We start from the raw sequence: 121,896 nt of genomic DNA, 5'->3' as shown, positions 1-121,896 counted from the left end.
GCCCTTTTTTAGGCCAAGCTATCAATAGTTTGGTAGGTACAAATCCCTCTAAGTTCTAAGTGTAAGCTTAGTGGACTTGTGGGCAATGCTCTTCCTTGAATCGGGCTATCATGAGTAATTTCTTCGTTGGTACACTTAAACCTAAAGTAATAAGCTTATTTACACAAAATGTTCAATTAAACAATTCACGTCCCATAGCCATGATAATTAACTTGGTGATTTCATCTTTTTTCACAAACAAGTAATACATAATATAACCGCAGACAAAACCAACAAAATAATCCAGGCTACAAAAGCACCTGTATCAATAATTCAATCTGAAAATTGAAGGCATCAAAACTCTAAAAATTATCAAAAGCAACTTGAGTTCTTGATACCGAAAAAAATGGTTTCGATGGAAACACAATCTGGTGAATAAAACAAAACTTATGGCAAAAACTCGCCACGAATTAAGGAAGACAGGTTCAGGGGAGTTATGCACAATGAATTCTGCAAATTTGCAGAACACCCAGTTGCATCAATCACAGTAATATGCTCTGGCTGTTAGCTCCTCCAGAATTACATGGCAACAAGTATTAATTTACGCCCAATTGCTATTCTTGAATAAATTTCATATATACGACCAGAAAGCTCAACCTGCTATAGAACCTTTTATTCCTCATTATTTTGATCAGCCTGGTACCAAGGTAATAAGATATCCAAAGGACCAAGTTGTTAATTACGGCAACGTAACTCTCACTTCTTTCCTATCAACACCAAATGCCTGCAATTCAGAAGACCATACCAACCATAAGAGTTGAGTAGCATGCCATAATATCATTATGCACATCACTTTTTTTTCATTTAATTTGTAATGTGTCTAAACAATGAATCAAACTGTTCTCTATCCACTCAACTAAAAATTTCAAATGTAAAAAAGGACAATATTTTTGCCAACGTCATCTAATAGGAGAAAGCTTTGTTTGTTGTTGTGGTTGATCAAAAACTAAAAGTTCCTCAATTTTAAAACAAAAGATTACCAAATGTACTATCCCCATTTAATTTGCCCATACTTTAAATTCATACAATGTGTAATGAACAGGGATGAAATCAATACCTCAACCCCATAACCTTTAACATATATATTCTTATATAGATCAGACGGGTCTGGCATTGAACTCTCCTGGAAACCAGAAAAAAAAAACACAAAGAACTCTTAGATTATAAACCAAATACAGTCAATACAGGATGCGAATATAAGGTATACAATAACGAAGGAGCTAAGAGAAGAAACAGAAAATATATGCTTTTCACCTTAGCTTTAGCAATAGCTTCATCAACTTCTTTCCTCACTTCCTTCTCCATGTCCTAAAAGAAAAAAATGAAAACAACATCTTTAGCATTGATCAAATTCAAATGTTTCAACATGTGTGTCTGAGATGTTAAGTTAGGAACTGTTCAAACTTCAATCATAAAATATCCCAAAACTCCCATAGGAAGAAAATTTGTAGAATATAACTAAAACTTGAAATGATCACAAGACATTATTTGTGATCCACAAAATAGGCCACATTTCATCTTGCATATGGCAGAAGTTATACATGTGAAGTGGCTGAAGCAGATACATATACCTATTAAGCCATAGAAAGGTTAGAAGATTAAGGAACAAAAATGACTTGTCTTGTCTTGATTTTAAACCTCTCAAGATTAACTATTTCTCTTTCTTCTAGTATGAGTTCACATGTCTTGTTTTACACTTTTATTCAACATGTAAAAGTTTTAAAAAGTTGAGTTAAGCAACAGGGAGGCATAGAGCACTTTCACTCTTTCAGAAAAGATGTTATAACATATTTTACTATTTTAGGACGCACTTTTATGTCTGACAGAACAAGGGTTCTTACACAGGGGGCTAGGACTCTACTAGTATAGGGTATAAGTAAATTTTACAACCTTATGGGGGACGGAGACCTTTTAGGCATGCCTGGTAAAAGAACACCAAGATAAATTATAGGGCAACCATTGAGAAGGATTTGGATTTAAATGGTCTGTCAATAGACACTATTCCTGATAAAATATTATGATGTCATTTGATCCATGTAACGACTTCACGTAGTGAAAAAAGACTTCAACAATGGTGGTTATTGTCACAGAGATCTATCAACCCATATTTACCCCTTATGAGTCTCTAACTCTGACATTCATTAAACTATTAGGTCACAGTATCAAGATAAAAGTAACTAATTCTGAAAATCACATTTTCACAAATCTTATCAAGCATGAAATCCAATTTCATCACCTTAAGCTCCTTTTCAGTAGCAACCTCATGAGACACTAACAGCTTTCTTACTCTCTCAAGTGGATCACGCTCCTACAGTCATATTAGACAAAAGGAAAAGAGACAGTTAAAATAAACTTCTCAAAATTTTAAGCAGATAGTATTTTATATGCTGGGGAGTGCAACAGACCTGTCTCACTCCAGAAATTTCGTCACGTGTGCGGTAAGTGCTGCCAGGATCAGACATGGAGTGACCATGGTATCTGTAAGTGTCCATTTCAAGAATCTGGACATAATAATCATAAGATAGAAAATCAAAATCTAACAGATTAAACTTTCAACTTCGACAGTTTAACCAAAACTAAAATGAACAATGGCACTACTATACTAAAATGAAGCTACTTATATAATACAAAAGTCCTTGGTAGCAATATAATTCATGCTGCTGTATCATAAGATTAGAAAAAAGATAGCCCACTGCTTGTGGACCAAGTCATACAGCCTTTACATAGGATGATAGACTCCTCCTACTTACTGTATTCGACAGAAGGACAGCCAGTATATGCAAAAACAAGCATACGAAGAATAAAACTATCAAATAATAAGCAATATCCTCCACATATTTCAACCAAAACAAATATCTAACAAATTGTCAATTCCATAAATGTGAAAAATAAATTATCTAGATACCAGCCATAAAACCAAACCAACAGCTTTAACGTTAGGTCCTTTGAATCAATCGGGTGATATTTATTTACCTACAACCTGTTGGAGAAAATAGAGAATAACGTGAAAGAGTAGAGAGAGAGATTGAGGGAAAATTTATTATTGACTTAATTAAAACTGAAAGCAATACATGTCTTATATAAAAGACCTAACTTACTAGAAGATAACTAAAAGATAACTTCTTATCATAATAACTAAATCAGTTATTATCTTTTATTCTAGCCTCTATCTAATAGCACTATATCACTATCTATTAGCTAGATTTAATATTTGAATTAATATCCACAATACTCCCCCTTAATTCAAATACCCAAGAGATACTACACCTATCTCTTTCCTTAAGATCACAAATCTTTCAGTCTTCAAAGGCTTGGTGAAGATATCTGCCTTCTGCTCATCAGTGGGGCAGTACACCAGCTCCAGCTTCCCTCCATTCACCTGTTCACGCAGAAAGTGAAATCTGACTTCAATGTGATTACTTCTTCCATGAGAAATTGGATTTTTAGCAAGACTAATCGCTGAGATGTTGTCAACCATCAGCTCCATTGGCTTCTTAGTCACAAAACCCATTTCTTTTAACAGTTCTTCAAGCCAAACAGCCTGGCAGGCAGCAAAGGACCCTGCTATGTATTCAGCTTCACATGAGGAAAGAGCTATGACAGGTTGCTTCTTTGAGGTCCAAGAGATTGGAGCTCCATGCAGCTGAAACAAGTACCCAGAAGTACTTTTCCTGTCATCCAAGTCGCCACTATAGTCAGAATCTGTGTAGCCAACCAGTTCCAGCTCCTTTCCAAGCTTCTTCTGCCTTGGAAACAATATTCCATAATCTGTAGTACCCTGCAGATACCGCAAAATTCTTTTGGCAGCAGCCAAATGTGATTTCTTAGGTGCACACATGAACTTGCTGATGAGTCCTACACCATAGGAAATATCAAGCCTTGAGTTGCACAAAAATCTGAGTGAACCAACAAGTTGCTTGTACAGAGATGCATCAACATCCCCTTCATCATCCCTCCTCAACTTGATATTCACTTCAGATGGAGTTGTTACTGGATGACAATTCCCCATGTTGAACCTCTTTAGTATGTCTTTGATGTACTTCTGCTGGTACATGAAAATTCCTGCTGCAGTATACTCGAATTGCATGCCTAGGAAGTAACCCAGCTTTCCTAAATCTGACATCTCAAATTCAGACTTCAGAATCTGCTTCAGCTCATCAAGTTCTTTAGGATCTGACCCAGTTATCAACAAATCATCTACATATAGGCAGATGAGTAGCAAACCAGTGTCTCCATGACTCTTTCTAACATATACACCATACTCCACAGAGCACCTATGAAACTTGAGCTGAAGGAGGAAACCATCAATTCTCTTATTCCATGCTCGTGGGGCCTGCTTCAAGCCATATAAGGCTTTGCTGAGCTTGAAAACACTGTTCTCTTTTCCTTGTATCTCAAATCCAGGAGGCTGACTCACATAAACCTCTTCTTCCAAAGGTCCATTCAAAAATGCAGATTTCACATCTAGTTGAAAAATAGGCCAGTTTCTCGCACTAGCAATGGAAACCACTAGTCTTATGGTTTCTATCCTTGCCACCGGTGCGAAAACCTCAGAATAATCCAGCCCAGGTTTCTGTAGAAAACCTCTAGCCACAAGCCTTGCCTTGTGCCTAGCAATAGAACCATCAGGATTCAACTTCTGTTTGAACACCCATTTAACCCCAATTTTGTGCTTATTTGGAGGTAAATGGACTAGAGACCAAGTCTGATTTTTCTCAATTGCTTTCAACTCATCAATCATAGCAGCCTTCCAAACTGGTTTCGCAAGAGCTTCCTCCACATGCAATGGCTCAGCGTCAGCCATCAAAGCAAAGTGAATCGGATCGCCTTCATCATTAACTGCATGGTCAGGGACTGTCTGATACTCACTATATCTTTCAGGCTTATTCCTTTGCCTTTGAGGTCTTGGAACATGGTCTGCAGAACCATCTGAATCAGCATGATCATCATGTGGTAAAGCCTCAGAATCAGTTTGGTGGACATGTGATAAAGGTGCAGAATCATTGTCCTCATCACTTTCATCACTCCCTGTTGAATTCATTGTTGTGACCATTAGCATTATAGGATCTTCATCAGAATCTTCCCTTGTTGCATAAGCTTCCTTGTCTGCATTCTTCTTATCTTCATGCTGTCCACATCTTTAGATTCCTCAATTGCCACTACGATGTAGTCAAATTTGGGAGCCAAGGACCTCATGATTTTCTCTATCACCATCACATCAGTGATCTTTTCTCCACATCCCTTCATTAAATTGACAGTGGTTAGGATCTTGGTGAAGTATTCACCTACCTTTTCATTCTCCTCCATCTGAAGACCTTCATACTGTCTTCGAAGAGTTTGCAACTTTACCTTCTTTACCTTGTCACTGCCACTATGAACTTTCTGCAGAATGTCCCACATCTCCTTTGCTGAAGATGCATTTGCTATTTTTTCAAAATGCGTATCATCCACGCATTGATGAATGAGAAACATCGCCTTACAATCCTTCTTCTTCATATCGTTATGAAGAGTCCTCTGTTCTTCAGTCATGTCTTGGGTCAGTGGTTGAAACCCATTCTCTATAACATCAAGAACGTCTTGAAACCCAAATAGAACTTTCATCTGAGAATTCCATCGATCCCAATTCTTATCAGTTAGAACTGGGAGATTTACTCCCGGCAGATTGTTACTTGCCATCGTGAGGGTTTCGGTTTCTTGATCAAAATCGAGATTCACAGCGTGTAGGGGAGGAACCTCTGAAACTCGCAGCTTCCACCAATTTCAGAATCGCAGAATTACAATTCTGATGAAGGACGAGACTCGCAGAATCGCACTTCAACAAAACCGAGCCAAACAGATTTGAAACACACAGTTTCACAGCAACCCTAAACCACCAAACCTATCACAGGCCTCGAAACTCGCAGCTTCGATCAGAGGTTGGGTTTGGCTCCGTTTAAACAAGATTGAAACACGCAGCTTCAATCTTCACGACCCGCAGGTCCAGAATCGGAACGTGCTCTAGATACCAAGTTGTTGGAGAAAATAGAGAATAACGTGAAAGAGTAGAGAGAGAGATTGAGGGAAAATTTATTATTGACTTAATTAAAACTGAAAGCAATACATGTCTTATATAAAAGACCTAACTTACTAGAAGATAACTAAAAGATAACTTCTTATCATAATAACTAAATCAGTTATTATCTTTTATTCTAGCCTCTATCTAATAGCACTATATCACTATCTATTAGCTAGATTTAATATTTGAATTAATATCCACAATACAACCAATTACACCTATAACAATCAAGTACAAGGCGAGATTGGACGAGCTGCACTCACCTGATCTCCCACTCCAAGTCAACGAAAAGTAGCATTTCATAAGAAAGGCAAAACAATCCAAACTTATATGCACCAATTGCAGCAAGAAAGCCCAAAACTTCTCATCTTATATGCAATGAATGTGCCTTAGTTCAAAGATCTAGTTGTAATTGAATCAGATGGCTAATAAAAATTTCATGGTTAATTGCAGCATTCGGGGTCCGTTTGTTTTAAAGTTAGGTAGAACAATGAATTATGGTAGAATTGATTGATAAAGAATTAATGTTGTAACAATTGATTTTTGTTTGTTGTGTTTGAGAATGATATTGTGAAAGTTTAAAAGAATGGCTTTTGATTGGATTGTAAATTAAAATTAGTTTAGACGTGTAAATATAGATATATTTAGTGGGTATCATACCTAAAATGAATTCTTCTCAACAGAAAAGTAGAGATTCACACTCCTCTCAAAATTAATTCTATCCAATCCATCACAAAATTACTTTTGAAAAGCAAAAAGTTTCCCAGTAAACAAACAGGCTCTAGGACTTCTGTCGATTACTTGCACAATAATGAATTAAGTATAGCACCCAATCCCTAAAGCTAAAACTAATCCAAAAACCAATAAAATTGCAACAGTCAAGCCTTAGTAAATCAATTGTTGACTAATTATTAATTTTAAGAGAGAGTTTCTAGTATATATAGCAGAAAAGAAAAAGTTACTAACAATGGGTCCATTCTTCAATGCATGTTCCTTTGCAAATTTGCAAGCCTGTTTCACAGCAAGAACATCCATGCCATCTACCTGTACAACATATAAATAAATACTCATTAAAATAAATTGAAAACAAGTGCATATCCACACTAAAGCAGCAACTAGAATGTTCAATAAAAATAAATCCCACATATATAGGCAACATAGTCCTACATAGTTAAATATCAAAATATGAAAATAGGAAGAGTGCAAGGAGGATGATAAAAAAGGAGTGTCCACAGAAACATCAACATTTTATGCAATAACAAGAAGAATGTCCATCCCTGTAAACTAAAACCTCGCTCAGACTCGTAGAGAGGTGTGGCAAGACTTATGCTAATGTGAAAAAAAAAACAGCATGAAGGAGGCCTTAAATCTGATTGAGACAGAGAGAGAACGCGACTTAATAATATGATGTGAGAGAGAGAGACTAAATAATATAATTTTATAGTAAGCGTTTACCTAATATTTTCCAAAGAACTCATACCTAACACAAGCTAGATTAAGCAATAAACACAGTGCGTGATCTTGGTAAAAACATCACGATTCATCATGTTAAATACTTAAATTTGGCAACACCATATCTGGAAATGGCTTTCTCCAAAAGAGTCTGTACTCTGTAAAAAGCCTTTATAATACTACGCCTTATAAAACCAACACACAACAAAATTCATAACTTTGATCAACATAATACCCGTTGGTGTTGGTGCTAATGGATGTTACCACTCACTTCGAGGCAAAAAAGTTAATGAAACTCTTCTCATGGATTGGGATGAATGTGCTTACATATTAACTCAACTAGGATCCAAACATACTCTGACTCATTAGGCTTTGAGAAGCATATTCAATAGAGTCAGTAAACCCTTTCATTCACAAGTTTGAAAGGTATTTCCATTTCCATATTGGTATGAATGACCACTTAAATCAACCACATCACAGACATACTCAACAAAAGTAGAAGGGAATCATCATCAAATCAAAAGGGCATTGAATTGCATTACTTTACATTCCTCAACCAAAACCAAAAAAAATAACAACAATAATGATATTTAATAATAGCCACTTTCACTTTGGCACATTAAAACAGAAAACAGGAGTTTCTGAAACTCACCTTCAAGCCAGGAACATAATCTCCACGCTTGTAATAAGCAGGGCTCTTAGCAGCTCTCCATTCAGCAGTTCCCATACCATCTAATCACAAACCCAAAACCCAAATCAGCCAACCGAGTACCAACCCACCCACACAGATGAAGAGAAGCATAAAACTTCAAGCAACAGAGGCACTTACAATGGTTATTCTCGCAGACCAAGATGGCGGGCAGGTCCCAAAGCGCAGCAATGTTAAGTGCCTCAAACAACTGTCCCTGATTGGCAGCACCATCACCATACAAAGCAAAAGTCACAGCCTCATCCTTGGAGTATTTCTGAGCAAAAGCCACACCACAACCAAGAGGAACCTGAGCCCCAACAATCCCATGACCACCATAGAAGTTAGTCTCCTTCCTGTAGAAATGCATAGAACCACCCTTCCCTTTGGAGCACCCATCAACACGCCCCATGAGCTCGGAGAAAATCTCGAGAAGCGTCCCTCCACGGCCGAGGAAGGTACAGTGGTCACGGTAAGCAGTAATGATGGCATCCTTCTTGGTGATCCCAGCCTCCATACCGATGGCGACGGCCTCCTGCCCGTCGTAGAGGTGGCAGAATCCGCGGATGAGTTTGGCCTTGTAGAGGGAATCAGCCGCGATCTCCATGCGGCGCATCGTGGCCATCTGGCGGAAGAAGGAATGAAGCTCTGCGGTGGAGGTTTCGACGGAGCGTGAGGGAGGGTCGCAGTTGTGCGCGGTGAAGGGGACGGAGGTTTCGATTGTGATTGGGTTGGAGTCGGAGGAGATCGAGCGGCGGAGGGAGAAGGCGGCGGTTAAGGGTTTGAGGAATTTGGATCCGACGGTTGAGGAAGATGAAGAGGATGATGATGCTAAACGTGATAGCGCCATGTCGATCTGAATTGAGAGAAAACGAAAATGAAATTGAAATTGATGAATTGAGAGAAAGCGAGAATGGAAGAGGAAAGTTGAATTTGAAGGGTTAGGTGAAGAACGCACTCACGAGAGAGTGATGAATATATTTTTATTTTGTTTTTGTTTTTTGCGAAAAATTTAATAAAAGGGAGGGTGAAAAATCTGAGTGTGTGTTTGTGTGTTGGGTTCACTCCGATGAGTTGGGTAATTGATTTGAGAGAGAATACAGAAAAGTGATTCTCTTTCTGTTGCTGTAGCCAATCACGGTCTTGTTGGTGTTATTGAGGGATTGGCTGCTTTATTTAAAATGGAAGGCAATTATAATTTTTAATCCATTTGTTTAATTAGATTGGATCAGGGAAAAATTATTTTGTCTAATTTCCTTGACCTTTGGTGGCTTCTAGGGAAAGTTTTCAAATGATTTTTATATTCTGTTCAATCCACATCAACTTAAATTTATCAATCATTTCAAATTTTCAGTTTATTTTTCTTCAATAGCGTAGTATATATAAATACAAAAGTATATACTACTCTCGTGCATATTTAACTGTTTAAGAAAGAAGAAACACATATTAAGGAGTACAATTAATGTTATTAATTTTCATAAAAATATTACTATTATTTGTTCTTTTATCATTAGAATGTATTTTATTTTTCCTCATTTATTACTCCGACAAAAGTATTATTTGGAAAAACATCATTTAATACTCACTTAAAATACTAAGTGGACCAATATAAAGGAAACAAATTTTTTTCTTTAACGTGGCTGTTAATACATAAGTTAGTAATAACTAAATAATAAATTATCCAATAATTAATTCATAACTATCATTTTTACATTTTTTCCAACGTATTCACACAACTGACAACCATGAAATTAATCTTTCGAGTTTCTAAGATCACATTAAGTCAATAGGCATCTCACAAACAGATATTTTTCCATACGTACTGCCCAAAAATCAAACCTTGAACAAGATGTTTCATCTAAATTCTTAGTGTAAAGCGAAAATGAAAGCTCCAACATGGTCCCTTACCACTCCCCCACAAGATGCTACATTCCTAGAGGAAGAAAAGGCTCCATCTAAATTTAATTTCAACCAATCCTCCTCAGGAGACTTCAAAATGGTTCGACTTTCTGTTTTTACTATAGAATGGATCTTGGAACAATTTTCCTTCCACTAAACTTTTCATAATAAAAAAGAATAATAATATATCATAAGATGCAATTTTGGAAATTAATCATACAATAATTATTTACAAATGGATCATACAACAGAGGCAGAGAAACTACCCAGCAAGCTCACTTATTGGAGGCCTGTCCATGACATCAGAAGCAGCCCTTGCATTGCGCTGCAACAATGGATCAATATCTGCCAATTTTGGAATCTGAGCTAATAGATCAATGGTCCGTCGCAGGAGACGAGCTAGATCACCATCATCCATTGCACAATCCATCATTATTTCTCTCCATGTTAACCCAGAAGCCCATGCCTCAACCATACCACAGAACTGGGTATCCAAACAGCAAGATATAGTTACCCCGTGTTTCTCCTGAATTGCCAATAAGGCGCTTCTTTGCTCACCCAGTAACCCTATGCAATTGACTACAGTTGCAGAAGGCTCATAGATAAAACTGTTGTTTTTCCAGGGTCTGACTTTGATACCCTCGGACACCAAACCTGCACACACTGCAGCAAGCTGTGGAGGTTTTAATCCTACTAAAATTTTACTACGAAGAACCATTGCAAGCCAAAGCTCATTTTCTCCTCGAATTGCAGCTGCAGTTTCACCAAGCGGAAATATAACATGTGTATTGATGTCTAAGGCTCTGGTTTCATGTATGACATTGCTAACCTGCATAAACTCCTTCCATCCTGAGGGTTCAATTTGTTCTATCCTGTTAGTCAATCGCTTAGATCTAGTCTTCAGGCGCTTGATTTTCTCCTCAATAAACTTGACCCCGTCTATGATTTTGTTATATTCTTTATAGCCTTCCGTACGAGATATCCTTTTCTTCAAGCGTGAAACTTTATTTCTTTGATCCTTGTATTGTTCAATAGCATCTCTGTAGGCTTGAGACTTCAGTAGCAGTTCATCATTTTCAGAGAAGCTACTCAAAACAGGAACATTCAAGCTCCAAGACCACGTCTCTAGAGATCCTTCCATGAACCATAAACCACCATGTTCAGAGTGAGCAAGCTTATCCCACTTCATGTCTTCCTTATCAAGCAGAGTACTCATAATTTCCCGAGGTCGAGCATCCCCTTGAGCCAATGGAGTGTCAGGAAAGCCTGTCCCATATACTGTTTTAATCCACTTTTCTGTAAATAGATACCAAGAGTTATCTGAACCAAGAGCTACATGATATGATGGTTCAAGATCTTCATTCAATACAGAATCAGGAAGACTTCGCTCTGCATCTGCTACATTTAATGCAAAAGAATCGACAGAAGAAATCATGTCTTTGAGTTTTGAAGCATTAAGGGAGTCAACCTTCCCCAAAAACACGGCAGGAATGGAATGTAGAACACCTTCAGAATCTCTATACTGCAAGCACAAAAATGGTAAATGTCCACTTTCAGGGTCGTCCAATAAAGGTTTCAGGGCAGATATTCTCTTTGCTTCCATCTGTCTCCGCAATGCAGTACGTACACGTTTTTCTGCCCTTAAATCTTCCTGTAATTCTGCAATCTCCTTGTATTGTTTCTGGGACAAAGCCTTCCTGCTTTTTCTATCTATGGCTTCGTCTGTGATTTCTGACATCAGCAACTCAATTTCTTTCTCATTTTTTTTCAGCTCCTCTTTAGCAGCCAGCATAACATTGCTACTAACATAATTTCCAAAACTTTGCTCAACTAACTTCCTAGCATCTTCCAAAGTTCTCCCCCCTGTGGATTGTCTCATGTCATCTGATTCGTTTGACCTGTGAATGGCTTTCACTCCAGAAAGAAGATTTAAAACCATTCCATATGAAGCAGTAAACTGTGACACTAGAGGCTCTAGTCCAGCAAACAGTACCTTGCAGCACTCTTCAGCGCCTTCATTAGGAGTCTGGATGAGGACTACATGGCCACTTTCATCAATGCCTCTGCGTCCTGCACGCCCGGCCATCTGAAGCAGTTCATTTGAGCTTAATGGTCTACGTCCACTATCAATTCTTTTGCTGAGGGATGAAATAACAGCGGTTCTAGCAGGCATATTGATTCCAGCAGCCAGGGTCTCTGTAGCAAAAACAACTTTGACTAGTCCTTTTTGAAACAATTCTTCTATGAATGCTTTCCACAAAGGTAGACATCCTGCATGATGTGCGGCAACCCCCTGTAAAAGTCCTTTCACAGCTGTTTCTCTGACAGCATCAGGATACTGAATGCGGAACCTCTTCAAGGCAAGTTCGACCTCACTTTTTTCACACTCGTCTAAAAGTTTGCAATCTTCAATATATTGCACTGCGGCGTCACAACCCTTCCTGCTAAAGATAAACCAAATAGCTGGGAGCATGTCCCTAGGCTCAATGTGCCATAATGTATCAATTATTTGAGGAACCTGGAAAAAATAATGAAGATTATATTCCACATGAAAAAAGGTATGCTCATAATCATAAATATGAAGTCCAAAAGTGCTCCTATTTTTCCAACAAAAACGGTGTGCTTTTAAGTAACCCAAGTGTATACATTACATGTCCAATATCTATGAGTGTTATTAGATATTTAGATGTATAAATGTAAACAAGATCTCATTTCAGTGGCAAAATCTTAAGCTGTCAAAAGATATGGAACAGATAACTACAATGATCATCGTAAAGTACAAACAATGAGAGAATTGATTCGGAGACCCTACTTGTGAACGGCGAATTGCATTTATGTTATTTTTTGAGAGAGAACGTTGTTCAAACATGCTTTCATCACTATCATAGCTCATGCGATATCCTCGTTTCCGGGCATTCCTTTTTCTAGACCAATCATCCTTGTAAGGTTTATATCCTGCAGCTTGAAGTTGTAAATAATTGAGTGACAGCTTCCTGCTTAAATAAAGAAAAGAAACTGAGTTTTGCAATTTGATTTGGCCCAGTATAAAATAATGACTATATTTAGTATTTAGTGGTTTACATTTGTTAGATTAAAGTCCACATTAGTACACTAAGAAAAATTTAGTTGGAATAAGTAATAACAATGCCATCACATTTTCTTTTGGGAATCAAACACTTGACACTTAAATATTCACAACGACTGACCAATTCAAAATTCCAATGAAAATCTAAGTTACCATTAGATAAAGTATTTTCATCATATTAATTAATGAAAATATGTAGATAACAATCATGATTCAATTCTCTAAATTTCAGTTTTGAATAGTTAGTTTTATGACCAGATATTTTCTGCCCTTCCACATATTAGGGGAGCAGTAAGTGGCTAAAATTCAATATAGACAATTACAAAAATAAAATAAAATCCTATAAATAAGGATGGTAACAAATTTCATGCTATTCAATAACACAAAGTGATTCTGTTTGCTGCTAACATCCTTTTCCTAGTAACATCATATATACCACATTCACACCTAAAAGACAGAAAACATGGAAAAGAAAAAACATATATAACTGCCAGATATTGCCTTCAAACAAGTGTGACATTGAATATTTGAATTTGACATGGGTATGAAGTGAAAAGAAATAGGATAGCTCTTTACTAATAAGCAAGGCTTTTTTAGTGATATAGAATACATGTAACAGTCAACTAAACTGAATAAATGCAATAAGGATCGTAGATAGCACCTGTTCATGCGTGTCCCTTTCTCGTCAAGAAGTGGTAATAAGGAATTCTTCATAGAAAAATGCCATGTCAGAGGAACTGGTCGTTTAGATGATGTTACCAACTCCGTTTTACCATGAATCTGCAAGACAAAAACAACATATCAGAGGTTACAAAGAAAATTTATCCTAGACGGAGGACGACGTGAAATGAAAGAAGAGTTAAGACAGTATATAAGTTGTTTTTCGAGTTCTGTAACCAGGCACAATTTCATCAGTCAATTGAGTGAAGATGCTATGATACTGAACTCAGTACTTTTTGTCAACTTATGTCACATAAAGTGTAACCAGAACCAGAGAAGTTTATTATCAATGTAACTTTACATAAAATGATGTAAAACTTAGTGCAGTTCTTTCTCAGAAAACATGATATGCAAAATTCTCGAGAAAAAAAAGCTCAATATTGAATTCCAAGCATGGTGAATTGGAGAACCAAAAATCATATATTTGAACAATGGATATAATATTAACAATTTCAAACATCCAGATTCTAAACTGTCCATAAGTCAATCAAGATGATCAATTTTATAAAATTCCTAATGAGCACCATAATGTTTGGGAAAATTTTACATGAATTATCTATGACTTCATTATTTTAGATGTTTCCAGTTAGAGTGACGAAAAATCTTTCAGGAGAAGGCCACTCATGGTAACATAATCTTTATACGACAACTGACATTAAGTGCTTGATACTTGAGAAATTATGGTACTGAAGAGATCCTCAGCACAAGCTAAATACCTGGCCAATCCAACCAGCCAACTCATCCGGATTTGCAACGGTTGCGGACAGACAAATAAGCTGGACTTCTTTAGGGCAATAAATAACCTGCAGTAATTGACAACATACTAAGAAAGAATAAATAAGAGAAGCATAGCAAGCTAAGCTATAGGAAAAGATAAGAAATCATGCTTACAATCTCTTCCCAAACTGTACCACGAGATATGTCGCTAAGGTAATGAACTTCATCCAAAACAATCACATCAACATTGACAAGTCCACTTCGAGAAGAAGATACATTACCAACACTGCATGAAAAGATACCGTTAATTCAATGTAATAACAAGGCACCCTCAAACAAAATAGAGTAGATAGGATTTAACAACGCACCTCTGATACAACATGTTCCGCAATATCTCCGTGGTCATAATCAAAACCTGCGCATCTTTGTTTACCGCGGAATCACCGGTAAGAAGACCAACATAGCTGTCGCCAAACGTCTCCCTGAAAATCAACCACCAAACCAACCATGTAACTTCCAAAATGACAGTGCCAGTAGCTAATAAATCAAATTGCAGATTCATTCATCATAGGAATTGCATAAATTTCACTGAATGGTTGGTTTGGTTGCTTACCGGAATTCGCGAAACTTCTGATTGGACAATGCCTTGAGCGGAGTGGTGTAGAAAATTCGCCGTCCCCTCGCCACTGTAGCCACCGCTGCAGCTTCCGCAATCAAAGTCTTCCCGCTGCTAGTCGGAGCAGAAACCACCACCGAAGAGCCTCTCAGAAAAGCTTGAACCGCCAACCGCTGCCGAAAAAAAGCGAAAAACCAAATCAGAAAATTGATGAATATTGAGATTGTTCAAACAAATAGGAGTGAAATGAGGGAACCTGAAACTTGTCGATTCGGAAATCGTAAACGGAGGCGAGTTCATCGACATCAATGATTTCAGCTCCAAACTCTCTGACTTCGTTGCAGAGCTTCTCGACTCTCTGCCACTTGAATTCTTCGCGGCGAGCGGATGCATCGAACGCTTCACCTTCGTCGGGAACTTCGTCGTCGTATTCATCAGCCGCAACGTCGTCGTCATCGTCGTCTTCGTATTCCTCTTCTTCATACTCTTCTTCTTCTTCATCATCATCATCTTCGTCTTCGACGTCGTCTTCTCCGGCGTCGGAGAAGGTGGGGAGAGATGATGAGGTTGGGGGATTGAAGGAGAAGGAGAGACGAAATTTGAGAGTGGAAGAGAGGGAGCGGAGAGAGAGAGGGAGAGTGGTGGTGGGAATGGGGAGGAGGGAGAAAGAAGGGTATCGCCGCGGTGGTCGGAGTGAGTGAGAGAGGATAAGTGGTGGAGTGTTGGTGGTGGCGACGAAGGCCATGGCGGGAGAGAACAGCTTTAGCTTTTGCTCTTTTTGGTATCTAAATCCAAATCTTACATGGATAAGGCCCAATTCAATTTTTTTTTCAGTCTCACTGGGCTTGAGATATATTATTATCCTTTCACAAAAACTAAACACCGTGTCCAGGTTCAAACTCCGAGCTATTCGTAGGGAGAATGATTTGGTGGGATGAGCTTATTCACTTAATGCTATCTCCGAGACTCGAGATGGTTAGTCTCTGGCATATTTCCCACCGGGAGAAGCTACTAGGAATGTGTTTGGATTCATATTGAATTGCATATTTTGTTACATGGTAGGTACATAATCCAAGGTGTGTTAGCCTTGTATAGTTATAGCTTGTAGGATTAAGTGATTGTGACACATTCTAGTATAATTCCAAATAGATTACGTTACGTATTCACTTTCAACAAGGTCTTTGGACTTGATTCTCTTATTTTCAAAGGAGAAGGAAAAATCTTAATATGATCAAAATGAATATTCTTAGGACTTGATTCCTTTACTAGTTTATGAATTTAAAAACTATTTTCATAAGCAATTAATAGTTTCTGATTTTCAGAAAAGAAAATAACAGTTTGAACAAAATGTTTTGCAGAGTTGAAAAAGTGACTTGAAAACTTAAAAACAAAAACTGAAAACATTTGAGGTATTGTATAATTTCAGTTTCAAAAGCTGAACATTAGAACTGTTTTCAAGAATAACTTTTGAAGTCAATTTATATAAAACAAGTTTTTTCTTTTTCTGTGTATTAAAAAGACTAAAACCTGTTTAACATAATCAAACAGACTGAAAACGCCTTCAGAACTTCTCACACAGTTCTAACTTCTGATAGTTGCTATTGGCTTCTCAAGCATTATCTTGTGTTTAGATCGCGAGTCCAGTATGCCCAACAGCACTTAAATTCTAACCACGAAAAACAGAAAGGAAAAAGGGGATGGAAAGTGTAGCAGAATTCTCAGTTTGCACTTCATATTTTAAACTGGAGGCTAATTGCAGCCCCCAAATGTTTCACAAAAAATAACCTTAAACAATCTAGCAGCTAAAGGAAATGAAAAATAATAATCTAGAACAAAAATGTAAAGAAAAAAAAAGCCCTTCAGTTACATGACTAATTACGTCTAAGACTATTACATAACATTATGAGCCATCATCAGCCATTAAATTACAGTATAATACAAACTACTCTCCACTCCACGTCGCGCCTCGTCTTTGGTCAACATTGATCAACCTCTGCCAATGACACTAGAGAAAAGCTGCTGAAAGGTGCAACCAAACAACAATTATTAATTAACTGTTTGTTAAATAAATCTTTATATTAACTTGAAAAAACCTAAGGACAAATAATTTTAGTTGCAAATTGACACAGTATTAAGAGAAACAATTAAAAAAATTGATCTCCAGCTAAATTATGTATTCTGCATCTGTTTGAATTGAAGTATGGAAATGAATTTCGCATACCATACCTGGCTCAAAATGGACACAGTCATGTACTCGAGAACAATTTGCAGAACCGCAGTGCTCTGCTTGAACGAATGTTTGAAGACTTCGCCGGCTCATTGCATGAACTCGTCGGGTGCAAGATTCTTCTTTTGCTTTTCTTCCGATACAAGACGTCTTCTGTATCTAAAACATATGACACCTAACAACATGCAACAGGAAAATGTAAGGACTATAAAGCTGTGCACAATAATCAAATGCATTCTCAGCAAGATGTGCAAAATAAGATGTGGAAAAGAAGATGTGGAAAAGAATTAAAGGTTGAGAGAGATTGAGAAAAAGTAATGGGATGTATTACTAGATGGCATGCAGTCTTTCTGATATATATGTGTGTGTGAAGTATTATACCACGTTAAGAGTGAAGTATACGAAATACAAGTACATATGGGTCAGGCCCATACAAAATAATCTACATCTAACTCATAACTCTAGCTCTTAACATCTCGTGAATAAAATAGGTAGAAGTAACTATGACATTCAATACCTTAGAAGAACTGCAAGCTATCTTACACTCCAGACCATTAAAAACTTGTAGTCCTTCCATAGCCTGGCTTGAAAATTCACTACTACCGGCATATCTATGTTTATTCCTGAAAATAAAATAAATTAATTTACTATAATATCACCTCCAAAGATTAGAGTGCAATAGCAAATAACGATTCCTCTGACTAATCAAATACCTCTTCAAGAAAAGCCGTGATTTTTCCTTTTTGTCAGGGACCACAGAGAGAAAGTCATTGTGCAGATAGGTAGAAAATTTAGGGTCGACTGACACAGCTGTCACTTCAGGCTTATCATGTCCACAGTCCATCAGTTGAATAGAAAGTTTCTTTGGTCCAGGTGACTGCAATGAAATAAACTAGGTTATAGAACATATAATATTGTTAAAAACTTCATTTAGGAGTAGACAAGAAAGGAAAAAAAAAATAGAAACTTACATATTCAATACGATATATGTTCTCTTCATGAAGAATAACACATGCATTTTCATGATAAACTATATCGATAAACTTTCCTAGTTTTCTTGACTTCTCATACGCATATAATTGGAGAAGTTTATTATCCATCTCCTCACTGGCTATAGCTTGAAGCTGGAAAAAAAAAAGCACATATTTTAAGGGTCAGAAAGATAGCATGGTATATAAAAGATAGCAAGAGAAAATCGTGCATTTGACCTGCTTTACTAATTTGTATATCAGCTTGTCTAGTGTGAACAAGAGATATGACTGGGTTCCAATAATAGCTCGACAATCATCTTCAAATTTTGTATTATCAGAAGAACCATCCAGCAAACTATAAAGGGCGTTCATGAACCTGTTGCATGAAGGACACCCTCAGTTTTGTATAGATATTCACATATATTTTCAAATTTGTAACAGAATGCCACATTTCCAAAGCATGTCACCTGTCATATTGATCAGTAGAGCCTGTATCATGTGAAGCCTTCCATTTCTTTTCGGCAGATGATGAGTTAAACTTTGCTGATTGTATCCTCTCATACAATGTCTGTCAGATTAGCAAAAAATGGAAATGTTATACAATGAATATATAACAAGCTCAGAAGTATTTATTGTCACCGACCACACATTTACTCATACACACCAAAAACATTGACACCTTTCCAGCTTTTCAAATGTCTATTACTCTATTAAATTTCAAATCGTACAGACACCCTCTCCTCATAGAAACCTTGGCAGACAAGCAAAAATTATTATTTATGACCATAACACTCCATCTCCAGTGGTGGCAGATCTTCATCTTGGTACTTTCTGCCTCCACCTGTGGAGCAGCTGCAGTTTGGAGTCTCCATCATCCCCTTCTGAGAACCCTCACACGTCTATAGTCACTAGCCATATCCCTTTCACCTCCACACTTTATCTAGAAACAAGTCTAGATAACTGCAAGTAGTGGAATATTTCTCACCGCCCACCACCATCACCAGAATTTCACCCATTGACCATTCAGTCACCACGCACATTAATTCTCCCCTAAGAACCCCATTTGACCTCAATCCCCAATGCTCTCAGCCACACTACCATTTCATTCACTCCCCAGAGTCACCTAACTTCCCTTAAGTATCATATTTCAATCAAGACAACCAATTTTTCCAAATTAGTATCAGTTTTATCAACAATTGGTTCAAAGTTCAAACACCCAGGGTTTTGTGTTAAGTCAGTAAGATATACCAAATACAGTGGTTCTACCGAAGAATACACAAGGAATCATCTGGTCAACACAAACACTTTGGGATGACTTCAATTAGCAGAAGAAGGATTTGGGAAAAAAAACACAAATAAAAAACAAGAGAGGAGGGCAATTTAGACATCATCTTTTTTACAAATCATTATTTTTTATTTTTTTGAAAAACAGAAAAACAAAGAGATCATCAGTGTAGATTTTGAATACTTGAGAGGGTAGGGGTGAATGGTTGAGTAAAGAGATATTTTTGTACCTGATGAAGTCTGAACAGAACATAAAAGGAATCACTTCCATAAAAAACTTGAGAATTCCTGTCTTTCTCATGTAACGCGGCAGGAACATACTTTGCCAAAGGCTTCACAGTTTGTAGAAAGCGTTCAGAAATTGTTAATGACATTCCATCTCCTTCAACATCATGGGCATCAACCATTCCTTCAGCTTCACCTTCACTCTCAGCCTTATTATCATGTTCCCTGTCCTCATGCTCTTCTCGAGAGCACTCCTCCCCATCAGCAGACTCACTTCCAGAAACATCAACATTTTCAGAAGCATTTTCACTGTCATCTGATGACCTGTGAGGACTTTCTTCACCTTCATCATCAGCATCCACATCATTTTCACCTTTGGCTTCACAACAAACTTGCTCCCCGTGTCTACTTTGGTATTTTTGACTCATATCACCACCCTTTCCTTTATGCCCTGCATCCAATCCGGAATTTTCATAAACTGCAAAGTTATCCTCTTCCATGTCTCCATTTGGAGATAACTCGCCCTCTTCTCTTTCACTTTTGAAGTGTCGAATTGATTGCTCTTGGTATCTGTGAACTTCGGTGCCTCCAGTGGTGGCCCCATTTGTGAATGTACCTGGTCTTGTGGAATCACCACCCTATGCCATGAAATAAAGAAACAAAAATTCAGTACATTACTCATAATGATGCCACATAATTACCAGTCTAAAAGGAGTGACTAGTATATTACTACCTCCGGTCCTATTTATAAGCATGAAAGAGAAGAAAATTTTTGGTCCTTTTTATAAGAACCAAATGAAAGTTTGAGCTATATTAATTATTTTTTTCCCATGATGCCCTTATTAATTCTAACTTGTTAAATGTGTCTCATTAATTATTCTCTCTCTTTCCCACTTTCCAACACTAATAACAAAGGGTAATTTTGGAAGTTTATTTTGATTCAAGACATATTTAATGCATTTTATCTAGTTTAACTACATTTCTTAAACTATGTGAATTTTTTTTTTGTTGCTTATAAATAGGACCGGATAATATTTAGTAAAGAATTTCGACTAGATTACTGAAGAATGATGAAAATATTTGCACAATAACAATCACCAAGAACATCACAACTCACAAGCATGGTGATTAGGGATCACATATAGTCCCATAACACAATTACAAAGGAAATGATGCTCTTCGTGCTCTGTTTTGCGTAACTTACAACTTATGGCTTACCCCTTAAGTCTTAGTATTTAAAATATAAGAGTCAATTTCATTGTAGAAAGAAGAACATAATCACATTAGACATGCAACAAGCTGCATCAATCATTTATGCCACCATATTTTCTGACAATCAATTTGACTAATGATGGGAAGCGGTGAGATCGTCCATAAACCAGCTAAGCTGCCCATTCTGAAGGTATACGCTTGGAGGCAAAGGCAACAAAGAGTGCAACTCTTGCATGGCAGTTTTTTGTTTGAAAATAACTGATGGCAGTCAACAGTTCTGATTTAGGAATATATTTGATAGTAGGAAGCAACTCAAAGGCAGTTATTCATAGTATATAACTGATGGTAGTTCTGTTTTGGAAATACATCTGATTTTAGGGTGGCTAATTAGAAGTGGATATTTGTAAATTGTGGACAGAGGAAATGCTCTCTGTAGGAGACTTTGTCTATGGGACAGCAAGTCGGTTGCTTCATTGCATGTCATTAGGGTTCAGCAATACATATTACATTAATTTATTTTTGTGCTTATCAGTTTTTTGTTCCAACCTGCCGGATCTGAAAGCGAGAACTGATGTCAACAACAAGAATCATTAACCATCCATAGCTAGGGTGTTTGACAAAGAGGATTCGTTGGAGGATACATTCATGGAGATGAAGACCAAAATTGATGAGGATGTCCAACATCAAGGAGAAAATGGAGTAATTTGAAGGAAATTTTCTTGTCTGGAATAAGATAGGCTTTGGGCAAGTGAAGATGATTAGGAGAGTCATAACAGAGAGGAGAAGAGTCCAACTGATGAGGGAGAAGATTCTGATTAAGGGGGATATGAATGTTGTATGGCAGTTAAGAAGATGGAACTGCCATCTTTTTTAGGGGATCTTTTTACTGTATTACAAGGGCCGGGAGTCCGGGACATACTTTTAAATACAAAATATTTCAGAGGAAGTAAAATCAAGTTGTCCAAATTAAGTATGGACGGATCTACCATCAATTGATTCAACTTGTTGAAGGAGAATAAGGATACTGTTGGAGAAAACTCAACAAGACAATGACAGCCAAATTCGGTGGAAGAAGAGAGGGAAAACCCTGTGAAGAATTTACTGAACTAAAGCAAATCAGAGGTGTAGAAGAAGACATTGAGGCTTTTGAACTTTTGACCTCTCAAGTGATAGATTACCATAAGAACAGAATTTGGGATATTTTCTTCAATGCATACAACCAAACATCAAACTAAGAAAAACCAGAACCTCATCCACAAAATACCATGATGCCATTTTAAATCCATATTATATGTTTCATTATTCTACTACATGCTGTCATTTCATCTAGAACTAAAGACAGGCATAATCCATATAATGATATGATATCAAAAAACAAAAAAGTGCCGCATCATTGGAGTGGTTAAGGTATTTTACTCGCAGTAGTATTTAACCACCTTTTCTGAAGGTGGCATCAACTGGTTCAGAGTGTGCATAAATCTTCATATTGAAAGCAAATCAAAATTTATCCTTAAAATGAATATAAAACAAGTGCACTTTAATTTGAGATTGATATAAGCTGCACCAAGAATGCCATACCTCTGATGAAGGTAATTCAAGTCCTCCCTCGACAGAAGTATTACCATTTCCAGATGGAGTAGCAGTGTGTCCTTAAAGAAAAAAAATAGTGTTTTAGTTGCATTCATTATCAGAAATTAACAGTTGAAGATGAAATGAGAAATCAATTACTAGGTATTTCAGATAAAGGGCAGGACAAGCATCAAGAAATGTTATTATTCTTGAAGCAAGTTGCTAACCTGATGTATTATCTATTTTTGTCCTTCCATTACTTTGCTCCATTCCAGATGCTGGTGAGACATTAGCATTCACTAACCGCTCACTGGACTGGTTTTGCTTATTGACCCCTGATAGTTCATCGGGTGTGAATCCAATAATATTCGTTTTACCATGTTGTGTATTATTGCCCGCAGTTTCAGTTTTATACACAGTATGGTCCGAATCTAGACATCTATCTTCTCTAACCCCACTATCACCATTTAATTGCCAAGCTTTAGAATCTGACTGATCTAATGGCATACACTCACTCCCATTTCTAGAAGTACTCATATGCTTTGGGTTCATTGTGATAGCACCAACACCAGGATTACCACCACTTTCAGCAACACTCACAATGCCACTTTTGACAGAATTATTCTCAGTATTGACAACATCTTCTGTATTCTTAGCCTTGACAACATCTTCTGTATCCTCGGCACCCTGGGCCCGAGAAGGAACACAGAGCATGGGTTCTAAAAAAGTTGTCCAAACCTTCATAACTTTATCCAACTGTTCAGCTGTGCAAAGTTCCCCACATGAATATTTTACGAGCTGATACAAATCTTCATGAATGTCTAGATCAGGATAATGAAACTCCAAGTTTGGAATAATAGGCTGTCTACTTCCAGCAGCAATTGCAAGAAGAACGTCATCTTCTTTGTGTTTCTTCTCACTAATTTCTTTGACTTCTGCCAGTAAAGCTGTAAATAGTTTCACAGATGAAAGGAGTCATGACAACGAAAATTGCATTACATTCAAAGAATGGCACAGCACTCATTGTGTTTTGAAGGATGTCTAGACTTTATAGAGACCATGGTGCATTGCAACCAAACAAATAAATAACATCAAGGCAACCCATGTTAAAGTACACGTTACGACTTATGAGCACAGATTTATTTCTATCAACCACACAAATTTTATAGATGAGTTAACGAAGAAATACTATATATCAATAAAACGATGGTGAAATTTCACATGATTAAAAAAATTCGCCTTAAAAAATACTCCCGTTGATTCAAACACTAAAAGCCTTCAGAATTCTAGGTTATTAAAGTGAACAGTTGGCTCTTACCTTTGGTGCTCAATCTTTTTGTATCCTGTTGCTTGAAGTAGAAGCTACGATGATCAAGAGATTTGTGATAGTTCTTAGCATATATTTCAGCCCAAACTTTACTAAAATCAGCACGACACCTTGCCCACTCATCCTGTTTCTGCTTCAAGCGTGTTAATATAACTGGCAAAGCTAAAGGTGCATTCTTCCTAAGCACTTCCATCACATCAAGCCCATGGTCGCCATATAACCGTTCAATACACCTAAGATTTAGGGCTAAAAAGAACAGAGATAAAACCACATCAGATATGGAAAACTTCAAGAAATCACCTCATACTGCATATCTACTCTCAGAATTCATTGATCAATTGAATAGACTATGACCTGTTAAGTGCTCATCAATACGAACTGGCCTGTCTCCTTTAATTACATTATTATTGATCTTTTCAAACAGCTCCTCTACTCGTTTGGTTGTCAAATTTACTGACTCTAACAACATATCAAGTTCAAACCTACCAGCATAGATTAACACAACATCAGCAAGTGCCAGTCATAGATAACATATGGCAATCATATCTCTTAATTGACCCAGCGATGTCATAAACCAATAAGAGCAAAATTGCAACTATCACTGTAACCAATAAAAGATTAATCAAGAAAGCAGGCACTTTAAAGGGTAAAATAACATTATTGACAAGCTCTGACCTGTCATCTTCACATCTAAACAAACTCTCTTCATACTGATTTTTGCGCATATGTTTAAATGAATAATCCTCACTTCCTGAAGTGACCGACACCCAATGATCATTCAGAACTTTAGCTCCAATTTTACTTTTGTAGCTAGCTATAGGTATTGGATACTGCATAAGCATAGATAATACATATGAAGAGCACAATCAGCAAAATGAACTCAAAGATTCCAATAGAGTAAGATAATACAAACAGACAAGTAAAACAAGTATACATTTTTTGGTAGGAGACGGTAACTGGGAGTGCATCGGTCGCAGTTGGAAAGGTCCAACTCATTTATAGGTTTTAAGAAATGCTTGTCCTTGCTGGGATATACAGACATCTTAAGACCTGAGACCTCCTTGTTGGAAACCACAGTAGATCTGTCCCTTTCTCGGCATTCACGATCCCTTTCTTTCATCCCATCATCCCTGTAGCGGTCTCTATCTCGATCCCTATCCCTGTCTTCAGCCTTCATTGGTTTAAGTCCGGGCCCTTCAATCCATAAGGACTCTGAGATCACCAACAAAAAACATTAGAAGGTCTGGACCACAAGATACAACTGAAAATGTTCCATGAGCCCAAATCACATTGTCTAAAAATATAAGGGGAGAATCTATAAGAAGATAACAGTATAGAGTAAAACATTTTACGTACTTTTATTCATGACACCAGCAAGGAATCCACCATCTGCATTACAGGACCTGATTAGAAATAATTTATAAACTTTAACTTCAAAAAAAGCAATAAATTGGTTTGAATGTTACCATTCTTTTCAGCTTGTACCAAAAACTCGTTAAACTCTTCCATAAGATCTGGATATTTTCCCAGTAAATCACCCACCTGTAAGAATAAGCAACCAAGGGTTAGCTATCATACTTCATAGCATGTCTAGTTAAAATTCAAGGGAAATATAAGTTGCACTATGAAATACAAAGAAAGGAGGTAGAGTTTATCCTAGATTTATCAGGGAAAAATCCAATTATCTTTTTTTTGCTACATCGGAAAGTAAAATCCAGCTATCTTTAAGCACAGATAAGTTAGTGCACATATTATTTATTGATTTCTGCATCGCATTCAACTTGTACAATTTTTCGGCACAGAGGAATGGTCGTCCAGAAAGATATCAATTAGCTGCCCAATTACTTTTAGTTTATCACTGAAGAATTGAGTTAAATCAAAGTTTAAAAAATTTATGAAGTTGAAGAAATCTGCAACATAGACACAAGAATAATTCCCCAAAATTGCTGGGTTATATCTATAGACAACAGAGACAAGTGAGAGGAGAGATTTAAAAGGAACAGTCCACCAAATTTTGTCATGAATAAATGGTCAAAGATTGAAACAATACACTTGAAGCCAATGATAACTTAAGAAGTAACATACATAATCATTTATCTTTTATAGCATTTTCTCTGATGTAATGGTTCAATTAGCAGTTCCAACTCTCACAATTAGGGCACGCTACATAATAATATTGTCTGATTTGTCTTCCTTCCATATTTTACCATCACATTTTAAAAATTTAAAGAATCAAGGTTAATGTTCTGTACCAGCCAAACCAACATAGCAAGACTACCAGAAGTCACCCATATTAACAGAATCTGACAGTGAAATCATATAAAAACCATACCAATGACTGCAATTCTTGTTGGGTGATTATTTCCTTGCTGTAAATATGTAAACACTTCAAAAATTCCTGGTAGCCGTCAGGATTTCGTAATTTCTCTTTGACTTTGTCGCAGAAAGCAAACTCTTCAGGGTACTTTGCTGAGATGACAAATTTTAAAATAAAACAAAAAACCATGAAAGGAAAGGAAGGAGTTAAGTATTAAACAACAAAGAATATAACGCTGAAAAAATAAATTTGGAATTTACTACTTTTCTACTTGTATGAAGAAAAATATTTATGTAGCCTTAGATCATAACAAATTCATAGCATTTCTTGATTATGGATAATCCTATCAACAAAGGAAATCATATTCTTTTTAAAAATATATTTAGCAATATAGGTAGTGGAGAAGTGATGACAATTTTTCAAAAATTGTAAATGAATTTTCAATTTGATACATTTCTTGTATTATTTCATTTATTATTTTCCAAGTGAACATGAATGCATACGCTTCATGTGTCATAGCATTACTTAGGAAAGGTAAAAGAATTCAAAAAGTTTGTAGATTTAAGATCAGAAGTATTGATGATGTACTCACTTTTCAGAGATTTTTTATCATCACAAGTAGATGACATAGGGCGCGTACCAAAAAATTCATCTGCATCAAGCAATGGTTCAGCTCCAAAGTCTTCAGCCTTACGATCAGATTTCCGTTTGTGGGATAACCGCTCCCTGTACTGACCCCCGTCATGCTCATGATCTCTGCCATCCCTTTCCCAATCTCTCTTGCCATCTTCTCTATGGTCCTTTTCCTTCTCTACACGTCTCCTCTGCTCCTTTTCTGCCCTCAACAAACCTCTGTCATGATCTGGGTCAGGACGGTCTACACTGGGGTCACGATCACAGTGTGAAACCGTAGTCCTTTCTCTCTAACATACAGATAAGCAAAATGTCAGTTTGAAAGCTTGATGACCAACTGTGAAACTCAGAAGGACAAAGCCACCAAGGCAGACAGAGTCGAAAGGTGAACCACTAAGGCTTAGGGGGTTTTAACATGTTGGGGACGCTTTTGTACTGAAAGGGACATGAGAATTAGAGATAAACCTTAACAACATGCGCTTGCCGCACTGTTGGCATTGCAGATCTCCTATCACGAAGCACAGAATTTCGAGCAGACATATAATAACTAGAGGCAGCAGCAGAAGCGTCCGGAAGAAAATGGGTAAACTCATCAAGAAGATCAGCATGGCCTTGGAAAAGTACTGCAACCTGAAGAAGTCCAATTATGATTAAAAAGAAAAATTACGACTACCAGAAGAAATAGAGAAATGAAAAAAAGAAAATTTTCAACATGAAAAGTTTGGCTGACTATAACATGATACACAACACAGACCTCATGGTAGACCTCATTGATACACTTATTTTCCTTTCTGTACATGTTCAATATGTCTAGAAAAGACTTGTAAACATGATCATCACCTTCAAATCGAGCCTGCATGAAAAGCATCCATTAGACTAAAGCAAAAATTATCATTCTATGTTTAAAACAAATCTGCATGAGAAGAGACCATCAGACTCAACAATACTCTTACTTTTATCTTGTTCACAAAATTTATAGCTTCTTCAAATTCAACAGGCTTCTTTGCGGGAGGTTGTTCATCCTCCAGTGGAAGCGTGATTTCATATCCCTTAGGCAAGAAGGTGTTAAATCCCAATATCAGATCTCTATGCCCTTCAAACAGTTCCTTCACTCTTGCTATGACACCTGCAGTATCAATTCTACAAAGGAACACACAAATTAATTTCCACTAACAAAACTAAGACCACCTCTCACAAAAATAAAAAATAAATTCTAGTCACAGGGTGGGGGTTGTGATGGAGGAAGAATTGGGTGCAACATGATCAAACCGTACCTTTGGGCCTTGAAATCCTTCATGACCTCCAAAAACTCATCATACTTGTCCTTGTCATCCTCAAACATATCCTTCACTGCCTTGAGATATGATAAGGCATCATTGGTAGTCAGTTTCTGACCACTTGCATTCAACATCTGGGGTTGCCCCGACCTTCATCAGAGAATAAACAAAAGTCATAAAATATTTAGACAGGCCATTGGCAGCAAAATTGAAGATTAAGTATTCAGCACATTAACACAAGGACGCAACTCAAATTTTCACCACCAAACATTTTACAAAAACCTATACCTAGAAAACAGATTAGAAAACCAAACAGCCATCTAAACCCCCACGTTTTAACACAAGGACGCGAAAACTCAAATTTTCACCACCATCAGCCAATTGAAGATGCAAATGTTTGATCAAGCAAAAAAATTAAGAAAACACAAACACAATCTAATAAACAGGAACTGAATTAAACAGAAAACAAATCTTAGCCCTCTTCTGCAAACTCACCCTTCTGCGATTCCTCGAGAAGACAGCATGGGCCGTTTGAATGTGGAAGAACTCATGTAAACATCAAATCTAGCCCTCTTCATCTCTGACAACAAACCATGAAAACACAAAACAGATAAACAACACTCTCCAACAAAAAAATCAAAGTCGAATAGAATTCAAAATCCACCAACCTCAAGCTGCTCATTCAAAGCCCAGAAACCAGCAGGCTTCAGATCTAACCGAACGGAATCAGCACGAAGCAGAATCTCAGCCCCAACGAGATCACCTCGAAGAAGCCAAATCCTGGAAAAACGAGAAAGAGGAATCAGAAATGAAATTCGAATTACTTCAATGCAAAGCGACGTGAAGATGAATTCAAACGAAGAAATCGAAAATTACCGAGTGATCAAGAAGACTCTGAACTGCAAACTCCGAAAAAACCAAAAAACAAAAGGATGAAGAGAATGCTCTGTGAAACAGCGTGTTCCTCAGACTCTTCGGAAAGCAAAAACGTTGGTGGAGAGAACACAGGTTAATTTAATCTGAATTTGAATTTCGAAGAGTTCGATTTTCTGGGGAGACAAACAGAACAACAGAGAAAGAAGAGAGGCAACAACGAAAGAGGGAGAGATAGTTCACATTCACAACAATGTTAAGAACGAGAACAAATGGGGTTGAGGTGGTGTCGTGGCGGTAGTGAAATTAAATAGAACCAGTTTTTTCCAGTCACCCACGTAGTGTTTACCGCTTATAGGCGGTTGAAATTCTTTTGCCTCAAACTAGGGCTAAAGCTAATAGAGAGGGTGTTTGGTACAAGGTTGGGAAATACATTCCCGGAAATGTGAAGGTATGAAATCATATTCTCGTGTTTGTTATAAGGTTAGAAATTAGATGCTCGGGCATAAAATATTCTCGGAAATGACATAACTTTCATAACTTTTGTCGTTTGATTCCCATGAAATGGGTTGGGAATCTTGCATTCTCATGGGAAAGTGAATGTAACTTTCCACTACTCACAAATTTCATCATATTTTTTTTATCATTTTAAATTTTTAAATTAAATAAAGTTTAAAAATATTTCCGGGAATCGTAAATCCTAACCAAACACACATTAAGTTTTATCAGGGAATGGCATTCTCAACTATCAAACTCCAAAAATATTATTCTCGGGAATGTATTTCTCATTTCTTCTATCAAATGCCTCCTAAGGTGTATAGGTAATTTAACAAGGTTGTTGAACTTTTTTTAACGAAAGGCTAAGTTGAACTTGAAGTGGTGTTTTGGGCATTTTGGCAATGATGCTTTGTTTATAAATGGTTTAAGGTTCTTTAGGTGATTACGGTTTATATCTCTTACCGTTCGTTTAGTGGTTATGATAGGATAAGAAAATAGCAGGATATGATAGAGAGTTGGATAAATATCAGAATAAGATAAGATCATGATAGACTCTTATCTTATATTTTATTTGAGGTGGATAGGATAATTATATGATATGATAAAAACAGTGAAAAATATAATAAATTTTATTTAAAAAAAAAGTGATTATTTTATAAAATTTGATGTTTTTATATTTTTATAAATGAACTTTAATTAAAATTTATTAATTAGCCTATTTTAATTTTTTTTTCCTAAAGGGGGCCTATTTTAATTAAAAGTTAAAGTTATATATGTGCTCAAGCGGCTTCTGTCTTCCAAACAGAGTCAAACGTTGATCAGTTCTGGTCTAGGGACCTAATTATGAAGGTGAGGGGAATGCTGAGATGGGATTGGGAAGTGTCGGTTGTGCAGCTGCCCCGTGAGCACAACATCGCAGCAGATATGCTTGCCCGCCAAGCGTCGAGTGAGGGTGCCCCGTGCCGTGTCTGGAGTCAACCGCCTTTGAGCCTGATTTCAGCTTTGTTGCGTGATGCAGTAGCTTAGTTTTGTTGTTTTCTTTCATTCCACATGTAACAAAAAAAATAGTTTTAACTTAGTAGTGACAAATGATAAAAAATATTTAAAAATACTATTAAATTTTTTAAAAGTACTTTATATTTAAATTTTAAATAATAGCAATTGATGATATTAACTAAGTCTATATTTACTACTAATAAATTAATTATTAGTTGTTTTTTTTGTGGTTTTCAGTTTTGAAAACTTATTGTCAATTTTATTAATTCACAATAATCATCACAATATCTTCTATAAACATTACCCGGTGGCGGTGGTGCTGAAGGAAGAGGTGAGGGAGGATGCTACCTATGGCGGCGACAAGGAAGGTGGGTGATGGTGGCACTGGTGGTGGGATAACTCATGAGGATTCCTCTTACTCTTGTTGTGCTTCTTGTCTAATGCACTACTACTCTTTTCTGATATGCTCGAGTTTGATCAGGTATAAATGACTTAGCAGCATCACCAACAAAGGGGTATGAGTCTCACTCCATTACAACCAAATAATAAAATATTATGATAAACTATAAAAAGCAAATATATTTCTAACTGGTAATGAGTAACACATCATAACCATGTTGTTAAATCCTTCGACTTTAAGCATGTTATTCTTAACCAGTATTGCCCCTTAGTAGCCCAATAAGTCATAAATTTCATATTATAATTTTAAAATTTAAGATTATTGTATATAGTAGTTTATTACTACCAACAAAATTTCAAAATAAAATGAAACAAAATATTAAACAAGAAAAAAATAAATGAAACTGAGGTAGCGTCTAGTTTTAGGCTATGCTCGAGGTGGTTTTTAAATTCATGTTTTGAATTTTTTTAAAAACAAAACTCGATTTCAATTTTATAAATCCAGTATTACTAGTGTTTTTTGTGGTTTTCAGTTTTAAAAACTTATTATCAATTTTGTAAATTTGCAATAGTCATCACCGTTGTAAAACATCTTCTATAGACATTACTTAGTAGCGGCGGTGCTGAAGGAAGAGGTCAAGGAGGATGCTACATGTGGCGGTGACAAGGAAGGTTGGTGGTGGTGGAAGGTGGTTGATGGCATTACTAGGATTATACCCGTTTGTCTGTGCGATGCACGGATAATTTTTCACGAACTCCACTGTTAACTACAATTATTCCGAATTTGATGATGTATTTTCTAAGACATACAATTTCAATTGGTCAAACACTTATATATCGTTATTATCTTATCTTTATGTTGAAATGTTTTATCTTTCTTATATATATGAATTATATGAGTTTCAAATGTTAATTGTGTTTGACCCCCTGTCGACGTGTTCTTTGGCGCAATCTTTACTGTAAAAGATGTGATAATAATTAATACAAAGAGGTACAAATAAGTATGTAATAGATGTTGCTCAAATGTTGTTCAATTGAAATAGTACCCCACAAAAGAGCACGAAATTAGATAAATCATATACACAATTATTGTAAATCCTTTGAAAAACTTCCTTGAATGCAATGTTATTGGTAACATCTTGTTCGCTAGTGTCTTCATTGCATACTATGTTCGCCGGTGTTCGCCAAAAAAAAAATGTAATAGCCTCCAAATTCAATCCACCACATAACTGATTCCAGATGAAAAAATGAAAAAGCTACCAAACATTACTAATAATAGTATTTTTTAAAACTTAGATTATATTTATAAAATCCAAAAATGATCATAATATATTTAATTTATTAGTTCTTAGAAGTATTGATAAGTGAAAATTGTTAAACTGGAGAAACTTTTTGGAAAGATCATTATTGAAAGGAAGTATATCAAGATAATATTTCATCACTTAGATGTAAATTTTTATAAAAAAAAATAATAAGAGTAAATTTTAAAATAAATAAAGTAGATAAGAAAAAAAAATACAGTATAAAAGAAGGATTAGATTATTATCATATATATTTTAAAATAAAGATTATTATCATCTATACTTTCAAAAAAAATTATTATCATCTATTATTTTGAATTTAAAAAATAAAAAATTATCCTAAAAACTGATTAGGTGAGATATTTTAGGAGATTGAAAAAATTTAAAACAAAAACATTCTTTATATTTATTAAATAACTGTATTTTACAACTAATTTTTCATAAGAAATTCTATCAAATAAAATTTTCTGTTTTTATATTGTTAAAATCTAAACTAATTTTTTTTTTGAGTAAAAAAATCTAAACTAATTTATCAAACAGTAAATGGATCTTTTTCAGTCACATTTTTTTTACTTAGTTGTTGTTTTCTCTACTATCTTTGGATGTGAACTGCAGTTGTACTTACTTATTCGTCTCGTCTTAGAATGCTAAAATGATTTTACACTACATTTTGTGTGTTGATTTAACAGTGAATTGATATGACATGGAGGGCTCATCATTAATTTTAATACCGCAGAAACACTGATTCTATCATTTATGAAGTATATTGGAATTATTAAACTGATAAATTAGAGTACTCCCGCCCTCATATTATGTGACTTTCATTCAAAAACTGAATTCACATACTTGTCATTTCAAAGGCTCAAATTTAACAGTTTGAGTTGAGTACCTTACTTCGAACTTATAAAAGCATCAATGTTAAAAACTAAAACATAAGAACATGAATCATACAATGCTAACATCTAGCAGTATTAAGCTTACCTTATAAATAAGAGAAGGTTGAATAGTGAGACAATTTTATTGATGCGAACTGGAATCCTTGAAGTTCATCAAGGCAAAAAGCCTGTCAAACGGTGATTTAATTGATGTTATCTCAAATGAATGATATGAACTTTGTATTTTTTATAAGGAAACCACGGAAGAGATTGTTAGTTAGTTCAGTGTGGTGTGCATTATGTATGCATCAGGTAGCTTTTTGGAGAAACTCTAATAAGCCTTGTAAGGAAATTTGAAACATGAGCAGAAAAAATTATGTAAAGTTTAGTATATTTTGAATACAATAGATGAACATTATCAAGTAACATACAACAACTAAAGTCTTCTCCTACATGGATTAAATAGCTTTCTAATCTTCAATCTGTAACCTTACACAATTTTATTTTCTCTCTTTATTCCACAAACACCTAATAAGTCAAGATGGTAGAGCCGGATATTAGGTAGAAGTTGTTAGTAGAAGTTACAAAGTAATCTGTCGCCAAAGTGCAACAAAGCAAAACAAACATTCATTAGAGAAAAAAAAATAGAACAATTGTAGCCAGGAAATCAAAGTATGGAAACTCAATTTCAATTTAAGCATATAATTAACCACGTTGAGTGCATCATCCAAAGAATTATTTGATAAGATTAAAAGAAAGAGCAAGAAAAGAAGAAGGTTGCAAATAGTACAATTCAAAGTAAATCAAACTTCAGAATTAGACCGACATATACAACATAAAAGCATATGATAAACAACGTAAACATCGATAATGCCTAAAATCATATCAGCCTTCACTACTAACTGTTTTAATTGCAAGATCTCAAAAAAATGTCCTAACAGTATCTTGTGAATTCATGGGATAAAATGGTACTCAATGAAAACCCTACATCTAAGCCTCTATCTTGGGACTAATGCACTTCACCATACCAAATGGAACATAATTATTCGCTACGATGATGTGAAGGAGAACAAACACATAATATGAGTTTCAACCCCTTTTGAAAATCAGGAAAAACCGGTAAAGAAAAGATAGACAGCCAAACAATATGAACTCCAAGAAATATAAAGGAGGCGGGCCTACCAGCCGCAACTTTCCCCCAATGAACAGAATGGAGTTGGTCTTGGGTAAGGTCGCTTATTCTCCATATCAGATACCTCCTCCAGGTGCTTATTCTTCAATAACTCTTCTTCCTGACCAAAACCCCAAAAACTGAAAATTATCAAGAAAACCATAACAGTTTCCATGCAAGATGAACGCATAAATCACAGTGCAATGGTAGAAAGAGAACATTCAAATGTCAAAACATACAAAAAATAAGGTAGGAAAGGTTAAACTCAGAAAGGGAGATGAAAACTTAGTAGAGGGAGGAAAAAAAAACATAAGGCCCAAGAAACCCATCTCAAATAAAGGGCATAAAATGAAGTGAAAAAAGACCGCGGGAATTCACATACATGACAATACCGTATTAAGAGAATCAACTCCAAGTGTAGAAAATTTGGATTATCCAGCTAAGAGGATAAGGAGGAAGGGTGATGTTTCCACGTGGTTGGAGAAGGAATGCCAATGATAGAAACTTTAGTTGTAGTTGGAATATAAGCTATACATAATAAACCATTTGAGACCCAGCATAAGATAGTAACAGATTGCATAGAAGAATCCTTTTCTAAACAGTAAAAATATGGAAAGAGGCCCAAAAGGAAGGATTCAATTTATAATTAGTCTAGACCACATCTTGCTAAATTAAACTGAAACTCTCAAGTGTTGATGATGGGAAGGTGACAATATAAAATCAGAAGATAACATTGTACCAACTTTGAAGAAAAGGAACACCCACCAAAGACATAATGAGTTGTTTCCTAAATCTAGAACTTTGTTATTCATGGACTTAAAACATCATATTTATTCCTTACTCTTTTTTTCTTCAATCCAATTTCTACCACCATTGGTATAGGCTTATAGCATTAAGATATTAAAAGTGGTCATCTAATACATAAGTAGGAGATAAAATGTTTTCGTACTTGCTAAAATATAAGGTGTAAATAGTATCGAGGTGTGAAAAAACCATGTCACATAAATGTTGAACATCTCAATAAAGACTACTTATATCTTGATTCCTAAAATGTATGTGTGTTGTTGGAGCCAAATTAGCCCCTAAGTTCAACCTTAAATATATGAAATTAATTTCTAAGGGTTAAGAAGAAACCTAAGATTAGCCATGTTGCAAGCCATCCCCCATTTTGGGGCCTGTCATCAAGTTGTCCTCAAAAATTCAGTGCACCAATGTCTTCTGCACATTTTTTCTCACTATGACTTGCAACCATAACCTGTAAGTGTGGGTTTACAGAAAAACAAACCATTGTGGCATTAACAACTTTCATCAAAGGAATCAAAAGTGTAAATTGGTAAACTTTTGTCACAAGTCCAACCAATTGTGGATGTGAGAACAGCATAGATGAGTCTTCACTTCAGATAATATGAAAGTAAATAATATGCATTCTCTTATGATTCAAGTCAACAATATTTTAGACTTCTTCAGAGTTGATTGAACCAAATTTTATAGAACAAAATTCATTAAACACAAAGAATTTGCAAATGCAAGCGCTGATGAACAGTAAAGAAATGCAGAGAGAAAGAGAGTGACTAATAATTTTTTTGTTATTGTAGGCCTTAATGCTTTTTTTATCATGCTTCTCTTTCTCATTTTCTACTTTAGCAACAAAATGAGTATGACAGATTAATTAAGAATCATAAAAATTGCTATATTTAAGGATATCAAATTAGTTAAATCACATTACATTGATAGAAACGACAAAAATCAAAGTTCAAAATTGCTAAATTCAAAGGTGCTAACATAAAGTGGGACAATGCAATAACCTGTTAAATTTTGTAAATTGGAGCAAGATGGCTATCAAAAAACTGATTCGCTTCTGCTCCTTGACTCCCAGCAGCACACTTAGTGTCTTCACAATCTGAAACACACAAAAATTAGTCTGTTTTAATTCAGTTTATTTATTGCAGTATCAAATACTAATATGGCTTCACGCATATAAATTTCTCTCCTACTCTTTCACTGGTATTTAAGAATTAATCGATAACAAAATCATATTGCTACTTGGGTAAAAAAAAAGAAGCCAAAAGTTAGATTCCACTGCATTGTATCAGAGAAGTTTAGCCTACAATAAACTTCTCTTCCTTTAAATAAGGTTTTTCTTAGTTCCTACGTGTGCTAAGCAGAGACACATTCAAACTACTCATGTAAAGAATAGGAAAAAGAAACATAGGTATATTAAATTATCCTAAAGGAATAAGAATTTTTTAACTAAAAAGCAATACACCAAACACATACAATGTTGAGTACAGTTAAAACATCTATTAAGTCTATTATTCCTTCACTATCTAACTCTTCCCATTGGTTCTGTCTTTATATTGTAAGATTTCTAAACCAAACATCTAGAACCTTTCTCACATCTTCTATAAAGAAAATTGATGCTTCTAAACCTGTAGATAAAAGAAAGATTTTCAATTATATAGAAATTCTATATTCTTGAGGACAGTACCTATTTGCATGTAAGGAACCATTCTTTGACAACACAACATAGATAAAGTAGAGATATTTGGCTCAACTCTCTAACTCAACTCCTCACATATCAGTTGGAAAAGTACATAAAAAGTTCTGTGACTATTTATCTAAGCACCGACAGTTCTCATTTACAACTTAATATAATTACATTGAAAAATGGGAAAAATGAATAGGAAACAGCCATCCATGCTTATGAAATTAATTTGGATCTTTATTTCTTGCCTTCAATATCTTTTCTTCTATGAGCTAATTGAAAGAAGTGATCCTTCAATATACGATAAAGATGCTTGCCATTGAAAGACCATATGTTGAAACTATTTTCCATTTCATGAACTGAAGTCACAACAGTTGCAACATACATGTAGTATAAAAAGGGTAATCAATATAAATTTGTCATAAATAATAAGTCAAGATTCAGTACTCATAGGTAACAAAAATCCAACACTTCTAAGGAAAATGCCATTTTAGAATGATTTTACACAATATTAAGCCACAAATTTTTGCCTTTATTTGATGTACCAGTACTAATATATCTTCTAGTTGGATCCCATTCAATATCTGTTGCCATAAAATGTTCAACAGCAGCCATGGTTTCAAGCTCATTGACATTGTACAATTCCAACATTCCATTTAAGCCTTTCAACCAGTTAAAAACAAATAAATATAGAAAGAGGAGCCAATGTTCATGAATTTTAAAGCAAGCACATAATGGTCATCTCACAAATGACTTGTTCATTACTCTTCGCATGTCCTCATCTGCATTTTGATAAATATCATGGAACAATTTATTCAAAGCAACATCACCATCCAACTTTTCTTCTTTCTCTTGAAAGATACACCACCATTAGGTAAAAGTAACATGCTTCTCTACCAGAACATAAACTTCTAATGGAATTCATCAGTGCAGATACAGGAAAAATAAAATCAAAGTAGGGGGGTTCAAGCAGCAGGATTCAGATATGGGAATGGTGAGACTGGGAGTACACAAATGAGATATTTATAGCCACAATATGGAACTATACTCAAACAAACACACCTCAATGAAATCTCAATAAAAATAATAAACAACAGTGATAAAAAGTTTGGTAGTACGAAGTTTATTCAAGAAAATGACCAAAATTAATGAGGATTCAGATTGATACTGACCATTCCATAAGTGAATCAACCTTGCTGATGCATTCAACCATGATAGTTGGGGAACTCATGAGGCAGAATGACGGATGAACAGTGGAGCATTTGAGATGTCTATAGCTGATTGGTTCTACCATAAACGACGGTAGCATTATCTTCAACGGCGACGAAAGTAAGTATCAGCCGATCAATCAGGATGACAAACTCGATGGATAGATTGGTGAGAAGTTGGTAGAAAGAGGAAAGATAACACGGAATTACAGCTAGATTTTGAGTCTGATGAGGAGAAAAGGACGACTTTGAAAGAGAAATCACGAAATCAGAAGGAAATGGGATGGTATGGCAGAGCAGGTAGAAAGGGAAAGGAATACGGCGATGGAAATCTAGGGTTGATGAGAGATGAGGGGAAACAAACCAATCTGTGCAAACGACGTCGTATGTTGAACTGGCAAGGGAAAAAAAAATAGAGATTCAGCAAAGTGGGACACGTGTCGCAACGTGATTGGTGGTCTTGTAGGAATAGTAAAATTCAAACTCATGAATAAGAAGTAGTAGATTGAAGGGTAGTGGTGGTGATGGCAAAGGTGGAGGTTGACGATAGTGGTTGCGACAAACGTGGAAAAAGGTGGTGGTAGCGGTGAGTTACACATATATTTGTTTATATTCTAACAAGTTGTAAGTTGTACAGATTTGATCTTATCTTTCAATCTTTTAACAGTTTATTTCCGTCCATCACTTTAATGTCTATGTAGTTGATGGTTTTGTCAAAGACTCTTCTAAATATACCAACTCTATTTGGATAAAAGAAGTATACCAGCAACTTGAATGTTTGGTTCAAACTGATATATAGTCTCTTTGGATATTCTTGAAGCAGCCTATGTGGCACACTTTTTTTTTCTGGTTAGATTTCTCTTTGAATAAAAACCAGTTAAAAAAAATAAGAAAAAAAATGAAACAAGACAGTGTCTAGTTTAGAAAAGAGCATTAGTTTTAACACTTCCCTCTATTAATTTCACACCCTCCTTATAGCACTAAAATGACTCAAATACCCTTAAAATTTAATTTCATTCTAAACATACTCCTTTTCCTATCTTATCACCCCATCCTCTTTCTTTGCCATACCATCCTTGGCCTAGTTTTTTTTCTTTGAAATGATCCTTGGCCTAGTTGTCTCGCTTGTTCTGTTTTAAATAATCAATAGTCTCGCTGTTTTCACTCGGTTGAAGTGTTTGAAAATTTCATTTTTCATTTATTTAAACAATTCCAGTTAACAAGTCACCTAAATAGTAAATAATAGAAGAGAAAACTAACTTACATTATCGCCCAATTCCAGTTAAACTTTGTTGATGATTTGAATTTCACTAATATTATCAACTGCTTCAATTATTACGACCTTAATTACCGGAAAACATACATTTGAATTTTTTAATACTTGAAAAATGAAAATTTGAGGTGTACATACAAATTTTAAGAACATCTAACCACCACTAATCTATATATTTCTTGGATGTCTACTACAGATATCATCACTCTTCATTTTTTAAGTACCATGGGTACTAAACTACTAATAGTTGGTAACTCTGTGCTATTGACCAATGAAAAGTGTAACTCGATCTCATTTTCGTAATGTTTTATTAATTTTTTATGCAATTATTTTTTTGACAGATTTTTTTATGCAAATTCACTTAAATGTCACTTTTTTTAATCCACATGTTATGCTTTATTGGATAACAATAAAGATCACACCTATCGAATTGCGCCTAAGGCTATGTAATTATGTTGAATTGATCTTAGGAAGTGATATATGATGAAATAGATGAAATGTTTTCATGTTTCATCATCGTTGCCCATGATAAATGATGGTGAAATCCGTTGTATATCGTTTCATCACCTACCATTAGTTTTCATATCCTTCAAATTGGATGATATTGGATAGAATAGAAACACATAACTATCGAAGCTATAAAATTATTTTTCTATTTGTATCAATATTATATATTCAATATTAGTGTTTTAAAGGCCATTGTAGTATATGAACTAAATAATTATAATTTATTTTTCTCCGTTGATTACCCAAATAATTGAGTGGTAAATTAGTTTCGTTCTATCTTAAAATATCTAAACAATGAAACCATATTTTTGTTACGTTCCATTCCATTTTATTCTGTTATATTATATTGCGTCGGTTTCGTTCGTGTTTCATTAATCCAAACATAAACTAAGTTTTCTCCAAGTTTACACATACTTTGAACTTTCGACCTCGTGTTGAAATAACAACTTCCAATAATTTTTTCCCCATGGTTGTTTAAATAACCCAAATCAAAGTTCGAGTTAAATCACCATATATAGTCATAAATGGATCAATGATATTTAACATAAGTGATTGTTGGGGTCGATTGCAATGTAAGTCTCACGTTGCTAATGAAGGAGAAAAAGATCAAGTTATGCATCTTGAAGAAGTCCCACATTGCTTAGATTAGTGAGGGGTGAGAGGGTCCAGGACTATATATAGGGATCTCAAGCTCATTGTTTCAACACACAAAAAACACCAAGCAGGAGCACCTGAAAACACCTTAAGTTTATATTTGTGTTTTATTTTTTCTCTTGTGCTCTTATTCTAGAGTATTGTGAGATGTAGTTCAAATATTTGCTTTGGAGAGTGTGAGTAAACTGGGGTCATGGGGGTGGTTGAGAGTGAAGTCTATGTGTTGTCACGATTTGTGTTATTTTACTTCTTCAGTTGTCACTTATCTTAAATATCATTGGTCTCACCTTAAATATCACAAAGTCTTCAAAAGTAGCACATTTGAGTTATGTATGACAAATTTTAAACCACATTCACTCAGAGTTTTGATATAGACACACACCTCTACATTTTTTCCACCTTTATTTTCTATCTATTTATCTCTTATTTATCAATTAAATCACTTATTACATTTTTTTTTCTCTCTCCTTTCTTCATATATCCCTCTTCTTCCACCTCTCCACACCTAAAAAATGAGGTGTGAAGATATAATTATTCAATTCACTCAACTTACTTTTAACATCAAATCAACTTTCATCACAACTTATCAAATTATCACCTATACATTAAAAATACCCAAACATAAATCACATTACATCAAACCATTTTGATCCCAATTTTATTTTACAAACTCACATTCACCTAAACTCATACAAACTGAAATCCAAAGATTGAGGACTCCTTCTTTTCCTTATTGGAATGCAATTCATTGCAGTGTCATTTCATTTGGGTTTGAGTTTCATTTAGCTTTCATTTTATGTGAATTCCGGCTGGCAGGCTGGACCTTCGAGGCAATTTCCATCTTTCTTTTCTATCATTCACAAATTAAAATATTAAATTAATTAAAAACCAATAAAAAATCATTTTTCAAAAATTAAATTTCCTTTTTGTATCTCTCTAGTTACACTTATTAATTTTCAATTTTTCTGTTTTGGCTACCAGAAAGAAAGAAACTGCGAGATTCAAAGAAGAGAAAAAAGAAAAACACACACACGTACACACCCAAATGAAATGATTATTATTGTCGACAGAGCGAAGAAGAACAACAACAACAAACCTTCAAAACGGTTCGTTTCGCTCCACGCGTTTCGCATCGGAACTACCACCCCTTCCCCGACGCATCTCCGGTCGCCACCGTCGGCGACGTCTCCCCACTCGGATTGACCCGACCCGATTGTTATCGCACGATCTGCGATCTCGGAGCGGTTTCTGGATCTGAGAACGATGCCGTCTCACGCGGATCTGGACCGGCAGATCGAGCACCTCATGGAGTGCAAGCCTCTGCCGGAGGCGGAGGTCAAGGCTCTGTGCGACCAGGCGAGGACGATTCTGGTCGAGGAGTGGAACGTTCAGCCGGTGAAGTGTCCTGTCACGGTGTGTGGTGATATTCATGGCCAGTTCTACGATCTCATCGAGCTTTTTCGGATAGGAGGAAGTGCACCTGATACCAATTATCTCTTCATGGGCGATTATGTAGGTGAGTTTTCTCTTCTACAATTCTCTCTCTCGAATTTATGAGCTGAATTTTGTGTAGATAGGGTTTGATTTTGTTTCTGTAAATTGATTGCTGCTGTGTTGTTATTATTGAATTTTGTTTAATTGGGTTTTGATGTTGGAATTTTGGTACTGTTTTTGATTTTATGTTATGATTATTGTTTCATGCGTTGATGCTCTTTTGAGAACCGTTTCGCCTGTTATTTTTTGTGTTTGTTTTGTAGAAAATGGAAATTTTGCTATATTGGGACTTTTTAGCTGGTTATGTTGGTTTTGACAAATTAATTAGTAGGGGACTTACTGTTTGAAATCGTTGTGTAACTATGGAAGTGGTACTAGTACATTCAGCTGGTTTCTTCCGCGATATAGTGATATGCTGTCAGCTAGTTTGGATCATATTCAAGGCTTTTCCGTGATCATGGGGTACTAGTTATGCTTGTCTTAATAACCTTGTTATTTGTACATCTTGGGTTCATATTGTGTCTGTAAGGTGACGCCACTGTTGAAATTTGAAATCACTAAGAACCTCGTGTTTTGAGGTCCTGGTTTTAGTTATAAGCTAACCGACATTTGTTGAAAGGAGAATTGCTAGATGATACACCCCCGCCCCCCGATCCCGGAGTGCTAGGTGTCAATGATTGAATTTTGATAAAGAAGGTGGGTTTGGATAAAAAATGTAGTCATTAGATCTTATTATGGGATGTGGTTAGCTGGTTACAATCACGCCCTAAGGAGTAGGCCCATACGGTGGTAAAATACAATGACAAAATGTGGGATGTAAGTTGAGCATGAAATATTGAATAAATCAGAAATAATCCTGTTTGTTGTGATATTAATTTTATGTTTCTATATTAGAAGAATGATGACAGAAAGGAAAGATTGTTCATGAATTCTTGATGGCAAATGAAACTGGAAGTTGTATGGGAGGATTTTTATAGGATAAATGTCAGTGGGAAGTTAAGCTCAACGGAGTCAATTGTCAAAGTGTCAGTTGATTTTGACAAATTTTTCCATGAGGTATCAAAACTAGGTTTTACTATAATGTGACGTTAAGTGAAGGATATGATACTATGACGCTTAACAACTTAAATATGCGATGATGATACAACTTGCAAGTTTCAGATATGGTAATTACTAAGGTGTCAACTTGGGGCCACAATCATCCTCTTTTTTTGTTGTTGGTGTCATACTTCTTTTTCATGTTCAAATTATTAGACTCTCTGAATTTAATGGAACTTCTACCATTTACTCATGATTGGCTAAATTTATGCAGATCGTGGGTATTATTCAGTGGAGACTGTTACACTTTTGGTGGCCTTGAAAGTACGCTACAGAGATAGAATTACAATTCTCAGGGGCAATCATGAGAGCCGTCAAATCACTCAAGTGTAAAAACATTTCCTTTTCATTCTATGTTGTTCACACAGCTCATTGTAATTTCTGGATGTATATATGTATGATGTTTAAGCAGAAATTTTGGTATATATCTTGCTTGAAGTTAGAGAATAGGTCAAGTGTGTGCAGCCATAATTCATTGGATTTACCAAATACAACTAGTCTTATCTCATAGAAACTTTGAAGGTTAAGAAGCAGCAGCATGATTTTGTTATATGACCGTGGCATTCTTCTTTTACTATCTTTCTTACCATATTATGATGTGTTGTCCCGTTATTAGGTCATCATAAATGAGCGTAGTTTGCAAATAGATGTAATTGAATGAGTGTAGGATGCAAATAGATGTACTTTATTGTTAGTGAACTGTCCCTTCTCTTTATTGCTGAGGCTAGTGTTTTAGTCACTTTTCACTGCTTTATAGAAAGAGTTGTCAAGAGCATGGTGAATTGATTGTGAAATTATACTTAAATTGAAATGAACCTGGTATGGGGATGCTAGAGGGGTGCTTAACTGAAACATTATATAGCCAGCTTGTAAGGTGCATCAGAACATGAATTCATGCATTGTGCTTGTGAACTCCAATTTGTTAGTGACTTAGTGATTTGGAGGTATATAATAAGGAAAAAAATGTTCTATTTGAACACGTAAAACACAAGGATTTTATTTTGTTTGCTTACCATTTCATCAATATCAGTCACCTGCTTTCAGGTATGGCTTCTATGATGAATGCTTGAGAAAATATGGAAATGCCAATGTCTGGAAATTCTTTACCGACTTGTTTGATTATTTACCTTTGACTGCCCTCATCGAGAGTCAGGTTTGAGTTAAATATGTTTCAGAATATTTCTCTGACTACTTAATGCCTGAGCCTGACATCCATGTATAATTACAGATTTTCTGCTTGCATGGAGGTCTCTCTCCGTCTTTGGATACATTAGATAATATCCGTGCCTTGGATCGCATACAGGAGGTTTGTGTGTTATTAAATGGCTATTGCAAGCTCTGTGATTACAAATCATTTGATACGAAGAACATTTTATACGAAGCATGCTCTTTTGAGTTAAAGATATATTTTTAAAATATGGTATGAAAAGTAATTTGATATTTTACTTGATGTTGCAACTATTATAGTATGCGATACTCTTGTTTTTTTATGGAAATGTTTCATGTTGTCTAGGGTTTACAATGATTTCTGCACTTTCCTTTTATTTAGTTGATTCAACTATTTAATAATTTTTTCAGCCTTATCGGGTGCTCTTAGGAAATCTCAGTCTTTCAGTCCACTATTGAATTTAATTGGTTTACATACGTCTTATCTAAAACTATACTGACAAGGTTAAGTGGATATCATGCCTGACAAGTGACAACTGTACTTGTGCGATATAGGTTCCGCATGAAGGACCAATGTGTGATCTCTTGTGGTCTGATCCTGATGATCGTTGTGGTTGGGGAATATCTCCACGTGGTGCTGGATATACATTTGGACAGGATATAGCTGGTCAGTTCAACCATACCAATGGTCTCTCCCTGATATCTAGAGCTCACCAGCTTGTCATGGAAGGGTACAATTGGTGCCAGGTGACTGACCTAATATTTTGTCTCCATATATTTATCGTATTTCTTAAAAAAAAATCAAGTATGCCAAGTATATTGACTATTGTTTTGATAACTCTTTAAGGAGAAGAATGTGGTAACTGTTTTTAGCGCTCCAAATTACTGTTACCGATGTGGGAATATGGCTGCCATACTGGAAATTGGAGAGAATATGGAACAGAATTTTCTGCAGTTTGATCCAGCTCCCAGGCAAATTGAGCCTGACACTACACGAAAGACTCCGGATTATTTTTTGTAACTTCCTACATCTCTCTGTTTGTAGTTACTGCTTTCTGCTGTTACTATAGTTTGTGTCTTCAAGGAAAGGGGAGATTCACTTTAAGTGGAGGATTATCATCAACTTAATTCTTTCTTGTGGAGTTTGTCTGCTGCTGCTGCCGCCCCGTCTTATTTGGACAAAAAACCAATAGAATTGACACCATTGGTACTGTATATTTTTTATAGGAGGAAGCGGCAGTAACATGGTATATCTTGTGCTGTAATTTTTCTTCTTTTATTAAATCTCAAGCTAGAGAGCAGATTTTTGTGTTCTGACCATCATGTTCATTTAAAGACTCTGGATGGTGACAAATTGCAGGTATTGATTTTACATAATTGAGTGATAATATGATATCATAGGTAGAAATAGGATTGAGTGGAAACTGTTGCATCGAGACTGCAGCAAAAGGGATGTTTGCATAGTTTTTTAGTTAACATGTTTTTATGAATAAGTATAAAATAGTGTTATTTTATGTTATTTCTATTTTTAGGGTTTTGTAAAGAATATAATGAAAGTAATCTTGCAAAACTCAAAAAAGAAATAAAATAATAATGGAGTAATATTTTTTATTTAGCAGTGGAAGTAGATGACCATAAATAAAAATAGAAAAGAAACCAAAACACTATTTTGGGACTTCTGAGAACTCATTTCTGTGATTTTTGAATGGACCTAAAATCTTCTGTGATTTTTTGCTTCTTTTGAGAACTCATTTCTGAACCTTAATTCTTTTTAATTTTTTACCATAATGTGATTTAATTGCGGTCAATTTCATCCTAATTTTCAGGTTTCTGAAGACCATCCTAATTTTCATACACTTATATTATTAGTGTGTGTTTGGAAAACTTATTCAGGATTCACGTTTGACCTTGATCCACGTTTTCAGAAGCAAGAAATAGTTGCTTTTGGATTTCTGGATCCACGTTTGGCCTCTTCAGATTTGAGACCTAACACACACTTAGTCTCATTTTATTTTTTGTACGTTTCCACTTCGATCCTGATATGAAGGGACGTCTCTATCTCTATGCTACCAATTGCTTGCTTATGAGAAACATTTTGGAAGGTTGAAAATGTTTTTTTTTTAATTTGATTTTGATAATTTATTATTCCACCGTGAGGAGACTAATGTGGCTTTTATGCCCCATAGTCATAAGACGCAGAATTTCAAATATTTTCTCAAGATCCATATAAATTCTTGAGGTTTTACACTGATTAGAGGAATGCTTAAAATAGGCATTATAAAGGGCATGGTAGTTTTTTATCCTTAAACTAGGTTTTGGGATAGAGTCAGGTCAAATATTTTTTCTTTAGCCAAATTTATGTCTATTTCAAGTTCTTAGATGATAGTAGAGTCTGTTGAGCCGTGCACAATTTTATGTTTCATATGCAGTTTTTTTTATCTAACATCCGAGCTACTTTTTGGGTTAGAGTTAAACCTAGTTACATTAAGGTGAGCTCTACAGCAGGAGTTGTGCATAGGGTAACCATACATGCCAATTAAGGATAATTAGGGGTTAATTTTACACTCAAAAGGTTTGGAATGTGGAGTCGAAGCTTAGGTAGCGTTTAGTAGACAGGTGGGAAGGGAACGGAACGAGACACATGAGTTCCATTCTGTGTTTGTCATGTTTTTAAGATGGAACGGAACGGGACAAAATGCTCCAGGAACGGGACACTTTGGTTCCTGGAAAAAGGTGGAACGGAAGGGAACGGAATTGAACACTCTCTTAAAACTTTTGCAAGTTCAAAAATACCCCTAAATTATATTTGAAATTTTATGTATCTAAATAATTTAAAATCACTTCTAAAATTGAAAGCACTTATTATATTTGTAGAAAAATTTAATGAAAATCTATTTTTTCAAAAAAATCACTTAAAATAAAATCAATTATTTTTTCAAAAGTAAAATCACTTTTTTGTAAGCAATGATAAATGAGTCAATTAGAGTGCGTTTGATTCAACTTATTTTGGAAAAAATCACTTTTTAACCAAAAAATCAAAAAATCACTTTTTGTGTTTGTTTCAGCTGAAGCTGTAAACAAATTATTTGAAACAGTTACTTTAGATTATCATGAAAATCTATGATGATAGATAAGAGGAGATGAAAAAAAGTGATTTTAATTAGAGTAGTCAAACACGAATCAACTTAATTAAAATAAAATCAATTATTTTTTCAAAAGTAAAGTCAGTTTTTGTAAGCAATGATAAACGAGCCAATTAGAGTGCGTTTGATTCAACTTATTTTGGAAAAATAATTTTTTAATAAAAAAAATCACTTTTAAAATAAAATAAAAACACTTACTATTATTTGAAACAGTTACTTTAACTTATAATGAAAATCTATGATGATAGATGAGAGGAGATGAAAAAAAAAGTGATTTTATAATTAGAGTAGTCAAACACGAATCAACTTATGCTTTTTTCAAAATCTCTAATAAAAAAAATTATAGTTAAAAATCAATATTTTTTAATCTAAACAAACACACTTAAAATAACTTAAATAAATAATTAGGTTTCCGCTTTTTTCAATAGCATACTGAAACAACTTAAACAATATATAAGTGATTATTTTAAAGAAATAAGTGATTATTTCATGAAGTAAGCAATAACAAACGATTTCTTTGCAAAATGTTTAATTAAATTCAATTTGTTTTCATCAATCAAATATTAAACATGCAGGGTTATATATGTAATTAAAATCGTGGTTCTGTTTTATTGACTTGATGTTACCAAACACAACCCATAGAACATTATTGTCTTGTTCCATACTGTTCTGTCCCGTTTCGTTTTGTTCTGTCCGGTTCTATTCCGTCACCAAACGCTACCTTAAGATAGATAAAGCAGAAAGAAGCTGGATATTCTTTTTTGACGTTGATATTGCTGGACTATTTCTTTACTATTATTGTTTTCTCTGATCACCTCTCCTACCGTCCCTTTCTATGATACTTTCACATCCAGTCTGTTGGTAGATCCTGACCTACTTAATTTTGTTGGATTAGATATCTTCTTACAGGTTAAAAATTTGTGAAGTCAACTGCCCGTATTTTGTCATCAAGAAAGTTGGATTCAAGCCTAGAAAGCAGTCTAACATTACTAAAACAAAACATCAAACAAAAGGATAAAACAAACTACAAATCGATCTTAGATTTGTGTTGTGTTTTTTTAGGTATAAAAATGGCAAACTAATAACAAACACCTAGGCTCACTGGTCCAAGTCAGAAAATAATGATCCATTTTGGGTGAATTTTTTTCTTGATGGGAAAACAGGAACCATTGTATTGGTTCACTTGGCTGGCTTTAAGTTACAAAAATTGGGGCATCTTTGATTATTCTTTTCTAAAATTACTTTTAGGTTTTAAAACTAAAAAAGAGAAATATTAATTTAATATGAATATTTTTCAATTCTTATTTTTTCTTTATAATACTAAATTCTCAAAACATCTAAAAAAATGTTAGTTCTCAAGTCAAATTTTTAACCCTCTACAAAATGTCACATTTAAACAATTTTTCATTTTCTTTTTTTGAATAGAAAGAATAATGCCCCAAGATCATCGTATTTTCACTTGTATTTTACAAGAATATTTGTTATTGATTTTTGAGAAATTATTATCATTTTGAGCTCCCAAAGTCCCTCACTAAATCTTTTTTTATAAACTATCCTCAAGATAAAATATGATAAAAACACAAATTAAAATCCCATTTTCCAATAAATCATCCAAAATAGGTCCAACACCATGACCTCAAAATGCTTCTTTCAAATTAATTAGCAACAATTGAATATTTAAGAATATTGGTTTCTATCACCTCTGGTCCATCACTTGACAACTGCAACGATGCCAAAGGCCTTTCAAACTAAACTACATTTATATCACTATAAGAAATGAACATTTGGAGGGTGCTAAATTTGATCATTTCCTATTAAAATCAAATATCATACATTGTGACTAGAATTTAGAAAATGAAGAAAAAGAAAAGGATTCAGAATGAGACAAATTTTATCACACAGCAGGCTTCTATTTCAAAACCTTGACTTTGTCTGAGTCCTTACTGCTACATAACCAGAGGCTGAAGCAGCCATCTTTTTTCTCAGGTATATGATTGATCCACTAATGATCAACAAAATAACCATGATCCCCTGTACAAAGAGATGCACATAATATCCATGAATATTTTAACATAAAACCTGGTTTATTATATGTTGTTTAACATGTAAAATGCAGAGCAACTGAATACTCCACAATATCTACATAAATGTCCAGAAAGCTGAAAACAAAAAATAATCATACAATTCCAAATTAAAAGAGTAGCAATAGAAGCGTACCTAAGAAACTAGGTGCAAATAAGGGGGGAAAATATAAGAGTTTAGAAGGTTATTTTATTACTACTACAGCTTAAGAGGTTATCTAAGAACTAGCAAAATAAGACAGAGTAGAAAAATCTATAAGGTATCTACTACTTCAACAGAAGACTACATTACTCTATATATGATTTGATATTTTTTATCCCGAATTGACCAAGCTGAGAAGCTATTGATCAACTATAGTAATAAAAGTGAGTTAGAAAAAGAAAAATACCTCAAACCTAAGCAGCGTCAACTTCTCTTCAGTAACTGCAGGTATACAGCTTCTATAAGTGACATATGCCTGTGACTTATTATCTGAAGGCGATGAATTATCAAGTAAACTTCTATGTGATTGCGAAATAGTGAACCCTCCAGCAACATGTGACACTTTATGAGGTTTTGTACTATTAGAGACTTCCAAAGAGGACCGAGTTTTCTGAGGATTTTTCTTCTCTGCATCCTTCTTTGAATCTTTAATTTCTTCACATTTGAATGGAATTCGGTAGCCAGTCTCGCTGCAGCGATATTTCTCATCACCCTAGCACCCGACAAAAAGAAAAAAAGTTTCAGTTAAAAATAAAGTAAGCACTCTCGGAAATAGTAAGTCATTTCAGTTTCAGTTTGTTGGTTGTGGTAGTTAATTGTTAGTTTGATCTGTGAGACAGTTAAGCACCACTTTCTCTCAAATACTCATTGTACATGAAGAATTAGTCAATGAGAATAAGGATGAGATACGTCTCTGAGCTCTCGCTTCCACCAACTTATACTAGTTTCTTTCTCAACTTTTAGAATGGTATCAGAGCTCCATGGAGCTCTTCTGCACAGCTTTTTTCTTCTTTCAATCAGTGACTCTGTTCATCTTGTTCAGCTACCACTCTGGTTTTCTTTACTGAGTTTTCTTGGAGTTTTAAGCAAAATTCCAGGTAATTTCTTGATGGAGAATTCAACTGTGGATCGGGGAGTCCCTTCAACATGCACCCAAAGGAAAGTCCAGGTGCAATCTTGGTTTCTGCTAAAGGAATGGTTACTCACATGATTCCAATATTTGGCATCTTAGGCTTGGTCATAGTAGGCACACACAGTCATGCTCTCAAATGATCTCTAGATTCCAGATTTTAACTCCAATTTGATTTCAGTCTCAAAACTTACAAAGTCTTATTATCTTCCTGCCTTTTACCAGTCCTTTTTATTATTCCGAAAAAAAAAACTCTTACCCACATGATTCCAATATTTGGTATCTCAGGCTTGACCATATATCATGAAAAGCTAGTAGTTTGGAAACAATGCTTTCCTTTCATTGATTATAACAAGACTCATTCTCCTGGTGATGTTTATTATCATGCAAAACAGAAGAGGTTGTCTTTTTCTGACAGTAATACAAAATCAACTTAACTTTGTTATGTTGTTCATATGGATATGATGAGTATAGGCCTCCAATCAAGAAGGTGTATGAGAGAAAGAACAAGGGGAAAGCCACAGCTTAATGTGTTTGTTATAGTTAGTTAGTATCCAGCTGGCAAGTTAGTTGTTTCTGTTAGTGGCCAGCTGGCAATTTCTGTTAGAGATGCATTCTGTTAGCATCTGGGAGATAGTATAAATAAAGGGAAGGGGGTAGTTAACGAGTAGTTATTCAGTTAGTAGGTAATTGTGGAGAGACTGGTCTCTCGAACAACCAGAGGAAGAACTAGGGTTCATTCCACCATTTCTGTACCTTGAGCTCTGGTTCTCATTGAGAATCTGAGTCTCTATTTTCATTCAAATTCAATCTAGTTTCAGTTCAGAGTTCTACAGTGTTCATCAATTGGTATCAGAGCTCCATCCAGGAGCTGTGGTATCGATCTATGGTAGCTAGCAGAATGGAATCTCGAGTTGATGCGATCGAGAGGTTTATCGAGGCTATGAATCGCGACAGGGAAGAAGAGCGCAGGAACCGCGACGAAGAACGACGAAATCGAGAGGAAGATCGCAGAGAGCGTGCGGCGGAGAGAGAGCGTGTAGAGGAGCGACTTCGCACCTTGGAAGCGATTGTAGAATCGCTGTCCAGGAAGTTCGACGGCGAACGCGATGACGGAGGCAGCGGCGGGCGAGATCGCCGGCAAACAGGGGAAGAGCGAACGGTGAATGGTGGCAGCGTGGGAGGCCAGAGAGTAGAACACGAAGAGGAGAGAACACCGCGCACCGAGAATCCGCAAGCGGAGCGGTGGCGGAAGCTTGATATTCCGGTGTTCCAAGGAGAAGAAGATGCGTACAGTTGGATTCAGAAGTTGGAGAGATACTTCCGATTGAAGGGAGCGAAAGAGGAAGAGAAGACGCAAGCTATCATGGTGGCTCTTGATGGAAGGGCGTTGAGTTGGTACCAATGGTGGGAGACTTGTAATCAGGTAACTACGTGGGACAAGTTCAAGGAAGCGTTGCTGGAACGTTTCCAACTCTCATCTGCTTCAAGTCCTTTTGCTGCGTTGCTAGCTCTTAAGCAAGAAGGAAGTGTAGAGGAATTTGTGGCTCAATTTGAGAGATTTGCAGGCATGTTGCGAGGGGTTGAAGAAGAACACTACATGGACATTTTTGTCAATGGACTCAAGGAAGAGATTGCAGCAGAAATCAAGCTCTATGAGCCTAGAACTCTAGCAATCATGGTCAAGAAAGCATTGATGGTGGAACAGAAGAACCTGGCTGTGAGTAAAGCAGGGGTTGGCAGCATTAGCAGGTACAATTCTTCTTACAAACCACCTTTTAAAGCTTCAACTTATCAGAAAACTGTGACAATTGATAGTGGACAGAAGAGTGGAGTAGGTAGTGTTGTTCAAAACACAGTACAATCCTCTAGTGGAAGTGTTAGTGATAGAGTAGGGAGCAAGCCAGCAAGGGGAGGGGTTTTCAAAAGGCTTACTGGGGAAGAAATGAAGGAGAAACTAAGGAAAGGGGAATGTTTTAGGTGTGATGAGAAATTTGGCCCAAACCATGTGTGTAAGAATAAGCAACTCAGAGTCATGTTGCTGGAGGAGGAAGGTGAGGAAGAAGAAGAGGAGACTATAGAGGCTCAGCCAGAAGATTCAGGAGAAATTATGGAGTATAAGCAACTATCACTCAACAGCATACAAGGACTCTCTACCAGGAAATCACTTAAGGTGTGGGGAAAATTGCAGGAAACTACTATTGTTGTGCTCATAGATTGTGGAGCAACACACAACTTTATTTCAGCTACTTTGGCAAGAGCTTTGGAACTAAAGATTACTGAAACTTCCTCTTATACAGTGGAAGTTGGAGATGGACATAAGGTGCAAGGTAGAGGGGTTTGCAAGAATGTTAGTGTGCAGATCCAAGGGTTCATGGTAACACAAGACTTCTACTTGTTTGGGTTGAGAGGTGTAGATGTCGTGCTGGGTTTGGAATGGCTTGCAAGCCTAGGGGATATAAAGGCCAATTTTGAAGAGCTCACCTTGAAGTTCAAGCTGGGGAACAGCAAAGTGGTACTCAAGGGTGAACCTGAGCTGTTGAGGAAAGGTGCCTCACTGAATGCAATGGTCAAAGCCATTCAGCAACAGGGTGAGGGGTATGTTCTGCAATGCCAGATGTTAGAAAAGGAAGTGGCCCAACCAGAAGACACTCCAGAGTTATTAAAAGCAGTCTTGGCAGATTTTCCAGCATTATTTGCTTCACCAACTGAACTGCCACCTCAAAGAAGACATGACCATGCAATACATTTGAAGGAAGGGGCATCTATACCTAACATTAGACCCTACAGGTATCCCCATTTTCAGAAAAATGAGATAGAAAAATTAGTTGCTGAAATGCTTAATGCAGGCATCATTAGACCAAGTATTAGCCCTTATTCAAGTCCAGTCATATTGGTGAGGAAAAAGGATGGTAGCTGGAGGTTTTGTGTAGACTATAGGGCCTTGAACAAGGTCACGATCCCCAATAAATTTCCTATCCCAGTTATTGATGAACTATTAGATGAGATTGGTCCAGCAAAGGTGTTCTCCAAGATAGATCTTAAATCCGGTTACCATCAAATTTTGATGAAGGCTGAAGATGTAGAAAAGACAGCATTTAGGACACACGAGGGGCACTATGAGTTTTTGGTGATGCCATTTGGCCTCACCAATGCTCCCTCCACATTTCAGTCCTTAATGAATGAGGTGTTGAGGCCAGTTTTGAGGAAGCATGCACTAGTCTTTTTTGATGATATTTTGATCTTTAGCTTGACCATGGAAGACCATGTAGTACACTTGACACAAGTACTGCAGCTAATGGAACAACATGACTTAAAAATCAATGGCAAGAAGAGTGTGTTTGGAAGAGGGCAAATAGAGTATTTAGGCCATGTTTTGACTGCTGGAGCAGTGGCGGCAGATCCAAAGAAGCTGGAAGCTATGTGGATGTGGCCAATTCCAAAGGATTTGAAAAGCTTGAGAGGGTTCCTTGGGCTGACTGGATACTATAGAAGGTTTGTTAGAGACTATGGAAAAATAGCTAGGCCATTAACACAGCTCTTGAAGAAAGATAGTTTTCAGTGGGGACCAGGCCCTCAGCAAGCTTTTGAAGCCCTCAAGCAAGCTCTCACTGAATTACCCACCCTAGCTGTTCCTGATTTTTCAAAGGTTTTTGTATTAGAAACAGATGCTTCTGGTACAGGGTTGGGAGCAGTGTTGTCTCAGGAAGGAAAGCCCTTGGCATTTTGGAGTGCTACACTCTCAGATAGGAGCCAAGCTAAGTCAGTATATGAGAGAGAATTAATGGCAGTGGTTAGAGCCGTCCAAAGATGGAGACATTACCTTATGGGGAGGCACTTCATCATTAGGACAGATCAGAAAAGTTTGAAATTTTTGACTGAGCAGAAGGTCTTGGGAGCAGAACAGTTCAAGTGGATTTCTAAGCTCTCAGGTTATGATTTTGAAATACAATACAAACCTGGAAAGGACAACTCTGCAGCTGATGCCATGTCTAGGAGAAGTTCTTACTGTGCACTCTCAGTCCTCAAGGTTAATGACTATGAGGAATGGCAAACTGAAGTGTTACAGGATCCTAAATTGCAAGCAATAGTGCAGGATCTGATTCTGGATCCAGAAGCTCACAAAGGCTACTCTCTAAGAGACCACAAGCTGTTCTACAAAGGGAAGCTGGTGCTGTCCAAGCAATCCTCTAGGATTCCCATTTTGTGTAAGGAATTCCATGCTACCTTGTTGGGGGGGCATTCTGGTTTTTTCAGAACTTATAGGCGGTTGGCTGCAGTGGTCTATTGGGAGGGCATGAAGAAAGACATTAAGGACTATGTAGCTGGCTGTGACACTTGCCAGAGGAATAAATTTGACAATTTATCCCCAGCAGGTCTCCTTCAGCCATTGCCAATTCCTACACAAGTATGGACCGATGTGTCTATGGATTTTATTGGTGGTCTACCTAAATCCAAGGGCAAGGATACAATCCTAGTGGTGGTGGACAGGTTGACTAAATATGCCCATTTTATTCCATTAAGCCATCCCTTCACAGCTCCTGAGGTAGCAGCTTTGTTTTTGCAAGAAATTGTGAGACTACATGGGTTCCCTGCAACAATAGTCTCAGATAGGGATTCTCTGTTTCTCAGCAGCTTTTGGAAAGAATTATTTCGAGTTTCTGGTACCCAGTTGAGGTTCAGTACTGCCTACCATCCTCAAACTGATGGTCAGACTGAAGTGGTAAATAGATGCTTAGAGGTCTACTTGAGGTGTCTTACTGGTTCCAGACCAAAGAAATGGGTCACTTGTCTACCTTGGGCTGAGTTCTGGTTCAACAGCAATTATAATAGGTCTACTAAGATGTCTCCTTTTCAAGCCCTTTATGGTAGGGAACCACCACTGCTACTACAGGGCACTACAATTCCCTCCAACATTGCTGCCGTGAATGAATTGCAGGAGGGTAGGGATGAGTTGATAGCTGATCTCAGGGCTAACCTTCTGAAGTCCCAAGATATGATGAGAACCTATGCTAATAAGCATCGAAGGGATGTGGAATACCAGATTGGGGACTTGGTTTACCTTAAGTTGCAGCCTTATAGAAGAAGGTCTTTGGCTAGGAAACTGAATGAAAAGCTGAGTCCTAGATATTATGGTCCTTATCCTATTGCAGCTAAAATTGGAGCAGTAGCTTACAAATTGGACTTACCAGCCCATAGTAGGGTGCACCCTGTCTTTCATGTCTCTCTCTTAAAGAAGGCCATAGGGACTGATTTTCAAGCTCAACCTTTACCTGAGGTTTTGAATGAGGACCATGAGCTGGTCGCTGAACCTGAAGCTGTAGTGGCTGTTCGGGAGGATACTATGGGGCACATTGAGGTGTTGATTCAGTGGACTTCTCTACCTGCTTGTGAGAATAGTTGGGAATCTGCTGCTCAGCTCCATGAAGCTTTCCCCACTTTTCCCCTTGAGGACAAGGTGAAGCTTTTAGGGGGGGGTATTGATGAGTATAGGCCTCCAATCAAGAAGGTGTATGAGAGAAAGAACAAGGGGAAAGCCACAGCTTAATGTGTTTGTTATAGTTAGTTAGTATCCAGCTGGCAAGTTAGTTGTTTCTGTTAGTGGCCAGCTGGCAATTTCTGTTAGAGATGCATTCTGTTAGCATCTGGGAGATAGTATAAATAAAGGGAAGGGGGTAGTTAACGAGTAGTTATTCAGTTAGTAGGTAATTGTGGAGAGACTGGTCTCTCGAACAACCAGAGGAAGAACTAGGGTTCATTCCACCATTTCTGTACCTTGAGCTCTGGTTCTCATTGAGAATCTGAGTCTCTATTTTCATTCAAATTCAATCTAGTTTCAGTTCAGAGTTCTACAGTGTTCATCAGGATATCTGGGGACCAATTTCTGTCCCTCCATACTTGGACATAAATATTTCTTAACAGTGATTGATGACAAGTCAAGGTATACTTGGGGCTTTCTCATGAGACAAAAGTCAGAGACAGCAGTACTGATTTAAATTATTTGTTACTCTGGCTGGGACACTATTCAATGCAAAAATAAAGGCTATCAGGTCAGACAATGAACTAGAGTTTCGGTTGCCTAAGTTCTATGTTTCGAATGGAATGTTGAGAGGAAATACCAATATATATTGGGAGTTGCTAGACCCATCACGTTCCAATCAAATTTTACAAAAACCATTTTTGGAAATACGAAATTAGTCATTTAATCCGCATTATTAACAGGCTGCCCAAGAAGTTTCTACGCAATCAATCAACATATTATGTTCTCTATGGTGAACTTCCTGATCCCTCAATGTTGAAAGTGTTTGGCTGCTCGTTCTATGAAGCCACACTTCCTGCTCATAGAAAGAAGTTGGATTCTAGAGATCAGATGTGTGTATTTTCGGAGTATAAGGCTTGTCTCAAGGGATATGTTCTGTATCTACACGCTAGAGAAGTTTTTATTTCCAGAGATGTGGCTTTTTTATGAGGAAAATTTTCCTTTCACTGCTTCCATCCCTGCTCACAACCACCCTGCACCTATATTACCGACACAAGTCCATTTCCAAGCCTTGATGACAAATACACCACCTACTCAAGATACCAACCTTACTCCATCCAAAGCTATTGTATCCTCAACAAATATATTTGACCCATCCATAGCAACGGAACCAAATCCACCTCTAAGGCAGTCACTAAGAACCAAAAAACCACCTTCTTATTTAAAAGATCACCACTCTAACCACATCCAATGCCCCACTTGTGTCAGCCTGCAAATATCCCTTATCAAGTTCCAGTTCCTATCAGAAGCTCTCAAACTCTCGTCAATATCACTCCTTGGCCTTGTCTACCATCTCAGAACCTACTACCTACAAAGAAGAAACTAAAGAACAATGCTGAAGGGATTCTATTGCAGCTGAATTGACTGCACTGGATAAGAACCATAGTTGGGCACTTGTTCCCCTCCCAAAAGACAAGAAAGCCATGAAGTGCAAGTTGGTCTTTAAGGTGAAACACAAGGCAAACGGTTCCATAGACAGATATAAGGTCAGATTAGTGGCCAAAGTACTACACACAAATTGCTCAATTGAATTACATAAAGAACTTTAGTCCAATAGCCAAAATGACAACTATCTGGATTTTATCATCTCTTGCAGAAGCAAATTAATGGCACCTTCAGCAGTTAGATGTTAATTAATACTGCATATCTTTACAGAGATCTCCATGTAGAGGTGAATATGGAACCCCCTCTAGGTCTGGTAGTAGATACATAATCTCCTAAGTTCCATTATATAACAAAAACTTAAGTAGATCTGTATTTATAGGCTATTCATATATCTAATCAGCCATCAATCTCAGCCAATACAGCTTGATGATCTAGCTAGTTGCAAAATGAAATGATTGCACATACACCACTCAATTCATTTTCTACAATAATTGTGCAAGTACCTTATACTTCAAAATTACAATCTAAAAATCAAAACCTCTATTTATGAATAACACCAACTACCCTATAGAATTAAACAAACACAAAATCTAGTACAACATAAAAAATCTCAATTTGAGGGGAAAACATGAAAAGGGTACCTTTTCAGAGTAGAGGCAAGGGACACAGGGACCAGAAGGTGCGCATTCAAATGTAAGGTTACTTCCTTTGTGCTTTTCCTTGAAACTCATAAGAACTCTGCGCCCAAATCCATTGCCATGTTGAGTTTCTTTGCTGTTCCATTCTCTACCCAATTCAAATAATCAGCAAAAGATTCTAACTTCAAGGTAAAGTAGATCAAAGCAATTGTATAAATCATCGATCAAGCATATCAGAATTTGCCCAGAAATGGAAATAGAAGCTTACGTTTGGTGCCCTGAAACGCGAAACGAAGCTTGGTGAAGAAGAGAGATGGCGGAGAAGAAGAACAAGAGTGGAAGAAAGAATGGTGAATTTGGTGATTTCATTCTCATTGCTTTCACTCTCTGCGTTTCCTCGCCGATGCTCTTCTCTTCTCCTATATTTGGAAGGTGTTCTGTATTTCATATATTTTTAGCCCCTAAACTTTTTAATTATTGCAAATTAAGCCTCATTATTAGTAATATTCTACTTAAAACTCTCAAAATGGAACCAATTTACTAATTTTCATCCGACTTCATTAAGAGACATTTCATTAATCAAAATATTAAATATCAAGAAAATTAGAAAACAATAGAAAAAATCTCAATTTCCCAATTTTTAACCCTAATCTCATGTCCTATATACAAAATCCTTTGAAATTTATCAAAATTTCACTCATTGTTTATTTTTTTAAATTGTATCATATATCAATAATATCAAAACCCTGAAATATTTGAAAATTAAGTGGAGATTTAATTATTTTATGCATATGAAGATTGAGAGAATGACTAAATTTGATTAATTTTAAAAGTGAGGGAGCTTGACTAGCTTGAAAAATACTTGCAGAGACAAAATCATAGATAAAGATTAAATTGAATTTTTTTATCTTTTAAGTTATGAAAATAAATATTTTCATCTTTTATTTTATATAGTAAAATAGCGAGTTTTATATTTTTCAAGAACCAATATTTTTTTTTACATATGTTTGCCAACTTCCCGAATGAAAAAAACAACTCATTGGTCAGCCCCTATCGCTTATTGCGCTGACCGTGTAACAATTGATTAGTCTTACGACTACTGATTGTGGAATACCTTGTTCAAAACAAAAACATAAACAAAAATAATTTTGGTGTATTTGAATCAATAATTTGATGGAGTGTTTATGCAATAAGCGATTATTGCAAAAGTATTTTATGCATATGCTAATTACTTATTGAACTGCGATAAAAATAGATTATGAATAAACATAAACAAGAATTCATAATTAATCTGAACATGTTATAAAAGTAATAAGCTCAAAATAATTTATAAATATGTTATAATAAGCTATTTACATATGACAAAGACATATATAAAAACTTGTATTATAAGTATAACTTATAAGATGAAGGGCTGAGGTATATTTGATTGTGCACGTGTTACTCGTGTAATAGGCCTTGACATGAATATCTAGGTTTTAGATTTTTTTTCCCCAGTAAGTACAATTCTGCCAACGCCTGGATTAATCCTATGCTACTTTTGGGTTCGCATGATCGCATCCTCTAGCCCTGAATTGATTTTATGCTATTTTGAGGCCGAAAACTGTGTTTCTTAACACCATAACAAAGGGCCCCCAAAAAAATTTGACATCAGAAGAACATTAGGATTATGACAGAATGAAAAAAACTGGGATCAACAATATGAAGGTATTCAATTCCACTTCAAGAAGCATTCAGATTAATATCCACTCCAACGCTAGCAGTTTCCACTAGAGCTTACCAAAGAGTTTTTTTTTTTGATAGGCAGAGCTTACCAAAGAGTAATAATACACTTAAAAGTGTAGAAGCCTCATGGTTGTGAAAAATGATAAATATTCTTGTATCACTTTTTTTTAGACACCTAAACAATATTAGAAGAGAAAAGAGAAAAATAATCTGAAGATTGTTAATTACTGTTATAATGTACATGAATTGAGATATGATGGAAAATGATACACATAATTGACAAAAGGAAATGTGCACATAAAGGATCACATACACTCATGCCTATGTATACCCCAAAAATTAAAATACCCATTCCCTCTTGGGGACAGCTGTTAAACCACACACATATACAAGACAAGAACAGCATAGACTCTGTCATGGACATTAGTTCAAAAGAGATGGCTTTATCTAAAGTGGTAGGAAAGGGGGAAATTAAAAATGATGAAAAACTGAGCAGAATTAAAGATGGAAAATGAGAGATCGTTTAAGACATTAGAATCTTTTGCTAGTAACTTTTTGTGGTTGCTCTACTTGCCATGCTCTCTGTTCAAGCACTTGATCTATATAGGAAAAACAAAGATGGCTTTAGAAGTTAAGGCACCAAGAATCAATGCTTCTAGCACTTCTTCACTCTCTCTCAAACACTGAAGACAAATTAGTACTAGTTAGAAGATTATATTCAACTCATAGCATGTTTCGATAAAGTCACTTATCTCCTTATATATAAAAGTTAATAGGAGTACCTTCTTCTAGAATCAAACACTCCCTAAAAGTCTAAATCCTACCAGGTTTTCAAGCATAATGAAGGTTAGAGGCGATAACAAAAGTAAAACAACTTAACTATATAAATATATTGGTTAGATATTTAGCATGTTTGCTTAAGACCATGCATGCAATGTTGTGAAAAGCTAGATTCTATATAGAATCGGAGAGGGCGTTCAAAATCGTATAATCGTAAATTGAATCGTAAGATTCTACCATAAATAGAAAAACAAAAAAAAGCATTGATATCTTGTAAGTCACATCATTTAACAAAAATTGGAATAAAAATTCATCAGATTAACATCCATATAAGTCATAATCTCAATCCAAAATCATAAGAGTACTAGAACATGAAATTAAAAGATGAAACAGAGACGATGAAGAATGAAGGAAAACAAAGATGTTGAAAAATGAAGAGAAAACATAAGAGGAAGAGACCTAGATAGAGACTACAGAAAATAGAGCATGAATGTGTGATTCAATTCACTCTATTATGAGTGAATTAAATAGGCAATTAGAGGCATGAAGGTTGGGTCACATGGGTTAATTTTTCAAAATATACGACCGGTTATTAATTTTTATCAATTAACCATTCAAATTTGGCAACTACAATCAATTAGAGCTTCAATTTCGAAATTCCCTAAATGCTGGATGGTGTGTTGTTTTTTCCACAAAGTCAAAAAAACTCTCTAGTTTCCCCAATTTTAGGAATCAGCTTCAAAAATTAAAAAAAAAATACTAGAATCGTAAGATTTAATAGGATTTTACGATTTTACGATTAAAATCTAAGATTCTACAAGATTCCACCAAAAAAAGATTTTGCATGCGTTTTAAATCGGAACAGTGTTGCAAAATTGCAAAATCTTATAGATTTTGCTAACATTGCATGCATGATCTTGGCAACATCCAACACAAAACCAATATCTTTATGTCTTATTTTCTCTTTATGCTGAGTTACTTGCTTTTAATCTGGATAAAAATTTGTCTCATGTGTAGGACAATGATCAAACCTGTTTGTTCTTAGAACCACCCATATAGTAGTTGTTGTCTACTTTGCATGACGTAATCAAGCAACATAATAATTCATCAATCAGGAGCTACAACAATCCAATAACACTTTCCTTTTTCCTTTAAATCCCCTTTCAAAAACCCTTTCAAAAGCTTGCATTTGTGATTTTATTCCATTACCCATTTGATTTCTCATTTTAGCATTTTAAGTATCCCCTTTCAAAAGCTTACATTATCTTGCAGCTTCCGCACCCTATGCTATGGCTAACATGTGACAACTGACACAAGATATCATGATGAGCAGGTTTGGTGGCCTGTATTTTTGCAACAAACCTTCTATCACAAGATGAAGCCGATGTGCCTCAGAGACATCAACACGTCTTTTCCTACCTGATGAAACCAGAAATAGAAGACCACAGCAGGATCATTAACGACACGACATCAATGTCAGTGCTTAGAGTCCGAGCTACATCAGCCAAAAGTTAATTCCTATAGAGTATCTGGTTAAAATATTTTATTATATTAATATTGAATGAATGAGAGATTTTGAACTTTTTTTTCGGTTTTTTTGGTGTGAAGAAAATAAAAATAACGCTATACATGATGTCACCCTAGTGACATGCCTAAATGAGATGCAATAAGGATGAGACGCGAAAGAAAGGGTTTCGTTCGACACCGAAGCCATATGAGACGTCGTAGTTAGGAGCTTTCAACAACTGAATAACATCCAGCGAATCGCTTTGCAAATAGTTGACGGTAACTCAAGTCTCACACAATATTGATGAGGTCGTACTTAATAGCCATAAACTTGGCAAGAAGAGAACTGAACCAGCAGAAGCATTAGAAAAACCAATAATCCAATCCGCAAAATTGTTGTGGAGGCTTGAACCCACCATGTGTGTCCAGCTTTACTTGACGAGGAGGGAATACCCACAAAGGACTCGTTAACTTTTTCGTAGCAGATAGCGCACAACTTTCAAGAAATTTCGCACCATTATCATCCATGATCGGTGCAATACACAGGATGTTGTCATCACACTCCCAAATTTTGGTGTTGGAGTGGTCCACACGGAGGAGAAAGAAGAGAAGAGGAGGAAAAGAAGGGAATGCAACAAAAACATATCAAGTGGAACGCGACCATGAAACAAAGGCAACAAGTGGTTCGTGACGACATGCGATAGAGATAGCAAGATGACATGTTGTTCACGGCGGTGCTTCCCCATGAAACAATGGTGATAAGTTCAAGAAAATAGGCCTTTGTAGCTGGCTTGCCCATGGAGTCTTGGAGTCTCTTATGAAACCGAAGAAGGGGATACAAGAAGAAAAAAGGAAAATGGTGAGAAGAACGATCCATGAGAATGAGAATGAATATGATTTGAAATTCAAATTTGTAACTATTCTACACTAAAACAACACAAATTAGTTAGTAAGCGTTTTAAAATCTCATTTCTCTTTGTTGCCCATGAATCAGTACTAGTATTAAATTGTTTTGTATGATATTATTCATATTTCAAAATTGTGATTTATGATATTACTATGTAATATGACAAGTTTGCATTGTTATGAAGTTGATTTTATTTTTATAACCCATGAAATTTTATTGAAAAAAAATATAAGAGCTACTTCAACCCAATACAACAAGAAAAAGATAACATGCTATGTTTTACAGCTTTTTCTTTTTCTGAACTCTTGTGAGTTTATAGGTCGAATTTACATCTCACCAACAACTTTGTTCCTTACATGTAAGGAGAAGTCAACTTTACATTCTTAGTTAAACATGCACAAAATTCTCTCACAAAATGCAATCTCCAATTACGCCCTCTGTCTTAAAAGAATGCAATCATGAAAATTTTTCCACTAATTTTAAATGATGAATTTACATTCTTAGTCTCCCATCGTTAACTTATAATAAGAAACTTGAATTAATTAGTTGGAAAAAAGATTTACTCAATGTAAACATCCAAACAGAAGAAAATACAAACGAGTGACATATGAGAGCAAGCAAGAACAAGACAATGGGCATAAATATATTCTTCTCTGTCTAAGCTAATATTTTAAAGACCCCAAGTGGCAATAAACAGACCAATAGCAGACCAAGGGTACCCGCTGCCCTATCACTTCACGGTCACTCTCCCCTAGACAAATATTAACAAGAATCCTCCAACAGCCACACAAATACACAATGTGACAACCCATCTTCTCTTTCTTTCCCCTTTTATCAAAACCTGTACATCATTCAAAACCACCAATTAAATCGCCTGATCACCTACTTAACATAATCCATTTTGTTATCCTTTCCAAATCATAATCTCTCTAGCTACTCATAATTATAAGGGTGATGATCATACATGTACATACAAATCCTAATCGTCTTCAAAGAAACATATAGGTTGATGACAGTTTTAAGCCGCCACTAATCTGTATGTGTCTTGCATGTCCTTAAAATCCATATGTAAACATAACATACATTTTCATACATCCCTCCATCCTAAATATATATAATTAAATTTATATTTTATTGGGTACATTTCCTACTTTAAAACCTTAATTGTACTTAACTAATAACTTAATCACATTAATTTTTTTCTTTTCACTTCAAGCAACACTAATAATGCTATCTCCACCACCGCTGAACTTCCCTGCAGACATAGCCTGAAAAGATGATGAAGAAGACGGCGATGATGGCGACGAGTGGCTACTGGTTGCCGGAGAATGATCCTTGGACGGCGGCGGAGATGGCTGCAGCTTCAGCGACAGCGGTAGAGGCTCAAATGGAGAAGAAGGGGAAGGAGAAGCTGCTTTCTCTTTCAAGTTCAAACTAGCCATCTTAGAAGACGGAGGCACAGGGAAAATCGGCGTTGGCCTAATCGGCCTTGCCGGTCTTTCCCCTCCGGCCACCGGCAATACCACCGGAGACAGAGCCATTGGAAACGCTGGGCCGTGGAAGCCACCGTAATGTAACGGCGGATACACGGCGGAGGTAGCTGGCGGCACCATTTCTTGCTGATCTTGTTCTTCCTCCATTATTGTTGAAGATTCCATCACCTAATTGATTCAAAAAATAATTAAATTAAACACAGATCTATTCTTAAAAATCAGATTAATTTTGAAATCAGATGCAGTTATTAATCAATTAATTAGTACCGTATCGGTGGTGATGTCGAAAAGGCTAGATCTCCGGCGCCGGCGGTTATGGTTGTGACGGCGGAGGAAATACTTCTGAGCATGACTAGCAACCTGAGTGGGTGTGCGAGTTTTGACGAAGTTTCTAGAAATTCCTCTCCAATCTCCCTTCCCCACTTTATGCAATCCCAACAGAAACAGTTTGTGTTCTTCTTCCGTCCAAGGCACACCTTCATATTTTTAAACCAATTCATCCAAATTCAAACCCAAAACAAATTTATATACGGTAGTTAGTTGTATGATTTATTGTTAGTTACCTCGCTTGCGGTCGCGGGCGCGTGCGGAGGGATGAACGACGTCGTCGGAGGCGTAGCCAGCTGCGTCAGCGGGGTTGGATTCGGGTTCGTTATACTGGGAGAGGTTGTTCATGCTAGCGCTCTTCCTGATGAAGGCGGAGGAGGAGGTGGAGCCTTCGGTGAGGCGCACGCCGAAGAGCATGATGCCGTTGTCTCCAGCGGCGGCGGTGTCGGTGCATGTGCGGGAGTTGTGGCCGTTGTTGCCGCACTGTGAGCACGTGCGAGACATCATCATAGCTTAAAATAATTAATGCTTGCTCGCTTGATGATCAACCCATGCAAAACAAAGAACAAGAGATCATTTATATTTGTGTATGTATAGCTATAGATCAAGAGATTATATGAAATGATATGATGTATGATTAGAAATTGAAAGAGGGAATGGGGTGTTTCGTGTTTCTTTCTCTAATCTGATCTAGCTAGCTTTGATGTAGAGGGAAAGAGAAAGTTATTACTTGGGGGAGATTTGGGTGATATATAGAGGCGTTTGCCAGTTTAATTAACTATATATGTTTGAGTGGAGATCCATTTTCATTTACCTCTCTTTTGTATTTCATTTTCTCTGATATTATTTTCTTATATTTTTATTCAATCATTTAACATATTTCTCATTTTTTTCATATTATATATCTCAAAGGTGGAAGTGTTTCATATGTGAACAAAATATTATTCTAATATGTTAATGGTAGTGTATTTGATTTACTATTACTAATTCTTTCAAAAGATAACTGTTAAAAAAATACAACATGTTATGTACACCGTGTGGGAAGAAATGTTAGTGTGTCGCACTATGTTATTTTTGGATGGACAGATGGGCACGAATGGATTGATGTCTCTCTTAGTATTTGGAAATGGTACGTTTTAGGGTGGAACACCTATCAATATCAATCGGAACCGTCCATTATGGCCCGTTTGGTGACCAGGACATGATAGGATAGGACAGGATAATAATCATATCCTGTTGTTATCTGTTGTTTGTTGCGCCAGCAGGATATGATAACATTATCCTGTCTCCTATCCTATCCTGTCAATCATGTGTAAAAGTTATCCTGAGGGGGAGCTAGAATAGAGCAGGATAGGATACCAGTTATATATTTCCTTTCAGTATCCTAACTCCAAATTAATTTATTTTAATATTATATAATTTATAATTTATAATTTATTATAATATTAATTAATAAATATAAAAATATTAATTTAACTAAAATATAAAATAAATAAAATTATTATTCATAAATAGTAAAAATAGACTACTCACTTACAAATATTGATTTATTAATAATAATAGACTAATTTAATATTTTTATCTCCTATTATTTAAAAATTATTTATCTACTTATATAATAATTTAAATATAAAGTATTTTTGAAATAATAATATTTTTAATTTAGTTAATTTTTATTGTTTATCACGTGTCACAACTAAGTGAAAAACATTGATTATAAATATTAATTTTTTAATAGTTATATATTAATTTTTTATTTTCATCTCCTATTATTTAAAACTACTTATCTACTTATATAATAATTTATAATTAAAATATAAATTACTTTTAAAATAATAATATTCTTAATTTAGTTAACTTTTATTGTTAATTATCACGTGTCACAACTAAGTGAAAACCAATCGGTTAACTGCATAATTTTATTTAAAATATAGGGTATCTTTAAAACAATAAAATAGGCTAATGAATAAAATTTAAATTAATTTTATTTATTTTAAAATATAGACTCATTCATGAAAATGTAAAGAAATTAAATTTAATAGAATGATCAATTTTAAATGTATTTTTTATTTAAATATAAATCTGATACATTTTTCCTTATCATATTTTGTCCTTATCATGTGCACCTCAAACACAGGATATGATAAGAGTCTATCCTGCTTTTATCCTATCCTGTTGATATCATGTTCATATATTATATCCTACCATATCCTATCCTGATCACCAAACGGGCCCTTAATGTGCAATGTTTCCACCGTCAGTACAAGACTTCAGTCATTCAGTGTGTGTCCTCCATTCGTTTCGCTATTAATAATGTGCGATAATAATTATGGTAGGACTTCAAATTAAGGGAAATATAATATCCGTCCATTGGAAACCTATAATTATCTCGTATTACTAGCTGTGTGATTCAAATGATTATTTGTAACCGGAAAAAATCCAATCAATCACTCTATGTTGAGCCATGTTGTGTGTACCTCTTTGGATACGGCGGTGATGTGGTGGTGCTAGCTTTGCCTTCGTTGCTGTTATGAGACAACTCATGATGTTTATATTGATCTAATATGTGTCTTTTCATGTAGCATTAGATAGACCTTATACACTAGTCGTTTTACGTTACAGTAATTCAACCTAGCTATATAACACATGTTTGTGTAAAATAGAAAAACGGTAAATGTGTCAAGCAAATAATCAAAACTCATGTCTCAAATATTAAAAAAATCGAAGTTTATGTAACAGTGACTGAAAAACGTCATCTGCCCAAACAAGTATTGTGATATCGACAAGTATGAGTTAGAAGTCTAATATTAGATGATAAAATAAGTACTTAACAGTTTATAAGTGAGATAACTCATACATACAGTGACTTAAAATCTTGGTCTAAAGATGTGGTATACAATCGATTTGTGATTTGCTTTTAATTAGTCAAATTTTCATGCAACCACTCCGAAATATATATACCACATAATACTTGTATAAAATAATTAAATTAAAAAATTCACGTTTGTCATGAAATAAATGCTTAATCCTCAAATTGGTCCCTATCTTTGTCTCGCTGTCTGAGGTAGGTCCCTCACCGGAAAATTTTGTGGAAAAGATCCTCTTCTTTGTAAAACGTTTGAAGCAAGTCCTCGCCGGAGCTCCGACGAGGGATGATTTGGTCTGCTGACTAGGCTAATAACGATTACGTGGATTTTAAAAAAAAAATTAATACATCAGATAATTTAACCTAATTAATAAAAATAATCCTAAATTAATTAACAACATCAATTCCCCCAAATTAAATCCAATTCTCCCAAATTAACTCAATTCCCAATCAAATTAGTCTCATCTTCTGCATCTCTACACATCAGAAAACGAAAGGTATGCTTAAAGCTTCGAAGGTGGGATAAAAAAGTGTTCAACCTGCACATAGAAGAATAAAAAAAGATTTTTTTTCACGAAATGAGAGAACCAAATCCCAAACATAGAGAACACAGAAGAGCAAGGTATAGAATCAACAAGGAAGAACCTGAAACACAAGCTCTTCTCTTTGCCAACAACATCAGTTCTGAACCACCGCCTCTTCTTTTCAGCAAATATAAACCTCCTTCCTTCCCTTGCGACCCGGAATGAAAACCTCCTCCCCGCTCACATACCCTTCTCAAGCATGCTTGACCACCGTGAATCTGGGCTAAGGGAGGCACGATCAGGGTTGATGGAGGCACGATCTGAGCTAGCAAGAGGCGCGATCTAGGGTTCTATGATTGTCAGGATGATGTGTTGGGATGCGGAGGCTACGATGTTGTCGATCTGGGTTTCCAATTCCTGCATCCTCTAAGTTCTTCATGCGATCTCTATGGAACTTGTGTTGTTTCTTTCTTTCTTCTCCCTTTTCTGGTATAATTGGGGTTGGGGTTGAGGAGTGGGAGGGTTGGGTTTCGGTTTCGGTTGGGGTGGGGGTGGAGAGCCGTTGGTTTGGGTTTCGGTTGGGTTGGCGGTTTTGTCGAGGGTGGGGGGGGGGGGTTTGTTTGCTCTGGTGGGTTGCATGTCTAAGAGATCAGAGAAGGAGAAGAAGCACAAATCAATGAACAAGAATTATGGTCTTGTAATTTTCTGGGTTAGAATGATGAAGATGGACCATTGGATGATGAAGATAATGAAGGGTTTTGGGTTTGTTAGTTCTTTTTTATTTTTGAACAAGGGTTTGTTAATTAGATTAGGGTTAATTTTGTTAATTTGTTTTATTTTTGTTAATTTAATTTAATTTCATGATGTGTTAATTTTTTTTTTAAATCCACATAAGCGTTATTAGCCCAGTTAGCATGCCAAATCATTACTCGCCGGAGCTCCGGGCTCCGGCGAGGACTTGCTCCAAACGTTTTACAAAGATGAAGATATTTTCCACAAATTTTTCCGGTGAGGGACCTACTTCAGACGGCGAGACAAACACAAACACAGAGACCAATTTGAGGATTAAGCCTGAAATAAATGACATCTAATAATATTTTTTTTGCAAGTTTTTAATTTGTTTGGAATATTATCGATTATCACTCATGAATTTTTTTTTTTATTAGAAAACGTAGAAATAGTGAAATACTCTTGCAAGCAAGCAACGAGCGCTCCTCCATAGAGTGGTAGGTGTGGACCGTGGGATCAACTATTACGCAAATGCAAGTGATTACAAGATATGATTGACCTCGTCAAATCTATGGGTGAGATACAAAACCCAACAATCAGGAAAGCTAAACTTATATGATTAAGAAACTCATATAATATCTTTGATGCAATGAACCTTCATGTTGAAAGTTGGTAGTGATAATTTATTTTAGTATATCCTCCACGAAAGATAATCATATTTAAATCAAGAACATTTACACATTTTGATGAGTTTGTCTCTTTCTGTAGAGACAATCATGTTCGAATTAAGAATCTTAATATTAAGTTTCGAAGATGATCTGACTCTACTTTAAAAAAATCAAATATGTACAGTTTAAATCAACTATATACACTAATATGTTAGCAATACACATATGATTGGTGGAAATTTCATCGTGTTAATGGAAAATATAGCTTTTCCAAAAGTAATAATTTAAATATCTAATCAACAACGCAAGGAAATAATGCTTTAAAAAAGAGGGGGATGGTGGAGAATCAGGGTGCTTCTGCACCGTGAATTGAGCATATTCTCTGCTCCTTTGAAAAAGATTTGGTTGTCCTTTTAAATATTAGCATTTTGCCTTTGGTTTAACGATCCAAAGTTGTGGGTGTGGTAGTATGCTTGCATAGGATAAGCAAAGTTGGACCCCACTCATCACCTACACATGTTTCTATTCACCTCAGCCTTTCTTTGTGGCTGTGGTCGTGACTCGTTGTTGGTAATGGTGGCTATGTGGACGGCACCTTTTTGTTTTTTGAGAGCTTTCAAGTATTCAACTTTGATAAGGAGGGTTATCAATGGCGTTGAAAGTTGAGAGATGTTTGATGGTGTGTTTCAGCGGTAAAGGTCAAATAAAGTTCTCTAAAACGTGCGTTAACTATAAACTAAAGAGTTATGATATATACACACTTCTTCATTTTTTTTCCACCTCCATTCTATTTATTTTTCTCTTCTTTATCAATCAAATCACATATCACATCTTTACTTTCTCTCTTCTTTCTTTCTGTCTCTCTCTTCTTCCACATCTTCACACCTCAAAAGCGAGGTGTGAAGATATAATTATCCATAAACTAAACTAAGGTGTACTTAGTTTAAGTGCTAGCTAGTGTGCTACATGATCAATTTTATTTTTAATAAGATTTTTTGAGTTTTGTGTTTGGAAAAAACAATTATTCTTGAGGAGAGCTAATCTACGGGAATTTGAATATTTAGAGATCGTATAGATCGAATTGACTATCGTTGAAGATATCAGGGATTAAACAGGACTCACTCTCGTGAATAAAAAATGAAATGTAGTATAATTAGTGTTCTACTTAAGTACCTTGATTTATCTTTTCTTCCAAAATAGCTTAAAATATTGTTGTAGAGAATTTTAGAACAACTAATATTGGATTTGACTCATTTACATGCACTTGTATGACTATGAAATAACAAGACTCATTCTTAAATTATAATGACCATAGAGGGTGTGCCTTTTTTGCCGTGTTGACCGGGTTTGATTTGGTTTGTTCCTATTTCATGAGAGTGTTATTCTCATGTGATTTTCTTATTCGATAATATTTTTAGCTAGTCAGAAAAAGTTAAAAAATGAAATTGCATATTGAGTCGCAAATTTAAATTATTTCTACAACTTGCAAAAATGTATATTTGCAAACTTGTAAAAAAAAAGTTAGACTGAGAGGCTAAGTAAACAGTACTTAGAGACTAGTTAGGAGAGGTGAATTAACATACTTTTTTAGACCAAAGAATCTAAGTCAAGAATACTTGGATTTGAGCCTTGAAAGTTTAATGTAAAGAATACATGGGCTCAGTCTCGATAGGTTGAGGAAATTTGTTGTTCGTTTGAGATTCAGGGTTCTCACTTGTGCACAATCATGCTATATCCTTTATTATGAGGAATCTTATAAAAAGTCCTCACCAACATATAAGAGAAGTATAATTCCTCACCGATGTATCAAAAAAAAATTGCCGCACTACGATAATAAGCGTTTAACCTCACCAACATATAAAATATCCTACAATTTCAACCCATTCTTAGAGCAATATAAATCATTAAAGGTTTTGATTTATTTTCAGCATTGAAAGAACTAAGAGAAGTGTTAACAAAAAAAAATTAACACTTTAATAAAAGTATTGAATTATATTAAAATTTTATATTTTTTCCATATATATTTGTGTGTGTGCGCGTGCGTGCTTTTTGTGCGTATGTGTATCGTCTATATAATTTTATTGTCAATCAATGTCTTTTTTAACTTTCACTTGAAATGAATCCCAAATGAGTTTTATAACCTAAATGGAACTTGTCGAGGTTAGACTTATCCATGTTCTTTGAATGTATGAGGCCATATTGCCTATGTCTTAGAGGACAATAGGGAGAGTGTAGCTTCTGTGATGTTAGCTTCATGCACATTTTTAACAACATGAGCAATTGCTAACAAATAGCCTCAATGAAGGTTGGTGGTCTGCGTGGGCTGCGATTGTATGGTCCATTTGGCTACATCGAAATGAAGTGATTTTTAGTGGTGGGCAGAGGGATGCAACAAAGGTATTGGACTTAATCAAATTTAGAGCATGGAAGTGGATGAAATGTAAGAAGAAAAATTTCCCTTATTCTTCCCTTTTCATTTTATTTTATCTTTTCTTTACAGCAGGTATCGAAACCTATTATAATATAGGTTAAAAAGCACTTTTGGCCCCTGATGTTTCAAGTTTGTGCAAATTATGCCCTACTCTATTTTTGTCGATGTTTCTACCCGTTATGTTTTCAAACAGTGCACCATCTACCCCTCCGTCAGTCAGACGTTAAAAAACTAACGGAATGAGCTGATTTGGTTTTTTTTTTTTTGGACCTGCACGTGGAAATTACAAGTGAAATTGTGAAAAAGTGGCATGGGAGATTCAAACTCAAGACCTGTAAGTAGCAAAACATGCATTTAACCAGTTCAGTTACATACATGATTGATATATACATCAAGCAAATTTAATTTATATCATTTCCATGATCATCATCAACTTCATATACTCATCTTTATCTCTCCAATCCACTCAGAAACCTCTCCTGAGAAAGCCTGACTGACGGAAGGGGTAGACGATGCACTGTTTGAAAACATGAGGGGTATAAACGTCGACAAAAATAAAGTAGGGGCAGAATTTGCACAAACTTGAAACATCAGGGGCCAAAAATGTTTTTTAGCCTATATATAATAGGTGATTTTTCCTCTTGTATGGTGCAAGACTTTTGATTTTTTGAAATTTGGTGCAAGACTTACTACTCATGAATGGTAATTGACTTTTCTTATTTTTTTCTCCTAACTGATTGAATCAGTCGCATACTCGCATGATTTAGTGAAGTTAATTTTTTTTTTTTACTTTTCGACCAAATAAAATCAAACAAATTCATTGCAATAAAATGAATTCAAATTTATGTTTTCTTAATAAAAATAACAATTTTTTAAATAATCCACGTATAAAAAAAAAATAAATATTCTCATGCACAATACTAATAATTAAATACTAAGAAAGGACTCAACTCACTCAAGAGTTTCATTTTTGTACAATACATTTCTTATAATTGATTAAATACAAAGTTAACAAAAACTAGCTTATTCTACAATATGCACACCCTCCATGGCCACGTGAAATGGCTCTAAGCATACACACTCTATGATAGGGATGTCTACAAGAAAAACAAGAAATTTCTTGACCATACTCAAAATTGTCCAAACATATTGGACAACGGGTCTGATCAAATGGAAGTGGGTTATCTGAGTTGTAAGACAACTCAGGCAACTTCATTCCATAAGATGATGAAGCACCCGCTTCTGATACAGGTGAATTACGTGGACTTGATTCACCGGAACATAATTCAACACGTGTTGAAGAAGGTGAATCAAGTACATTTTCAGTAGATGAATATGAATCTACTGAAATATAAGCAGATGGACCCTGATCTGCTGGAGTCTCAGCAGATGGACCTAAATCTGTCTCAACAGCAGATTGACCTAAATCTACTGGAGTCTCAGTAGATAGACCTAAATCTACTGGAGTCTCAGACGATGAACCTAGATCTATTAGAGTCTCAGTAGATGGAACTGAATCCACTCGAGTCTCAGTAGATGGACCCGATAAATCTATTGGAGTCTGAGTAGATGGACCTGATGAATTTCCTGAAGAAGAAGAAGCATGTGTGTTCTTTCTTATTCTTCTAATGATACAAAAAACACACATACAAATACTAAGAGATATTGCTAAAGAAGCTACTAAAATGAGGATGAATGTGGCAAGGGGGCTAGTAAGCGTTCTTTTTTGATCACCATAGACATCACTAGGACTTGTCATATTAATTCCTGTAAAAAAAGTCACATAAAATTATGAGATTATACGATTCAAAAATTATACAAATTCTTTTATCAAAAAAAAAATATACATATATGTGTGTGGAAGAATTATGTTTACAATTCTATTAAAAAATTATATGCAGTACTCTTTTTTTTCAAGTAATGGAAACACAGGTGAAGAGGTATCCCAATTTAAAAGTTGTAGAATTGTTACATCAACGGAATCAACCTTGGCGGCAAAAAGGTTACTTGCCCAATATTCAATAAGGGTGACTAATTTGCAGGTGAATTTAGTGTTAAACATGCTTCGTGAGAAGTTTATAACTTATTGTCCACTTATGAGAAAGGGGAAGAATAATATGTTGTTCGATTTATTTTTAGCATTGAATGAACTAAGAGAAGTGTTAACAAAAAAAAAATTAACACTTTAATAAAAGTATTGAATTATATTAAAACTTTATATTTTTTTCATATATATTTGTGTGTGTGCGCGTGCGTGCGTTTTGTGCGTATGTGTATCGTCTATATAATTTTATTGTCAATCAATGTCTTTTTTCACTTTCACTTGAAATGAATCCCAAATGAGTTTTATAACCTAAATGGAACTTGTCGAGGTTAGACTTATCCATGTTCTTTGAATGTATGAGGCCATATTGCCTATGTCTTAGAGGGCAATAGGGAGAGTGTAGCTTCTGTGATGTTAGCTTCATGCACATTTTTAACAACATGAGCAATTGCTAACAAATAGCCTCAATGAAGGTTGGTGGTCTGAGTGGGCTGCGATTGTATGGTCCATTTGGCTACATCGAAATAAAGTGATTTTTAGTGGTGGGCAGAGGGATGCAACAAAGGTATTGGACTTAATCAAATTTAGAGCATGGAAGTGGATGAAATGTAAGAAGAAAAATTTCCCTTATTCTTCCTGTGATTGGATTCTAAATCCGCTGAACTGCTTGGGTGTGGGGGTGGGGGCAAATTGGAATTAATCTATGGGTTGTGGCTGCATACTTTCCTATGACTCCTACTGTTGTTGCAAGTGCCTTGCTTGTGGGTATTTATATAATTCCCTATAGTTAGTGAAACTAGTTTTATTAGCTACAATACTTAGCTTGCTGAGTGGTCTGTAAGTTTCAAGTTTTGGCTGCTCTGTTGCCTGCGTACACTAGGTGGGGTGGGTCTTTCTTTTGCTTTGTTCGTGTGTTTCTTGTACTGTGGGTTGTAACACCCCCAAAGTGTACTTATTCTTTTATTCATCATTTTGGCTTTCCAAAAAAAAAAGCTGAATTTTATGGTATGAACACTTTTCTAGCTCTCTTAGAACCAATCTGGCTTAGCCAAATCTATCTTGGTTTGTTTCTTTCTTTCTAGATTCTCTTCTCTCTTCCTTTAAATTTTAGGGGGTCATTTGGTATTCCAGTTCTACCGAGCAGGAGAATATAACTTTAGGCTAAATTAGACATGAATGTTAGCGGAGCCTTTGGATTCCGAGTGTTGTTCCTCAACTTGTGATATCTAGGTAATTGACTTTTCTTCATTTTCTCTCTTAACTAGTTGAACTAATGACATGATTTAGTGAAGTTAAAAAATTTAGGCTTCTATGAAATAAAATCAAACACATTCATTGTAAAAAAATAAAAATAAAATATATGTTTTCTTATTAAAAATAACATTTTTTTTTAAATTCACGCTATAAACAAAAATGAATATCTCTATGCAATGCACAATACTAATAATTAAATACTAAGAAATGACTCAAGATTTTCGTTTTAGCACAATACATTTTTTATAATTGATTAAATACAAAGATAAAAGAAATTAGGCTATTCTACAATACGCACATACTCCATGGCCACGTGAAATGGCTCTAAGCATACACACTCTATGATAGGGGATGTCTACAAGGAAAACAAGAAATTTCTTGATCATATTCAAAATTGTCCAAACATATAGGACAACTTGTTTGATCAAATGGGAGTGAGCTATCTGAGTTGTAAGACAACTCATGCAACTCAATCCCATAAGATGATGAAACACATGCTTCTGATACAAGTGAATCAGATGGACTTGTTTCACGAGAACTTAATTCAACACGTAATGAAGAAGGTGAATGAAGTACACTTTCAGTAAATGGACCTGAATATGCTCGACCCTCAGCATATGGGTCTGAATCTGATCGAATCTCAGCAGATTGACCTAAATCTACTGAAGAAGAAGAATGTGTGTTCGTTGTTATTCTTCTTATGATACAATAGATACACATACTAATACTGATAGCTATCACTAAAGATGCTACTAAAATAAGAATGATAGTGGTGAGGGTATTAAGAGGTGTTCTTTTGTCAACACCATAATATTCACCAGAGCTTGCCATATTCCTGTAAAAAAAAAACAAAAAGTCAGAAAGCAATATCATAACTTCACACACAAGAATTATACGGATTCAAAAATTATATGTTGTGGAGGAAGAATTGTAAACATATAATTCCTTAATTCTTTTATCAAAACACATATTGTTATAAGTGATGATATGTTGAAACTAATATTTAATGTTATTGAAGATGATAAAAAAAAAAACACTCGTGCAATGCACGTGCATCGTGCGGGATACTTTCATTGAATTAATAATCACTCAATGTTTACTCTAATGACTTGAGGCATGAACTGACTAACTATGCACTTAATGTTTTTTGTATAAATCAATTAGAAAAAATTGTACAATAAATTAATATATAAATATTTAAATTTATACATGCATGTAGTTTATTAAAATTTGTCTAAATATTTAAAATCATAAAAACGGTCAAGCATCGCACGAATTTGTGCTACATGATCAATTTTTCTTAATAAGATTTTATGTTTGAGTTTTGTGTTTGGGAAAAAAATCATTCTTGAGGAGAGCTAATCTACGAGAATTTGAATATTTAGAGATCGTATAGAATTAACTATCGTTGAAGATATTAGGGATTAAATAGGACTCACTCTCGAGAATAAAAAAAATGAAATGTAGTATATTTAGTGTTCTACTTAAGTACCTTGATTTTTCTTTTCTTCCAAAATAGCTTAAAATATTGTTGGAGAGAATTTTAGAATAACTAATATTGGATTTGACTCATTTACATGCACTTGTATGACAATGAAATAACAAGACTCATTCTTAAAGTATGGTCACTATATATAGAGGGTGTGCCTTTTTGGTTGTGTACGTTGACAGGGTTTGATTTGGTTTGTTCCTATTTCATACGAGTGTTGTTTTCATGTAATTTTCTTATTCGATAATATTTTCAGCTTGTCAGAAAAAGTTAAAAAATGAAATTGCATATTGAGTAGCAAATTTAAATTATTTCTAGAACTCGCAAAAATGTATATTTGCAATAAAAAAATTGTATATTAGTAAACAATACTTAGGGATTAGTTTTTTTTACTGGAATACTTAGGGAGTTAGGGATTACTTAGGAGAGATGAATTATACCTTTTTTAGACCAAAGAATCTAAGTCAAGAATACTTGGATTTCAGCCTTGAAACTTTAATGTAAAGAATATATGGGTTCAGTCTCGATAGGTTGGGGAAATTTGTTGTTCGTTTGAGATTCAGGGTCCTCACTCTTGTGCACAATCATGTTATATCATTTACTATGAGGAATCTTATATTAAATTTATGTCCATTGATTGGCAATTTTGAAATTGTTGCCAATTGCCAACTGATCAATCTGTCGGGCAGCACATCTAGCAAATAAAATAAGAAAATAAAACTACATAAAATAAATAAAAAATTACATTCAATAAAAGAAATGTCAATTTTATTATCATAATTGACATAGTAGTTTTAGCGACACTTGCAGTTAATATGACATGGTAATTGGCATCTGTTGTGACAAGGCCTCGTTGATACCACTACTAAAAATTCGCTTATTTCCTGTGCATTTTCCTGCGAATTTAGCTCAAGCAATTCGTAGGAATGTTTCCTGCGAAATATTTTGCAAATTTTCAATACCCAGCTAATACCATTGTTAATAATGTTTGCTGCGATTTTCACTTCAAAATGCGCGGTAAAAGTCGCAGGAAATGACATAACAAATATTTCGCATAAAACATTGCTTGTAATTGCGCAACAAAACTTTTCGCCGGTAATATCATAGGTAACTTCGAAAATAACTGCAGATAAATTCGCATGTAATTATTTAAGCTCGAAAAAGGGATTTTCAACAACCCTCAGCTTCCGTTGCAGTACCCTTCTTGTATCTGTCTCTATTTTTGCATTACCAAAAAAAGGGACAGAATAAAACTTTCAGCCATGAAAAAAATAAGACAAAACCCAAGAAAATTCCATGAACAAACAACTAGAAACAAATTGATTAAAATATTACAAAACAAAAGTAATTATCACAAAGTATACAGAATTGTGAAACAAAAGTAGTTCTCTTTTTTCGAAGTGCATTTTTTAAGTAATTCTTATTTTTTATTTATTTAAAAAGCAGTCGGGGGTTGGAGGCTGATGATGATTAGGGTTTGGGGATTTTGTTTCACTTTTTATTTTGGGTTATAATGTATTTTTTGAAAAATAAAAATGATGTGTAAATAATTATCTACTCAGATTTCTTTTTTGGGTACCAACTAATTTAATGAAGTACAGTATGTACAGATCACTAATTTCTATCAAATTTGGACGGAAGATACACCGATGGACCAAAGGTGTTAACGGCAAAAACATGTAAGATGTAAATTTCGCGATAGAACAAGGAAAAAAATTGCAATTAAGCCATCACATGTGTGCAATTTCCACTCCAAGCCAAGTCTCAATAGCTTTTACCAAAGCTTGGGTGGAATTATGGACCATGTTTTGTCCTTGATTTTAGTTGCTTTGTTTCTGTCACATTTTTTAAGGTAGCGTTTGGAAACCGAACAGAACAGGACATAACAGAATAGAACGGAACAAAACAAGAAGAAACAGGACAATAATGTTCTGTACACCGTGTTTGGTAAATACATCAAGGACAGATCAGAACCATAGAGTTAATTACACATATACCCCTATTGATGTTTTAGATGTAAATTTTTTTAAGAAATTGTTTTGGCTAAAATATTTATTTCATATCTTATATATTGTTATTATACCAATATACATAAAATCTGTATTGAATTTGAGAAGGAAAAAAGATAACGCAATTAAAAAAAACAAAAAACACAAAAGAAGAAGATAAAGACGTTTCTTCATCAAACAAAACGCTGCAACAGCAGCTTTGCAGCTTCAATGGCTGCCCCTATTCATGGTTGTTTTCTCTCACAACCAAGTAACATCGCTCTGCCACAGCCACCGCAAGTCGAGCCCCCATCGTGCGCAACCCGTCCCCCACCGGACCTCCGCCGTGTCGCGACCAGAGAACATCACGCCCAATGGCCAGATCCACCGTCGTGAATGTTAGGTCGCTGCGAACGGAGCCAAACCATGTGTCACCGCTGGCGCTCGATCTCTTCCTCCACCGCACATCCCTCCATTGTCTCTTCCTTCGTCTCTATCCCTCATCCCTCATTTGTCTCATGCGACGTTGTGTGACTGTGAGGAGGGTTTCAAGAACTTTGATTGTGTCCATGATGGGGCAGAATCACAAGATTTGATTATTAAGAAAAAAGGGAAGGGGAATTGCTAGAGAGAATTTGAGAAACGAATGTCTCGATGAGACAGAAAAATGGAAACGGTAGATTGGAGGAAATATGATAATAGATTCGGGGTAATTGTGTCTTTGTATAACGTGTTCTCTTCCGTTCCACCTTTTTCACGGAACTAAAATGTTCCGTTCCAGGAGCCTCATGTCCTGTTCCGTTCCATCTAAAAAACACAACAAACATGGAACATAACTCATAGGTCTCGTTCCGTCCTGTTCAAACATGTATACCAAACGCTACCTAAGTGTTTCACTACCTTGTTCCACATAAATTTGTTAAGTGTTAATCTCGCATGTTATATAAGGCTTGATTGATATTTTGTATTGTATAAGTCCTGATAGTATAAGGCTCACCTGATCAAAATTTAATACATAATACAATGGTTGGTTATACTCTATATAACTTAATATAATCCTATGCTTTGTGAAATATTAAATAATCATACATAGTATAAAAATGAAGACAATGTTAGTGGTGGCGACCGAGATGGCGACAACGACAGTGGTGGTAGCGGCGGTAACAAAGGGTGGTGGTTGTTTCGGTGGTTGTAGAGGTGGAAGTGGTAATGTTTAGTGGTGGCGGTGATGGATGGAGGTGGTTGTAGCGGTCGTGGTGGTAGGTAATGGTGTTGGTGGTGGCAGCTAGGGGTGTCCATCGGACGGTTACGGTCGGTTTCGGGCCGCTACCGCCGGTTTCGTCGGGTGGAAAACACCCAAATCTCAGGCCCGCCACCGTCCGTTACAAGGTTACGGTTTCATCGGGTTCGGTTTTTCCGGGTGGCGGTTTGGATCGGACGGTTAACAAATTGTGTTCATCCATAAAATAAAATTAAAAAAAAAAAGATGAGAAGGAGAAGTAGTTTCCAGAAAAATCCATTCAAATCAAAACAGATAAATTTTATACATCATTCGTCCATTACAAGGCTACACAGAAGAAAAAATAAGATGAAAGAAAGTCAGGAACAATGGAACACCATAGTACAACAGATCTCGTTCAAGAGAAGGGAGGAGCGACAGATCTGGTGTCAGGAGCGGCGGATCCTCTCATTGTAGTTGGTGGTGGTTCTGGAAAGTGGTGATGGCAGATGCGGCGGATTTGGCTTCAAGAGAAGAGAGGAACAACGTCGGTGATGGCCTCAAGGTGTGATTGCAGTGGTGACGAGAGTGAGTGAGACGGAGATGGGGTGAGAAACTTGCGAAGTGGACTTGGAGATGGTGGTGGTTTCGGAAAGAGGCGATGACAGGGGCGCGACAGTGGCGGTTGGGGTTGAGAGGAAGAGGTGGCGGCGCTGGGTTGGGTGGTGCTTAGGGTTTGTGGGTTGAAGTCTTGAAGAGTTGTGGGAAGAGGAGAAGAGAAAGAAAGAAGGTTGAAGATGTGTGTGTGTGATGACTGATGACGGCTTGAAAGAGAGACAAAGGCTTGCAAATTGAAAGCTAGGGTTTCCATATGGGCTGCCTGAACCATTGGGCTCACTCGTTTTTAATTGGGCCTTTTTTTTTCTCATGCTATGTCGGTCGGTTCGGTCGGTCTGGAGCCCAAACCGAAGCCGACCGAACCAGACCACTTTAAACCGATTTTTCCCAACCGACGACCCGTCACCCGAACCGGCCCACCCGAAAGTGCCAAAAAACACGCGGTTTGGTCAGTTTCGGGCCGGGCCATATATGTTTGGACAGCCCTAGTGGCAGCGATGGTGGTGTTGGAAGGTGATGGTTGTGGCGGCCAATTAAGTATCACTGCAAAAATTCATTGTTGGGTTTGTTTTTAACGTTTAGTGGGGGGTTTTATCCCCCAAATCGTTTAGCGAGGTTTTAAAAGTTGGACTCGCCACGCGCATACCACGGAGGTTTTACACAACCCTTTAACATGATATTATTTAGCAGTGGTTTGTTAGCCGGGGTTTCAAACCTCCCTTAGTCTCTGAGTTTTTTGCAAGGGAATGAAACCGCCATTAATTGTGTCTTTTAAAAAAAAAGGCATATATCAAATAACTCTCTGAAAATTTCCCCACTAGGAGGGAGGGCTTTTCATACAAGGAAAGACATAAGGCAAGAGAGTCATAGTTTGTTAAAAGAAGTCATTCTTAATATGAAAAGCCGTAAAGCATTAGATTCTGCAATATTATGAGTATAATATTCAAAAGCAATAAGAATCACAACTTAAAAGACAGATTACTATTTTTTTTCACCACGGTTAATATCCTAAAATTCATTTTGGCATACTGGCTCTCTGCAATGGTGTGTTTCATCTTATGTTCAGCTGAGTCTGAGTACAAGTGAAGAAGCATATCTATTAAAATTTCCATCTATCCCTCAACTACAGTAAATAACATATCCCATTCAACCAGATTAGTTGGACATATTAAAAAGCAATAACATTTTTAGAAAAACTAACCAAAACTATAAAGTATCTAGTCCTAAAAATGTCAACTCATATCTGTTGTGGAATGTGAATGAACACTTTAGGCATTGGTGAGATTATCATTAGTCATTTAAAAGGGTCAAAGATATAATGTGAACAATAGGCAAGCAAAGTGGATAAATCCAAATAATGTGGTAGTAAAGGACATCCTTAATAATTTACAAGAAACAAATCTTTTATCTGTCTTTAAAAGAAACTAAGCCTCAACATCAAGGAACTTTAATCTTAGGTGTCAAGTTTGCAGGTTTGCTAAGCCTGAATTCCTCATCCTCTTCTGTTTCACTCTAAACATGGCACCTCTTTGTAACATTCTTTTCCTTCTTCAATTTCTTGAGAACACTCACATGGATGGAAATCTCTTAAATTCATCTTTGACTTCTTCAACATTGCTTTCACTTTATGTGCTTTGACCCCAGTATCCTGGTCTCATAGTCATAGACATTAACAGAATGACCAATGCATGACTATATATCAAAAATCTGTTTCTTCAAGTAAGTCTCTCTCCACAAACACAAGTACCAATATGACCCGTGCCTTGCAAACTAAAGAGTGAAGAGTACTGGAACTACCCCTTAGGCAAATATAATATGAACCTATCATCAGTATTCGATCAGTACCCCAACATCCCATGGATCATTGCCCACCAAATTGTTCAGATCATCCACCCCAATAAATCCATTAATTCCACAACAATATCCCTCCAACTGTATGATATGACGAGAATAAGCATTCACAAGTAACCCCATCCCATACGCACAGTGAGCCAAAGAAAGACATCCAGCAGCAAGGTTCTTAGAGTAGAGTTTCAGTTTCCAGAGATGCTGGTTTGGGTGACAGCGAGGTAGCAGAGCTCGACGAGCTTGGCGACGGTCGGCGAAGTTGGGGGTGTTGGTGACTAGGAGAAGGAGCACTGGGTAACAGAGTAAATGGGAAGAAGGAGGCGCAAGAGGAACGGGGAGAGGGTTAAATGGTAATTTAAAAACTGGTGCATTTATATTTAAATCCTATACTTATTGATTTCCAAAAAAAATCATTTTACTATACTTAATTTTACTATACTTAATTGTTCAACCGGTAAAAAAACGCTTCCTTTTCTCTCTGTCATTTTTAACAATGAAATTATTTTTGTTCCCACCAAACTAACTTATGGCGGCAAGGACGGTTTCCAAACAAAAAGGGTAGTTTGAGAGTATCTATAGGAAGATTTTCCAGTGAGGGACGAAAATTAAATCTCACTTAAAGTTTAGGGACGGTTTTCACGTTTAACCTTAAACTAAATTTGGTTCCCACCAAAAAAAAAAATTATACAGAGCAAGGAGAAGAAAACGGGAGCAGAAAACATGAAAGGGGAGAAGAAAAGATGAATATTGTGTGAAGAAGAAAAGAAAAGTTCAGAATTTATGCACTCACCGTTGATATACCAAAAATCATAGTTAGTTGGATTAGTAGTAATTAATGGTAGGTAACCTTGTAATTGAAAACATAAAATTAATGTGAGAGATAAATATAGAAGAGTACAAAACCTTTTGCTAGATTATTGTAAGAGGTCTTATATTTAGAAACATGAAAAATCTTAAACTATGTTTTATAATTAGGAACAGAATGAGTAATATTGAGTGATGCATTGGTGCAGCACATGTGAGGTGCTTCATGGTAGAAGCCACCTGCTTTGAGGGTGAAATTTGTAATTTGTCACTTTTCTTTTATAAAAAAAATTATTTATGAAGCATGGCTGATGTGGTCGTGTACCCTCGTGCTCCATGTCTCGTGTCATGTATCGTTTCCGTAATAACAAAAAGCGTCTTTAATGACTCATTAATGCTAATAATATTATAGATATTTTACTTTTATTCTATTTATTTACAATAAATATTAGTATATTAAATATAACATTTACTACAAGTTGCGACAAGTTTTGCTTCAGAGGTGACTCGTACCCTGAACAATCCTGAGAGCGTGGACCAGCTCCACTGCACGGAGCACCTTATTAAGTGGTCCAAACCTGAACAGGGAACCTGGAAGCTAAACACTGATGGATCGGTCCACACCAATTCTGGAAGGGCAGCGTGTGGTGGAATTATAAGGGACTGGAAGGGAGCTATTCTTCAGGGCTTCAGCACCATATTAGGCATCTGCAACCCCCTGCGAGCAGAGCTTTATGGGATTTGGAAAGGTCTTCAAATGGCCCAAGATCTCAAGGTGAACCGCTTGCTAGTAGAGACAGACTCCAGTGAAGCCTTCAAGCTCATTACCCAATGTTGTCCCATGGAACACCCTTGCAGGGACCTTGTGCAGGAGATTTTTCACCTTGCTGATATGAATTGGGAAATCTGGTTTAGTGACATATACAGGGAAACCAACAAGAGTGCTACTTTCTTAGCCTCCTATGGCCATGGGGTCCAGAATTTTAGCTTCAATGGGGAGAATGCTCCCCGGGGGCTCCTTGCTATCATTACTAAAGATGTAATGGGAGTTACCACTCCCAGACTTCTGTAGTTTCTGTTTTCCTGGGCTTTCGCCCTCAAAATTATCAAAAATAATAATAATTATATACTGTTGTATTCCTAATTAACTGTTCAGAAAGAGAATAAATAAATATATTAAAGAGTGAATTTATTTTCCAATTTCATCCTTTAGAATATACTTTATGTTTTCTCATTTATGGTTCCTACAGGGCATTACTTGAAAAAATATCATTTAATGCTCACTTGAAATTCTACGTGGTCAGATATAAATGAACAATTTTTTTAATGTGAACCTTTAATAAGTTATTGAGGTAGTATATATATTTTATATTTTAGTGCTAATAATATAATAGATATTTTACTTTTATATATTTTATCCTCGTTTTTAACATTATTTATATATTAGTATATTAAATATAACATTTAATATTTTTTCAAGTGACTTTTAATTTCTATATCTATATATATATATATATAAATTCACAACACATAACTAAGTAATTAGTTTTGGTATACATCATTTCATTTCAAAGAAAAAAGTTTTGGTATACACATTAAAAATTTACAAATTAATAAAAAAAATTGGAAAAGAGAAATAGTATAAATAATAATAGAGAATGTTGATAAACAACCCCTCTCAACAACATGGGTACAGTAACCTGTTCAACCAAAATGTTGGAAAAAAACCAACTAGCACATCAAAATCCTTGCCAAGAACCTCTAAAAATATGTAATAGTTAATAATATAAAGTATTTTAAATGTCTCATTAATATTTTTAGTAATGTAAAATTCAAGTCAAATTACTATATATAATATTTTTTTTTTTGGTTACATGGAGGGCTATGCCCGGAAAAGAAAAGAAACTATACTAAGATAGTGCGAGGGAAAGTGATTCCCATCCGATCAAAAAACAAAATATTCAAGCAGCTAGGAGGAGGGGTCTCAAAGCAGTGCAACCCCAAACTGAGGACATGAGATTCATTTGCCAGACAATCTGCAACTTGGTTCGCCTCACGTAGGATATGAACACAAACAACATTCCAATCTCGAGCCAGGAAGACACGAATCTGATTCACAAGGGACGCGTACGGGTGAAGGATAGCACAACCCTCATTTATCAGATTCACAGCAACAAGAGAGTCACTCTCAACCATGATCCTACGCCAACCCCTATCCCAGGCAAGAGTCACCATGGTAAAGATCGCCCAGATCTCAGTCCAAAGAACGTTAGAAGAGCCCAGATTTTCTGCTAAAACCAAACACCCAGTTGCCGTGGTGGTCGCGACACACACCTCCACAACCCGCCGAATTGGTTGGACCACGAACAGAGCCATCAGTATTGCATTTTAGCCAAGCATCCGGCGGGGGCTCCCAACCAATCTGAATCATCTCATAACGACGAGCACTACCCGCGACTGGATCCTGGAGAACACGCAAGCTATGAGCGTAGTCCAGCTTTGTTTTCATGGCCATAGGTATCATGCACCTTAAATCAAACGGAGTTCCCTGGAAGACAAAATTAGCACGCGACTTCCAGATGGCCCAAAGAAGGAGAGCGAACTCTGGAGGGCCACTCCTGCCCATCGAGTGCAGACAATTCGATTGCAGGTTCCTCATTACCCAAGCTTTCAGGTCACCGGCGAAGAACTCACTCATATGCTGCTGATCAATCAAATGCAACCATAGCGGTTTCACCTTAGAGCAATCCCGGAATAGATGAAGAGGAGTTTCATCAGCTTCATCACAAAGCGGGCACGTCGGTGTGGTCGTCAGGTTCGATTGCCAGCGTCTGTAGTTAACCCAAAGCCCATTATGAAGAAGTCTCCACACAAAGTTGCAGACCTTGAATGGGCCCTTCAAACCCCACACATAATTCCACTCCCTCGACTGGGTGCTCACTTGCGAGGTGCTCAAGGCATCATAAGCTGATTTTGATGAGAAGCTACCATCACTCGTAAGGCCCCAAATAACTCTGTCCCTCCCAATGTTTGGCGCCGGCGGTGGCATAGTGAGGATTTCAGAAACAACATGAGCAGGGAGATAGTCAGCAAAATCAGATAGTTTCCTGGCTCCACGCTGTTGATCAAAATAATCTGCCACACTTCTTACTATATCAATAAAAGGGATTGGAGAAGTCATTACGCTATCAAGAATAGTCCCTGAATGGAGCCACACATCAGACCAGAAATTTATGCTGCTCCCATCCCCAATCCTCCAACGAAGGTGCTGACCAAGATCATCCCACGTACCTCTGATCGCTCTCCAGACATGAGATTCAGAGTGTCGACGTTGGACCACAGGGATTGCTTGGCTCCCGCACGCATACTTCTCGCGGATTACTCTAGCCCAAAGTGCATTTGGGTTCGCGACCAAGCCCCAACCCAACTTCATAACCAAGGCTCGATTAAAGTCATGCATTCGGCGAAAACCTAAGCCACCCTCATGCCTTGGACGACAGAATTTGGACCAAGCAACTGAGTGGGCTGCTCGAGTTCTATCAGAAGTACCCCACACGAAATCTCTTTGAATCTTCTCAAGTTTATTGCAGACCTCTTTGGGGAGGAGGCTAGTCTGCATGCAATAAGTTGGGAGAGCACTGATGACAGACTTAGCAAGGGTTGTCCTTCCCGCAAAGTTCAACACATGAGATCTCCAATTGGAAAGTCGCTGGTGAGTTCGATCTAGGATGTATTGATAGGACCTCGCAGTGACTCGTTGATGAGCAAGGGGAACACCAAGGTAACGACCAAGATCATCAGTTAACTGTATCCCCGCCACTTGAGCCAGCTGCCTAGAGATATTGGAGTTGACATTTGGAGAGACCATCAACCTAGTTTTTGGCAAGCTCACCTTCATACCAGAAGCTTGGCAAAAATCTTCAAGACAAGCCATTGTGGTTTCCATTTGAGAGACTGAAGCTTCTCCAAATAACAGGAGGTCATCTGCAAAAAATAGATGAGATAGCGAAGGTCCATTGCGAGAAAGCTTAATAGGTTTCCAATCTCCACGATCAAGCTCATCCTTGATTCTATGAGACAAGCGCTCCATGCATAGCACAAAAAGATAGGGGGAGAGGGGATCGCCCTGGCGAAGTCCCCGTTGAGGCTTGAAAGATGGGGAACGATCACCATTGAAACACACCTGAAATTGGCAAGAGGTTACACAATTGATAATTAATATAATTAATAATTTAAAGTGTAATTTAATATATCTAATTAATATCAGTATACACATTAAAATGCTTACAATAAATAATTAATATAAATAATATAAAGTGTCTTCAAAGACTCATTAATTAAAAATTATTAATATTTTTTTTAATATAAAACTCAAGTCAATTTAAACTGAAGGGAAATTTACAATATAAACTGTCATTCAATGTAATCCTCATGGGTCATAATTTACTAAGTAGTTGTGGTATACACGTTAAAAATTTTACAATTAATAGTAAATAAATATAATTAATAAGAAAAAGTGTCTTTAATGATATATTAATGCTATTAATATCATAGATATTTTACTTTTATATAATTTATGCTCTTTCTTTACAATATCTATATGTTAGTATATTAAATATAAAATATTAATACTTGTTCAAGTGACTTTTCATATATATATATATGGTCTATGGATAGAACCTCACACACATAACTGTTGAAAATGAATAGGCTTGATCGTGATGAAATCACTTTCCTTAAAGTATTTCAAGCACTCTTTGTTCGTCTTAGAGTTTCGATTGCAGGAATACCCAGGATAATCAGCCTTGATTCGAGTTTGCACAAGACTAATAAAAACTCGATAAGCAGCGAAGTATTTTCTGGAAAACAGAGGATATGATTGTATATTATGAATTCTGAACATGCACACTATTTATAGGCAAAAACAGAACAATTTATAAGGTTGCGACCCTTCATAAATTAAGTCTGTTACCAACAAATATGTGAATAATTGCGACCCTTCATGAACAGGTGCAAAATTCGAATTCCAAAACGAGCAAAACAAAAGCGCCTCAAGTGCCGTGCCGTCTACAAGCCGCCACTAGCGCCTCTACGCCCACGCCGGTGTCGCCGGCAAGGGGTGGTGTGAATGGAACAAGTGACATAAAAGCTTGGGACCACCAAACCATGCACATGTGACACTATATCCTCTCTTTGTCTCTTTGTTGAATGGTTGGCATTTAATGATATATAAATGCTTTGAATAGTTACTCCACTTTCTATGTGGGACTTCATTTAAATCCATTCAATGCAACACATTTATCATTTTGGAACACTATGTAATTATTACTCCTTAAGTAATTATTACAACAATAACTAGTGTATTCCAATAAATAAGATTGCTTCAACAAAATGATGATAATATTTTTCTTTTTGATTGTTAGTCTATATGCACAAAGCTACGAAGTTGACGGAGCTATGGACCAACCAAATCAACAAAAAAATCATAGATTACATGACTACCAAAGCATCCAGGTATTTTTATTTCAGCTTTTATCATTTAAAGTTTGTGATTGACAACGAACTAAATCTCTATCATGATTTATTTAAATTTTATGTTGTTAACAGATGCAGCCTTCAACAGATGGTGATTTTGATTGTGTTGATATTTATAAGCAACCTGCTTTTCAACACCCTTCACTCAAAAATCACAAATTTCAGGTAATTATCTTCACTAGTTGAGCCATTTTTAAAGAAATGTAAGCATGAATTGTCCCTTGAAATGATAGTTATAGTAATCGTAATATGTCAAGTTTTTAACTTTTTTAGATTCATATATATTTTCTTATCTAACATCTCATTCTTATTGAAACAAAGCTTATCCCAACTTTTATGAGGACTACCATGCAAAATAGGTCATCCTATCTTGGTAAGGCTATTAAAGATAAAAACTTAATCAAATGATGTCGTTTGGGAAGAGTGCCTATTTTCAAGATCAAAAGGAGGCAGAAGATGACTACTAAGTCATTTTCAAAGTTGCAACTTGATGATTTTAATCAATATTCTCAAAGTTACTCCGGACAGGACATCATGTAAGTCTGTTTATTAAAATACTTGGTCATTTAAATTTTTATTTGATAAATTAATATTATAATGTCTATATAGAAACATTACTTTAATTTGAAACAAATATAGTACTTTATTCTTTTCTCTTTCCACTTAAATTCTCGGTACAATACTTATTAATTTACACGTCATGATTAATTATCTTTTGATTATTGGTTATTTATATTAATTAATACTTATAACATGCTTACCTTATTTTCTCATGTCTTATCATCCTATAGTTTGCTACCCTTGATACAACTAAACAAATGACATTTCATGGAGCAAGTGCAGAGATTGGTCTATATAATTTATCTCTTCAAGCAAGTCAATACAGTATATCTGAAATTTGGATTCAAAGTGGTCCACCTACAGAACTAAACAATATACAAGTTGGATGTGGTGTAAGTTAATATTTATGTTGTTTGTGCAATTTTTTTTTCATGCTATTTTACAAAATGGACAACAATGTTATTTTCGAATGACCATATTCAATCTATTGTATTAATGATTTTCTTTATTATATTTATTTTACATTCACTCTTTTTAAATATAATATTCTTACTTTACAAGGTTCATCCGAGCTTATATGGGGACCATCAATATCATTTAATTGCACACTGGACAGTAAGTCCCATAAATTAATACTTTTTATTATTTTTTTATTACTTAATTTGATCATGCTTATTTGGATAAACAAATGCAGGCTGATGGTTATAAAAAGATTGGATGTTTTGATAATCTATGCCCAGGTTTTGTGCAAGTCTCTAAAGAATTTGGCTTAGGAGGTTTCATTCGCCACAGCTCAATCATTGGATCGCAAGTTAAATATGTTTTATATTTCCAAGTCAAACAGGTAACTAAATTTAAAAATACAAAATTGTATAAATTTGACAATCTCTTTCACCTTGATTGGTAAAAAAATATACATAGATTGGTAAAAAAATATATACAATATTAACCAATTTCTAACTTTTATTTATTTATTTAGAGAACATACCAATTTCTAACTTTAACTTAATTTATTTACATCTAACACTTCTATTTAATTTAAAATATATAAGTAATGAAGCTTCTTAATCTTGATGTGCGAAATTAACTTTTCCTTTATTTTAGAATTATCTGTATCACATATTCTATAATTTCTATTGATAATATTACATTATATTAATATTTCATATTCAACATTACAAATATATAAGAAAATAAGTAAATAAAAATAATAATTTTTGAAATTTACTAAGTCTATTAAAAAATATTGGGTGGGCTTTTTCATTTGGATGCATAAATTATCTAAATTGATTTGGTGATATTATAGTTATTAGTTTTTATTTTATTTTTTACACAGATATTTTATGGCAGTGCTTTCCTTTTGGTTTGGAGTTATATATAAGGGAACATGGTGTGTTTTGTTTTCTATACATAAAGTGAGAATTGTAGATGTAACTTATCAAACATAAAAATTATCATTTGTGTAAGAACTATATATAAAATAAGTGATATGAGCACAACTCTAAATCAGATGTTTTGAATTTAATAAGCACTTGGGTTCATAAAAAATCTTATGTTTTTTATGTAAATTATAATGCATGTTATAAATGTTCGAATTCATAACTTTAGGCAATATAGTTTTCAAAATATATTGTTGGACAATTGACGCGATGTGACTCAAAATGTACTGCTAGATAATTCAATGGTAAATTAGATTGTTTCTTTGAGTAAATTATTCATTAATAGGTGAAACTGTTAAAACATACATTTATCTATCTTTAAAAATATCGTTTCTAATTTTAATGATATTATAAGTAGGTGATATTTTATTTAAAGAATACTATAAATTTTTATTTTAACATGTCTATGAGCAATTTAAAGAATGATAAAATAATTAAGGAAAAAAGGTTTGAAATATAAAGAAAAAAATTAAGGTATCAACAATTTCATATTATGAGTTCATATGTGATTTAAAAAATATGATTGATCTTTTCAAAATATAATATGATTGGTTAATGTTTTTTGTTGACAGCTTATTTTTTTTCCATCTTTTAATTAGTTGATTTTTTGTAGGATCGATCAACAGGTCACTGGTGGTTAGTTGTTGGTGATTATAAAGTGGCAGTTGGATATTGGCCTAGAGAAATATTTACTCACTTAAGTCAGGGTGCATCTTTGATCAGATATGGTGGTGAAACTTTTGCTCCATCCAATATGATTAGTCCCCCAATGGGGAGTGGAAGATTGCCTAAGGAGTTATTTAGAAACGCGGGTTTCATTTCAAATCTTCAGATTGTGGAATCAAATACAATGAAGTTGAAGTAAACCCCAAGGATATGAAATCAAATTGCGATACAACATCTAACTGCTATGATGTGTTGTACCATGGTTATGAAGGAGCTATGTATAAACAAGCTTTTCTATTTGGTGGACCAGGTGGATAATGTGGTATATGATTATAATTACAATTTTATATAATAAAATGATGTTCATTGTTACTATGGATTCTTGGAATTTAATATGAATATTAAACTTCAATATATTGTGAAATTGGCTTAAATATGTTTTTGTCCCTGATTTTGTAAGAGGAGTTAAATTGAGTCTCTAACTTTCAAGTCCATGTTTTGGTCCCAGAATCTTTACCCAATCAATAGAGTAACCCAAAGGCCTAAGATTTCAAGGATCTCAGGTCAGGTGATTCCATCAAAGTAAAAAGCTTGCACCAACTCTCTTTCAATCCATAAAAATTCATCACCCAAACATCAACTCTGTTACTGTGGTAATTCACAATCATGCAGAGGCACCCTTCGAAAAGTGCCACCTTAATCTCAAAATCCCCATCATCATCACCATAACCTGTTTCAGGAAGTGGTATCTCGACAGAACCCAACCGGAACCCACCTAGAAACCCAACCGCAACCCACCTCACTGTCACCCGGAAACCCACCTCACCGAACCCAAATCGCAATCCACCCCACTCGTCCCTTAGTCCCTTTGAGGTTTCATATCTGAAAGAAAAGCTTCAAGCTTCCGATCTAAAACCTTCAAACTAACCCAAAATCAAATCTAGATTTGTGAAACCCATTTTTTTCGATTGGGTATTTTTGTTTTGGTTGGTTTTTGACTCATGGAGGGTAAATATGGTGTTAAATCTGAGTTGGGTTTGTGTTGAATCTGGGAGAAAAGGTTTGGGCATGGATTGTTTGAGAAATTGAAGAACACACTGAAGAAGGAGAAAAAGAGTGTTGATGATGAAAAAGAAGAAGAAAAACGGAGAAGGGTGGTTCAGTTGTGTGGTGTAGTGTGGGGCTTTAGATCTGAAGAAAAAGATGAAGAAGATGAATGATGAATCAAGTTCCTTTTTTTTTAATAGTATGATGAATGAAGTTCTTGGGCTAAGATAAAATAAGATTAAGGATGAATGGTATTTTTTCTTGTTACAAAAAATAAATGATATTTGATTAAGAAAATATGTTTTTTTTACTTACAATGACATGTCAAAAGGAGATGGTGTACGTTAACTAGTTAACTATTGCTTGTGCATAATAAAATTTTCCAATAAATTAGACATGAATATTATATTGGGAAATTTTATTATGGACCACTTTTGTGTGGTGCAAAGTTACACCATCCACTTTTGACCGATAATAGCAGGTTTTAAAAAAAAATCAAAAAACTTATTTTTCATAATCTTTAATTAATTATCTAAATCTGGTTTTTTAAAAACAAACTAATCCCTAAATTAAACCCTTCACCCATCTTATCATCTCCATCTATCTCAGTTTCTGAGGTCCATTACCAGAGAATTCCAGTGGGTTCGTCGTATCTTCAACCATGATGGACCACCATGCCGCCCATAGCACGCCGTCGCCACCACTGCAGGCTCGCAGCTCTTCACCCATCTTAGATCTGGTTGCAGGGAGATGCATAGCCAAAGTCTTGGACTGGTATGAGGATTTGGTCAGGGGTTTAGATCTGGAGGTTGAAGGTGGTGTTGTGTCAGTCCAATGAAAAGAAGGAGTTGGGAGTTGCATTGCAGATTTGAACCAGAACTCCTTTGTTCTTCTTTTAGGGTTCTTTGGGTTTCTACTCCCGCTTCTGAATTACGCGCTTTAGCTACTCTTCTGTCTTCCCTCGATCTTCGATTTCCACTGTTCTGGTCTGGTGAGGGTTCCTTTCGCCAAACTGGTTGAGATTCTCGGTGCAATTGTTGTTGAATTGCGGTTGTTGTGGGAGAATTTGGGATTAGGATTTCTGAAAAAATTCAGAGTTCCGTTTTTTATTTTCTGGGGGTGTTCTGTTTGGGTATGAGGATTGAAATTTAGGGATTGAAAGTTTGTGACTTGAAAGAAATATGTTTTACTCTCAGTTTATACGTTTTCATAAAAAATATTTTTCTGAAATTTTGATGAACACTTTGGTGAGTGGGGAAGGGGTGAGTGAGTGGGGAAGATGAAGATTGAGGTTTGTTCTATTAAACTAAGAGTACAGGTTCAGTGTCAATTGATCACTTGAATAATTTATGGGTTTGTTTAATTCGAAGAAAAATTTGGTGGGTGCGTTAGTTTTAGATCTTATTCTGGGTGCCAATGGGTCCAAATCTGATTCTGAATTTAGGAGGTAGAAGATGAAGAGGAGAGAGGAGAGATTATGAGAAATTAGATTTTAATTAAATTAATTAAAATTTTCACAAATTAATTATTGTGATTAATAAATATGTATTTTTATTTTTATTTTTTAAAACCGGGAAACCTTCAATAGTAGGTCAAAAAGGGGGTGGTGCAACTATAGACCACAAAAAAGTGGTCCATAGTAAACGCCCCATGAATATTGGCTGGTTATAAGGTGCAATAGTGGGCAATTCTTGCACCCATACCATACATCACCTGCCAAGGTGGGAATTGGAAACTGGCTAATCCAGTTAAATGAGTTTCTAAATATTTAAAATTTTAATTTTGTTATGACATTAATGCCCTGAGACTCTTTCTCCTTTGTCCCTTGTTGGTGATGTTGCTCAGCCACCAAGCTACTGCCTTCAACCAACCCTCCACCTTCATGCACTTCCGGCCATCTCTGATCTCTTGTGTTAGAGATACATAGCCATAATATCCTACAGGATATTCCTCTGTTATTATTTGTTCTATTTTGTAATATGCCTCAGAATATTCCTTAGCATATTCTGTAATTTTCTATTATAAATAATATTGTCTACCTCACACACAATTTGTGGTGAGAGTATCCAATCTTACATGGTATCAGGTTTTCGGTTCTAACCCTATCCCCCAAACCTGCCGTCATTTTCTCTCTTTTTTCTCAAGCTGTAGCTGTAGCCTTGCTTTCCGTGCAAGTGCTTTCCTTTCCGTGCCAGCCGCCACCCGTCCTGCAGCTTTTTCCGTCCTGAACTCTGCGCTGCTGACGTCATTTCTGTCCTTGTGCAGTCAACATCAACTGCGTGTCCTGCTTCGTGTTCCGCGCCTCCAGCCATCTTTTTCCGCGCCGACAGAGACGTCAGCACCTTTTTCAGCGCCTCTGTCTCCTGCTGAGCCGCCAGACAGCCCGCTGTCAGCGTCTGTTTTTGCAGCGCCGCCAGACCGCCCTTCTGTCCCTCCTGCACGTGGCTCGGCCTCGTGTTTTGTGCGGTTTCTTTTTCCAACATCAACCGCCAGCCGTCAGTTCTCGGGATCCACGCTGGTTTTTCTTTTAAATTAATTTTCTCTTCAGCTTTCCCGTTTGTCCAGGTTGATTTTTTTTTTTCTTGACTAGAGTTGATTTTTTGGCTGGAAGTTTATTTCTATCTTTTGGGACTGTTGTTTTCACATGGCTTCCGATGCTACACCTCCGACTTTTTCCTTCAACACTTTGGTGCATATGCTTACCGTGAAACTTAAGCCGGATAATTTTCTTCTCTGGCGTAAACAGGTTACTGCTCTTCTTCAGAATCAGACCTTGTATGACATTGTTGATCCTACAGTTGACCCTCCCCCATAATTTATTCAACAAACTTATGCACAAACTGTTACTCACCCATTACGTAATGGTGATCTTTCTCCAAATCCTGTTTATGCTCAGTGGCAGGCTCGAGATCGTAATGTCAACAGTCTGCTTCTTTCCTCCCTGACTGAGGAGGCCCTCTCTGAGACCCTAAGCGCAACCACTGCTCGTGATGTTTGGGTTGCTTTACACTCTGCTTATGCCTCACGCAGCAAGGCACGTGAACTACGTCTCCGTGATGAACTTCAACTCATGCGTCGTGGTTCTCTATCCGTTTCTGAGTACGGGCGGAAATTTCGCACTATCTGTGATCAGCTGGCTGCTATTGGCGCACCTGTTCCTAATGATGATAAAGTTCACTGGTTCCTTCGTGGTCTTGGCCCGTCATATGCAAATTTTTCCACGGGTCAGCTTGATCAGGTACCCCTACCTCTTTTTACTGACATTCTTTGTAAGGTCGAGAGCCATGCTATTTTTCAGGCTTCTCTTGAGGAATCAGTGACTGCTCCGCCTGCTGCCTTCCATGCGAGCAATCAGCCTCGCCCTTCTGGTACTCAGTCTTCCACTAGTGGCAACCGTGAAAATTCCGGTGGCAGTTCTCGTGGTGAAAATCGTGGAAACTCTAATGGTGGGCCTCGCCAGCGTCGCAACAATGGCGGCTCTGGTCGCCGTGGCTCCTACACTCCCCGCTGTCAAATTTGTCGTGAGCAGGGTCACTATGCTGATAAGTGTCCGGTTCGCTGGGATCGTTCTGCAGAGTCTGCAAATTTGGCACAATCCTTTGCTGCGGGTTGTTCATTGGACAACTCAAACCGTTCCGACTGGTACATGGATACAGGTGCCACTTCTCATATGACTCCTTCTTTATCTCAGCTGACGGACTCTCAGGAATACTCTGGTAATGATCGTGTTCTTGTTGGTAATGGTGCTGGTTTACATATTACTCATATTGGTTCTCGTTCTGTTTCACACTCTGTTCCTTTATCTAATGTTTTGGTTGTGCCCCAGTTAACTAAAAATCTTGTCTCTGTTAGCAAATTGACTCGTCACCATAATGCTAAAGCTATTTTTCTGGATGATTCTTTTGTTATTCAGAACCGACAGACGGGCGCCGTTCTGGGAAAGGGCCGATGTGATAAAGGACTTTATGTGCTTGACCAAGGATCACAGGCGCTGCTTACTACCAGTTCTCCATTACCTCGTGCCTCTTTTGAATTGTGGCACTCCCGATTAGGACATGTTAATTTTGATATTATTCAACAATTGCATAAACTTGGTTGTTTCAATGTTTCCTCCATTTTGCCTAAGCCTATCTGTTGTACTTCTTGTCAGATGGCTAAAAGTAAACGTCTAGTCTTTTATGATAATCATAAAAGAGCTTCTGCAGTTTTAGACCTTATCCATTGTGATTTGTGGGGACCATCTCCTGTTGCTTCTGCTGATGATTTTTCGTACTTTGTTATTTTTGTGGATGATTTTTCCCGGTTTACTTGGTTTTATCCATTGAAGCGCAAATCTGATTTTTATGACGTTCTTGTTCGCTTCAAAGCGTTTGTGGAAAATCAATTCTCCCGGTTGATCAAAGTTTTTCAAAGTGATAATGGCACTGAGTTCACTAATCACAAAGTTCAGACTTTATTTGCTGCCTCAGGTGTGCTTCATCGTTTTTCCTGTCCTCATACTCAGGCACAGAATGGGCGGGTCGAACGTAAACACAGACATGTTCTTGAGCTTGGTCTTGCTATGTTGTATCACTCTCATGTCCCTACTATCTATTGGGTTGCTGCTTTCAGTACTGCGGTATATATTATTAACCGTGTCCCTTCTAAGGTGCTCGCTAATCAGATTCCATTTCAGCTTCTATTTCATGTTGCGCCTACGTATGCTAATTTTCATCCTTTTGGATGTCGGGTGTTCCCGTGCTTGCGTCCATACATGAAAAATAAATTTAGCCCTCGGAGTACTCCTTGCATATTTTTGGGATATAGCAGTCACCACAAGGGATTTAAATGCTTCGATCCGGCCATTTCTCGGACTTATGTGTCTCGTCATGCTCAATTTGATGAATTTTGCTTCCCTTTTGCAGGTTCTCACTCTTCACCTCATGATTTGGTGGTCTCTACGTTTTATGAACCGACTGCAGGTTCTCCTCCATCTCCACCACCTGTTCCTCCTGTTGTTTCGGAGAGTTCACCGCCTGCTGGTTCTCTGTCTTGTCCATCTTGTGATGACTCAGATGCCCTACCTGCTCTGCCGGTTCCTCTTGGTGATGAACCACCTTCGCCGGCTCCTACTTCCCCAGTACAGCCGAACACCCCTCCTGTTGGGCCTCCGGCTTCGCCTGCTTCACCGCCGGCTACTTCCCCTGTTGTGGCTCAGGTTCCCCTTGCTCCTCTTGCTGCTCGTCCGCGGACTCGTTCTCAGAACGGTATTTTTAAGCCGAATCCGCGATATGCCTTGGTTCATGCTCAACCTACTGGTCTTCTCACTGCTTTGCATACTATTACTGAGCCTAAGGGATTCAAATCAGCTATGAAGCATCCTCAGTGGTTGGCAGCCATGGAGGATGAACTTTCTGCCCTTCATAACAATTGTACTTGGACTTTGGTTCCTCGCCCTTCCACTACAAATGTTGTTGGAAGTAAATGGGTCTTTCGCACTAAATTCCACAGTGACGGCACTGTTGAGCGCTTAAAAGCGCGTTTGGTGGCTCAGGGTTTCACGCAGATTCCAGGGTTCGATTACTCTCTTACTTTCAGTCCTGTTGTCAAAGCTACTACTGTACGCCTTATTTTATCTCTTGCCGTGCTTAATGATTGGCAACTTCATCAGTTGGATGTAAAAAATGCTTTCCTTCATGGTCATCTTACTGAAACTGTTTATATGGAACAGCCTCTTGGCTTTGTTGATCCTCGTTTCCCGACTCATGTGTGTCGGTTGAACAAGGCTCTCTACGGCCTCAAACAGGCGCCTCGTGCTTGGTTTCAGCGCTTAAGCTCTTTTCTGCTGCGTAATGGTTTTTCGTGTAGTCGGGCTGATCCATCCTTGTTCTTTTTCTACAAAGGCCATACTACGCTTTATCTTCTTGTGTATGTGGATGACATCATTCTTACTGGTAGTGATCCCTCTCTTCTGACTCAGTTTATTGCTCGCCTTCATGCTGAGTTCGCCATTAAATATCTGGGTAAGCTTGGCTACTTCCTTGGTCTTGAGATCACTTATACTCCTGATGGTTTGTTCTTGGGACAAGCCAAATATGCAAATGATTTGCTTTCTCGTGCTATGATGCTTGAAGCCAGTCCTGTTTCGACGCCCTTGGCTGCTGGTTCCCATCTTGTCAGTTCTGGTGAGGCTTACTCAGATCCTACGCATTATCGCTCTTTGGTTGGGGCCTTGCAGTACTTGACTATTACTCGTCCTGACTTGTCATATGCTGTTAACACGGTTAGTCAGTTCCTTCAGGCTCCGAATGTGGAACATTTTCAGGCTGTCAAACGCATTCTGCGTTATGTCTGTGGCACGCAACATTTTGGTCTTACATTTCGTCGTACCTCATCCCCCGCTGTTCTTGGTTATAGTGATGCTGATTGGGCTCGCTGCACGGACACTCGCCGCTCTACTTATGGCTACGCTATTTTTCTTGGTGATAATCTATTGTCTTGGAGTGCCAAGAAACAACCCACTGTTGCTCGCTCTAGTTGTGAATCTGAGTACCGAGCCATGGCTAATACTGCTTCCGAGCTCGTTTGGTTGCTTAATCTTCTCCATGAGCTTCGTGTTCGGTTATCTGCAACTCCTCTTCTACTCAGTGACAACCAAAGCGCCTTGTTTATGGCTCAGAATCCTGTTGCTCATAAGCATGCCAAACACATTGACTTGGATTGTCACTTCGTTCGTGAGCTGGTTGCTTCTGGCCGTTTAGCTGTTCGTCATGTGTCTACTTCTCTCCAGCTTGCTGATATTTTCACTAAGGCATTGCCTCGTCCGTTGTTTGAGCTTTTTCGATCCAAGCTTCGAGTTGGTCTCAATCCAACGCTAAGCTTGAAGGGGGGTGTTAGAGATACATAGCCATAATATCCTACAGGATATTCCTCTGTTATTATTTGTTCTATTTTGTAATATGCCTCAGAATATTCCTTAGCATATTCTGTAATTTTCTATTATAAATAATATTGTCTACCTCACACACAATTTGTGGTGAGAGTATCCAATCTTACATCTTGCCTTCTCTTCGCTTCCACTTTTCCCTTCTTCAATTTCTACCCTTTTCTCTCCTTGAGCTCAGATTTATAGTGCAATTCAGTACTCAAAATAACAGCAGATGATGTTTCAGGGATCTTCTTGCTCATGTAATTTCCCATTGTTTAAGTTGAAATCTAATTAAAAAATATAGTTGAACCAATTTAAATTCAAAAGAACCTGAACCAGTGTGTTTAGTGCTCGAGCACGCAATAAAGTGAATGAATTTGGTACAATTTTCAGAACGACTATCAACTAGTTTAAAGACAACAAATTGATGTGCAATTGTTTGATAATATCAACTTGGTCAACACAAGAAGCAAAATATGTTGAGAACATGAACTGGGCAAGTGGAATCAACCAGATTCAGATAGAAGTTTTTGAAAAGAAGCATAAAAACAACATTGATATGCATCGGCGACAGTGGAGAGGAGGATGTTGCTCGCCGTTGAGGAGCACGGTGTACGCCGGCGACCACCGCAGAAGGGGAGAAGGTAAAGGGTAGTTTTATAATTTTCATTTTTCATTTTATTTTATCTTTTCTTTACTGCAGGTATCGAAACCTATTATAATATAATAGGTGATTTTTACTCTTGTATGGTGCAAGACTTTTTTTTTTTTTGAAATTTGGTGCAAGACTTACTACTCATCAATATCAATATCAATATCAATATCAATATCAATATCAATCAATATATATTAGAAAAGAACAACTTCTAGCATGACGTATCGCTCTCACAGGCAAAGTTAGTGACGTGTCGCTCCCAGATTAATTCTCACATAATATTTTACATGTAAACTCTTTCTCCTTGGCCCCACTTGCCACATGTGCCCTGATTTTTCCTTACCTTATTTCTCCTTAAAAAAAATACATTTTTAAATTTTAGATTTGATTAGGATTTAGGTTTTTTATTTCTTTATTTTATCTTAATTTATTTTTGATTTGTTTTTAGAGTATTAATTAATTTTTATGGTATTTTTAATGAATTTTCGGATTTTTAATTAATTCCAGATTTTATGAGTTCTTATTGTGATTTGCTAGATTTTGATAGTTTTTATCTATTTTTATTTAGTACATTTTTAAATTTTAGATTTAATTATGATTTATGTTGTTTATTTCTGTATTTTATCTTAATTTATATTATTAATTATTTTTAGAGTATTAATTAATTTTTATGGTATTTTTATTGAATTTTTGGATTTTTAATTAATTCCAGATTTTATGAGTTTTTATTGTGATTTGCTAAATTTTGATAGTTTTTATCTATATTTATTTAGTACATTTTTAAATTTTAGATTTGATTAGGATTTATGTTGTTTATTTCATGATTTTATCTTAATATAAAATCTGTGATAAGTGATTTAAATCAATAATACATCTCATCAGCAAAAACTCTCTTAAAACCATGCCTACCTCCACTATCTCTTCCATGGAATTCATCTCCTCCATGCAATTTTCATCTCATCTCTCCACTTAACGGAACCACCCCCACAAAATCGTCTCATCTCTCAACGGAACCACTTTGCCATCGACTTGCAATCGCATCCCTCTGATTTGCTGCCTTGGACTGATTGGGAAGGTTGCAGATGGAGGTTTCAAATTATTTTCTTCATTTACTTGCATAATATGTTATGGTTTTTTTCAATTTATTTTACTTTACCTGTAACTTTCATTTACTCATGTTTGACTTCAAGATCAATTTCGTTCATCACTTGAAATTAATTATTATTGTTGGTGCTTGTCGTTACAACTACAGAACTACATATCATGGATGAGATTTTACTACTTATCTTTGTTCGCTCAAGCTATACTATTGAGGTTAGACTTTTAAAACTGGTGCTATCCTTTCTAATATGCTAAACGCCTAAACCAATGTTCTAACAATAAATTGATTTCCTTGGCTTCCCTGGAAACATTTGACATGAATTTATCCGTAGGCACAGAACGACAATGAGGTGCATACCTCTTTCTGACTACACTCTCTGATTCTCAGCTAGCTGAAGATGAAACATGATTGATGACTCAAGATCTTATCTTGCTCTCATTTCAATTAAGCCACGAAACATGTGAGACCAGTACTCATGGAGGTTTTTCTCAGTCCATTATATGTATATATTCACCAGATAAGAGATAGAGATGTGTGTTTGGTGTTGCACTACTGTGATGCGTATATAGTTTTACTGACTTAGTTCATCAATTCTACGTCTATCTATCATCATTACATATATTAAAAGTCACTTTTCGAAGGCAACATTAGATTTTATAATTAATTATTGTTCTACTATGGTTCAATTAATCAAACTTTAGTGTGATTGGAAGTCTTACCTTGCATGAGTGTGTAATTATCACATTACGATTTAGTATCAACATATGTTTTTGATTTGGTTATTGTACTTTCAACAACAGTGATACATAAAGCAAAGAGTTGTTTTAGCCGTTCAACAAATATAATGGGTCTAAAATTTCTATAAGAGTTTTCTTCCATTCATCTTCTTTAGTAGCATGTGATTAGTTTCTCCTTACAAATAGATCTGATTGGTTATGGAAACCACTGGAAGGCCATAGCCAAAAAGTGGCTTCAATTCATTCTTTGGCTTTCATATTTGTCTGCAATTTGATTGCTATCTTTGCACTATCATAGCTAGATTGATGTTGCACATATTACTATTATGTTTGGTGGTCTTTAGTCTATCCTACTCTAACATGTCTATCAATCTCACTTCATGAGTTCTTGATTTTCTGTTACTTAGAATGCAGATACGGCTGGAAGCTGATAATTTGGAAGCAAGTTTCATCTGAATTAGCATGAGTTCATATTAATTCATGTTAAAGTTGGACAACAATCAGGAATAGCACATAGGAATGCTGCTGATTTGGAAGCAAGTTTCATTTGATTTTTTAATTAGAAATAAATATTTTAATGATTTAAATTCAAAATGTGATACCTTCTTACTTTATGAAGTGCTTTTTTATGCTAGAGAACAGACTCTGGTTGCAGTGAAACAAAATTTGCATATGATGTTAGGAATTGTGTGGAATTTGTGAGTGTGTTTGTGGATAATTTATAAGAAAAACGGTGGTGATAGTGAGGTAGAGAAATATGAGAGAGATTTTGATGTAAATGGAAATTTCGAATGGTGTGGAAACCCTTATCCACACCATTCGAAATTTCCATTACTATTATTTTCGACACGTATGTCATTGACAAATAATAATTAGGTTCTGATGTAATGCATATTCTTTGTAATGAAGAATTAAGTAGTTGTTTTTAAGAGTCTTTTATATATAATTCAGATGCAAACAGTATGCATTCAGCTATCACTTGAGCACTAGAGCAAGTAAAGGGAGCATACTACGACTGCTTTACTATTCTGAATTTTTTTATCGCAGAAATGCTCCGGTAAGTACAACAAGCTCAAAAGCAGAATAACATGATGAAACTAATAAATATTATTTATGAACCAAACCTTTCAGTTCCAAACTGTCAAGACCTTCGCTAGAAATTTGTTCTAAAGTACGCCCATTAGTACTACTATAAGAGCAAAGCAACATGCTTCTTATATTGGGAGATAGACAAAAGCAGAGGTTGCCTTAGTAAGCTTTCTCACCTGGATCAACAGAAAAAAGCAACTGAAACTCGATCGATGAAAGTTGGAATGGCAAGGTTTACTCTTAAAGTCTTCGGCAAGAGGAGGATACAAGAGATTGACCTTGAAGCAAGCAAGGTATGGTGGGTGCCATCATCTTCATCGATATTACTCACCAGATAGACTTGAGAAAAGACTTTCAGGCATCCTGAGAGTAAGGAGAAGCTGGATCTAAATGTATTAGAAAGAGCCTAAAATTTTTTATATATAGGAAGAATATTTTACATGAAAATACTTCTACATAAAAATAAATGTTAATAAGATTTCATCGGAATTTTTTTTTGTTACAAGAAAAACATAATATAATATAGTTTGATGTTAATTTTTTACTACATAATAATATAGTCCACTTTAATTGTTTTGTACAAATTATTATAGGAGTTAAATTCTCATACGGGAAGAAATATATTTTAACAAGAAAGTACCTTCATTAAGTATTAATTAATGTATCAAATACAATAACAAATTTCGCGGTACATTCTTTTTTTTCTAAGATTAAAATGTGTTCTGAATGCTTTATTGGTGATTCTTCATATCTATAATTTGTGTTATTGTCTTTAGGCTCATGAAGAATGTGAAACGACTTCATGTTGATATGAGTCAAACTTAGTTTATTTTATTTTGTAAAAAATGAACTCGCATAATCACGTACATAAAGAATCTTTTCTCTTTTTTTCATTGTAGATTAAATCAGCTATTGTTTATTAGCCATCATTAAACCACATCCCCTAATATGTTTTGCATAATTTGAGATTTGGTTAACCAATTTTTTTATTAGTTATTCAATTGTACGAAGTTCAATCTATGCAACAAGGGTTTTAATTTAAGACTTTTTGTCCACTTTGCTCATCATTTCATACTCTTCTATTTCATCAGTTGTTTATTATATTTTTAATGATCAAGGTATTAATTGACCTATCAAATATAATAGATGTATTCCCCGTGCAACGCACGAGTAAAAGACACTAGTGAATGGTAATTGACTTTTCTTATTTTTTTCTCCTATCTGATTGAATCAGTCGCATAGTCGCTTGATTTAGTGAAGTTAATTTTTTTTTTTACTTTTCGACCAAATAAAATCAAACACATTCATTGCAATAAAATGAATTCAAATTTATGTTTTCTTAATAAAAATAACAAATATTTAAATAATCCACGTATAAACAAAAATAAATATTCTCATGCACAATACTAATAATTAAATACTAAGAAAGGACTCAACTCACTCAAGAGTTTCAGTTTTGTACAATACATTTCTTATAATTGATTAAATACAAAGTTAACAAAAACTAACTTATTCTACAATATGCACACACTCCATGGCCACATGAAATGGCTCTAAGCATACACACTCTATGATAGAGATGTCTACAAGAAAAACAAGAAATTTCTTGACCATACTCAAAATTGTCCAAACATATTGGACACCGGGTCTGATCAAATGGAAGTGGGTTATCTGAGTTGTAAGACAACTCAGGCAACTCCATTCCATAAGATGATGAAGCACTCGCTTCTGATACAGGTGAATCACGTGGACTTGATTCACTGGAACTTAATTCAACACGTGTTGAAGAAGGTGAATCAAGTACATTTTCAGTAGATGAATATGAATCTACTGAAATATAAGCAGATGGACCCTGATCTGCTGGAGTCTCAGCAGATGGACCTAAATCTGTCTCAATAGCAGATTGACCTAAATCTACTGGAGTCTCAGTAGATAGACCTAAATCTTCTGGAGTCTCAGACGATGAACCTAAATCTATTAGAGTCTCAGTAGATGGAACTGAATCCACTCGAGTCTCAATAGATGGACCCGGTAAATGTACTGAAGTTTGAGTAGATGGACCTGATGAATCTCCTGAAGAAGAAGAAGCATGTGTGTTCTTTCTTATTCTTCTAATGATACAAAAAACACACATACAAATACTAAGAGATATTGCTAAAGAAGCTACTAAAATGAGGATGAATGTGGCAAGGGGGCTAGTAAGCGTTCTTTTGTGATCACCATAGACATCACTAGGACTTGCCATTTTAATTCCTGTAAAAAAAAGTCACATAAAATTATGAGATTATACGATTCAAAAATTATACAAATTCTTTTATCAAAAAAAAATATACATATATGTGTGTGGAAGAATTATGTTTACAATTCTATTAAAAAATTATATGCAGTACTCTCTTTTTTCAAGTAATGGAAACACAGGTGAAGAGGTATCCCAATTTAAAAGTTGTAGAATTGTTACATCAACGGAATCAACCTTGGCGGCAGAAAGGTTACTTGCCCAATATTCAATAAGGGTGACCAATTTGCAGGTGAATTTAGTGTTAAACATGCTTCGTGAGAAGTTTATAACTTATTGTCCACTTATGAGAAAGGGGAAGAATGATATGTTGTTCGACTATGACGATGGTTCCGTTTGCCAACTTGGTTGTGAGATTGCAGAAATATTAATGGTGGTGAATATGTACAAAGATGTTACTGAAAATTTTAATAACATCCTGAAAAAACTTTTTCCAGCTATACATAACCCTTGAGTACTTCTAAAATTTATGGCAAAAGGAAATCATCATCAAGTAGGGCAAGAAACAAGAAGTCCAAAAGCTCAAGCTCAGTGAATTAATGATCAATTTTTGGCGGGAACAATTGCTATAAAATCCAGAATAGAAAGACAACTTCCTTTTTTTTTACCGATTCCAGTGTCCACAACTTATTAGTAGTTAAGCACTTTGAAGACCAAAACAAATGTAGTCAATTTTTGAGATATGATCAAGATACAGTTAAAAAAGAAAATCTGAACATGTGTTGAGAAGTAATCAGGGTCGAATTTGTCAATTATGTACCGTACTTATATTTAGTTAAATGTGACAAAGACAATAGTATGTTTGTTCTTAATTATTTTATATTAACCAAAAAATAATTATCTTGTATTATATACCACTGTTGGCCGGGAGCCCTCACTACCACAAAAAGTGGGATGGGCAGCGCCTATGCAGCAGCGGTTCCATATTAACCGCTGCCCAAGTATTATAAAAATGAAAAAAATAATAAAGTTAACGCTACTAAACTTAAATTTTTCGGTGTAAGGCACCGGGTTAGGGAAACCGCTACCTTAAGTTTTTTTTCTTCCGCTCAAAATCACAAACAGTGCCAAAGAGAGGGGGGAGTCTTTGGGTGAGGGTGTTAGCATCAAAGTATGGGCGGGTGAGTGAAGTGGGGAATGATGAATAATGTTTTATCAAAGGGTCCTCATGGTGGAGGGATGTGAGTAGAGTGTGTTATGGTGGGAACTGGGAAGTATGGGGAGTGGTTCGGGGGGAAAGTGAGGAAGTGTGTGGGGAATGGGAATGAGACAAAGTTTGGACAGATTTATGGGTAGGAAATGAAAGATTAGGATCAAAGTTCAATAGACTTTTCCATGTATCTGAGCAAAAATCAAAATGTATTGGGGAAATGGGGTGTTGGGGGGTGAGAGTGGAGGTTTGTATGGAGGAGGCCCTTCTTTGAATGGGAAAAGAAGATATATCTTGATTTTCTGCAGGTAATTGAAGGCATCCAACTGCTAAGAGGAAACTGTGATAGATGGTTTTGGTCTCAAGAAGCCTCAGGAGAATATACGGTCAAGTCAGCTTATAGATTAATCTGGGCAGCAGGCAATTCGGAGGTAGAAGGTGAAGTAACAGAAGATGACAGCAGATATTTCAAAGGAATTTGGTTCCTTCCAAGGTAGCAGCATTGGCGTGGAAGATTGTGTTGCAGAGATTGCCAACCATGGATAACTTAATGAAAAGAGGGGTGAATTTTTAAAATAATATATAGTGGTGGGTTATGCTGGATGTGCAAAGAAGAAGTGGAGTCCATAAGCCACTTATTTTTCTCCTGCTAGCTAGGTAACAAAAAGTTTTATCAAACTAACAAAAGGAATTAAATTAAATGATATATTCCATATTGGGAGAAAATAGCAGAAACTTCAGCTTCAAAAATAACTGGGAAAGTGGATCAGATTACCGGTTATTAATTTGGTTAGATTTTAAAATTCCTCCTTATTGGAAAAGTGGGTCCCTCCTTATTTGTTTTTTATTTTATTTGAATTTAAATTTGATTAAATGAAGCTGATCAGATTAAAATTCCTCCTTAAAATTTTAAAATTCCTCCTTTTTTTCTTTAAATGGAAATAATATTAAGAGAGAAATCAGTTGGGCACAGAGGCCCTTACATCATCCAAAACCAACGGCAATACGGCTTGGGGAGCTTCGTCGATCCAAACCGAATCACCAAAGTCTCCCGCACGCTTAGCCAAGAAATCTGCAACCTTATTACCAGTTTTACGGACAAACGAAAGAGAAAAAGAGTCAAAAAACTGAACCAAATCCTTACAATTAGATAAAATAGAAAACAAATAGGATGAACCCAAATCCTTCCTCCGCCAGGTATCGTAGAGCAACTTGCAGTCAGTTTCAAAATTAACAATCCTGAATCCCAGCTCCATTGACAGCACCATCACCCACCGGAACGTGGCGGCCTCGGCTAACAGAGGGGAGAACGCTTCCAAACCTGGTCTCGTTGCAGCAGCCATAACCTCCCCCTCTCCGTTCCTAGCAACCATTCCGCAACTAGCTCCTCTGTTATCAGTCCAAGCTGCATCAAAATTGACTTTGATTGTGTCCTCTCTAGGCCTTGTCCACACTTCACCATCAGCTCCATTGCGCAGAGGACTAGGTACCGCAGCAGCTGAAGACGCAATCCCAACAGCTCGAGACAAGATCATTTCGGTTGAAACCTGCATCCCCTCAAAAATAAACTTGTTTCTTGCCTCCCAAATGATATAGCACAGCTGACAAAACAAAGCTACAATAGAAATCTCTGCCTGCGAGAACAGACCAGCCACAAACTCATGGAATTCAACCTCGCTTTCCAAACGCAGGCCAAGGGGGGAAGCAAACCACCATCGCCGCACCACCGGGCAGAACAGAAGGGCATGGCCAATTGTTTCTTGAGTAACGCCACACCACGGACACATATCATCAACGTCCATCCCCCGCCGACGCAATGCCGTACGCACAGGAAGAATCTTGAGGCACCCTCTCCAAATAAGCTCACGGCATCTGGGAATTGTTGGGGTCTTCCACAACACTTTCCAAACTTTGGGAACAACATGGTGCGAAAAAGATGATGAAGCTGCTGCTAAAATAGCCTTCGACCTCGCCACGGCATAGCCAGATTTTGTAGTGTATTCACCATTAACTGTGTGAGGCCAAAACCGTATATCACGCCCACCAACGAGAGGAAGAGGAATCTTCACAATGCTAGCTGCCGTTGGTGGCCAAAACAGAAAACTCACCAAGTCATTATTCCACTGTTGTCGTCCAGGAAGAAAGAGATCAGATACGCGCATCACCCCACACTCAACTGCAGCATCCTCACGGTAGATAGAAAGACAACCGCTTGGGAGCCACTTCTCATCAGCTATCATGATACTCTGTCCATTGCCAACTCGCCACATAGTTTCCTCTTCAAAGAGCCATTTCGACCGCCACAAACTGCTCCAAGCATAACTTGGCCTCCAACTCTTTTTTGCATCCCACATCGAACCCTTTGGAAAGTATACATCTTTGTATACTTTAGTAAGAAGTAATTCTGGGTTCCTATACATCCTCCACCAATTCTTTCCTACAAGGGCCACATTAAAAGCCTTAAAGTCCCGGAAACCAAGGCCCCCATCCATTTTAGACCTGCTCAAAGAATCCCACTTCACCCAATGAAGACCACGCTTCTCAGCGCTTCCACTCCAGAAAAACTTCCTGATCATACTTTCAATCTCCCGGCATAAACCATCCGGCATAATGAAACAAGACATAACGTATGAAGGGATCGCCTGCACCACTGACTTAATAAGAACTTCCCGCCCTGCACGCGATAAGGTCCGCTCCTTCCAACCTTTAAGTTTCTTCCAGACACGTTCCTTAACAAATTGGAAAATTCTAGTCTTAGACTTCCCAATGATCGTAGGGAGCCCAAGATATTTCTCATAGCTTTCCACAGCCTTTACATTCAACAACTGTTTCAGTTCATTAAATCTCTCCCCCCCTGTTTTTTTTTTTCCGGATACGGGTGTCGTGCCGCCCATGGTAAAAGAAAGAAGAAAAAAAAATAAAAGCAAGAGGGTTTGTCTAAATACACAAGTTTTTGCTTGTTGTGTAAAGTTGCACAATCAAAATTTTGCCCTTAGCCTGTATTTTGAATTATTTTTAAATATCAAAATAACTTTTTACATCTTCCACATTACTTTAGCATATTGTACTATGACCCAGTTTTATTGATATTTAATTCAGATCCCCAAATTAACAAAATCTAAAATTTAGTCATTTTAAAAAGAAGTGATTTTCCCCCAAAAGTGATTTTCTGATGGGTATGAATCTGTTCCCAAATCAGATTGGCCTGGGTGAGAGGAGATTGAGAGATTCAGAACCTGATCTGCATGTAAAAGGTCATCCTTTCCCCATTTTGATGCCACCGCTAACCCCAATCTCAATTCTCAACCGCAACCACAATCCCATCATCATCATTAACCTCTCCCATTCTTACCACATGTGTAGCCAATTGCAAGGACATGAAAAGCGTTGGCATTAAATTATCCATAGATAACAACAGAAACATCAGCAAATGAAGCAAAATAAATAACCATAAAATGAAGGGATGTGTATACAGTTGGAATTGGAGGAACGTGAATGAATTATGAACCCAGGAGATAAACAAAACAAACCCAATGCACCGCCGGAAAAAATGGCAGATGGTGGGAGAGGACAGTGGCTGTGGGAGGAGATTGTGAGGGAGGCTGTGGGGAAAAAATTAATTTTGGAAGATTGCTGACCTAAACTAGGGACACAAGTTTATTATGGTCTTCTAAAAACTTGTGTAAGGTTACACCATGCCATTTTGACCTGCAATAATAGGTTTAGCAGGTTTAAAAAAAAAATTCAAAAAAACATATATATTAGTAAATTAATTAATGAAGGATTAGGTTAATTAGTGAATAAATTATCTTCCTCCTTCCTTAACCCATCATCTTCTCCCACCTCATCAGAAACCCACCCCCAGCTCTGAAACCATAACCTGCACAATATTCCCAACCCAGAATTCCCAGATCTGGTTCTCGTTCAGCAGCTATGGATCCCTTCAAACCTAGCAAAGCAATGACATGCAGCCATGGATGCTCCTTCAACGAAAATTTCAACCCAGATCATCTTTCCCACAACAAACCAAAATCAAAATCAAAAACTTTCCTCTCCCCAACTAGTTTTCTCTCTTACAAAACACCATATAGCACCTTCACCATCTTCATAAAGAAAAGATAGAGTAAAGACGAAAAAGATCCAATTGCAAAAGCAACCACCCAAACAAGATTCCCACACACAACTAATGTATACACACATATTACTCCAAACGCACAATCCCTCCTGGCACCCAAACTAGAACTTCTCCCTAAGTAAGTGAACCAAAATCCCAACTTAGGAAACCCAGATTGCAAATTTGTGGTTGCAGAAGAAGAAGATTTTACTGCAGATCTGAGGTTGGAGTTGCGGTTGGAGAACGAGAAACCCATAAATCTATCACCACTTGTTTTCAGTTGAGGTTTCTCTCTCAAAGCAAAGTGAGAGCTCCCATGGAGACGGAGCAAAACCCCACAACCACAACCGACCAAAACGTCGTCGCTTCCCAAAACTCACAACCCGCCGTCGCTTCTTCCATGTTCCCACACGATTGTCTTGTTCTTACCTTGTGAGTTTTGCAGGTTTTGGATTGATGGTGGCTGGGTGGCATGGAGGTTTGAAGATGATGAATTAAAAATGGATTTCATAATGGGTTTTGGATCCGGTGTAAGAGAGAAGAGGAACACAAGATTAAGGATTAATGTTTTTTCTAAATTAATTAAAGATAAATATTTAATTAAGAAAAAATATATTTTGATTTTTTTTAAAAACATGTTATAGTGAGTTAAAATGAGTTGGTGTAACTTTGCACAAGTTTTTAGATGACCATAATAAATTTTTCCTTGAACTAGATATCATTAATATTAGTGGGGAAAAAGTGAAAAAAAAATTTTTTAAATAAAAAATGAAAAAAACAAGGGAAACCGCTTAGTCTAGGTCAGATTTGGCTTGTGCACATTTACACAAGTAAAATCTTGTGTACCTTAGGGGGACGTTAGGCTAGGCCCAAGGGTGGTCATTGTTGCAGCCGTTGCCCCCAGCTTTGGTGTAAGATCCAAGATTTTAAGCTTAGAATAAGTGGAAGATATTTCCATTTACGATTAGGGTTGATGTAATGTGAAGGGAAACCTGAACGAAAGTTTATTAAATGAAATAAATTTATGAAGGAGAAAGTTCAGGAAAAGTCAAAGGATTACACCATGTATATAGCTAATTTTCACTTTTAGGCACGACGGAAGTTAATTCCAAAAATCTTCAGAGAAATGTTAGAACTTCTCTTTTTTCCATATATCACAATCGTTTCGAGGCGAAACTCTAGGATCTACGAACGTCCGATTCCAATCATCGGAAGTTTGCCGAAACCGAATCCCTGGTATTTCAAAACCCTAGAATTTCTCGACAATGAAGACTTTATCTATTCAGAGCTTCAAATGAATATTCCACACGCGTACACCCATTTCTCTTGATGATTTCAATCTTTCTTCCGAAGGAAGTTTTCTATTCCGACATTCGATGCAAAAAGCAACTTATCGGGTAAAATAGTTTTACACCGACTATGCATCTGTTGCCAAAAATATAAGGAGACCTCATTTTAGTTTTGGAATTCTTTCGCCAAAACATATCTTAGAATTCATGAAGAATGACGCCGGAAAAATCAGATTCGCGAAACTTTCATTTCGCCGCGAATTTCCATCTTCTACATATAGCAAGAAAGGTGAGAAAATTTACAAGAACTCCTCCATTTCTCTCCCAAACCCGCGAGCTCCATTGAAGAGGAAGGAAGAAGAGTTTTTCTTCATCTCTTGCTTGATCGTCGATTAATCAGTTGCTGCTTCAAGGTTTCGAGGTATAGTCGCTAATCCTTACCTCTGATCGCTTTTTCCATAGCTTTTCTGTAGAGTTTTCTGAGCGGATAGTTTATGGGTTTTTGCAAAACTATCCTGAATCTTTCATTTCTGATTCTAAACCTCTTCTATATGTGCCCAAGATCACTTCTGCCGGATTAGATTTTCCGTTATGTCGCCAAAATTCCGCCGGAATCAATTTTAGCCTTAAATACCCATTTTTGGAGTTTTTGAGGTAAAGCTTCAACCTTTAGGCTAAAAACTATCGCCTTAGCTTAGTGTTAGTAGGATTAGTTGTCATAAACGTCGTTAGTAACGGCCCTGCAAAATTTGGTTTTTGGGATTTCAGTTTTGAAATTTCTAAGTTAAAAATCATGACCAAAATACCCCTACGACAGTTTTTGATCCGATAATTTTTCCGAGTTCAGAATACCCTTAGTTACGGCTAATGAAAGCATAGGAACCAAGTTTGATCGAAGAAAAATCGAGCCCCACAATTGTGAAAAGTGGCCGAGCCCTATAGGGGAGGAGGGGGAAAATTCCTTTTCCGAAAACTTGTCCTTTCGCGCTAGATTATCGTACCTCGGAGTATGAACTACTTCGTGTAACCTTAGTGAGCATTGATAGCTTAGTTTCCGATAGATTTTGATAGAATTCTGTGGTTTTACTTTAAAGGTTCTTTTGAAGAATTTCCTGAAGATCAAGGAGCTCATTGTGAAGGAACGTTTGAGGAGAACGCTGGAATAACTAGAGGTAAGGGCAACTTACCTTACTAGCTAATGCTTTAGGTGTCGACGCATTCGACTTGATTTACTGTTTATGCACTTGTTTGTGTATGATTGGGAAAATGTTTTCTGAGGCTTCGGCTGACAATGTAGATGATTCATCTACTGAATGTTTTTGGAGATTGACTTACATGCTATGTGCTATGTGGGTAATCTAGGATGTGTGGTGCATGCCTTATATGCTAAGTGCTATGTGGTTATTGCTTATTATGCTGATATATGACATGTTGATTGATGGTGCTGAGTTATTTATGCTTTAGCAATGAAATCTGAGTTTCTGAATAGTGAGAATAGCGGGCAGGTCATGCCGATTTTATTTTGAGAGTTTTGGGGAAAGTTTGATAGGACGAATGAGATTCGGGCCTTGTTATGGTGTTTTATGGATCGAGACATTCTCTGGAGTCATTTGGGGATTTGGAGATCCCGAGAACTTATAAGAATTGCGATAAGGCTAAAAGGATATTATTTTGTGAAGAAAACTCATAAGACCTTAAACAACCTCTAAATCTTTAAGTAATGATAATAATCTCGAAGGAAGCTTAGGAGTCGAATCTTAGTTTTGGAAAAACGAGAAGTGTCGTCGGATCCAAGTGTTGAGATATTGAGAGGTTTTAAGTATGTTGATACTCTTGTGCTCTGGGAGCAGTTGTGTTGTTGGGCTATCTGAGAGATAAGCCGGGAAACGGGTAGTTTCCAAGCATGTTGATGCTCTTTGCTCGTTGAGCAGTGTTGACCATCGGATAGAGATGAGTCGGATGATTCGAGGAATCATCATGAGTTAAGTTTATACCTTCGGGTACAGTTTATGCCTTCGGGTACAGTTTATACCTTCGGGTACAGTTTATGCCTTCGGGTACAGTTTATACCTTCGGGTACAGTTTATACCTTCGGGTACCGTTTATGCCTTCGGGTACAGTTTATACCTTCGGGTACAGTTTATGCCTTCGGGTACAGTTTATACCTTCGGGTACAGTTTATACCTTCGGGTACCGTTTATGCCTTCGGGTACAGTTTATACCTTCGGGTACAGTTTATGCCTTCGGGTACAGTTTATACCTTCGGGTAATTCGGACATCGACGGGGGATATGATCGACCGTGAGGTTAGGATCGACCTGTTCGGGTACATTTTATACCTTCGGGTACAGTTTATACCTTCGGGTACAGTTTATACCTTCGGGTACCGTTTATGCCTTCGGGTACAGTTTATGCCTTCGGGTACAGTTTATACCTTCGGGTAATTCGGACATCGACGGGGGATATGATCGACCGTGAGGTTAGGATCGACCTGTTGATTGTCGGGCATAGCGGAGGGAAAAGTCGACCCGCAGGGTTATGACTGATCCGGCTATGTCAAGGTTGTAAGTGACACTCCGGGGTTATGGTCGACACAATGCCAGTGTTAGGACCAACTCAAACGTGCCCAGCCTATTCTTTCTGGAACCGTCGAGAGTGACGTTGCATTGACATATCATGCACTCTAATTGTATCGTTATGTGTTTTGATGAGTTGATGTTGATAAACATCGTTATGTGTTTTGATGAGTTGATGTTGATAAACATCGTTATGTGTTTTGATGAGTAGATGTTGATAGATATCGTTATGTGCTTTGATGATGGAATTGCACTAGAGATTTGATAACATGCTATGTTTAAACCTTAGGGTAGACAATGCAGAACTTATATGTATGTAGACAACATATATATATATACCCTTATACTTTATCTGGTGTCTTGTATTCTCTATCCTATATTCCGTAAGTTGACCCTTGCACGTGCTACCTGTGTTTGGGGGGCTATGTATGCCCTTTTTGTCAGATGTCGTTGGTGGATTCTTCCGTGATTCCTCGTCGTTCGGGGAAGACCCGGAGCGAAATGACTACTATTGAGCCTTCGACGTGGACCCGGACTTCATGCATGACCAGATGGGAGTCGATGATGGAAGTATGGGGGATGGGTGATTAGAGTCTATTAAGGTTGGGTGTTAGTGTCCTAGCTCTGACTTATTCTTATTTTTGAGGGCTTGTGTTGCTGACACTTGACCTAACATTTTGGGATTGTACATTTTGCGTACGGGCGTTACACTTTTCTACCTTCCGTCACTGGAGGTTACTCGTGACGAGGTCGCTACTTACAGCGGGGAATGTTATATGTATTGTGTATTAGTTCTGTTACCTTTCGCATTTGGGTTTTATTTAATTCAGTCTTGTCTTAGTTATTATCAAAAAAAAAATATTTCACGTTTTCCGCATTAAGTTTACTTTTGGTTACTAAAGTGACGCCACCGAAATCGGGGTGTTACATTTGGGGGCCGTCAGATTTCTGCCTACTGATCGCGATCCTGCTATTAGAGATGATGCAACAGGTTTTGTAGGTTCGGTTGAATATACGGGTCAACCACAACTTAGTAGGTCTATTTGCCGAGGGTGGTTGATGGTGGGTCGCTTTCCTGACATCAAAAGGTGCCTAACAAGATGGTGACAGTGGTCCGGTCGTCCCCTGTCTATTTGGTTCCGACCGATGATGTAAGCCTCGTCCATTCTGGTTATCTCGGACGACTTGAGATCATAGGTCGGATCAGCTGACCTTCCAACCAAACCAAGGCAGACGATGCCGAAACCTAGTAACACATAGTATGAAAATTTGATAGTGAAAGTATGTCATGAAATAATGAGAAATATTTATTTATGTTTAGATCAAAAGGTAAATAAATCCAATCTTTTTTTTCATTTGTTATATTATCCGGTTAAGGGCAAAAACATGACATACTTTCACTATCAAATTCAATCAATGCAGCAGTACCACCGTGTCCGTTGATAACAAACTCCCATGGAAGCGGGAACTGCGTTCCGTGTCGTGGGTGTTGTCACTGTCAACACTCACATTCCCATTCCCATTTTCAAGAAATCCAAAACCACCGCATTCCAATCTCGCTTCTTCACTTGTTCATCTCCCTCTCCTTCTTCCACTAGTTACCGAGGTCCCAAACCCAAACGCGATTTCCTCGCCGATTGGGTTTCCCAAAACGACGACGTCGTTCGCACCTTACCGATCTACGTCGGCTCCGCCTCCCTCTTCGCCGTCCTCTTCAATCGCGCCATTTCCGGCATCGCCCCCGTCGCCGACGCCGGCAGTTCACAATCCAGAGCTGACCTCTTGACTTTAGGATTGGCAGTCACCAATATTTTGGCTGGCCTTGTTTGGCTCTCCATAAGACCCAAATCTATAGCTGTGGTGAGCCTCTTTTTTCATTGTTGTGTTTTTCATTCTCTTGTAGTGTGTGTTTGTTTTGGCTTAATTGAGAAAATAATGATTGCTTATGGTGCTTTTTGTAGAAGCTAGAAAATTTTACAAGGATTTTATTTGTCTACAATAAGCTAACTTAAAGATGCCATAACAGGCTTACTTTTGTGCAGGTAAATCCTCAAGGGGTTCAATGCAGGAGGTTGTGCACTGCTCTCCCTCATGTTGCACTTACTGAGCTGCTCTGGTAATGAACATTATGTATACTTGTTGGCTTCATAGATTGAAAATTTGGTTCATGATCGTGGCGTTTATTAGTTGTTCTAACTTAGCAAATGCACATTATGTCCAATAAAAGAAAGGGTGCTTTGTGGCTTGATATTATGCTTGTGTTTTCCACATGTTCTGTTGATAAATTAGATATCAATATGTATTTAAAAGAATGTGGTATCTTCGACTTTTATAGAGGCATCTTCATTCTGTGGTTGGTTTGGCGTTGCTTGCGGGGTTTTTAGAGGGTTTTTGCTGTAGTGTCTGAGTTTTTGCCGACTTTTGTTGGCAAGGGGTTGTTTCTCAACATTATCTATTTATGTAAATATATTTCTCTTTCAAAAAAAGAATGTGGTATCTTTTGTATGGGAACTATTGCTTTAAATAGTTAGTTCCTTTTTCTGTTTATTAACAAGAGCAGTATCTTTCGTATCTATTTTCAGGGTATGGGAATCTCTATCAGATATCACCTGCTGCCGATCACTTGTTATTGTTTATGAGAGCAGTTGTGTACTTCAAATTGGTTTTGCTGCAGAGTCTTCTTCCGGGGATGGTGAGGCTGTAAGTGTGGACATTAATAAATTGATCCAAGGATCAGTATACCAGGGTGTAATGAAATCTGGAGCCCGTAAGTTTCAAACCATATCAAACACTGAATTTGCTGCTGATTCAGATATCAGTATGGTTTTTTTTCTGAAGATGTGCCCCAGTATTAATGAAAATTTGCTGCGTTTTTTACCTTTGTTCAGAGAGTTACTTGGCTAATCTATCTCTTTATCCTGGGAAATCTGAGCTGTCATTTCTACCTTCAAATACTCAGGTATCGCGTTTCAATGTGTTAAACTGGGCCATGTTACTTAGGATATTTCTATGCAATTTATTATTACCCAGTGTTCAAACTAATTCTTTTGGTCTATCATTCAAAACCTGTATGAAGCGAGAACTGTTGATTAGAAAGAGTGAAACATATAGGTAGGGTGTGGGTGGATTTTGGGACAAGTGGGTCCAGTAAAGTAGTTGTATATCCAGTAAAGTATTGTTTAAATTTAATGAGAATTTGGATAAACTTTGACTATGAAATTAACTGGCAATTTATAGTTTAAATACGTAACATGATTTCAGCCATACTTTTGCGTTAGAAAGTTCTTTTCCTTAAAATTCCCGAAGCCCTTGCAAAGTTGAGTGTAATTATCACATTGTCATTGGTCATTATCGTCATTCATTGTATGTGAGGGCGAAAATAGGAAAGAATTCAAGGAAGCAGTTAGAAGGGACTCACTGGAGGGTGTATTGTTGTTTTAAGTTTATTCCTAATGTCCATATGTAAAGGGTGCATATTATTCCAGTGATATATGTTAAACTATTAGACTTGTTGAAGGGACAAGGAAGTCTGTTGGAGCAGTAATTAATTCCTTAGAAACCAATACATTTTGTAAATTCTTCCAACATCAAACCTAATGAATCTAATTCCACCCCATCCCCAATTTGGAGTTCTGGAATGGAACCAAACAAATTATTATTTACCTATCTCCATACCATTCCATCATCTTACAAACCAGGAACAAAATGGTGAAATTACAGAGAGAGAGGAGAAACCAGAGAAGAGAGTCAGAGAAGGTAGAATAGAACACTTCTGTGATGATAAAGTGAGTGACAAACTGAGAAACAATGAAATTCTTGGTGTAAGGGTTTTCCTCTTTAACAACTGAGCTAATGTCGGCTCTTCAATACTATTCAAAAGGAATTTTCTATTCCTCTCCTGCTGTGTAAGCTAATTACCTTAGCAATTCTGCAATTAAACTAACTTCATCACCTAATTCCTTAACTAACTAATTATGTAAGCACTTTATCTGCTTTGTCTCCACAACTTTCGTTCTTGTATCCTCAGTCCTATACTCCTATGTTGTTCACTTCCTGCACAATAGAGTGGAGCCTTTCGTTCTTGTATCCTCAGTCCTATGATGTTCACTTCCCGAACAATAGAATGCAAACTTTCCCTAATTTCATCATATGATGTCCAAATAATATTATAAAAACTTTATTCCATGTCTATAGCCAGTTATATACTGTAGTGTATACTTATACTTATGTGGTGATCTTCTTCCAGCTTGTGATTTTGTATCTTTGATGTTTTGTTAACTGATGCAAACTTCCATCTATGACACAGTTACCTCCAATATTTTGACTGACATGCATGTAAATGATCATGTATGTCAGTCAATGAAAAAGGAAAATATTTTAGGGTATCATGATCCGTTGATCCCCTTTTGGCAGACCTTGAGAAACTACTCTGTTTCTTTTCATTTATGAATGTTTATGTGACTCTTGTTTCTGTATCTGTAGCTTTCTATGATTCCCTCTGTTCTTGTGTTAAAATTTTAATAATGTTTAAGAACAAAAGTTATTCATACAACTATTAATTTGCTAGGCAGTAATTTTACAACCACTTGGAGATAAAGGAATTGCAATTATTGGTGGTGACACAATACGAGGTTTTACTACTTCTGATCAGGTACATTTCAGCTTTCTTTCTCGTTTCCGTGAGACAAGTCAATTTGTCATGAAGCAAGCTTTCATTTCAGCTTTCAAGTCAACTTAGAACCCTAATTTTGAACTCTGTCATGCATATATTTGTGGGTTAATGATTGAAGTATTGAAATGATTACAGGCATGGATTACATTCATAGGAGACAAGTTGGATTCTACCCTTGCAAAACATGTAAAGCATCTTCGTCTTACTTCCCCAGAATAAGTTTCAAAGATTTGCAAGGTAGCCTCTGATTGTTGTTAATTCCTGATTTCAGTGTAATAAATCCTAGAACCTTCAGCTGAGTTCTTCAGGATACGTTGTTCATATTAGTCCCATGTATGTATCTTTCATCCATTTCATATGGCAGTACTTAATACCAGACTAATTTATTGTTAAGAATAGTAAATTGTATAAATCAGCACATTTTTGTCAGACTATGTGCGAAATGTAATTGGTTTATTTTAGAAAATTGATTACTTTTGTCAGTTTTTTTTTGGTATTTGATGGTTCAGAAAACTGTGGCAGTTTCTCATAACAGATGACATTCTCGGAGTTCAAACTTGTGTCTTCACCCCCTCACAGGAATTTACCTTGCCTACTGCTAGACCAATACCTAAGTAGTTACTTTTGTCAGCTTTATGAGAAAATTAAGAAAAAAACAATTATTCCTGGAAAAATAATCCCAAAGAAACATGCCAGAGCTTCAGCTTCTAGTGGTTGACTTTACGTTTCAAACTGTAAGGTTCCTATTATCTCCCCCAAAAATTACTATTTATGTTTCTTGAAACAAGGGTTAACATACGAAGCCTGAGGTCATGTACTCTCTCTTCCTTCCTACTGAAAAATCTAAACTATTATGTTGTGTGTTTGTGGCCTTTCCACAAAATCAATTTAATATAATACCTTGTCATGTTCTGACAGCTAAGAATTTGGTATTGACTTCCAGTTTACCATTGCTGCAACTTGTTTTAGTTTAGATTTGATTGGTAATGACGAGTTATAACTTCTGAGTAGGGGCCCAAATTATTGTCAAATCTAAACCAAACCCCACTTTATCTTGGTCAAGGGGGCGCCAAAGGAATGAAGGAAGCAACTCCAACTTAGAACAACCATATGCTGGAAAGAATATTATCATGCCTGTTCTAATTGAAAATCTAGGCTGTCAGCATGAATAATTTAGTCCTATTGGATGATGTAATCCTTTCATCCTTTGTAATAAACTTAACTAGTGTGAACTGTGATGTAAAAAATGGAAGGGAAATTCATTCATATTTCTGGAAATATACATCTGTATAAGCTCTGTGAGTCTGTTCTATATTCATATAATCATTTAGAAAACAAAAGAAAAACAAAAATTCTGTTACAAATATACCCCCCAAAAACTATGCAAAGAATGAATGCCTAACAAGTATGAATATCACATGCTTTACACGGGTACCAGCTACCAAGAAGTTAGCACCCTGATCAGTATCCATTAAAGAAAGACCTTTCCCAGGGCATCAACCCTGTTGCAGGATCAGCAAAATAAGACTGAAGGAAGTCCTTCAAGCCAGTATCCCAAACCTCACAAAACCTTAACCGCCAATTAGGTGGTTCAATTGCTTCGGTTCCTAGTCCCGGCGCTCTATCCTTTGATCCTTTGTTTTGGTCCTCGTGCCAGTCAACAACATAGGTAGCAACTCTTCTGGAGAACTTGGCTTTGAATGTCTCCCATACCTGGTACTTGTAGTGGTTAATTATAGCAGAACCTTCAGGCATGTCCCGGTACCTGAAACCCTCCCTCAGCTGAAAATGGTGTACCACATTCAGAAGACTGGCATCGAGCAAATCCGGCCGCACGATGGATTTGTGCCTTTCAGGGCTCTGAAGCCGGCATGTGTACCCAGTAGTAACCCCTTGTTTAGGGGCTGAGTTCAACCCAGAAGGTCCAAAGCTATGGCAAGCTGTTCTTATCTCTGCAATGGATTTTGAATTCGAGTAATTGGCGACCACCGATCTCAAAGAATTCTCACCAGGAACGCCCTGCCTAATCTGGCGATGAAACTCACGGGGGAAGTAGAAAAACTCATCAACATCAAAGAACCCCACCCATTTGCACTCCTCTCTAGCCCTCAAAGCACAGTGGGAAAACCCTGCTTCTTGAGTCTTAATCCAAGGCCAAGCCTGTCTACTAACATTATACCCTTGAAGGTCAAGATCCTGAATCACCTTTTCAACATCATCATCACTATTGTTATCATAGATAAACCAACGCTCCACTCCAAGCCACGCATGGTACATAATCCATTCCCTAAGAGCAGAAGCTTGGTTCCACACCATGGTACACACACACAGCTCATACTTATCTTTCCTCCTCCTCTGAACTCCATCACTGCCTGCAATTCTAGCCACAGAAGGAACAAGAGCACGAACCGGGTGCCTCACATTGCCACTCAAATGGCTAACCGTGACTCGAATCCCTCGAGCCTTACCCGGGTTACTCCTGATACTCTCCGGCAACAAGCACCTCACTACTTCTTGAGCCACCGAAACCGCTCTCGTGCTCAGCAAAAACGAACCGTCTTTGTGGAAATTCCTCACCCCGAAGTGGCACCGGAAATGGGTCGGATCCGAGATCTTATGGGGTCGCAGATT

General features: G+C 36.5%; 9 protein-coding genes, 1 long non-coding RNA gene and 1 pseudogene across 13 annotated transcripts in view; 3 read left to right on the top strand and 8 right to left on the bottom strand.

Moving 5' to 3' along the window:
* Window positions 1–348: 348 nt before the first annotated feature.
* On the bottom strand, window positions 349–9,283 carry LOC130739932 (pyruvate dehydrogenase E1 component subunit alpha, mitochondrial). Its single transcript, XM_057592405.1, has 8 exons — window positions 8,376–9,283; window positions 8,199–8,278; window positions 7,061–7,138; window positions 2,445–2,540; window positions 2,276–2,347; window positions 1,294–1,347; window positions 1,097–1,162; window positions 349–763 (listed from the first exon to the last, which is right to left on the bottom strand). The coding sequence occupies exons 1-8, from the start codon at window positions 9,082–9,084 to the stop codon at window positions 719–721; spliced, it is 1,200 nt and encodes a 399-aa protein (XP_057448388.1). The 5' UTR covers window positions 9,085–9,283; the 3' UTR covers window positions 349–718.
* Window positions 9,284–10,262: 979 nt separating this feature from the next.
* Window positions 10,263–16,272, bottom strand: LOC130739931 (DExH-box ATP-dependent RNA helicase DExH15 chloroplastic). Its single transcript, XM_057592404.1, has 8 exons — window positions 15,528–16,272; window positions 15,269–15,444; window positions 15,024–15,137; window positions 14,830–14,941; window positions 14,655–14,741; window positions 13,880–13,998; window positions 12,946–13,126; window positions 10,263–12,651 (listed from the first exon to the last, which is right to left on the bottom strand). Exons 1-8 carry the CDS (start codon window positions 16,014–16,016, stop codon window positions 10,396–10,398), a joined length of 3,534 nt encoding a protein of 1,177 aa, XP_057448387.1. The 5' UTR covers window positions 16,017–16,272; the 3' UTR covers window positions 10,263–10,395.
* Window positions 16,273–16,976: 704 nt separating this feature from the next.
* Window positions 16,977–29,460, bottom strand: LOC130739930 (paired amphipathic helix protein Sin3-like 4). Of its 3 annotated transcripts, none has more exons than XM_057592401.1 (25): window positions 29,190–29,460; window positions 28,982–29,093; window positions 28,809–28,893; window positions 28,311–28,463; window positions 27,990–28,176; window positions 27,791–27,889; window positions 27,502–27,666; window positions 26,996–27,326; window positions 26,419–26,555; window positions 25,553–25,628; window positions 25,443–25,475; window positions 25,021–25,298; window positions 24,762–24,916; window positions 24,441–24,568; window positions 24,078–24,332; window positions 22,987–23,706; window positions 22,769–22,839; window positions 19,984–20,616; window positions 18,937–19,037; window positions 18,707–18,845; window positions 18,470–18,622; window positions 18,212–18,375; window positions 18,016–18,121; window positions 17,498–17,673; window positions 16,977–17,290 (listed from the first exon to the last, which is right to left on the bottom strand). In XM_057592401.1, exons 3-24 carry the CDS (start codon window positions 28,889–28,891, stop codon window positions 17,518–17,520), a joined length of 4,323 nt encoding a protein of 1,440 aa, XP_057448384.1. In that variant the 5' UTR covers window positions 28,892–28,893; window positions 28,982–29,093; window positions 29,190–29,460; the 3' UTR covers window positions 16,977–17,290; window positions 17,498–17,517. The 3 variants fall into 3 exon arrangements, with proteins under 3 accessions (XP_057448384.1, XP_057448385.1, XP_057448386.1); XM_057592402.1 differs by having other exon boundaries at window positions 16,977–17,287; XM_057592403.1 differs by having other exon boundaries at window positions 27,044–27,326.
* A 12,068-nt stretch (window positions 29,461–41,528) lies between these two features.
* LOC130739929 (serine/threonine-protein phosphatase PP2A catalytic subunit) lies at window positions 41,529–45,689 on the top strand. Its single transcript, XM_057592400.1, has 6 exons — window positions 41,529–42,069; window positions 43,360–43,474; window positions 44,190–44,298; window positions 44,374–44,451; window positions 44,868–45,059; window positions 45,160–45,689. The coding sequence occupies exons 1-6, from the start codon at window positions 41,817–41,819 to the stop codon at window positions 45,331–45,333; spliced, it is 921 nt and encodes a 306-aa protein (XP_057448383.1). The 5' UTR covers window positions 41,529–41,816; the 3' UTR covers window positions 45,334–45,689.
* Window positions 45,690–49,065: 3,376 nt separating this feature from the next.
* LOC130739928 (uncharacterized) lies at window positions 49,066–58,636 on the bottom strand. Its single transcript, XM_057592399.1, has 4 exons — window positions 58,480–58,636; window positions 58,215–58,347; window positions 49,926–50,231; window positions 49,066–49,486 (listed from the first exon to the last, which is right to left on the bottom strand). The coding sequence occupies exons 1-4, from the start codon at window positions 58,584–58,586 to the stop codon at window positions 49,370–49,372; spliced, it is 663 nt and encodes a 220-aa protein (XP_057448382.1). The 5' UTR covers window positions 58,587–58,636; the 3' UTR covers window positions 49,066–49,369.
* Window positions 58,637–64,096: 5,460 nt separating this feature from the next.
* Window positions 64,097–65,699, bottom strand: LOC130739927 (transcription factor MYB1R1). Its single transcript, XM_057592398.1, has 3 exons — window positions 65,186–65,699; window positions 64,890–65,098; window positions 64,097–64,790 (listed from the first exon to the last, which is right to left on the bottom strand). Exons 1-3 carry the CDS (start codon window positions 65,457–65,459, stop codon window positions 64,341–64,343), a joined length of 933 nt encoding a protein of 310 aa, XP_057448381.1. The 5' UTR covers window positions 65,460–65,699; the 3' UTR covers window positions 64,097–64,340.
* Window positions 65,700–67,756: 2,057 nt separating this feature from the next.
* On the bottom strand, window positions 67,757–69,746 carry LOC130739926 (uncharacterized). The gene is made up of 2 exons (XR_009019979.1): window positions 68,461–69,746; window positions 67,757–68,354 (listed from the first exon to the last, which is right to left on the bottom strand). It is a non-coding gene; the product is annotated as an uncharacterized LOC130739926 (long non-coding RNA).
* Window positions 69,747–88,825: 19,079 nt separating this feature from the next.
* On the top strand, window positions 88,826–91,962 carry LOC130735725 (uncharacterized; annotated as a pseudogene).
* Window positions 91,963–104,673: 12,711 nt separating this feature from the next.
* LOC130737077 (probable E3 ubiquitin-protein ligase RHC2A) lies at window positions 104,674–105,414 on the bottom strand. The gene has a single exon (XM_057588846.1). The coding sequence runs from the start codon at window positions 105,412–105,414 to the stop codon at window positions 104,674–104,676; it is 741 nt and encodes a 246-aa protein (XP_057444829.1).
* Window positions 105,415–115,982: 10,568 nt separating this feature from the next.
* LOC130739925 (protein COFACTOR ASSEMBLY OF COMPLEX C SUBUNIT B CCB4, chloroplastic) lies at window positions 115,983–119,747 on the top strand. 2 transcript variants are annotated; one of them, XM_057592397.1, is made up of 7 exons: window positions 115,983–116,453; window positions 116,636–116,709; window positions 117,176–117,360; window positions 117,482–117,552; window positions 119,161–119,244; window positions 119,401–119,451; window positions 119,537–119,747. In XM_057592397.1, the coding sequence occupies exons 1-7, from the start codon at window positions 116,049–116,051 to the stop codon at window positions 119,549–119,551; spliced, it is 885 nt and encodes a 294-aa protein (XP_057448380.1). In that variant the 5' UTR covers window positions 115,983–116,048; the 3' UTR covers window positions 119,552–119,747. The 2 variants fall into 2 exon arrangements, with proteins under 2 accessions (XP_057448380.1, XP_057448379.1); XM_057592396.1 differs by having other exon boundaries at window positions 115,984–116,453; window positions 119,401–119,747.
* A 758-nt stretch (window positions 119,748–120,505) lies between these two features.
* LOC130739924 (glycosyltransferase family 92 protein RCOM_0530710) overlaps window positions 120,506–121,896 on the bottom strand; it is a 2,272-nt gene continuing 881 nt past the window's right edge. The window contains exon 1 of the mRNA XM_057592395.1: window positions 120,506–121,896. This exon is cut by the window's right edge and continues 881 nt beyond it. Coding sequence (XP_057448378.1) covers window positions 120,727–121,896 — 1,170 coding nt within the window. The 3' untranslated portion in view covers window positions 120,506–120,726.

The sequence above is a fragment of the Lotus japonicus genome, chromosome 2 (genome assembly GCF_012489685.1).
Source record: "Lotus japonicus ecotype B-129 chromosome 2, LjGifu_v1.2".
NCBI lineage: Eukaryota > Viridiplantae > Streptophyta > Magnoliopsida > Fabales > Fabaceae > Lotus > Lotus japonicus.
This window is presented reverse-complemented; position numbering and strand designations above follow the sequence as displayed.

Bases quoted from the DNA above. Each gene is read 5' to 3' on its own strand.
- LOC130739929 (XM_057592400.1), top strand. From the start codon at position 41,817: ATGCCGTCTCACGCGGATCTGGACCGGCAGATCGAGCACCTCATGGAG. The intron at 43,475-44,189 runs GTAAAAACATTT...ACCTGCTTTCAG, and splicing joins AGCCGTCAAATCACTCAAGT to GTATGGCTTCTATGATGAAT. The intron at 44,452-44,867 runs GTTTGTGTGTTA...TGTGCGATATAG, and splicing joins CCTTGGATCGCATACAGGAG to GTTCCGCATGAAGGACCAAT.
- LOC130739928 (XM_057592399.1), bottom strand. From the start codon at position 58,586: ATGAGAATGAAATCACCAAATTCACCATTCTTTCTTCCACTCTTGTTC. The intron at 58,348-58,479 runs GTAAGCTTCTAT...AGAATGGAACAG, and splicing joins CGCGTTTCAGGGCACCAAAC to CAAAGAAACTCAACATGGCA. The intron at 50,232-58,214 runs GTACCCTTTTCA...GTCGGGTGCTAG, and splicing joins CTTGCCTCTACTCTGAAAAG to GGTGATGAGAAATATCGCTG.
- LOC130739927 (XM_057592398.1), bottom strand. From the start codon at position 65,459: ATGATGATGTCTCGCACGTGCTCACAGTGCGGCAACAACGGCCACAAC. The intron at 65,099-65,185 runs GTAACTAACAAT...AAAAATATGAAG, and splicing joins CGCCCGCGACCGCAAGCGAG to GTGTGCCTTGGACGGAAGAA. The intron at 64,791-64,889 runs GTACTAATTAAT...TGAATCAATTAG, and splicing joins TCGACATCACCACCGATACG to GTGATGGAATCTTCAACAAT.
- LOC130739931 (XM_057592404.1), bottom strand. From the start codon at position 16,016: ATGGCCTTCGTCGCCACCACCAACACTCCACCACTTATCCTCTCTCAC. The intron at 14,742-14,829 runs GTAAGCATGATT...CAATTACTGCAG, and splicing joins GTACAGTTTGGGAAGAGATT to GTTATTTATTGCCCTAAAGA. The intron at 12,652-12,945 runs GTAGGGTCTCCG...TATTTTTTCCAG, and splicing joins ATGCAATTCGCCGTTCACAA to GTTCCTCAAATAATTGATAC.
- LOC130737077 (XM_057588846.1), bottom strand. From the start codon at position 105,414: ATGGCAAGTCCTAGTGATGTCTATGGTGATCACAAAAGAACGCTTACT.
- LOC130739932 (XM_057592405.1), bottom strand. From the start codon at position 9,084: ATGGCGCTATCACGTTTAGCATCATCATCCTCTTCATCTTCCTCAACC. The intron at 8,279-8,375 runs GTAAGTGCCTCT...GTTTGTGATTAG, and splicing joins GGTCTGCGAGAATAACCATT to ATGGTATGGGAACTGCTGAA. The intron at 7,139-8,198 runs GTGAGTTTCAGA...TATGTTGTACAG, and splicing joins ATTATGTTCCTGGCTTGAAG to GTAGATGGCATGGATGTTCT.
- LOC130739925 (XM_057592396.1), top strand. From the start codon at position 116,049: ATGGAAGCGGGAACTGCGTTCCGTGTCGTGGGTGTTGTCACTGTCAAC. The intron at 116,710-117,175 runs GTAATGAACATT...ATCTATTTTCAG, and splicing joins GCACTTACTGAGCTGCTCTG to GGTATGGGAATCTCTATCAG. The intron at 117,553-119,160 runs GTATCGCGTTTC...TTAATTTGCTAG, and splicing joins TTCTACCTTCAAATACTCAG to GCAGTAATTTTACAACCACT.
- LOC130739930 (XM_057592401.1), bottom strand. From the start codon at position 28,891: ATGAAGAGGGCTAGATTTGATGTTTACATGAGTTCTTCCACATTCAAA. The intron at 24,569-24,761 runs GTCAGAGCTTGT...CTATGCTGGTAG, and splicing joins TTTAGATGTGAAGATGACAG to GTTTGAACTTGATATGTTGT. The intron at 18,122-18,211 runs GTATTTGATTAG...TTTTATTTTCAG, and splicing joins TCACGGCTTTTCTTGAAGAG to GAATAAACATAGATATGCCG.